Source organism: Acartia tonsa, chromosome 3 (genome assembly GCF_053477335.1).
Source record: "Acartia tonsa isolate MP-2025a chromosome 3, ASM5347733v1, whole genome shotgun sequence".
Classification (NCBI taxonomy): domain Eukaryota; kingdom Metazoa; phylum Arthropoda; class Copepoda; order Calanoida; family Acartiidae; genus Acartia; species Acartia tonsa.
The window spans coordinates 21,192,216-21,317,167 of NC_137262.1; the positions used below are offsets into that span (position 1 = coordinate 21,192,216).

The 124,952-nt window shown below is 30.3% G+C and overlaps 3 protein-coding genes across 16 annotated transcripts; 1 reads left to right on the top strand and 2 right to left on the bottom strand.

Moving 5' to 3' along the window:
- The first annotated feature begins 202 nt into the window (after positions 1-202).
- On the top strand, positions 203-62,191 carry LanB2 (laminin subunit gamma-1). Of its 8 annotated transcripts, none has more exons than XM_080153099.1 (26): positions 246-507; positions 6,380-6,503; positions 6,927-6,997; positions 7,175-7,218; positions 8,336-8,415; positions 9,079-9,126; positions 9,316-9,385; positions 12,105-12,186; positions 12,721-12,807; positions 12,947-12,995; positions 13,490-13,550; positions 13,804-13,900; positions 14,373-14,523; positions 15,482-15,605; positions 19,533-19,632; positions 20,319-20,422; positions 21,939-22,021; positions 22,535-22,617; positions 30,347-30,437; positions 34,027-34,114; positions 38,009-38,124; positions 44,533-47,581; positions 47,743-47,855; positions 49,527-49,583; positions 49,701-49,774; positions 61,770-62,191. In XM_080153099.1, the coding sequence occupies exons 2-25, from the start codon at positions 6,381-6,383 to the stop codon at positions 49,764-49,766; spliced, it is 5,037 nt and encodes a 1,678-aa protein (XP_080009225.1). In that variant the 5' UTR covers positions 246-507; position 6,380; the 3' UTR covers positions 49,767-49,774; positions 61,770-62,191. The 8 variants fall into 8 exon arrangements, with proteins under 8 accessions (XP_080009224.1, XP_080009223.1, XP_080009227.1 ...); XM_080153100.1 differs by lacking the exon at positions 61,770-62,191 and adding an exon at positions 51,418-51,659; XM_080153098.1 differs by lacking the exons at positions 49,527-49,583; positions 49,701-49,774 and adding an exon at positions 51,418-51,559 and having other exon boundaries at positions 203-507.
- Positions 62,192-86,165: 23,974 nt separating this feature from the next.
- LOC145313623 (uncharacterized) lies at positions 86,166-107,762 on the bottom strand. Of its 7 annotated transcripts, XM_080153108.1 has the most exons (15): positions 107,702-107,762; positions 107,375-107,518; positions 106,486-106,577; positions 106,337-106,392; positions 106,104-106,142; positions 105,051-105,124; positions 104,745-104,778; positions 104,396-104,482; positions 101,485-101,548; positions 91,451-91,525; positions 90,844-90,924; positions 90,174-90,327; positions 89,260-89,301; positions 88,437-88,528; positions 86,166-86,261 (listed from the first exon to the last, which is right to left on the bottom strand). In XM_080153108.1, exons 1-14 carry the CDS (start codon positions 107,735-107,737, stop codon positions 88,445-88,447), a joined length of 1,062 nt encoding a protein of 353 aa, XP_080009234.1. In that variant the 5' UTR covers positions 107,738-107,762; the 3' UTR covers positions 86,166-86,261; positions 88,437-88,444. The 7 variants fall into 7 exon arrangements, 6 of the variants coding, with proteins under 6 accessions (XP_080009234.1, XP_080009232.1, XP_080009233.1 ...); XR_013877425.1 differs by lacking the exons at positions 101,485-101,548; positions 104,396-104,482; positions 104,745-104,778; ... (4 more) ...; positions 107,375-107,518; positions 107,702-107,762 and adding exons at positions 87,460-87,666; positions 94,212-94,225; positions 95,293-95,361; ... (2 more) ...; positions 97,403-97,548; positions 100,653-101,198 and having other exon boundaries at positions 86,166-86,936; positions 91,451-91,524; XM_080153106.1 differs by lacking the exons at positions 101,485-101,548; positions 104,396-104,482; positions 104,745-104,778; ... (4 more) ...; positions 107,375-107,518; positions 107,702-107,762 and adding exons at positions 94,212-94,225; positions 95,293-95,361; positions 95,482-95,684; ... (1 more) ...; positions 97,403-97,548; positions 100,653-101,198 and having other exon boundaries at positions 86,166-87,666; positions 91,451-91,524.
- On the bottom strand, positions 107,708-119,872 carry LOC145313624 (uncharacterized). Its single transcript, XM_080153111.1, has 12 exons — positions 119,335-119,872; positions 115,824-115,903; positions 114,171-114,225; positions 112,982-113,077; positions 112,431-112,476; positions 112,102-112,170; positions 111,171-111,249; positions 108,888-108,917; positions 108,610-108,713; positions 108,429-108,492; positions 108,157-108,236; positions 107,708-107,960 (listed from the first exon to the last, which is right to left on the bottom strand). The coding sequence occupies exons 1-12, from the start codon at positions 119,382-119,384 to the stop codon at positions 107,781-107,783; spliced, it is 933 nt and encodes a 310-aa protein (XP_080009237.1). The 5' UTR covers positions 119,385-119,872; the 3' UTR covers positions 107,708-107,780.
- Between the last annotated feature and the right edge of the window lie 5,080 nt (positions 119,873-124,952).

Sequence of the window (124,952 nt, forward strand, 5' to 3'; positions counted from 1 at the left end):
ATTAGGCCAAGGAAGACAATAATATTTATTTGTTGATTTGTATAAACACCTTAGCTCACTTCACCCCCTTTCCCCCAAAACTGCCCAATGATGATATTAAATGCACTCTGTTAAATTCCCCAAGAAGGTCCCTCCCCACCCCAAATGTTAATGTTTAGCACATGTGTTCTGGAAGATGAATCTTTTCAAGAAGCAATTTGACACATTTTATTTTATATAGTAATTTAGTAAATACTAAATAGACAGAATAGTCAACTCAACATTAAACATTTGTAATAGTAAGTATCTTTCTGAGTGGAACAATTCAATTTTATTCGTGAAAATACTCAAAATCAATTGGAAATAATCAGTTATATTCGTGTTCAAAATCTAAATAGTTTGCTGAACTTGCAGAATAATATGTCGTGACATAAAAACTTTGTGAATAAAGTTTTTTTGAAATATTATATAATCCTAAAGTATTAGGTATTTATATTTCTAATTTGTTAGTGAATTATGTTAATATAGGTAAGATGCTTTTTAAAAGCAAAGCTTCTCTATAATTAGGGTCGGTCGCACGGTTAGCTCTTGTCGTTAATTAAAACATGTTAGAATTGCCCTATTGATTTTAAACTTTTTATAATGATTCCTATAACAATTAGGTATGATTTAGGAAGAGTAGCAACTATACAATCGTTAATGGAAGACCGTATACGTCCCTTAAAATATGCTGCTTTTTTACTTTTTTTACAACTAATTTTTTTATGATATAATTATACTATTCAACTTACTTTTGAAATACTGATTTCCATTACAGCAAGGTACATTGTTACAAGCATTCTTTTAATAAAGTAGAAAAATTTAAGTATATCCTTAGACAGTGACCTGTATTTCACCAGTTTTGCAACAAATTTACTTGTTTAGACTTATACATTTATATTCTGCTTATTCAGTTCTGACACTCTACAAGCTTCCTTGTTCGTTTGTCCTACCGTTTCAAACCTTTGCTTTTATAGCGTTGTCATCCTTGCTGCAGGAATAAATTTATGTTACAAGCTACCGTTTAAACATATTTGTCTGTCGGTCATGCTACAAAAAAGACATAATATGTTATGTATATATTCAAATATTTACGTATAAAGTTTTATTTAATTAATTATCGTGACATTTCTTCTTCTCTATTTTATAACTAATGAACATTTGCTCTATAACTTATTTTGTCCATTGACCATACATGATTTTTATAGGTAGATAATTCTGGATGTTGTCAAACTTTTTTATAACGTTTTGAAAAGTACAAAACTTACTACTTAGAATTGGATTAATTTATTTGTGTCATTTGTTCTTTCTCAAGATTATTAATTATAACCTTTTTGACATAACAAAAGAATAAGGAAAACAAAATTTGAAAAGGATACCTATATTAGATATGTTATTATTTGTCTGCAACTTTTAGCAAAACCTATTTTAGCGTCTTATTATGCCATGGAGTAAATCCCCTAGTGTTAAGGGGCAAAGTCACAAGTAATATCACAATCTTTATTTGGAAAATATTTCAATACATGTTATAATTATGTATATTCCCCCAAATAAAATAATTTAAAAGGCGCTGTTTTGAGTTATGGAATGGCTTCGCCGCGTCTAATTTAACTAATGTTCTACAAAGCATATAGATAATTATTATACATGATATTTCAATGAACATATGTGACACAAATATATTAATTCCTTTTTTTATAACTTGTTCTTATACATGAATATATCATAATAAACACTTTTTGTTCAAAGTCTACTTAAATTAATCTGAAAAGTTGTATAAACATGCATACATATTTTTATTTTGCACTTATTTTAATGCACAGTTCTAAAAAAGTAATGTGGCTGAAAATAAAGTCTTACACTATTTGTTGCTAAGATGCTAACTAAAATTTAAATCAAGAACAAGGATGAGTATAATAACATCCATAAAGGTTGAGAAGAGACCCTCAGACAAACAAACATATAGAGACATTATTAAAAGTATTATGTTTATAGGTGAGGTCTGCTTTTAGTATGCGAAATTGCGAATCTATATCTTGCTATGTCCTACTGCCACATACTAATAATATTGAATCTAATATGTAATTTATGATGATCGATACACAAGATATTAGATGTCATGCTCTATACACATATTTGCTAAAACCATTTTCTTAGGATATTAAGATATATTTTTCAAAAATGGCATGCAGAAAATATTTAATAGCTTTTATTTACTAAGTATATTTGCGATAACTTTTATTTAATGAAATCTTCCAATTTTTAACATGTACAAAACGGCCTGCTTACTTGCTTTAAGATCCATGTCAGATCTATATAGGAAATAAATGTCTATAAACGAGTTCAAGTTTTCCAAGGAATATATGACTAAAACTCATAGTGCTTCAATAATCCATAATAAACTCTCATTGCCCAGAACGATAAGACTCATTATTTTACTTTATTAAAAATAAATTCCTTTTTTTTATTTCATGTAGCTATTTACCTTATATTGATGTATTTAATTTCTAATCATAAAAGAGAAAATTTAAATTTATAGTATAATGAATTTAAGAAAACTCTATTTTAAAAGAATTCGATTGTGGCGACATTTTGTGTGGTCAAATATTAAACTAAAATTGTAATCAGCATCATTAACCCTTTAGTGATGGTAATGTAAAGAAAAAAATATAATTTAAAAAATCTTTTTAAAATCATTTGAATTATTAAATATTTACTTTCTTTTAGATAGTAATGCCGGGTGAGGAAAATAGATTTATTGATAAATAGATATGCATATAGAAAACTAGCCAATAGGGAGATAATTATATCGAGCCAACTCTAGTATAATATACTAGCGGCTTCGCCTCTAGCCTCTAGGGCCGAAGCCCCAAGAGGTTTAAAACCAATTTTTCGTATTTTAGATTTAAAAGAAATTTTTTTTTTTTAAATTAGGGGGAGATTTTTTTTTTATTGGGGGGGGGTAATCAACCCCACTTTTTTAATTTTAATTTTAAAAAGAAAAATTATTTTTTTTGGGGGGGGAGGGGGTATTTTTCATTTTTTTTTGGGGGGGGGGGGTTGGGGGTGTCTCACCCCATAAGAAAATATTTATAAACCTTCCCGGGACCTATGAGAAGCTACCCTGTAAAGAAGAACCCAATCGGTTCAGCGGTTAGCGAGATCCTTCGCTACAAACAGACAGACATCGTTCTACTTTGTATTATAGATAATTTACTAGAAACGGAAGGCTGTACCATCCACATTTTATTTTGATTAAGCTTTTGTGAATTTTTTTGCTTTCTTTCAGTTTTAATCGTTTAATTGAGCCTAATCAATCTAGGACATTATGACGTCCGCATTCTGTTATTCGTATGTCCATTCATCTGTCCGTCTGAGCATGTTAGCAAAAAAGTTTGGATACAGTAAAGTTAATTGAATGGTGATTTTCGTTTTAAAATCCTGTAACCGATCCTGATCAATCTAAGACACTACCGTCGTCCGTAGTCTATCATTTATATATCCGTGTGTCCGTTCATCCGTCTAAGTAAGATAGCAAAAAACTCTAACTGCTTAAATAGGGCAACAAAAATGGTTCCTTTTTGGTTAGTTATAATTAATATAATAATCATAGGTGAATTTAGAGGGCAATATAATTTCTATATTGTAAGGTTTGTACAAAAGGACATTAAGTAATCTTTTTTATTTTTAAAAGGCAGTTTTCATGAAAACTATTCTTGTTTTTATTTTTTGTTTATTAAAATCTATAACTCTTATCTAAAACCTATTTCAATTGTTTAACTTTTAAAATATTTTAACTTTAACTACTAAATCAATTATTTTCAATTAGGTTCTTAGGTAGTGTCAAGGCTTTTAACATTTTGCCTAACACATTGTTTTTAGTCATTTCTTTTGTAAGTTGAAGTTACTCTGCCTCTTGCGAAGGTGCAAGGAAATATCCAAGTATTTAAAGCAAGTTTCAGTCGCTAAAATATTTCTCGAATAAAAAACAATTGAAATAAGGGCAGGAAACTTTTTTTTAAAAATACATTAAAAGCACTGTTGTGTTAAAGAGATAGGTATTTTGTGAGAACATCTAAATATAAATAATGTAAGATGCCGTTATGACATTAAATAATAAAAATAACTGACTATACTTATTAGTGGCGGAGATATTATTATAATAATTATTTTGTCTGTCCGTAACACTTTGGGGGGAACCAGATTTACTAAGCTTCTTTAATTGTATGCTAGCACTCTGAATTCTGAATTTTCTTGTTTACATTCCCATTGTGGCTTGAAGAAAAGGTATTTTGGTCACTTACCTAGCAATATTAAGGGAGGTGCATACAATATACATCCCCTACAACCCTCTACACACCCCTTGACAAGGTTTAAAAAACAGTTGCGTGTATTTTCAATTAGGTTCTTGGGTAGTGTCAAGGCTTTTAACATTTTGCCTAACACATTGTTTTTAGTCATTTCTTAAAATAATATAAATCCAATAACATAACAACTCTCTTGTAAATAAAAGTGAGGAGGAGAAGTGATAAATTTGTTGTGTGTTAAGTATCAAAATTAAATTTGCGGGATTTAGATGAAAGGACAATTAGCTTTATTGTTGATTTTTCAGTTAAATATCTTAGGATAATCAATCATTTTTTGGTCAGATTTTAACAATTTTTGTTGGTAAGAGTAAAAATTAAGTTTAAATACCATCTCTTTTTTTCTTTCAAACAAGTAGATTTTTTTTTTTTTGGGTGGGGGGGGTTCATGGGGGCTTCGCCCCATGGTGCAGTGGGGTTCCCCCAACCCAATTACTGGTTTGAGTTTACAAAAATATAAAAAAAATAAAAAAATTAGAAATAGGTATTTTTTTATTTTTAGGGGGGTTGGGGTGTCCCACCCTCCTAGAAAATAGCCTAAAACCACCAGAGGACCAGTAGGTATATTCCCAGAAGAGTAGAGCCCAATTTGTTCAGCAGTTACTGAGATTTTACAAAAAATGTAAAAAAAAATTTTTTGGGGGGGGTGTTTTTTTTTAGTTTTTTGGGGGGGGTTGGTGGTGTCCCACCCCCCAGGAAAATAGCTTAAAACCATCACAGGACCAGTAGGTATAATCCCTGAAGAGTAGAGCCCAATCGGTTCAGCGGTTACTGAGATCTTAAGCTTCAGACGGACAGACGGTCAGACGGACAGACATCAAGCTACTTTGTATTATAGATAGATTACACTAATGCATATTTACAGCAGCGTACTAACATATAACTTGGATCATAATTGTAATTTTATTTTTAGAACTGAAAACAGTATACGATATTAGAGTGTCCTTACAGTATATTCTATCAGAGTATTGTGAATACACCGGCTTTAACCCGCCTTTTTAGTAGGGAAGCTACTCTATAATTCGAAATGTCCGTCCGTCTGTCAACCCTCCGCCTGTCAGAGACAAAGTGGGGGAAACATTTTATCGGCTCCTTTTCAAGATATACAGCTGACATTTTTAGGGAATATACAAGTTAACATTCCTAATATTTCAAGCAAGTTTCATCAAGATTTGCCCAATAATTGAGGTGCTAGATCGATTCCTAGCTTTTTAGGTTTTCATGATTTTCTCAATTCCTTTTTAAGATTGACGGCTGAAATTGAGGGATTGAATATGTTCACATTCTACATATTTCCACCAAGTTTCATTGAGATTTGCTTATTGGTTGGGGTTCTAGATCGTGTCCTAGAATTTTGAGTTTTCGTGATTTTCTCAATTCCTTTTCAAGATTGACAGCTGAAATTTTCAGGGATTGACTATGTTTACATTCTACATATTTCCAAGAAGTTTCTTTAAGGTTTGTTTTTTGGTTGGGGTGCTAGATTGAGTCCTAGAATTTTAGGTTTTCGTGATTTTCTCAATTCCCATTCAAGATTGACAGCTAAAATTTTTAGGGATTATATAAGTTTACATTCAATATTATTACATAAAGTTTCATTGAGATTTTTTATTGGTCAAGTCCTAGATCAAGTCCTAGATTTTTTTGGTTTTCATCATTTTCTCGATTCCAATTGAAGATTGTCGACTGAAATTTTCAGTGATTAAAAGAGTTCACATTCTACAAATTGTCACATAGTTTTATTTTGATATATCTATTACTTGCGGTGCTTTTTTGATTTCTAGATTTTAAAGGTTTTGTGATAATCAATTTAATGTTTTTTTATGACACTGCTCTATAGTTAATTTTTTCCAAATATCAATTAATAATTTTTGAGCTTCGCTACTTATGGATGTTGTCATCCTTGTTAAATTCTAAATCATTGCCTTTTCTGTACCTTTAAAGGACTTTGTACTTGTTTTAAATAGTTTCAAATAAATTTATTAATTTTGTTTAAGGATGAAAAGAATGATTACTATATCTTTCATCTTGGTGTGTTATTGTATAACACCTAGTCTTGGACAATCACAAATGTTTGAAAATGAAAGGAACGAAGGAAGTCCTTGCTACAGACCCCTTGAGGTAATAAAAAGCATTTTAATTTTATAGAACTAAAATTATAAAATTCTTTTTAATTATAAAGTACTAAAATTAGTATTTACTTGTTATTTTTGGAACTAATAAAGTTATGAAATTGACACAATACTACCCACGCCCCCACTCCTCTTGAAGACCTATCTTAAGGACGATTAAGACCCGCCAGGTATAAAAAAACACGGGTTTGAGATTTGATAACTTGTAAACATCATTGATGAGGTTAAACTTTGATTGCAGCGGCAAAAAAATATAAATACTATGTATCTTAACTGGTTTGTTATTATGTCTTCATTTTATGGCACTTATAATCTGAAAAAAAGTTTGTTTTCTATTCATAATACTTTTTTTGGTTTAGCATCAGTTTTCATTAAATCTAATCTTGTTTGACTGTTATCTGGGTTTGTTTAGGATGGAACAGATGACCTGACTAAACCAATAAAATGTACTCCCCCATTTAAAAATGTTGTAGCTGGATCACAGTAAGTATACATTTTAGAATACCTAATAATTTTAAAAGTTTAGGGGTTGGATATAATTCTCTGAAAACTAAGATAAATAAGAAATTTTCGAATTCTTGTTCTGGTCTTTTAATATTGTGTTTGTAATATGTTTAGATTTTATAAAAAAAAAATATTAATTTTGTCCAATTATTTCAGTGTTGAGGTAGATCCTCCAGAAATGACTTGTGGAATGATTCCAGGTATAAAATTAAAAAAAATTTAAAAAAAGGTTGTTGTATGATCAATGTATGTATACTTCTCTAATTGGAGGACATTTTTCAATAATTTACATAAAAATACCCTAAAGCTCACCTCCTGACGTAAATAACACCCCTCTTGTTGTCTGTAATCTGGTTTAAATACCTAATTAGTTCATTTTTAAATTGATTTAAGTAGATCCTAAAAACGTGGTTTATTCACAATTTTGATGTAAATTATAAATACAAAGTTCTTTTTTTAAACTTTTCAATTTAAACCTTTCTACTAAGCCTTGATGTTGTAACTAATTTTGGGGTAAACTAAGTTTAGCTTTAGGCTGATTAATTTCTTGCCTTTCACAAAAGTTTGTAGGAATGAAGGCTACTAAAGTTAAGTTCTTATATTTATGATGTTTTGTATAATGTGTATTGCATATGTGATTGTAAAAAAAGTAATTTCCGTCTGAACCATGATTTTCTAGGCTACTATTAAAGATAGACTGCTGAAATTTCATGTCCATATTTTCTTCATTAGGGACCATATTTAAGTATTATACTTAATATAAAAAGGTGGGACATCTTTTAATCCGCTTTTGATAAAAGGAGAAGTAGACTTATTCTTAGTATTTATATAAGTTTGGTGTTTTTGTCCAGTTAAAAAAATATTTTGTAATAGTATCAAAATTAAATTTTCGGATAAGTAAGTATGTTTCTTTATGTTTCTTTCAATAACTTTATGATTCGTTAATTATGGATGATGTCATCCTTGTTGTTCAAGAAAACGTGTAGTTAATTTCAGAATTCAATGATTTATACGTAGTTTTGATTATCTAGAACAAGTGAAAAAATAATAAACATTAGTGGGTTTAATATAGAAAAAAAAACCTGGAAAAGAATAACTTAAAAATTGGTTGATTTGATTTCTACGTCTGGGCAATTGGGAGATTTTTTATCTTTGTCATATCTATGACCTAAATCAGTATGGGAATGAGTTTCAAGATGTAGTTAGAGGCCGCCGTTTAAAGTTACACCGTATTTATATAATATAATATATAAATAAAATTGATTGATTTTAGTAATATTTAGTATACAGGTATTTCATTTTTTAATGGAATTTTAGGTCGTCCAACTGAATATTGTATGCAAACAGGAGGATTCTATAGGGAATGTGACAAATGTAATGCTTATAATCAAGAAAAGGTACAATGTCATATTTCTAAAGTTTGCACTTTTATACAATTATTGATACGGCTCAGTAATTTTTGTCATAAATACACTTGTTATAAATACATTTGTCATAAAGGTACATTTGTCATTAATTACATTTGTCGTAAAGGTACGTTTGTCATAAATTAATTTGTCATAAAACCATTTGTCATAAAGGTACATTTGTCAATAATTACGTTTGCCATGAAAACATTTGTCATGGCAAATGAACCTTTATGACAAATGTACCTTTTTGACCAACGTACCTTTATGACAAATGTTTTTATGACAAAAGTACCTTTATGACAATGTACCTATATGAAAAATTAACCTTTTTTGACACATGTACCTTTATGACAAACGTACCTTTATGACAAATGTTTTTATGACAAACGTACCTTTATGACTAACGTACCTTTATGACTAACGTACCTTTATGAAAAATGTTTTTATGACAAGTGTACTTTTATGACATATGTTTTATGACAAATGTATTTATGACAAGTGTATTTATGACAAAAAATTAGTGAGCCAAACAGTGTAAGTTTTTAAAAAAATTTAATATAAAAAATCTAATATCTGAAAGTCATAGTGATTTCTTATGTTGGAATATACTTAATATTAAAGTTACTATTTTTTAATATGCTTTTTATCTAGGCCCACAATGCATCTTATTTAACAGATATTCACTCGGATAACAATCAGGTAAAATAGTATTCTCTAAATAATTGTTAGAAGTAATGACATTCTTTTCTTTAAACATAAATTTAAAAAATTTTAATGCTTTAAATTTTCGTGGTATTTTTTTCTAGTTATTTAGTTTCTTGTTTATACATTAACCTGATTACAGAAAATACATGTTCCTGTCCCTAAGAAAGATATTTGTTTATTTAGACCTGGTGGCAATCTGTTACATTGATGGATGATGTTCACACCACTGAAGTAAATCTCACTGTCCATTTGAGTAAGCCTTTCACATATGTACATACATATTACATAAACCACATACAATGCAAAAACAAATCCTTATAATAAAGTAACAGGATGTTTGTTTGTATGTGTGTCTGTCTTGTGTCTGTACCAAAGGATCTCGCTAACCTCTGAACCGATCGGGTTCTTCTTAACAGGGTAGCTTCTCAGAGGTTCCGGGAAGGTTTATAACTATTTTTGGGGAGGTTACCACCACCCTCCCAAGATAAATCACAAAAATCGAGAGAAAAAAATTACGTATAGAGACTCCTACGCAACATAGCTATGTATCGTAGAAACTTGAACGCAAAATAGATAGGTATCGTATTATTTTTTTTTTTAAACATTTAAAGTGCTACTAGAGGCTTTTAGGGGCGTAGCCGCTAGTGCAAAATAAGGTAATAAAAGAAAGGTTGACAGCATACATAAGGTATTAAATCAGACGTTAGGATACAAACGAACAAATTAAGCAGAATAATCCTAAGATCAGATGGATAACTATATCTTATAAAGATTGTTTTTAATGGAGAGCACTTCTTAGTTTCTTATACAAAAATATCATGCATAAACAGAAAAAGCCTAAAACCTATCCTAAACTGTAAAAAATACATATAGAAATGATAGTGTGTTGAGAAAAAAAATATTTTTTCCAACAATAAAAAGAGATTATTTTATTTTTCTTATACACTTAGGTGAAGCCATGGCTACCAACACAAAAATGTTAAAATCGTATTTTTGTTTTCATTTGAACAATTTCCAGAGTTAACATGAGTTTTATACCTTAAACTTTTCCTTTAAACTTGCTTGACAATCTGAAACATTTATTCAACACATTTTATAATGTTTAGGAGTACAGCTTGTCAAAAGTCATTTTTACCTGGAGGTTGATTGTGGAAAAAGCATGGCCTTATATAAGATTTTTTTTCATAGATGGAATAGTCTATATTTGGGTAAAATATGGTACTAATTCTAGATGGGCTAGATTATTCTAACTAGTTCTAAAACTGATTAATCTTTTTCCAAAAAGCTAACTTTCTTTCTTTGCACTTCTTTGTACTTGTTTTTCTAATCAAAATGATAAATTGTTTTAAAAAATAGCCTTACATATATTAGGTAATATAAATAGAAAAGGATATCCATGGAGGTTGTCTAAATCTTCCCTTATTACCTCTTGGCAGATAGTAACGAAGCTTTTAGTGAATTTTAAAATGTTTTATTTTTGTACTTCCTAATAAGGCTTTTTACTATAAACTAGAAACCTCTAGTGGCACTTAAAATGTGTTGTTTTTTATTTCGTGTCAATGTTGCGTTTAGATCTCTTGAATATTAAAATTTTTTCTTGTCTATATTTCGTTCATGTCTCTAGAATATTTTTTAAAAATTTCGTTTTTTTGTGATTTCTTTTAGAAGGGTGGAAGTACCATTCCTCAAAATAGTTATAAACCTTCCCGGGACCTGTGACAAGCTACCCTGTAAAGGAGAACCTGATAAGTTCAGCGGTTAGCAAGATCCTTCGGTACAGACAAATAGACAGAAAAACAAACAAACATTATGTTACTTTATTATAAGGATACACAAATAAATACAACTTATTTGAAACGGGTTTTTGAATTTTTCTTTATGTTAAATATTTTAATTCTCAGTTTGATTTCCATGGTTTCTAAAGTTTGCAAATTTTCACTTCTCATTTTAAGTTTCTCTTCAGTTTGACTCAACTTCTGCTTACATTCAATATCAATTGAGAAGAGAGAGAAATTTAATTCATTAAAAATATGTATGTGTGAGTTATTAAGACTCACAAATACATATTTTCAAACGAGAGTGACATAGATCAATTTTAAAAATTCTAAAACATTTGTCTTTTGAAATTTTAACAAGATACTTCTTAGTTTTAGCAATTTTGTTGAAAGTAGTTGGTATGTTTTTGCATAAAAATAAATAAGTTGTGTATAGGTAACACGCCCTAAAAGTTAGAACTTTCTAAGAAAGCTATGTAGATATAATTTTTAGTAGCGAAGCTACTCTATAATTCACTTTGTCTGTCCGTCAGTCAGTCAGTCAGTCAGTAACGCTATGGGAGAAACGTGATTTTCTCGGCTCCTATTAGAGATAGACAGCTGAAATTTTTAGTGAAGATTACTATGACATGTGCGCATCTAATCTATACATTGTTTTGTCCATCTGTCTAATAATTGGGGTGCTAGATCGATTCCTAGATTTTTACTTTTTTGCAATTTTCTCAATTCCTGTTCAAGACGAATGGCTGGAATTTTCAGGGATTAAATAAATTTAAATTCTACATATTTCCATCAAATTTGATTAAAATGCCTTTATTGGTTGGGGTGCTAGATCGATTCCTAGATTTTTAGGTTTTCTTGATTTTTTCGATCCCTATACAATATAGACAGCTGAAAATTTCAGGGATTGAATAAGTTTAAACTCTACATATTTCCATCAAGTTTTATTACGGTACCCTTTTTAGTTTGGGTGCTAGATCGATTCCTAGTTTTTAAAGTTTTTGTTATTTTCTTAACTCCTGTTCAAGATAAACGGGTGGAATTTAAAAAGGTTTCGTGATTTTTATTATTTAAGTTTTTTATAACATACTCTATAGATCATTTTCCCCAGATGTCTATTCATAATTTTTGAGCTTCGCTACTTATGGATGTTGTCATCCTTGTTTATACATATTTTACCCTAAAATATATTTTTAGATAAGTCCTTTGATATTGTATTTGTGAGATTGAAATTCCATTCACCAAGGCCAGAATCTTTCGCCATCTACAAAAAGAATAGGTAATAAATAAACCAGTTCTTTTATTTCTTGGTTCTAATTACAATTAACAATAAGTATACTTCTATCTAAAATAGCTGCACGCAACTGTCTTCAATAATTTTGCTTGTAAATGTTTAGCATCTTCACTAGAAGAAATATTTTAAATTTATCTTAAATTTGTCCAGAAAGGAAGAATTTATAACAACAAATAAGGTCATTTGATGTGCTACACAGTACACATACATATCAAAGTTTATTTTATATTAGAGCTCAGACACTTAATTTAAAATCCCAAGATATGGGTGAGATGACTTAAATAATGGGATAAAATCCCGTGCATCTTGTAGTTTGTTAGGCACCTTTTCAAAGAATGCTGGTATATTCACTTTTCAATTTTTTGATGTTTTTTACATTGCATAAACATGATTTGGATGAAATTGAAATGTTTTTGGGTAAAAGAAGAATTAATTGTGAACATGTTAAGGAATTGTATCAAAAGAACGCACTTTGACTCAAAAAGCTTCGCTTCATAATCGTCCTTGTTTCTTTTTAAGACGAACCCCTCACTTGGAAGATGATTATCCAAATGAAGATTGGATTCCATGGCAGTATTACAGTGCTACATGTAGAGATACCTATGGGTAAGTTAAGCAAAATAATAAAGAAAGTTTAAATTTCGCTAAATAAAATTTAGCTTGGGGAGATTATATCGTTCCGTCGCTCTTAATATGTGATTTAGCCTGCAACACCATAAAGAGTTTTTACATATTTGTATTTCAGAGTCCCTGAATCCATGTATGTTATTCAACCAAGAGATGGAAAAACAAAGGTTCGTGTAAAGCATCTGTACTTCCGTCCATCTCCAAATATCCTCAACACAATTTTATATCGGATTTTTTACTAAATTTAAATTCTTATGAAAAGAATAAATCTTAGGACCTAGTAATATAGTTGAGGCTATGTTACTGTATTAAAATCAATTTAACCTTTCTCCTGATCTAAGGATTAAACTAAAGGAATTAATTTATTAAGTTATTCTGCCAAGTTAATGGTTGCGTGATTTTGTTCAAATCTGTAACATATTGTAGATTGTAGAGCAGCTAATTCTTAAGAGTTCATCCTTGTTCCGTATGTCGGTCAATTATAATTTAAATTCCTAATCGTTTCTAATTCCTTAGCTTCTCTACTTTAGGTTGTTTCATCCTTGTTTCATCTCTTTTTTTATTAACAAACTTGGGTTTAACTTATATTATATCAAACAGCTTTGCTAATATTGTCCAAAATCTACTTTTACTGAATCCTGCTTATATGAACATAACAAAGGTGATGGAAGATAGAGCACTTTGTACCAGCGAATACTCAGATATTTCTCCTTTAACCGGAGGTAAGTGGTAGTTTCTTTTATAGGTCATAATTCACTATAATTTATACCTTTACATTTACAATCAAGGTGCGAAGTAATGACAAGTGATGATTACAAGTAATGATTACATATCGTTGGACTCTTATGATCTTTGAATCTCCCTAATATCAAATTGTAATCATATTCTTACAATGTTTGATAGAAACTGTCACTATAGAGTTAGAGTTTAGATCTGAATTTTATAAATAGTTGTTTTTATCTTTTTATTGTCCAGGAAACGTTGCATATTCAACTCTAGAAGGTCGTCCCTCTGCAGAATATTTTGATATTACACCAGAACTTCAGCAATGGGTATCAGCTACAGATATCAGGTTGGACAAATGTTTTAGTTGTGATGTTAATATCTGCCATAAAAGTGACCTTTCTTTTGAACAGTGTTGTGGAGCCGCTTTATTTTGTTGTGGCTCCGGCTCCTGTATAGAATCAAGAAAACTCGATAATTTTTTTTACTTTTTAAGGTTTTAAAAGTTCAATTTTTGAGAGAAATAAACTTGAAGCTTTTAAAAGGGTTTCCAAGTTATAAAATTGCTTAATCAGGGTATAAAAATCTTTTTTTTTCAGATATTTTTTTAGCTACCCCCAGAGCCGCGCTTCCAGAAGCGGCTCCGGCTCTACAACACTGCTTTGAAAATAACAAACTACCTATTAATCTCTGAGGATGACATAACCTCCAATTTGTCAAAAAAAACATCCAATGAATCAAATATCAAAGAAGTTTTTTTTTAGGAATAAGACTCTCCCTTATTAGTAAATTTTATCCAATGAAATATTTATCAATCTTAGGATATCATTGAGACGGTTGAATACTTTTGGTGACGAGGTATTTGCTGATCCCAAAGTATTGAAATCATATTACTATGGAATTACTCATTTTGTTGTTGGAGGACGTTGTCAATGTAATGGGCACAGTAATGTTTGTATTCCTGACTCTGAAGTAAGTACTAAATAAAAATCAACATAAAAAATCTCTACTATAAAGTAGTAAGGTTATTTTGTTTGAAGCAAAGGGTCTCTTGTTTTACTGGATTGGTTAAATTGTGCTAAAAGTAATTTTTTCGAGGAGGGGGATGGAAATAGTTGGATTTTTTTTATACCAGATGTTGTCTGTCTTGATAAAATTTTGCATAACTTAGCTATTTTTCGTCGACCAGAAGCATTATTAAATAATTTTAATCATTTTATGCAGAAATAGGAAGATTACTTTATGTATGATTTTGCGTATCTTCCTTTTTTCTTTAGGTTTTAATCATAGGCGTCCAAGGGGGGGGGTAATGGGGAGATTACCTCCCCCCAAACGAATTTTTTTCATTTTACCCCCCCATTTAAAATTTACCCCTACCCTGGGGGTGCCGTAGGCACCCCCAACCATTTAGGAGGGGGTATTTACCCCCCCCAAACAATTTTGGGGGGGTAAATACCCCCCCAAAAATAGAAAATCTCTAACCAAAACCAATTTTAGGGGGGGTAATTACCCCCCCCCCAAGCAAATTTTACCCCCGGGGTAAAAATTTTGGGGGGTGGGGAAAAATTTTTACCCCCCCCAAAATAAAAAGCTTGGACGCCCCTGGTTTTAATGTATTATCTTGTGAGACGACGATATATGAAATATGTTTAACCAGTAAAATTTCCTAACTGTACTGTACTGGACCTATAGCTTCTGCCTTTTGGAGGGGGTTTTAGTTGAACAGTTCTGTGTTCGAAAGGTGGATAGGATTGATCAATAAAATCCCTGCTTCTCCTCGCTCCAACCCGCAAATTAAATTTCATTTTTTAATTAAATTCAACATTGGGTAAGAGAGGGGGAAAACTATTGCGCTCTTTTTAGGAAAAGCTCTTAGAGGCTGTGTTCTTATCCACTAATTAAATTAAACTAAATAGTTAAACTCTTTCAGGATGGTTCCCCTATGTGTCTGTGCCAGCACGGGACAGAAGGAAGAAATTGTGAGTCTTGTTTACCAGATCATTGGGACAGACCATGGAGGAGAGCTACTACTGAAAATGCTTGGGAGTGCAGAGGTAACATTTTAAAGAAAGGAAAGAGAATACTAATACATCTGTCTACTCAAAATTTTTAAATATTGTTTAATAGTTTTATTGTATAATACTGGCAACAACAAAAAACCTGTACAACTACGAAAGAACTCGAATCTTTTAATCCAATGCTGAAGATAAAGTCGTATTTTTAGAATATTCAACATAATATTCAAGCGATTTTTTTTATTTATGTTAAATTACCTATTATATAACATTTTTATTATATGGCATGTACAACAAAACTAATTTACACTAGGATTATTTGTTCTTTAATTATTTTGTAATGTATAAAACTGTATTAAACACTTATTTTATGTTACATGAATTAAATTGAACAAGAACGAAAACGGGCAAAGATGCGTAAATGTATTTTAGTTTACCACCATAAGAAAGAAAGAATTAGAAAAGGAGAAATAGAGAGAAAAGGAGAATAGGAGACAGAGGGAAAAAAGAAAGATATTGTGAGATAGAAAGATAGCTAGATAGTGAGTAAAAGGTTGATAGTGAAAATGACATTTGCAGAGAAGCTACACATCTAAGAAAAATGTATTTTATCTTTTAATTCATTTGACTCCATGCAGGGATATGTAATTGTATCAGATGCCAATCAACATGAATATATGAAAGTATAGTGTACGTTCATCTATGTTTAATGCCTGACATTAACTCTCTCTACTTCAACTAAACAAATATTCAATGCACAGTGGGGCAAATAAAAAAGAAATAAATTTTAGTGTTGTAAATAGCAAATTTAAGTTTTTTGGTTGATTTTGAACCTTTTAGTATCCTATAAACATTTAAAATTACTCAAATAACCACATTATCTAGATTTTAAAAAAAATGTGTAATTGGTCTCTACATTAACGCAGAGATTAAAACCAAACTTTGTCTTGTTTTCTTTATTTTATCTCACGTATTATTTTATAGAAAATGGTTGGCATGAAGAAGGGACAATTACCATTTTTTTGGAACGAGGGGGGCGGGGAATCAGTACTAACGATTATAATTTGTCTAAGGTATACCAAACATAGTTTCTACACGATGCGACCGGCGAAATCAGATTTTAGTCCTATTGTGAATTGTAGTGGTGCTTTCACCAACCCCTTTCCCTTCCCTTCTCTCTTATAAACAGGTAGATTTTGGGCATACATATTATCTACATAACTTTAAGTGAAACCATATGAGTGGTCAATTTCAGGGATTCTTATACTTCATAAAAATTTAATTAAAACTATACTTAGTAATTCTAATACTTGAAAGATCAAGATTTAAATTATTACTGGGAAAAAATATTCTATTAATGAAAGAGAAATTTTTAACCTTAATAAAATATAAGTTAGTAGTGTAGTAATACATACTGGACTAGGAGCTTGTGTGCCTTCGACATATATTTGTGATAATATAATGTATTTCTAAGTATTATGATAAACAAGTAGACACATACCTAAAAGCTAATAAAACAGTAAATACTCATAAATCTGCATATTTGTATTTATAATTCACATAATGGTTGGTTATATGTCGCACTGCGCTAAAGGGAATAACTTTACAAACTGAAATAATTATATAATTCCAAACAAGCAAATTCATTTTAATATAAAATTGGTTCAAATTAAAAGTCTAATTTATCAAAATACATTCAAACTTGTTATGCAAATGTGAAATATCTTTAAAATATTTTAATACAATGTTTTTAGAATATTGAGGAAAATGTGATGTGTTGAAAATTGAATTCCTGTCAAGAAACAAATTGACAAATTGTTGATAGATAGCTAGGGGTTATACTTGGAAAGGTTTTGTGTAGGAAAAGATACTTCATCAAATAACTATTATTTTTTTTTTAGAACTAATACAGTTGGGGAGTTGAATCCATTTTTATAGAAGCAGAAATATTATCTATGATTACGGTTTTTGACTCTCTAAAAAACGTAATCTATCATTCCACTTTCCCCTCTGTTGGTGATAATATCATCAACGCCGATATGATTTTTGTAATCTACCATTCCAATTTTGCCTCTCTTGGTGATGATATCATCAATGCCAATACGATTTTTGAAATATACCATTCCACTTTCAAGAGAGCGAAATTGGAATGGTGGTTTACACTTTTATAATTGAAATCATACATACTATTTTTAAATTATGTTAATCGTAGGAATGTATAAAAACTGGGTATTTATAATTAAAAATTTTTTATGTAAAATAAAAATAATAACTGGAATATACTATCACTATTAGGTCGACTTAGATAAGGAAATCAATGTTTATGAATACGCTGATATGTAAACATAAATGTACAATTCCAGTTTTGCCTCTATTGAAAGTGGAATGGTACATTTCAAAAATCGTATCGGCGTTGATGATATCATCACCAAGAGAGGGGAAAGTGTAATGGTAGATTACATTTTTTAGAGGGTCATAGATTATATTTCTGCTTCTATAAAAATGGATTCAACTAACCAACTGTAATAAAGAAAACATTTAAAATTTCTTATTGTTATTAAAATAAATTTTCCTCACTCAAACTAGATATGGTATGAATTACTATGGCTGAAAGTTGTCTAGTTAGGACAACCCCATCATATACAGTTTTCACATTATTTACCATCTTAAATACATGTCTTATCATCAACCCAGGAAAATTTACATCACTAGCCTTTAAAATTAAAGCGAATTTCTACTAATAATTAAAAATTTTATTTAGAACATAAGTCATTTATAATTCAACATTAAGATTGTACCTAAATAAATTACAATGTAAAATTATCGTTCATTTGTTTATACTCTCAATTGGCTTATAGACTAGTTTAATGTGTAAAAAATTTGTTGTGTTAGTTTGCTGTCAACTAGGGTCAGGAAATCGGTATTTAGAAATAACAGAAGGAGATTGGGATGGTAAAACTCCATGGTATACTGGATCATGTAAGTAAATATATTTATGTCAAATGAGATAACTCTCAAAACCATAGTAGAGGTAACGTCTTTCAATTATCAGAAGTGACTCATCACCATTAACATTAAGGACTGGATTCCGCAATAAATGTTTTGTCACAAAATATGATAGACTAAAACTATTATACTAAAATTCATATCAACCGCCAGTAAATAGTAATAGTATCATGCTTTAAGAATTTTAAATATCTACTTTTAATAATTTAAGTAACTAATTACTTAAACCGTAATTAAATTGATATTTCAATTGTGTATATGACATAAATTTGGTCAAATACATTTATACTTTAAATCAGAATTACCTTCTTATAAACTTCATAAAGTATGTATACACTTTATTCTTAGTAATATATGTATATATAAATTCACAAGTGAAATGTATGTCAAGTTTAGCTAGCGTGAAATTTGTTTTCAAAATACAATATTGTATATTACTGTATACTTTTTACTATATTATATCTATAATTTGTAAAAATTAAATAAATTTGAAATACCATATTCTGTGGTTACTATGTGCAAAACTTTTCTCTACAATTCCTGATTTAAATTAAATTGCCTCTTGTAAAGATGAAAGAGACTGAATATTTCCAGAAATTCGTGTCATTCTTGCTCACAAATCTTAAGTAAATTTCATCAATCTATATGTAAAAGATTATATGAGTAATTTATTTATATAATTACCAATGGATTATAGTTGATAGCATATGAAGGGTTCCTTTGAACTTGAACCCATGGACACATAAGAATTACTTTTCCCACTGACTGCACCATCAGCAGAGGACCTTTTTAAAAGTTAGGCAGCTGCCTAAAGATTATCTAACCCTACTTTCATGAACTTTTAGTTACACCTATTTTACTTACAGTCTTGTTTATTTTATAATTGTACATATTTGTTTTATTGCTTTTTTCAACTAAAATATTTAAAATCCTCAACTAATTAAATCAATGTTTATTAAGCTTGCGATTGTAATGGATTTTCAACTCGTTGCCGCTTTAATGAGCAACTGTACACACAAACAGGACGAGGTGGAGAATGTATGGACTGTCAGGGAAACAGGTAATAGTCATTTCTAGCATCGTATTATAAACGGCTTTCCGCGGATATAAAAATGTACAATTATTAAAGATTAAATCCAGTTTTTTTAGCCCCGAGGTGCCGAAGGCATCGGCTCAAAAAGCTGCCTTTAATCTTATGATCGTACATTTTTATATTCGTAGAAAACTGGATATAATACGATGCTAGACATAGTTTTTTTCATATGGATGAGAACCGGTTCTTATCCACCGGATTAGAATCAGTTTCGAATGAATACGAGAAAGAATTATTATTAACAAAAATATAATTCAATGGTATAGGTATGGGAAATAGGAAATTTTTAAAGCTTTCTTTATACAGTTTTTTTTTACAGGCGAGGAATGTAGAGCTTTTTTAGTACTCTATAGCAGTGCAAAGTGATAGAGGGGTGTAGGTGGGTATCCCCCCCCCCCCCCCCCACCAATTAAAATCAAAATAAGGAAGACCTTCTTTTGCCTAAGCCTTTCCTCACCCTTGATATTGAGATTTTCCTTCCCCCTTATTAAAATAAATAGATTGGAAGTTCTTGACACGGATAGAAAAGTTAATGAAGAATGGCTTTTTATCATATATTGTCAGGGTATAATATTTTAATTTTTCTATGGCTTATGCGTAATGTAATAAATTAATTTATTTATGATTAATTTTGACACTAAACTTTTTTTTAGAGATGGACCTCGTTGTGAGAGATGCCTGCCATACCATTTTATTTCTCCAGAGTTAGATGCTCAGGGAAGACAACCATGTCAATCATGTGACTGCGATCCTAATGGTAATAGTTATTTCTTTCATCGTATTATAAACCGCTTTCCGCGGATATAGAATGTACAATTATTAGATTAAAACCGGTTTTTTTAGCCCCGAGGTGACGAAGGCACGGGCTAAAAAATGGTTTTAATCTTATGATTGTACATTTCTATATTCGTAGAAAGCGGTTTATAATACGATGCTAGACATAGTTTTTTCGTATTGATGAGAACCGGTTCCTGTCCACCGGATTCGATTGAATACGAGAAATTTCATTTCGATGTCCCAGTAACTCTATCAAAGCGTTAAAATTGTTAAAATTTTGGCCCCCAGCCAAAATAAGGTTGATTTATGCAAAAAAAAATGACCCATACAAAATATTTTTTCTGCAATGCAAAAATTGCGATCACAAAAGCACTGCAAAGTTTTTAAAATCTACAAAAAGACCTGTTTTTATAGCTTTTGTGTGATCTCAATTTTAAAGATTTTTCAAAATTAAAATTTTAGTGTGTCGATATAAACCTGAAATTTAGTAGAAAAAATAGGATCCATCTCAATTATAACATATAAGGTGTAGCAATTAATCTTCCAAAGTCAAAATTGTCAAAATTGCATACATATATAAAAGGGTTGGGCCTGATACTTTTTTGGACGGATACCTGATATTTAGCATATGAAATCAGCTGGATATCTGGTATCCGTCCAAAAAAGTATCCGGCCAAACCAAGGACGACTAAGTAGGGGGGGGGGGGGGAAGGGGTGTCTTTCCCCACCATACAAAATTTGGCCCATTTGTTTAGGATGGGGTATTTATATACTAGATGCACATAACAATGGGAAAAAAAATATTTTGAAACTGTTAATGCAAAAAAAGTTTTAAAATTGGACCAAAAATACCATGGGAAAATATGTCAAACATATAAAAATAGCCAAAAACCTGTTAAAAGGCAGTCTGACCGCCATTGTTGTTTTGTTCAAATGACAGGAAATTTAATTTTGATATCTTAAACTGAAAAAATTTCGAAAATCGGACCATAAACACCAAAGATATGGAGAAAAATGTAAAAAATATAAAACAACCAAAAACCTGCAAAAAGACAGTCTGACCGTCATCGTTGTTTTCTTCAAACGACGGGAAATTTAATTTATTTATCTTTAACTGAAAAAAATTTTGAAAATCGGACCATAAACACCAATATATGGGGAAAATTTGGAAAATATAAAAATAGCCTAAAACCTGCTAAAAAGCAGTTAGACCGCCATTGATGTCTTATAGTTAATTGTGCTCCTTAATGATGAGAATGTTGTCAAAAAGTTTTAGCTTCCTATCTTTTATAGGAGCCGAGAAAATCATGTTTCCCCCAATTCATTAATTACGGACAGACGGACGGACGGACATTGTGAATTATAGAGTAGCTTCGCAACTAACAAGGGTCAGTAAATGGGTTTTAATAAACCAGTTTAGTTTTTCATAATTCAAAAACCTAAAAGTATCTTTATATACGTGTATATAACAAAAATTTAGATTTGAATTTATTCAGGTTCCATTGACCTTCAGTGTTCTGAGACTGGCAAATGTTTATGCAAACCTGGAGTCATTGGAGACAAGTGTGATATGTGTCAGGTGAACAATTCAAATAATTTTGTTTGTCAAAGTTTAGTTTTGTTATTATTTACCAAATTCAAGTAACAGATGGAGAGTATGAATGAACTTTAAGCTATATAGTAAGATATTGAAAGTCTTCTTCTATAAAATCTGTATTTAATTCTATCTAGCTTAAGTTTGACATAATAAATTTTAGTGCGGCCAAGAGCATAAGAAAATATTTTCTTTTTCTTTAGAGTTATTGAATATATCTGCCTAAGTAGTAGGATGTATGTTTGTTTATCTATATGAAATTTTCCATAACTTGGCCATATTTCATCGGATATAGGTAACAAAAATTCGCGCGCCATTTACCCAACCATTCAAATGATAATTTACTATTCAAAAATCAAAATTTTTTACCTTCCAACAAAGAACTTGAAAAACTTGAACCTCCTTGGCAGTAGGGTCTGTTCTCATGAATTTTTGCTTACGTTTGTCTTTTTCTAAGGATTTCTATGTTTCTCTATATTACGTTCTAATTATTCTTAGGCTAACCATTGGAGTTTCCCCACAGCTGCAGATCCTGGATGTAAACCTTGCAACTGTCTTGTTGAAGGAAGTTTAAATAATCAGTAAGTGTTTTTTAGTGTAACATCACAAAGCTTCAATATATCAGTTAAAATCATTTTAAGTACTCATACCAATTCCAAATGTCTTTATTTGTATACATTATATACAATATACATAATTATATTACATACCTCTTCCAGTCATGTCATTCCAGGTCTTTACATTTCTTTGTCGAGTGCGTACGTTTTACGAATGAAACATTTTGGTAGCGCAGTTGGTTGCAAATATCAGTATTAGTCTAATCGATAGATAATTGCTTGGATATACATATGTTTTGACAAGGAAAAAATTGTCGTCAATTTTGGTTGCTTATATAGACCTCATTTGATGGTCAGTTCGTTCTCCCAATAAGAGATGATGGAAAAGTTTATAAGTGCTTATACTTCCTGATTTTAAATTAAGGCCTCATATTCATAGTTCGAAGTTTAAATGTCGTCATAGAAATGATAATTGAGGAAACTAAAATATCTTTAATTGTTTATATCTTCACAACATTAGAAAATTGCTGATTGCAATTGTATAAAAAAAGTTTCTTTTTACAGATTCTTAAAAACTGTAATACTTGTAGAATATGTCTCACTTTCTTCTTTTCAATCCGTCAAAACCAAAATCTTCAGATATTATACAAAGCAGCTAAAAAGAATTTAATAAATCAGGAAAGTTGTTGTCACAATGATTTTTTGATAAAAGTCTAGGCTCTGTTTCACGTTTTCATAAAAAAAAATAATGTAGACTTCCTATAACCACATCACTCTGCTGTTTTTGTTTTCGGAGGTCGCTTTTTCTTTCATTTGCCTTGGTCGAGGCCCCAAATAACGAATAAAGGGTGTCCCATAGTGTAGCGGTTAGTGCACTACGCTATGGTTGGGAGAAACCGAGTTCAAGTCCCCACATAGTTTTTGCACTTGGTTGACATATGATGTCCCAATTTGTCAGATTATGACCACGCAACCTTCCCTGAGATTCCCTAAGGTTGTAAGGAGTGAGATTTGTAGGAAGTTAGGATTCTACCAATCAAGCAGCTTTAACTATGCGTTCCCTCGTCAATGCTCCTAATATGAGAGTGCCAATAATTAGGGTGGCTTAATATGGAACACCTGCCAAAACTCTAGGCCAGGGTGATGTAATAATTGAGTAGCTTCCACGAGAATAGCGGGTCAGCTTGTAATGTAACATAATACACTCTGCTGCTCGCGAAGCTTAACAATCTAAGATTGGTCAAAGGATTCTCACATCCAGCCTCCGTGTGCATCTGGATCCTAACTTCAGAGAATCAGGGCTACAACAACAACAACAACGAGCGCTGATGAATTTATATTTTTAGTCGGGAAGCTACTCTATAATTCACTTTGTCTGTCCGCCAGTAAGTCAGTTAGTCCGTAACGCTATGGATGATTTTCTCGGCTCCTGTAAAAGATAGAAGGCTGAAACTTCCTGTCAACATACTCATCAATATGGAGCATAATTAAGTATAAAAAATATCAATAGTGGTCGGACTGCTTTTAAGCATATTTTAAGCCGCTTTTACTTTTTACAACAGGTTTTCTCGGCTCCTACAAAAGATACAAGGCTGAAACTTCTTGCCAATATTCCTTTCTTTATGCTCCATAATTAGGTATGGAGTCTGACTGCTTTTAAGCAGCCTTTTAGCTTCTTTTCTTTTAAAACTTTCAGACATAAACCCTAAGTTTTTAATGTTTCGTAATTTTCAGTCTTGCATATTTATTTGCATTTATCTTTCTTTTCTTTGTTATGATATTAGTTAATCTGCTCCTTAAATCACTTTGTCTGTTTGTCTATTTCATAATAGATTTTGCTACTTATGAAGGTTGTCACCCTTGTTTAATATTATAATTTAGAAGCAATATAGTTGACAAACACATTGATTCTATTTGCTGAATGTCATAAACATCTCCACTACATTTAAATTAAATTAAATTAATTAATTTTTAGCAAAATTGTTATCAATTCATTGTAAAATATTTTATTATTTTTATGCTTTTTAGAAAAAATGTAGAAATTTTTAACCTTTTACCTATTCTTAATTGTTTAAAGTTTTCTCGTCATTTTAATAAGGACCTTCAAAAAATTATCACCACAAAGCTTGACAGTTTGCAAAGTCACACTTTCTATAATTATGGACGCTTGTCCCAATATACGTGACGGTAAGCCCTCTTCGTTAATTTAGGCATGTTAGAATTGTCCTATTGATTTTAAATTAATTTGATGATTCCTGTAACAGTTAGGTAAGCTTTAGAAAGCACAGCAACTCATTAATTGTTAATTGTTATTTCTCGCATCGTATTATAAACGGCTTACCGCGGATATAAAATGTACAATTATGAGATTAAAACTAGTTTTTTTTAGCCCCGAGGTGCCGAAGGCACTGGCTAAAAAACTGCTTTTAATCTTATGATTGTACATTTTTATATTTGTAGAAAGCTGGAAATAATACGATGCTAGACATAGTTTTTTCGTATGGATGAGAACCGGTTCCTATCCACCGGATTCGAATGAATACGAGAAAAGAAATTCCGTACTTCCTTTAAAACATCATCATGATATACTGTGTGTTTTTCTAATTTTTAGTAGCGAAGCTGCTCTATAATTCACGTTGTCTGTCCGTCAGTACGTCCGTAACGCAATGGAGGAAACGTGATTTTCTTAGCTCCTCTTTAAGATAGACATCTGAAATTCTTAAGGATAAAACAACTTTACATTTTACATATTTCAACCAAGTTTCATCAAGATTTGCCAAATAATTGGGGGTTGCCAGATCGATTCCCAGATTTTAAAATTTTCTCGACTTCTTTTCAACATAGAGGGCTGAAATTTTTAGGGATTGATTAAGTTCACATTCTAAATATTGTCACTAAGTTTCATATCTATTTCTTTATTAATTAACTGGGGTGCTAGATCGATTAATAGATTTTTTATTTTCGTGATTTTTTATTCTTACTCCAGATTTACGTCTAACATTTTTAGGGATTAATTAAGTTCATATTCTACATATTAGACATGTTACTCAAAATACACTTTTTCGAATAAAATTTTTCTGCTGACCTAAAAAGTTACATGCAGGGGCTTATAAAGAAATGTACAAAATTTCATCTTTCTATCTCTACTGGCTACCTAGCGCCAGGCCTCTAAAAAATCAATAGATAACGATGGCATGTCGGTTTTAACAATTTCTCAGCAATGTGCAGGTTTTTAGATCTTCTGCATATTTCAACTTATACAAATAAGGCCAAAGATATCAGCTTATACCAATAACGAAATTAATTCGAAAAAAAATCACGAAACCTATACGGGGTTTTCAGCTGTTGTTAGGGGGCAACACATCGTAAAATTGACGACCTCTCCATTTGCCCCCCAAATATTATTTCAGATTTATTTTACTTGTTAGAATCACTTATTCATACTTGTAATGGATTTTGTTGGAATATTTATACTTAAACTTCCGACACAAATGTAGAGAAAAATATTTTCATAGGAATTACTAAACATATTCAACTTACTTTTTAAAAGCAAAGATTTTCTATAATTAGGGTCGGTCTGCCGTCCGTCCAAGATAGATAGCTTTTATTCGTTAATTTAGGCATGTTAGAATTGTCCTATCGATTTCAAACTTTGCATGGTGATTCCAAAGTAGTTAGGTACGATTTAAAAAGCGTAGCAACTCTATAATCATTACTAGAATGTCCGTACGTCCATTTTAAAAATGTTGATTTTTCTACTTTTTTAAAAACAAATTTTTATGTGATCTAATTATCCGTTTTGTCTGATTTTTGGTATATTGATTCCTGGGACAACAAACAACAATATTAAAGCGAAGCAACTCTATAATCAAGTCTTAAAAATGTAAGTACGTCCATAAACATTATCCTGTATCAAGCAGTTTTTCAATAAATTTACTTACAATTTTGCTTCGACTCTTATACTTTTATATTCTGATTATTCAGTTCAGACACTATACAAGTGTCAATGTCCGTTTGTCCTACCGTTTCAGTGCTTCGCTTTTATGGATGTTGTCATCCTTGTTTTCAGTAGATTTTTCATAAAATATGGATTAACTTTGAGAATTTTCTTTTTAATGTTCCCAAAAGATTCTTCTTAGATACTATTCTTTAAATTGCATTTTACCTCTAAAGCTCATTTTTCATGGTATAAGGGTGTTACCAGTATGGTAGACCCCAACAAAATTTTATTTCCCCTCCCCCAATACAACTTTTATCTTGGAAGTGTCAAAGGCAAAATAAAATTTTTTATTAGGGAGAGTACAATCCACCGTTAAACCTCTGAAACCCCTTCTCCCCCCCCCCCCCAAAAAAAAAAAAAGGAATTGGGTACAGACACTAATCCATTAGCTTTACATCTTTATTGTTTTAAAGATTTTGTATGGTAATTATGAATATGTAACACAATAAAATCTTTTAATACTTAGACTATGGCTCAAATGTTTGTTTTTCATCTTATTATCGAGAATTTCATTAAATGTTAAATTTAAGTACAGAAAAAGAATATGAAATTCACACAGTACATAGTGAATGTAGGAAATACGTATCTGAAGATTTTTTCTTCCACATTAAATTTGAATTTTCGCCTGCTGTAACGGAAGTACCGTCATTATCAACCATTCCCAAGATCTTATAACTCAGGCCAGCCTGCTACCGTAGGTTAAATCAATAAAACTAGTCTCTGATGAAATTTATTGAATAAAATGTAAAACAATGGCTACAACGCAGATTGTTCAAGATAAGTTAAAGTTTAACAACATAAAGATAATAATTTGAGCGAAGCCACTCTATAATTTGCTTTGTCCACTCGTCATTCAAAATGAAAGATACCTAAAATGTTATAAGCTCAAAATATTATGTATTGTAAGTAATTTGATTTTATTTAATCAACAAAGAAAAAGAAAAATAAAGTAGAATCCTTTACGTGGACATTAAACATGATATACAGAGGCACACGAAACAAAACAAAGTGGACAGAATGCACACTGAAACACACACTCACAATGTGATGATTTTCCAATGTAAAAATCGTATTATGTAGCCCTGATTCTCTAAAGTTAGGCACCTTAATAAATGGCACTTTCATATGAACAACCAGCCTTAATCACCGCCTCCACCCGCCCCCTAAACCGCCCGCAGGCCCTGGTCCCTGTCCACACTGGTAAATATCTTTTTGATAGTAGCAATACTTAACGTATAATATTAGTGCTTTAATTTTCCTTAATTGATTTTTTCAAGTTTTGTTTTACTTTTCTTTATCAAACTTATTAAAAAAATTTAGATGGCAAAAAATACAAGGAAGAAAAGTCTTTGTATAATGCAATTCCAATTATATAACACCTGTATTCTTGCAATTTAATTTAATGCAAACAGTTTCTTTAAAGTGTTTAGATCAATATATCAGTTGGTTTTCTTAGAAGTTACCTGAATTGTTGGTGCATGTTGCAAAATTCTGTCAGCAAAAACACGCATTGCAGAGGTTACAAAATTTTAGTTGCAATTGGTATTTGACATACACTATAAATTTCTATTTCTTAATCGATAGGAACATACATACTTTTATGTATTTTACACATTTTGGTATTTTGAAGTTTAACATACAGAAGAAAAAAATTTGAATTTATGTTGTACTGAAAGTTGAAAATTATAATATTTTCTTTTATATAAAAATGAAAAAGTGTAAACTTGGAGTTGTGAAAGTTTCTTACAATATTCCACAATGATTGATATTTTCTTGTATATGAAATTTCTTTTGAAAAATATAATGAAAAATAAACAAACTGATTTGCTGTGTGAAATTGTAATTATTCTTTGAAGTGCATATTAAGAAAAATAAAAAGGTTTCATAAAAGAGGATGAAAGATAACAAAAGGTATTTCTTATTACAAAATACGTGTACTGCAAAATTAGCAATGTATGTTATGCAAAACAAACATTTTTTACACAATTATATGTTATTTTAATTTTATCAAATTATTAGTAATGTTAAGGGATTCAGGTATAGGACACAAGAATAATTAAACAATGAAGCCCTTTTTTAAAAGCGTAGCTTTTCTATAATTATTAAAAGCGAAGCTTTTCTATAATTAGGGTCGGTCCGTCCGTCCGTCCGTCACGGACAGTTATCTCTCAACAAATTTACTTACAATTTGTTTCGATTTTTATACATTTGTATTCTGATTATTCAGTTCTGTCACTCTACAAGTTAATGTTCGTTTGTCCTACCGTTTCAGAGCTTCGCTTTTATGGATGTTATCGTCTTTGTTTATTTTGATAATTATCCTTTAGTAGCGGATTAATATTGGAAGAAGATATTGGTGGTTCATAATCAAAGCAATATAGCATTATCCGTATATTTTTGCTTTATAATATGTTTTAACCTAACTCTTTCATGAAAACTTATATTTAGTTATTAAGTACTAGCGGCTACGCCCCTAGAGGCCTCTAGTGGCACTTTTAATGTTTTTTTTATTTAAAATATCTAATTAGAGAAATAATTGGTTTATGTTTCGCTCAAGTCTCTTTTTCGGGAGGGGTAATATTTTTCTAGGGGCGATTTCTCTTGGGAGGGTGGTGGTACCCTCCCCCAAAATAGTTATAAACCTTCCCGGGACATATGAGAAGCTACCCTGTTAAGGAGAACCCGATCGGTTCTGCGGTTAGCGAGATCCTTCGGTACAGACACACAGACACACAGACATCCTGTTACTTTAGTATAAGGATAAAAATTTTATTCGACTTTATTTTTTTATATCATTTATATTTTTCAGTTGGTTTATTTATATTATAAGAAAAGCTATCTAATCTATCTAATTAAGCACAAATGACTTTAAAAATTAGTTTCTCACCACTACCAGTAATAAATTAGATAAAATAAATTTTAAACCACATTCAATTGACATGATTCATTAAATATTTAGGTTATTCCAATAATGCATTTCAAATGATTTAGGTAAATGAATCATAAAATACAATTACCCTAAAAAAATGCATATTATACATAAATATTTTATAATTTTGAACAGTGAGAATCTTTTCAATTTTGCAAATAAACAGATAAGTGAAATTCTAAATCTGCATTAAAGGTATTGCAATAAACAAAATAAAAGTTTATTTTACTTCTTTTTTCTTGATGAAAATTATTCTGTGCAAGGTAAATATAAGAAGTTCTAGAGTGGAAATTTTGTTCAACAAAAATTGGATTGATAGATTCTAAATCAATTTTGCAAGATAAAAACTTTTCAGAGCTTAGTGCTTTGAAAGAAGATTTATTCCATTAATCCCCATTAGAATTGTGGAATGGTTAGAAAATGAGAATGGAGATTAAAGGTTCTATGTTTTTAGTTGAATATTAAATATTTTCATCCAAGAAAAAGTAATTTGTCAGAAATAGTTACTTTATAAAATGATATTACAGTTATTTTTATTATATTTTTTCTGTTTACTTTTTCCAAAATCTTTACTGAAGCAAATATTTTGTAGTAATGTCGGTTTACGAGATGGATAAATACAATTTTAAATTTATTGTATTGGTCTAAAAAGTCTATAATTATTTTCTTAGTTATATAAAAATCCCGTGACTTTAGAAATAATGCCTTTCAAAGATTGGCCCATAATTCGACAATCCATTGTTAATCAGACCGAATTTATTTTTATGATCTAGAAACTAGTAACTCAGCCAATTATAAAGATAATTATTTGCTTATTTGTTCAGGCCTGAATGTGATGTTGTGACTGGTAAATGTCTCTGCAAAGAAAACGTGGAAGGTCAAAGATGTGACAAGTGTAAACCTGGACACTTCCAGGTAACAGAAATTTTTACTAAATTGTATCACACAATGATTATTTAATGAAGAATATTCTTTCATAATATATCTGACTTTATTTCTGTCTTTATTATGCATTTTTAAAAGGCATTTACAGGTATTTACTACTATCAACAATAAAATAGCCCGAAATGCCTCCAAAAAGTTTATGTATGACACTTTTTTCTCTCTGTGCATGATCTGCACAAGGACGTCCAAGCCTTTTCTTTTGAGAAGGAGGTAAAATGAGGGTTTAAAAGGTTTCAGGGGGTTATCTAATGTATTTTTATTATTTTGAGGGGGATAATATTAAATCACACTCCACCCTTGGACGTCTATTGGTCTGCAGCTGCGGCAGCGCAACATTTGATTAAGTATATTACAACTATAAGCAAGAATTAAATATTTATGTTAAAGAGAAGAAATAAAAACCAATAATTAGTTCTTTTGTTAGAGGAATCTAATCTATGAAAATCAAACTTCTGTCTTTCATAGTCTAAGAATGTCCAATTTTTGTTACTTTACCAAGATGGAGGGACGAACTTACGGGCGGATCGATGCTAGTTGTAGAGTAGTTTGCGCTTCTAACAATAAAAATGTGCAGTAAATATTCTTCTCTGTAATATATTTTCCGGGGAATTGTTTTATCACAAAGATGAAAATTTATTGGAAAAATTCACATGATGCTCAAATATTTTTTCATGGACTTGTTTAAATGCAAGCATTTGATATTTTATATACTTTTTAAAATAAAAGAGATAATATTGCAAATATTCTATTGATTTGTTAATAGATATGACAACGTTTTCTACTGTCAAAATGATCAACATGTGCCCATTGTGTGGGTTAATATTAAAATACAATAAGAAGCATATTTCATTTCACGCCAATTTTACTTCTTTATCTTTTAAAGAAACAAAACTTTTTGCAAAGATTTAAGCCATAGAAACAAACATAGAAGAAGACTTCAATGCAGTTTTGTCTCACAATATATTTCTATATCTACGAATGTTATTTTTAATCTTGGATACCCTTGATGTTATTTATCATACAATCATGTGCTTTGTTCTAACATAATGGATTTTTATCAAGATTTATTTTATCCAAAAGTAAGGCTTTTGGGAAAAGTAAAATTATTAAATTTTATAGAATACAGATACTAGTATTTAAGTTTGCATAATATATTTGCTCGTCTTATGATACCTATTATGTTTAAAAAAAAAAATTTTGATCATATGAAGGAAATGAAGTCATTCCTAAAATGGACAGAAATTTTATTCCAAAATGGACAGAAATCATCTTCCTTTTTCTCAGATAAAGTGGGAATTTGTAAGAAAGTGGACAGAAATCACCTTCCTTGCCTTTCTATACCCAAGGAAGGCATTTTCTGTTCATGGATCATATGAAGGAAATGAAGTCATTCCTAAAAAGGACAGAAATTTCATTTCAAAAAGGACTGAAATCATCTTCCTTTTTCTCAGATAAGTGAAATATGGACAAAAATCACTCTCCTTTTTCTCACATATCTAAAAAAGAGAATAAAAATCACCTTCCTAAATCTCACTTAATCTTCTTAATTCTAAAAAAATTTATAATTTCCTTAATCTCAGAAAATTTACCTTACTCCCCCAAATTCTTCCTTAGTCCCCAAAATTCTTCCTTATTCTAAGAAAATCTTCCTTATTCCCCTAAATTCTTCCTTATTCTAGGAAATTCTACCTTATTCTAAGAAATTCTTCCTTATTTTAAGAAAATCTACCTTATTCTCCCAAATTCTTCCTTATTTCCCCAAATTCTTCCTTATTCTAAGAAATTCTCCCTTGTTCTAAGAAAATCTACCTTATTCTAAGAAATTCTTCCTTATTCTAAGAAATTCTTCCTTATTCTAAGAAAATCTACCTTATTCTAAGAAATTCTTCCTTATTCTTAAAAAATCTACCTAATTCTTCCAAATTCTTCCTTATTCTAAGAAAATCTACCTTATTCTAAGAAATTCTACCTTATTCTAAGAAAATCTACAAAATTATTCCTTGTTCTAAGAAAATATACCTTATTCTTAGAAATTCTTCCTTATTCTAAGAAATTCTTCCTTGTTATAAGAAAATCTACCTTAATCTAAGAAATTTTTCTTTATTCTAAGGAATTCTTCCTTGTTCTAAGAAATTCTACCTCATTCTAAGAAATTCTTTCTTATTCTAAGAAAATCTTCCTTATTTCCCCCAATTCTTCCTTATTCTAGGAAATTCTACCTTATTCTAGAAAATTCTTCCTTATTCTAAGAAAATCTACCTTATTCTCCCAAATTCTTTCTTATTCTCCCAAATTTTTCATTATTCTAAGAAATTCTTCCTTATTCTAAGAAATTCATCCTTATTCTAAAAAATCTACCTAATTCTCCCTAATTCTTCCATATTCTAAGAAAATCTACTTTATTCCCTGAAATTCTTCCTTATTCTAAGAAAATCTACCTTTTTTCAATAAATCCTTTCTTATTCTAAGAAAATCTACCTTATTCTCCCTAATTCTTTTCATTCCAAAAAGGACAGAAATCATCTTCCTTTTTCTCAGATAAAGGTCACCTTCCTTTAGTGAGAATTTGTAAGAAAGTGGACAGAAATCACCTTCCTTACTGAAAATTTGTAAGAAAAAGGAAAGGAAATAGCCTTCCTATACCCAAGGAAGGCATTTTCTGTCCTTTTTAGGAATGACTTCATTTCCTTCATATGATCCAAAATTTTTTATGACGCGCCTTATTTTTGGATTTGAGGCTGTTACAAATACTAAAATTTGACCTTAGTTCAATAAATAAGTTTTCATACTGGGACTTTCATACGATTTTTATCTTAAACATGTTTTTGTTTTCTTCTAAAGACTTATGGTTCTAGATTAAAAGGCGTAGAATTTCATATTTTCTAAATTTAATTTATTAATCTCTTGTGCTTCGTTAGCATTGATTTGAAACTTAAAAACTTAGGGTACAGAAAAACCCCAAACTGTCCCAGTTTGGGCAAGACAATTCCTGTGACGTCATATAAAAAGGGGGGAAGAAAATCTCTTCCCTTGTCTCCCATATCTTTTGAAGAGATTTTCTTCCCCCCTTCCCTTTTTCTTTCCCGAAACGTATGTGACGTCACAGGAATCGGTTTGCCCAAACTGGGACAGTTTGGGGTTTGTCTGTACCCTAAGTTATTAAGTGAAATTGCAACCATATTGAAAATGAATAGCTGAGCCGTAAATCTGAAATGTTTGATTGATTTGGTTCACTCTGTTTGTTCATCCGTTGGGTACTAAAAGCCTTTCTTTGGTGATCTTGGTAACGTCAGATTTTTGTAGCATTTCAACATGAACATTACAAGATCTGCGTGTTTTGTTAACCTTTAATTCTAAAACGAGAAGCTTCATTTTCACCTGTCCAGAGCCTACCTGGAAAATTCCAGGGTTTAGGTAAGACAATGCCCATACTAACCGTTTACCCTAATGTGTCAAAATGTCCTCATTGAATCAACGACAGGTATACATTCTTGAAGTATAAACTAAAAATTAACTTTTTATATGAGTGAAGATGTATCTTAAATATATATTTATTTAGATATCAGCAGAAAACGAGTTTGGTTGCACTCCATGTTTTTGTTACGGACATACAGCTCAATGTGATAAGGCTAATGGATTTACTCAAAGTAAGATTCTTAATTAAAAATTTTTTGTTTGTAGGTAATCAATTTCAAGTGTTTCTTTTCTGCCGCTTGAAGCAGAAATTTCATTAAATCTTATTATTATTTTCTACCTTTATATACAACACATGCTAACAAATACTAATAAACATTAAAAATATGTACTACTTTAGCTTACTGCTAACTAATAATAAAAACCCTAAAAGTACTAATAAACAAAATTAGTATGGGAAGTACAAGAAGAAAAAAAACAAGGGACTTAGGATTATGCTTGATATAGTTATATAAACTTACAAATTAGGTATCACCATAATTTTATATGACAAACTTTGAAATGATAATCATTTTTTGATGAAATATCATCAAATGTCTTTTAAACTGTTATTTCAACAAAAGTTAATTATTTCGATAAAAAATGTATTTTTAGAAAAAGAGATGGTAACTTGTATTCTTGTAAACAGTTTAATCAATATAATTTTGCCTTTTACACCTTTTTATGATTATTTGCCGTATTATTTTATTTTGTCTTTTGAACTCAACAAAACATTTGATGACATTGTGCCAAAAAATGCTTAACATATCAAAAAGTTTTTTTCATATAAACCATGATGAAAAATTTTTAAGTCGATATAACTATATTAAAAAAAAACCTAGTATATTCACTAAAAAAAGATACTCAAGCTTACTGCTAGAATGTTCTTAAAATCACTTGCTCTCATTCGTGAATAGTCCCCTTTCGTCAAACAAAGAAAATTGTCTGCCTTTACAATACACAACCTGGCACATGCTAGCATCTATTATTAAATATTATTAGTAAGAAAATATCACATGGTAAAATTTATTTCTGAACATGCAACCAAATATACACTTGCCTCCAAATAGCGGTTTTTGGTTAGATTCAAAGTGTTACATAATTAAACCCACTTTGCTCCGACAAAAATTATCGGTACTATCTCATTTTTAAAAGCGAAGCTTTTCTATAATTAGGGTCGGTCCGTCCGTCCGTCCGTACGTCCGTCCGAGATAGATAGCTTTTATTCGTTAATTTGGGCGCGTTAGAATTGTCCTATCGATTTCAAACTTTGCATGATGATTCCTGTAGTAGTTGGGTACGATTTAGAAAGCGTAGCAACTCTATAATCATTACCAGAATGTCCGTACGTCCATTTTAAACATGTTGATTTTTCTACTTTTTTAACAACAAATTTTCAAGTGTTTTAATTATCCGTTTGATCTGATTTTTGGTATATTGATTCCTGGGACAACAAAGAAAAATATTATAAGCGAAGCAACTCTATATTCAAGTCCAAAAATGTAAGTATGTCCATAAACATTATCCTGTTTTTAAGCAGTTTTTCAACAAATTTACCTACAATTTTGATTCAACATTTATGTTCCGATTTTTCAGTTCAGATACTATACAAGTGGTAATGTCCGTTTGTCCTACCGGTTCAGTGCTTCGCTTTTATGGATGTTGTCATCCTTGTTTTTTATTGGTTTGGAGAGTTTTAAATCAGAAAAAAATACTTCATGGTTAAAGTTTTAAGTCAGTTAGAACATTTTACCACGTAGCTCCTAAACTAAACGTAGCACAGGAATGGTTCTTATATGTTTTTGACGATTCTAGTATAGCGGTACACATACCATTTTTTAAAAAGCGAAGCTTTTCTATAATTAGGGTCGGTCCGTAAGTCCGTCCGTCCGAGATAGATAGCTTTTATTCGTTAATTTAGGCATGTTAGAATTGTCCTATCGATTTCAAACTTTGCATGATGATTCCTGTAGTAGTTAGGTACGATTTAGAAAGCGTAGCAACTCTATAATCATTACCAGAATGTCCGTATGTCCATTTTAAACATGTTGATTTTTCTAATTTCTTAACAGTAAATTTTTATGTGATCTAATTATCCGTTTGACCTGATTTTTGGTATATTGATTCCTGGGACAACAAAGAACAATATTTTAAGCGAAGCAACTCTATAATCAAATCCTAAAAATGTAAGTATGTCCATAAACTCAATAAACATTATCCTGTATCAAGAAGTTTTTCAACAAATTTACTTACAATTTTGCTTCGACTCTTATACTTTTATATTCTGATAATTCAGTTTAGACACTATACAAGTGTTAATGTCCGTTTGTCCTACCGTTTCAGTTCTTCGCTTTTATGGATGTTGTCATCCTTGTTTTATATTAACACAAGTCGCACAATTTTAATTTTAAAATGTACACATTTTTGCACACCCTTTACATTAGCCATGTTCCATTTATCTTCAAAAATAAGGCACTTTGGAAAAACGTTTTAAATGGATAGTTTGTTAAAAAACCATGAAATATTCTTTTTATACAAAATGTCCCAATTCAATGAAGAAAATAAGATATAGATTATTAAATTCTGTCAATGGTAGTTGGGTTAAATAGTGCAATAATTTTGTCCTTTTAAATAAAAACACACTACATATATATCATCTATCTAAAACACCGCAAATTGGTATATTTATTGTCATAAATGCTTGTATCATAACTAGGCTAAATAAAGTTGAAACATGTTGCCGCTCTACATATTGGTTGCCAAATTAGTTGATTAAACAATATGATTTCTCTCTCCCCTCTCTCTATCTATCTATCTTTATCTCTTTTTAAGAACACACAATGTCATACATACATTTTCGTCATTAAAATTAAGATTATTTCAATTAATATATTCGTTATTTTTAAAAGACATATAGTTTTTACGTTTTCAAACAAACAAATTTTTTAAATGCTTTAAAGTCAAGTGGCAACGCCCCTACATGCCTCTAGAGGAACTATTTTTCTAGGGGCGATTTCTCTTTAAAGGGTGTTGGTACCCTCCCTCCAAACAGTTACATACCTTCACAGGACCATAAAGGAGAACTATATAGATTCAGCGGTTAGCGAGATCCTTTAGTACAAATAGATAGACAAACATCCTGTTACTTTTGTATAAGGATTTTAGATTTACCAAGGATGACAACATCCATAAGTAGCAAAGCTCAAAAATCATGAATAGGCATCTGTAAAAATTATCAATAGAGTATGTCATAAAAAAAAACTAAATAAAATAAATCACGAAACCTTTTCAAATTGTATGATGCTAATAAGAAAAACGTTAGATAATAAGATCACCCCAACCAAATAGCAAGTCTTTATAAAATATTGTTGAAAGTATGTAGAATGTTGACTTAATTAATCCATAAAAATTCCAGCTGTTTATCTTGAACAGGAGTCGAAAAAATCATGAAAACTTGAAAAACTAGTAATCAATCTAGCACCCCAACCAATAAGCGTATCTTAATAAAACTTGATTTAAATATGTAGAGTGTAAAAATTCAATCCCAGAAAGTTTCAGTCGATCTAGCACCCCAATTAACAGACAGATGGACAAAAACAATGTATAGATTAAATGAGCATATGTCATGGGAATCTTCACAAAAAATTTCAGCTGTCTATCTTTAATAGAAGCCGAGAAAATTCATGTTTCCCCCATAGCGTTACGGACGGACTGACTAAGTGAATTATAAAGTAGATTCGCTACTAAAAAGGAAAGTAAAAAAGTAAAAAAAGTTCTGTCTTTATGTATCAACCTTTCAAAATTTAGCAAGTCGACTTTTCTATTTCTATTTTTAAGACTGACTTAACGAATTAGAAAATAACTTTAGGTCATTCTATACAGTAGTTATGTGTCAGCGGATATTAATCAGTTTCGAAGTTATACTGGAAAATAATTACTATGTACGTTTTATTGGGTTTGATTGTCTGAAAATGAAATGACTGTATTTTTTTCATTTCCAAAGGGCATAAGATACATAAAAAAACTAATCTCGTTTATTTATAAGTTTCCTTAGTGGGATTTAAAAATAATAGAGAGTTAAATTTTAGAAACCATCAGCAATGATTTTTCCCGAAGTGACGAAGACTGGAAAAGTGTAGAAAATTCTGTTGTGACTCCTGTCAGATTTGATGGATTTTCTAAGCTTATTGGAGTTCAAGCACAAGTAAGTAATTTTATGATATATTTATCAAATTTATTTCAACAAAAGCATACAGCAAATTTGCATATGGGATAAAAATTTATATTAAGCTAATTAAAAAATTAATACAATTGTTGGAATAAATTAATTCATTTGTGCACGTTAGGTTAGATCTCATTATAGTCACAATGCATAGCAATATCTTGAATCCAATGTTGTATGAACCAGAGTGCAAATTAATGGATTTATACATTTAATACAGGGATTTTCAGATGCAAATTTAATGTGTATATTTATGTACTTTTCATTACAAAGTATATATAGAAAGAAAGAGAAAAATTAGTAAAGACAATGGAATGGAGAACAATTCAGGGATGGTATAAAAGAAAATGTGCGATTGTGCGAGAGTTCTGTTGTTTGCTTTTAATTAATTTAATCGATAATCCATGCGGCTGATTGTAACATTTCATCTTTTTAAGGGGGAGGGGGTAATTTGTATTTGGGGGGTATAAAATTGTGGGGGGGGGGGGGTAAAAACCCCCCTTATAAATGGTTGGGGGTAAATTTAAAAAAGGGGGGGGGGAGGAAAAATAAAAAAAAATTGAGGGTGCCACCCTCCCCCCCCCCCAATTCCCAATTTCGTTTGGGGGGGCTGATCACCCCTTTACCCCCCCCCCCCCCCTTGGACGTCCTTACCACACATCCTTTCAATTTTACATTTATTTTTGTCAGGATAGTGTCAACTTTTCTATCATTTGATAGACAAAGCAGAACTAATATCAAACTTTGGTCCTTTATCTTAGTTTTCAGATATAAGTTAAACTGAACATTAGTTTAAAATACATATATGTGCATTGTGCAGGAATTGTGTCTCAAAAGATTTAAAATTATACAGTTTCAGTTTGAAAAGATTACATTTCATTTTAACCTGATTCTCTTCTAACTCTTTTTATTCATTTTGGTTTGAAGAGGTTGTAGGTTTCTAGAAATAATGGTTAAATATCATAAAAGTTCTGTTCAAAAGTTTTAAAATGAAATTATCGTTAATAAACATAAATTTCTCTAGCGTAGCTACTCTATATAATTTATTACATTTAATTTTTAGTAGCGAAGGTACTCTATAATTCGAAATGACCGTTTGTATGTCGGTCCATCTGTCCTTCGGTTCGCCTGTCAGTCTGTTAGACACCAAGTGGGGGAAATGTGATTTTCTCGGCTCCTACTTAGGATATAAGGCTGAAACTTCTTGTCAACATTCCTATCATTATGCTTTTCGTGATTTATTTTAGTTTAATGTATATATTTTGTGACACTGCTCAATAGTTCATTTTTTCCGGATGTCCATCCATTATTTTTGAGCTTCGCTACTTATGGATGTTGTCATCCTTGTTTACTTTTTTTTCTAAAAGTTGATGAAAAAACGTTAATATAGAAAACTATTATTTGTTGGTACAAGGAGAGAAAAAATATACTTCTACTATCTACTTCTAAATCTATTTCTACTTCTTTATATATGAATTTAAGCAATCTAACAGTATATAACAAGGATGACAACATCCATAAGTAGCGAAGCTCAAAATTATGAACAGATATTGGGGGAAAATTACTATAGAGCAGTGTCATACAATAAACATAAAACTTGATAAAATAGGGAAATCTAAAAAAACTTAAAAATCTAGGAATCAATCTAGCACCACAATTAATAGACAAATCTTAATCAAACTTGATGGAAATATGTAGAATATTAGCATATCAAATCCCTGAAAATTTCTGAAGTCAATCCTGAATTGAGAAAATCACGAAAACCTAACCATCTAAGAATCGATCTAGCACCCCACTAATAGAAAAATCTTAATAAAACTTGGTGAAAATATGTAGAATGTAAAATTTGTTAATCCCTAAAATTTTCAGCCCTCTATCTTGAAAGGAATTTGAGAAAATCACAAAAACTTGAAAATCTAGGAATCTATCTAGCACCCCAAATAATAGACAGATGGACAAAACAATGTATACATTAGATGGACATATGTGATAGGAGTCTTCACTAAAAATTTCAGCTGTCTATCTTGAATAGAAGCCGAGAAAATCACGTTTCCATAGCGTTACGGACAAACGGACGGACGGACAGAAAAATTGAATTATAGAGTAGATTCGCTACTAAAAAGAAAGGCTTCTTTTTTGTTTTATTTTAGTCCTTTTATATATTAGGGTGGGTCGATTTTGAACATTTTTTTCTGAGCCCAAAGCGGGTATCTGCAAATGATTATTATGTGTATAATACACCTCTGGATGATTTAAAATTTATCCTAAGTCTTAAAACCGCTGAAGACCAGGCATTCAATTGTATAGCTATTTTTAAATGGGTGTCAAACATTTATTGAATCAATAGAATCAGGAACTTTTGACTGTTTCAGAAAATCTCGTTCCTAGCCTGAGAAAACCTCATAAAACCTCTACAAATTGAACAATTCTCAATAAAAAAATTTAAAAATGGTGTTTTTTAGTAATTTCTAAGGCTAGGAACAAGATATTTTGAAACGGACAAAAGTTCCTGATTCTACTACTCAAGGCCTTTCCTGGGAGCACCATGAAGCCATAGTTCTGATTCAATAAATTTTTTACTCTCATTTTCAAATAGCTCTACAATTGTATTTCTGGTCGTTGGTAAAAGGTTGGTAAGGAAGCGAAATATGACTTTGACTGACTTATAGTCGGAAATTCTTTATTAAACTGGGGAAATGCACAAAAATATTTAGCCCTCTAGCACTAATAGCAACTGAGATAATAAGCGGAAAGGACTTAAATGTCGTCTTTGCATATTTTTTTACTAATGAAATATATTTTTAAGTGATCGCATTCTAAATCTTATTTTTTTTAAATTCTTTTTCGGTCAGACATTTTATTTAAGTTAGTTTTATCTGTTGCACATCCCCTCTTTGTCTAATTCCGATATGAACCCGCCCTATTATATATGTGCATTTTGTCTGTCTTTCAGTTCGTCTGTAACGCTACTGGGGAAATTTCTTTCTCGGCTGCTATCAAAGATACCAGCTGAAATTTTAAGGGAAGATTCCTTTATACAGGGTGTTGGTCGGTAACTGTTTTTTTTTTAAACGCTTATTACTCCCTTAATATTTAAGCTATCTTAGTAAAATAAAAGGGATTTGGCAGCCTACTACTGACCATTTTATGTATAATGGGAAAAAATCCGCAAAATAAACAGGAAAAAATCTACGAGGTATTACATTAGATCTTGATTTGATTGAATTTAGACTAACCCACAAGAAGATATTTGCTTTGTGAACTTTAGGATGAGCTAGGGGCCATTCGGCTGTTCGCACAGACTTTTAAAGCACACCAATAGAACCGGTTTTACATGGCGAACATAAAAAATCCCAATATTGAAGAATCTGAGATGTACTATAAGTGAGCAATATGTAAAAATAAGCATAATATTGGTCTTTTTTGTTCATTTTTTATGTGTAGCTCGCTTCAAATGCACAATAACCTGAACTATACAGATTTTTTGTTGGACCACAATGTCAATTCTAATAATGTCTTGAGTAATTCTTTGTGATCCACAGTTAACTAAGGCATATTTTTCTTGTGGATTAGTCTTATTTTCAATAAAATCCACCTGTTATGTATTACCTTGTAGATTTTTTTCTTTTAGCTTTGCAGATTTTTCATTGCTATACTATAAAACGGTCAGTAGTAGGCTACCAAATCCTTTTTATTTTACTAAGAAAGCTCAAATATTAAGGGAGTAATAAGCGTTTAAAAAGAAACAGTTTCCGACGGACACCCTGAATATTTGTCATGCCTAAGAAGACAAAAACCTTGATGTTTGGGATATGTGATTTTCTCAACTGCTATTTTAGAAAGACAGCCGCAAATTTTAGTCGAGATTCCTTTTGCTCTATACATTTTTTTATCAGTGTCTGTCTGTCGTTCATGTTGAAAAATTAAAACTCTTATTATTTTAGTTCAAAAAGGCATCAGTTTTCATGAAAACTCGTCGTTGAAACTCTAATACATCATTATTGATTTTCTAAATTTCTTTGATGGTTGGAAAAATTCAATTTGCCAATAATGAAAGTATGATGAGCAACCTATTTATAAATTTTGCTATTTACAATAATTTGGTATTATCTACTTTCATTAAATTCTGTATCTAAGCAAGATTTTTGACTTTTTATTGTAATTTACATTTTAAACTTTACATTCCTAGGGATCACTTACAGTCTCTTAGGTCTCCCATCTTGGTTAGCTAGATGGTATTGGTCTAGTTAAGATTGGAAATTTCAAAGTAACTTTTTGTATTAATGTGAAGGCTAACAAAACTGATGAAATATTGATGATTTTTTATTTTAACATCTGTGGAAAGCTGTCTATAATACGATTCGATATATATCTTTTCTACATTTAAGATTGAGATATAGATTTTGGCATCTCAAAATTTAAGGTAGCATAGAAAGTAATATTAGAAAAGAGGAAGAAAAAGTAGAGAGGCACCTAAAAGTGCACTGAATTACAAATTTGTTAAGCAAACAGAGAGAATTATGCCCTTTGAATCCAAATATCGAAATTTAGATTAAATGTAAAGTTGGTTCCATTTCCAAAATGTATTAAAATTTTATCTTTTCAACTTTTCTGAACTAGTTCATTAGATATTGGAGATTTTTTGAGTTGTTACTAGAAGCAAGACGAAGCCCCGAGCAAATTTTATTACATGAACAACGATGACAACATCCATAAGTAGCGAAGCTCTTCATCATAAAAACAACAGTTAAGCAAACAGACTTGCGGACATTTGAAATAAGAAGCTTCAAAACTAAACATGTAATGAATATTCTTGACAAGTTGTATGTAATTCCTTTAAATACCGCTTACCCTCTCATAAACTATGTCTTTTAAAGGATAACTTAATTTTTACTTTTCAGGTTGATTTCATTTACAGATATAGATTTAGTTTTCATATTTCTACCACAATAATATATCGAAAGTATATTTTATCAATATCTGCACAAAAAAATAATAATTTTTAGTATAACTGTATTTAAACTACGCGGTTTTTCATCTATGTTTTCTTTCCTAATATTCAGATTTTCTAACACATATAATATAGCTATTTTATAGTAAAACAACGTTTTTACTTCAATTTTATTTATCTTTAACTTCTATTATTTAATAGCTACTTATTTTAAGCTATTTTTTTGTAAACCAAATCAAATGAGGGAGTTAGGGTAAGAAAAAAATTAACAATGCACCGCAACAATTTTTTTTCATCTACAATGTTCCAGCGGTAATTCGGAAATAAATTTGTGCGTTTAATTTTGGTGAAGCTTTATCCTGGCCTGGGTAAAATTTTGCCAGAGTAATATCTAGTAGTAAATTTTTATGGTTTGAAAGGGAGAGATGTGATTTACTTGTTGGCTATTTGAAATAAAGGACCCAATCAATTATGAAAATTCTGCTGACTAATAAATGTCTATTCTATAAATCAGTTAATTCGTTAGTCCATTTGTAATGCAAATTACACATTTACATTTGTAGCTATTTGAACAGCTATATGGAGCCGAAAATTTTCACTCGGTCAATAGCGAAAAATTTTTTTTTGGAATGAGAAGCTGCTATTTCTTGGCGAATATTTTCAATAAAGGGCTAATTTTTGCCTTGATTCAGCTTGACTCTACATCCCACGTTGTCCGTTTGTCTATCAAGAATGCTAAATAAAAAGCAAATATCCGAAATGCGTTTTTCATTACTATTTAAGGCTAATATCTTTTGTAAGGATTTTGATGACATTTGCACGTCTACTCTGTCTGATAAAAGCGATTAATAGCTTACATATCTTATATAGCTTAACTGTTCCTCTGAAACCGAAAGAATACGGTATTTATTTTTCATACTTCTAAAATACAATCTATATTTTAAGTGTCATTACTCTACATATATGATTGTCACCTAATGTTTTTTCCTTTAATAAAAGTTAGCGCAAATATGATACAGTTACTAAATAAGCTACAAAAAATTATAAAGTTAACTATTGGAAATCAGGCCGCCATGTTTATACTTACATTACGGACGGACAGACAAAGTGAATTTTAGAGTAGCTTTGCTAAAAAAAACCAATTGGTTAAAGAATATAGAGAATTTGTGCGTTGATGTGCAAAAAATACATATACAATTAACTCACAGTATACACATTTTACAAAGTAAAATATATATGTATATCTAGCTTACTTTCCTGAAACACTTAGAGTAACTAAAAGCTTTACAAAACTTTGTGTAATTAAATTTCAACAACTTCAAATTGTATAACCTTATCTAGCCTTGTTAACACAAAATATAAAATGCAAATATTCCTCTAATACGCAAGTAATTATAAAAATGATTTAACTTTGAAATATTGATATTATTATTTTTTAGGGAGATGCTGCTTTCTTCGTGGCTCCGCAAAAGTACCTTGGTGACCAAAGAGCAGTTTACAACCATGAAATTAAATTCAAATTGAAAATTGGTGCTCAAGATGTTAATAATGCTAGAATAACAAGTGAGGATCTTGTAATTACTGGTGGTGCTCACAAATCTATCAGAATATCTGTTCCAATTACAGAACAAAATAATCCAATGCCAAGTTATGATCTTCAAGAGTATACTTTCAAAATACATGAAAATTCTGAATTTGGCTGGTTGCCTGCACTTAGTACAGCTGAATTTATGCTTGTTCTTTCAAATATAACATCTATTCAAATAAAGGGTAGCTATGCTCCAGCAGGAATGGGTTTTCTGGACGATTTTAAGATGGATTCTGCTGAATTGAGAGGATCAGGCCCACCTGCAATATATATTGAAAGATGCGAGTGTCCCAATGGTTATGAAGGGCAGTTCTGTGAACGCTGTCAGCCTGGTTACTACCATTACAAAGATGGTGGACCTTTTGCTCGTTGTGTTCCTTGTACCTGTAACTCTCATGCTGATTATTGTGACACCGAATCAGGGAAATGTGATTGTAATCACAATACTGCTGGGCATAATTGTGAAATATGCGCTGCTGGATTCTATGGTAATGCCCTACAAGGGACACCTGATGACTGTAAACAGTGTCCCTGTCCCATGATTACAGAAGAAACAGGTATCACCAGAATTGGATCATGCTTTGAAGTTACAGGAAACCAAGATAGTCCCATCTGTACTGAATGTCCTAAAGGAAGAGACGGTACAAGATGTGAATTGTGTGCTGATGGTTACTTTGGAGATCCTAATGGCAAAGATGGTCCTGTTAGACCTTGTCAGAGGTGCAACTGTAATGGAAATGTTGATCCAAATGCAATTGGGAACTGTGACAGAAAAACTGGTAAATGTTTAAGATGCGTTGATGACACTGCTGGATTTAATTGTGAGAGATGTAAATCCGGTTTCTTTGGTTCAGCAACTGCCGTAAGAAAGCGTGGAGATCCACAAAATTGCCAACCTTGCCAGTGCTATCCACCAGGCACACACCTTGATCAAGATCAAGGTTTACCTATATGTGACAGTTACACTGGAAAATGTAAATGTAAACCAAATGTTGTTGGTTATGACTGTGATGCTTGTAAAGATGGATATTATAAGATCAAGAGTAACCAAGGTTGTGACCCTTGCAATTGTGACCCTATTGGCTCTGTAAATGCAACTTGCAATGTTTTTTCTGGCCAGTGTTCATGTAGGCCAGGCGTCACAGGATTAAGATGTGACATGTGCAAACCTAATCATTATGGGTTCTCTGTAACTGGTTGTAAACCGTGTGAATGTGATCCATCTGGATCTAAAGATCTTCAGTGTGATGAGCTGACTGGGCAATGCCCGTGCCTAGACAAGGTTGAAGGAAGAAAATGCGATAGATGTATGGAAAATACAAAGAGTAAGGAAAATGGAGGAAATGGTGAGAAGATTTGTGAACCTTGTGAAGATTGCTATGATCTTGTTCAAGATGGAGCTAATCAGCACAGGAGAAACTTAGATTCACTAGATCGTCTGCTTCAACAAATTGCTGAAAATCCAGAACCTGTTGGTGACGACTTTGAAGTTAAACTAAAGAAACTACAAATAAGAGTAAAAACTATGGTGGCAGATGCAAAAATTTCTTCTCAGAATGATGAAGGAGAAACTTTGAAGGACAGGCTTGTGGTCCTTGGTGAAAAATTGGATCAAGTAATTGAACTTGTATCTGTTGCAGATAACCAACTAAATGTTGCTGAGAATAGTGGAGCTGAAGCCAGAGATAATGTTTATAGAGCAGAATCAGTTATCAATAGAGCGAGAGAGGCATTGAAATCAGCCAAAAATCAAATGGATGTCAAAGGTAGAGAAGCTCTAAGAAAGGCACAAGAAAGAGCAAAAAAATTTGGTGAAGGAAGCGAGAAAATGACTAAAATAGCTGCGGATGCTAGAAAACTTGTTGAACAACAAGAAGAAGATGCCAATGAAATAACAAGTATAGCCAAACAAGCATATGACATGTCTGACAGTGCTCATCAAATCGCACTCAATGCCATGAAAGAACAGCTGAGTAATGCAAACAACATTGACACCTTAAAATACAAACTTACAGACGTTGATGATAAATTATCAACGGTTGAAAAACTTGCATCAAATACACTTGCTAAAGCTGAAAATGCATACTATGAAGCCCTAACAATCCACAGACAGGTCCTAAATTTGGAAGTTCCATCAATTAACAGTGATAGTCTTGAAAAACAAGCTAACAAAATCAAAGAAGATGCACGAAGGATTAAAGAAGACGCTGAAAGATTTATGGATGAGTATCAATCAGTAATCAGAGATACAATGAACAAACGAGTCAATCTTCAAGATTTATTAGACAGAGCTAATATACAACAGCAAGAAGTTGACAATCAGCTAAATGAAATAGAGAATCATAAGACTAAAGCTCTTGAGGCTGTCCAAATAGGGAACAATGTGTTGAAAGATGCACAAGAAACTCTAGAGACTCTAAAGGATTTTGAAAATAGAGTAAATAGTAATAAAGATGCTGCTGAGGATGCTTTGATGAGAATACAGGATATTTCTCAAACTATTGATATAGCAAGAGAAAAGACTGAACAGGCAGGAAAACAACTTGATGATGCAGAAAATAACTCTGAGCTTGCACTTAATATTGCCAAAACATCAAAGGACATTGCTGAAAGAGCATCACAAAAAGCAAATGAAATTGTATCATCATCAACAGAGACTAGTTCAGCTGCATCAAAGCTTAAATCTGATGCCGAAAATCTTAAGGACAAATTAGATGAAACTTATGAAGTAATTAAACAAAAAAATAGCTCTGCAACTTTAGATTCCTCACTTGCTACTGAAGCACTAAAAGAAGCTAATCAAGCCCAAACACAAGCACAAGTTGCCTCTACTAAGGTTGCCCAAGCAAAGAAGGAGCTTGAGGAAATAAAGGCGATTTTACAAACTGTTGAAGAACCAGGTAGAATATTATTACAAGCTACACAAATTTCGCTGTTCATTGATCCAATAATAGGAAACTATGATTTAATAACAAATTTACAATTATTAAACAAAAATTGTTTTCAATGATACTTTTACTTGTCCCGACAAAAGTTATATTTAATTGTAATTCTCTTTTAGAACCTGGACTTCTTGCAGAGTTGGAAACACGTGTAAAGCTTGCAGAGGAAAAATTCTCTGAAGCAGATCTAGATACTAAACTAGAAGAACTGGAACAAGCTAAACAGCGCCAGGTAGAATTTATGTCAATTTTTATCTTCTAATTGTTTAATAGTGTTATTTAATCATATTTATAAAACTAAGAGCTAAAAGTTTTAACAATGTTATACATGAAATACCAATACATGCCTCCATCATCAACCAAGGAATAACAATTCTAATATTTATTTTTGCATTAATTTAGCTACTCTCCGCTTTCCATTGTTGTTTACTTCTCTTATAACTTAGGTAGAGTATTGTGTGCAAACTTTATTTAACAAATGCATTATAAAACAAGGATTAATGTATTTCATAGCACAAAAAAAGGTGGTTTATAAGTTTATTTGGTGATTCCTTCAATTTTGACATTTTTTTATTTCAAAATAAAACAGGTAGGTGCATATAAAAGTGGCAAAATTTTAAAAAATCTGCTGTAATTATAAAGAAGTTACGCTACCATATAGGTGAGTTTGTAGGAGGTATATACACACACCATAAGTTTACAAATACATATTTTGATGCACTAAATCTCTGCAATAACAAGATCTTGTGATATGGAAATATTTCTTTTCATCAGCTGTACTTTCCAGAATTTCATACTTCAAATTAAATTTTAGCAAAGACCAACACAAATAAATTCTGCTAATAGGATTCTTAATTTAGACTCAAAGTTAAATCCAAATTCACATACCAAACTTTGTAAACTGTCAATAATTTTGCGAATGTTTAGTTCTTGTAACATCAAATCTCTGTGTGTTGTAATTTTGCATATGCCTGAGCTAACAAAACAAGAATAATTTAAAAATTTACATTTAAGTTTTCATGGAAAATTGTCTATAACACAATACTTTATATGATTTTTTAGCATGGCTCAGAACCTGTTTTAATCCAGCGGAAATGATTCGGAAAGATTCGAAGCCATACTAGAAACTGAGATAGTTATATTTTTAAGTGGCTACTCCTTTACTTTTAATATACTTTAAATTTTAGTTTAAAGAAAAAGTGAAAAATTAATATTTTTAATATATGACTAGTGGCGATTTCTATAGGGAAGGTAAAGATACACTTCTCTGAATTAGTTCTTAATCTTTCACTTAAAGAAGAACCATATCGGTGTAGTTGTTAGCGAGACCATTTGCTAAACACAGACACTGACATACATTTTAACAGGATAATGTTTTCTGGATGATTATTATGCTTTTAAAAAATTATAGTATTTACCGTATGGGCATCTAAACCAATGGTCAACAAAAATGTTGCCCGTCAGTCTGTCCTTTCTTCCTTCCACTCATAACCAGATTTTTGTCACAACCATTTTTCAGAGATGTTTGTGTCTAAAACAAAAAGGGTAACATACGATTTCACTCAATTTGGAGATTTTTAATATAATTTTGGAAGATTTTATACAATTTTTTTTGGTGACTTGGATACCAGAGCCAATTTAGCCATACTAGTGTTTTTAAAGGCGAAGCTTTTCTACAACTACTACTAGGGTCGGCCCGTCTGTCTATTTGTAATGGATAGCTCTTATAAGTTTTTTAGTATAAATTGCATTAAAATTGTATACTTTAATTAAAATTTTAAATTTAAATTAAACTTTTTTCTCATTATTTTCGTAAAGAACATATTTTCTCTAGAGTTCCTGTAATTATTTTGAGAACACTTAGAAATTCGTTTAGAGATAATTAGGTTATAACTATTTCCAGAGAAGTAAAGTTAGTGAGTATATGGAGAAACTAAACTATCTTTCATCGGAGTACAGGAGGAGAGTAACTTTGTAACTAAGTTTTTTAATCATTTCTAGAGTATACATACGAATTTAAATAAAAGCAATATATTGTCTTTTTATATATAAAAAAGTTACTTTCTACTGATATGATAGTATTGAGGATATTAGAAAATCATTGCCAGACTCTTGTTGGAATAAAATTCGACTTGAACCATAATCAACAAGGTTGGTCATTTAGGTGTTGGAGCAATACAATATTCATGGATATAAATAAAACTGGTGATGGACTTGGTTTAGAAAATTAGAATTTATATTTATTTTACGCCATAAGAACTTAAGAAGAGCTCTAGAATATTTTTGTGAACCAACTACTGGTGATGGTTTTTTGTATAGATAATATATATTACATACATTTTTTTGTTTTATTAGGTTATGGATTTTTCGTTAAACTAATTTCTTCTTTGCTTGCTTAAAATACTAAAGGTGGCAGGATTGGTGATTAATTATGATATATCAATACAAATATAAAATAAAAAATTTGCAGGCATGCAAAAAACATCAGCTAAACTTTCAACTAAAAACAGAGAGAAATTTGCATTGTTACAATACTGTATAAAATTATTTATTAAAATAAAAAACTTATTATGAATTAATTTTCATATTTTTAAAGTATAGATTTAAACAGAAAGAAAAAAGTCTTGATCATTAAAGATAATTTATATTTATATCTAGTACGAGATTCTTAAGAAAAGAAATGTTTAAGTTGTAAGCATTTTCCTTTTCAAAATTCGACTTCCTAAAACCAAACCCTTTAAAGTTTTGCTAAACCACTCTCTAGGATTATTATGAGTTATTTATATGGAAAATCGTAAAATTTGATAATTATCCTAATTTTTATATTATAAAGGTAACGTGCACATTATAAGATTTTTTTTAAAGAGGCTCATTTTCTTAGGAATAGTCCCTTTTTTTAATGAACTTCTGCTCTCTGACTAACTTGGTACGTTTATTCAGGGAGAAAGGGAGGGGACAATGGATCGAATATTCAATCTTTAGGAGTCTCAGACTTTGGGGACTGGCTTAAAGGGAAAGTGCAAGAATTTAGCAGTTTCTGACTGAGTTTGGGGATTTGCGCAAGAAATGCCGTTACTCGCTATGTTAGTTTTGAATATATATAGTTTTGCAGACAAAGAGTAGTTCAAATATAAATACATGGACCCCCTCCCATACTATATTTCACTTCCTTCATCCCCACCTCCTTTTTAAAAGTAGAAAGGGAAATAGAGAAGGGAGGTGGGGGAAATAAACAGGATAAAAAGGGGCAGGAAGGCGTGCGGGTCATATACTTGCCCATCCAGCTACACGCCTGCCTGCCCCTTCTTTCCGTGTTCACATCACTTGCCCCCAAATCTCTTTTCTCTTTCCCTGTCATCTGAAGAGATCCAGGGAGATATTTCTAGTAATTAATTACAGAATGGTTATGTCAGTCTGTAATACTGGTAATCTTATTTTCAAATGATTGCTTTTTTTCTTGGAACTTTTTTCTTAGTTTATGGTTTTCTAGATTTAATCAACAATCACTTTACAATTATTCTGGTTTTCATGGCCTTTCTTCAAAAACTCTTAAATTGAATTAATTGCCCATTGTCCCCTCCCTTACTCCCGGACGTTTATTTGTTCCATATACACACAATTTTAATTTGTTTCTGTGTTTTCAATTTTAATCAAAGTTGATATAATTGATTTCCTATTATTCCTTTCTAAAAAAAATTATCAAGGATATTCCAAGAGAATGAAAATGTCCTCTCTTTGAATTCAGTGTTCTGGAAGTAAATACAATATATTGATTTATAAATAAAATTCTTTAGATTGATCAGTTGACTGAAGTCAAGAATGAAAGGTCAATTCTTACAGAGGAAGTGGAAACAATAGAGAGAATAATATCTTCAGAATTACTATCAAATTTCTGTCCGCAAGCATATAACTCTTGTTTGGAAGACAAGTGCTAGCGTAAGAAATAATTATAAATGGCTAAGTTGTATGGTATAAATGCATGACTGCTTTGCTTATATATTATAATTTTGCTTAAACTGTAGACGTTATACGTAAATTATTTTTAAAAGAATTTAGTGTATATAATGAAATATTACATAAATATTTTATAGGCTGATGTTGCAGAATCTTTCCAATAATTCATTTATTTGTAAGTAAAACGTTAAAGACTAACATTGGCTTGGTAACTAAACAAAACAATCTAATGATAAATTCACTGGCGTGAAACAAAGAACTTTTCTTCATAATTTATTTAGAAATATATTTCGGTGAACATGGCAGCCCTTTATTATATACCTAATACTTCTTGAATCATATTCTTTTTGTCAACCTAATATTTTCATTTAAGAAGGGCATAACAACAAATTTACATGACAGGTATTATTGTCGTCACCATTTAACTAATTTCTCGCTATAATCAATTAGATAATTAAATTTATTTATTGTATGTTAGTAAATGTACACATCTTACAACATGTTGTTATTTGCTATTCTTCCAGTAATGCAAAGTTAGGACATTTAATTTAAAGTGAAGGAATCAAATTTTGGTAAAAATATTACAATTTATTTTACATTTAAATGACCTTTTCCAATACAATACTAGTGAAAAATTTTTCAAAATCACATAAAAAAATTACATCATTAAAATAAAATCCTTTGTTAATAACCCTTCTATGATTTATTTAATTTTTTTAGATTTTTGATGTGATTTTGGAGGAGGACCTGGTTAAGGTGTCTATTTTGGGTCTTGATTTATGAATATATCGATTAATCTTAAAGCCTTAATGTTTCTTATAAACCTTTATTTACATTAAAAGCCTAAAGATAAGGAATAGCCAACGCTTCTTGCCCCTCCCTAAATTTTGAAAAATTCCCCTTTTTCCCCCAACCCCCCTGGTAAACAAAAATCCCCCATTATGTCCCCTCCCCTCTCTAAAAAGCCAAAATGTCCCAATCTTTTCAAAAGATCAAGAATAACTTAACTCTTTTTGGCGCTACGCTACAAACTTTTTATTCAATTAATCTTACCATATTTGGAAACTGCAAATTATGACCAATGATTTTTAAATTAGTGTAGAAAAAGTTATACGTGGATAGGGGAAAACGTGATTTTCTCGGCTCCTATAAAAGATAGAATGCAATTTTGACAACATTCATATTATCAAGCATCAAGCATAACCAACTATAAAACATCTATTGCAGTCGGACTGTCTTTTAGCAGGTTTTCATATTTTACATATTTCCTTTAATCTTTGGTGTTTTTGGTCTGATTTTTAATTTTTCAAATGTTCAGAGCATACAGGATGTAACTTACTTTGACTGTCGGTCTATCAGTCATCATAAAACCAAAAAGGGTTTTGTGCTTATTTCTCAAATAATTCTAAAATAATCATCCACGATTTTTTTGTGCTTTGGATGTCGTTGTCCCTGTTTAAAATATAAACTTTACTAAAAAAAATTACACATTTGCAGAGATCTATAGGGATTATACAACTGCAGATTAATTGATGTACATCCCCAATGATGATGCAAATCATTAATTCTTATATAGAGTAAAATTAGTTCATGGAACATACGGAAACTCAACTTAATGGAAACTTAAACAACCAATCAAAATTCAATTAATTTTCCCACATCGGCCAACAAATAAGAAATGTTATGAAACTTTGGGGACTAATGTAACTCCGCTCCTCCCTGCATATTTGAAAAAAAAATTTGCACTTTGCGCCCTTTCAAATGATTTATGAAAAGGTAACATGGTATGTTTTGTTGTTATTTCCAAAAAAAAAACATTTGTAAACATCAAATATTTAAACAAAAAGTTATTTCATGCGAAAAAAATTCGCGCGCTTCGCTCGCCAATTTACGAGTACATTTCAAACTGCTTTGACATTTATCTAAGTCTTTTTCTCAAAACTGTATGTCTGTCTATAAATAAGAATATAATATGATGTTTAGGATAATTTTATCATTTTTTTGTGTATATTCCCTTAATTAACTAAAAGACATGTTATCAAAATCACAAATACAATGCAAGTGTTCAATGCAGTTTACTTTTATCTTAGGGTTAAACAAACAATTCCATGATAACTTTGAAATTAGGATTTCAACTAACATTGTCTCAAACTTTGTAATTTTGATTGATGCATCTTCATTAATCCAATTTGTCTTTCCTTGTTATATTTTAAAAAGTAATGGTGGTGAGAGTTCGAGTTTAAGTCCCTATATAGCAACTCAAATTTCTCAGTCGTATTACATTCATGCAATTTCCCCTGGTTGTGTTAGAAGGGAAATTATTGAGTTCTTTGGATACTTATTAGTCACAGGGGCGTCCAAGCTTTTTTATTTGGGGGGGGATAAAATTTTTTTAAGGGTGGGGTAATTTTTTTTACCCCCCCCCCCCCAGTAAAAATTTTAATAAAGACAACAAGAGTTGTGTTATTTTATCAACTCAGGAATATAGAGTGTTGTGAGCTTTAATTAGGGTTTTTAATGTAAATTGCTAGAAAAAACATGTCTTTTAGTTAAGGGAATTTACACAAAAAAACTTATACTGAACATACATATACTTATATGTACATATATTGTTATTCATTTAAACAGACATGCAGTTTTGAGAAAAAGACTTAGATAAATGTCAAATCAGTTTGAAATTTAGTTGTAAATTGGCGCGCAATTTTTTTTCACATAAAGTAACTTTTTTGTTAAAATACTTGATGTTTACGTTATAGAAATAATAAAATTATAAAAAAGTAAAAATAATTTTAAAAGCTGCGAAGTGCAAATCATTTTTCAAATATGCAGAGATGGAGTGGACATTGCGTTATTTTTTTTACTAGTCCCCAAACATTTTCTTATTCGTTGGCTCAACAACTTTAGGGACTTGATTGAATTTTTGATTGGTAGGTTAATAAAGTTGAGTTTCTATTTGTTCCATCCACTAATTTTAATCTATATAAGGATTAATTTTGTGTATCATCATTGGGGATGTACGTCCATTGTTTTTTCTAAATGTGTATTTTTTTCGGTAAAATTTATATTTTAAACAAGGATGACAACATCCATAAGTAGCAGCACAAAAAAATTGTAGATGATTATTTTAGATTTATTTAAGAAAATAAGCACAAAACCCTATTTTATTTTGTATGCTGACTGTTAGAAACACAGCCATGTAAATTAAATACTGGATGCTAAGAACAATGGAAAAAATTATTTCAATACTGTCATCCAAAAAAAGGAAAAATATGTTAAATATAAAATAGCCAAAAACCTGCTAAAAGACAGTCCGACGGCCATCATTTTTTTTTGCTCCATAATAATAGGAATGTTGTTAAAAAGGTGCCTTTTACCTTTTGTAGGAGCCGAGAAAATCATGTATCCCCCTATCTATGTCTAACTTTTCTACACTAGTTAAAAAAATTATTGGTCATAATTGGGAATTTCCAAATATGGTAAGATTAATTAAATACTAAAAAATTTTGGGTTATTTTTGATCTTTTGGAAACATTGGGACAGTTTTGCTTTTTGGAGAGGGAAGGACAGCAAAATGGGGCATTTTTGTTCACCAGGGGGGAAGGGGGGGGGGCCAAAAAGGGGCATTTTTCAAAATATTAAATACTAAAAAACTTTGAGTTATTCTTGATCTTTTGGAAACATTGGGACAGTTTTGCTTTTTGGAGAGAGGAGGGGGCAAACTGGGGCATTTTTGTTGACCAGAGGCATTTTTCAATATTTAGGTGGGGGGCAAAGGGGGGGCGTTATTGGCGCTAGTGGCCATTTCGGTTCTGAAGCCACCCCATCATGAAAAAATGACCCATATTAATTTTTGAACCTCCATGTGTGATTTTTGCTCCCCTTATGTAATATTTTACCACAAAAAAATGCCCCCCTTAGCAATTTTTGTAAGCCTTTAACTCATAGTTTATTACCACCTAGCTTTGTTTTATTCATTGAAAATTACAGGGACCAAAATTTAAGATGGGGTATAAAACCACATGATGCTGGGGGGGGGGGGAGGTATTTTGACAGGTGGCGGTAGGGGGGGGGGGGTTATTTTATCACATGGGGTAAAATCTCACTCCTCAACTGGGATGGTGCCATTTCATATATATAAATCTACTGTGAAATATGTGTAATAAACAATAAAAACAGGGATCGGAAGCCGCGCGTAAGCCGCGTGTAAGCCTCAGTGAAATCGTCATTTTATCACTATAAAATTTAGCTGGATGTATAAAACTGTCTCTTTAGTAGACAATCCTTCTTTCAAAAAAAAATTTTCTGCACACAAGCAGGTTTAAAACTGAGGCTTATGCGCGGCTGAGGCGCGGCTTCCGAACCCTGAATAAAAACCCTTATATTTCAAATGCATGTTTTCTTGTGTTTTGATTGCAGTTTATAAATAAGCTTTGGGGTGAACAAGTTCCAAGGGCAATTTTTCTAGTGAATAATTACAGAATGCTTACTTCTTTGTAATTCATGGTCTTTTAGCAAAAACTCTTAAATTCAATTAATTGCTTATTGTCCCATCCCTGTATATCTGGGTCCAAACACGTAGAAACAAAGGCTAAACGTCTATCTGATAGAAACGGTTGAGCAAAATGTGATTTATTTGATCTTATCAAGATAGACGGCTGAAAATTCTTGTCAATATTCCAATCAATATGGAGCATATTTATTAAGTAACAAGGATGATAACATCCATAAAAGTGAAGCTATTAATATAAATGTTATGACAAACGAACTTAACACTTAAAGAGTGTCAGAACTAAGTCTTTTTAAGTATAAACAAAATTGTGTATTATGCTTTATTTGACCACTTTTCTGTACTCTTTTCCGATTTCAGTAATACTCAGTAATATTTTGATCTGTTGGGTGGCTCAAAGCTTTAGAAGGACAGAAAAAATGAAATTTACCAATTAATTTTTTTTTACATCTAACCTATTTTTGTAAAGATGAATTTCATATGTTCAAAACATGAAAATAAATTGAATATAACATAAGTATTAAAAAATATATAAATCGATCACGTTCAATTTAAATTCATCTTGACAAAAATCGGTTTTATGTAAAAAAAATTTACTTATCATGAAATTTAGTAAATTGAATTGCCTAAATATTAGTATTTTTTAGTGATCTTGATAAAACAACTTCCTACCATAATTGGTTATCAAAGCCTCGTGAACGGCAATAAACGTAAAAAATTCCACCTTTGACGGTGAATAACGGCAAAACGATTTGGCGGTTTATGCATATTCATAAGTAACAAATCATGCGTCTCCATAAGTTCTAAAATAATGAAGAAAAGGTCCATGGCCCAAAAACGAATCCTTCCCCCCCCCCCAAAAAAAAAACTAACTCAACATAATCAGGGTGTCCTAAAAGTGTAAAAATCTTTAAAATAGGAACATACTGTTGTTAGTAGTCAAAATATTCTGTATCTATATGACATTTTTTGGTAATTTGAGTATATCAAATTTTGACCAATATTTAGCTCTACAGATGCAAATATCAAATTTACAGCGTGTTGCAAAGTAAATATCACAACTTTATAGTCCCGGGTCATTCGGACAATTATTACTGCATATATGCCCACAGATGAAACACAGTATTTAAGCAAAAAAAAACAATTTTTTTTCAGACAGGTATTTTGGGTATTATGCTTGATATCCAAAAAATATACTTTTTGTTGGACACCCAGTAAAACTAAAGTTTTGGCAAAATAGCAATATGTGTGCTTTTTACATGTATAAAATATACAAAACTTAATTTTTTGAATCCTGAAAAATTGTTTTTTGTTACCTACCCTGAAACTTTTTTTCCTGCCCTCCTGAAGCCTCGAACCACCCAACAGAACAAAATATAGAGTATTATTGTTGTTTGTAGCCCTGATTCCCTAAAGTTAGGATTCAGACTGGATGTGAGAATCATTTGGCCAATCTTAGATTGGGAAGCTTCACGCAAAGCTGAATGAATTCTATGTTACATTACAAGCTAAACCGCAAATCTTGTGGAATCTCCAATTATTACATTACCCTGGCCTGAGTTTTAGCAGGTGTTTCACATTAAGCCACCATATTTTTATGGCAATGTCACATGAATAAGGAGCATGGACGAGAGAAATGATGATTTAATTGCTTGATAGGTAGAATCCTAACTTTCTACAAATCTCTCTTTACAACCTAAAGTAATCTCAGTGGAGGTTGCGTGATAATATTCTGACAAATTGCGACTGCATTTGTTAGCGATGTGCAAATTTGTTTATGATATATATTGTACCTTGTTGTTCTAGCAATCAATATAAAAAATCTAGTGAATTGGATAATGATAACAATATCATACAAAAAAAAGTTAAAAATCGGCATGTTTTAAATAAACTTATGGACTTTCTGTTAACAATTATAAATTGCTACGCTTCTTAAATCGTACGTATCTGTTATAGAAATCATCATGCAGAGTGTGTAAGTATTATCTTTCTCCTCTCCTGTCTGTCTGTAATGCTAGGGGTTTTTAATTTTAACTTTTAGAGTTACATTAACATTCCCTTTCTCACTGTTATGCTCGCTTTTTCCTACCACTTACTTACTTTTATATTCAAGTGCTTCGGTACTTTTTGATGTTGTCGTCCTTGTCTATATTGATATTCTTAATATTTTGGATTACACGAACAGTCAAACTATAAATATTATTTCTTATTCTATTATTATAATTCTGCTTTCTCTAATTCGCTTAATGATGTTTGCTTATATTATTTCAAACAGCTCCGCTACTATTGGAGGAAATCGTCCATGCATTTTTAATCCAAGAGCGATTTTTCGCCAAAAAATCACCCTGGTTCATTTACATACAGTTAACAAGATATAAAGCCGCAATATTTTTGAATTAATTTGCCTCAACACACATTTCTCAATTTTGGCACAGGGATAACTTTCCTTTGTGGATACCAAACTTTCTTAAATAAACACTTCATTTAAACACTATCCTACAATCTTATATAGAATTGTAGAAAGATATCAATTAAACCTCCTTCACTTTTTGTTTCAGTTATGAAACTACTATATAATTCTTTGAGTCAGTAAAGGAAGTTAAATTCTGGCTGCTTTTTAAGATAGATAATTGATTTTTTAAAAATAGTATAGTTTGAATTTTTTACACCCAATTATTTTTACTTTGTACTTTTTACCCTTACTATAAAAGTTTCCGGTCTGGTCGTTGGCCATCTTTTTCCATTCCTTAACAAATTCAAACTTAAATATTTATTGGGACAAAACAACATATTTATTAAATATCAACCTTTATTTATGATTACTACATTGCATCACTGTAAGCATGATTAAATAAAGTTCTTGTCTATCCTTATTTAGCATTTCAATGTTAATTCACACCTGTATAGTATATGTCTATAGTCTGTCTGTTAATCACAGAGAAAATGGGAAAAATAATAATAGTATTTAAAGCAATTGTACATCGAGAACATTCAAAAACAACTTTGAAAATATTTTAAAAGTTTTTTTGAAAGTATATTGTATTTACTGAAACTGTTTGTACAGCTGACATTTAACAAACTTGCTTCGATTATTACATGTATTTTGTCAATTTATATCTTTACTTTTATAAATTAGGTAAAGGTACGTAAATGAATATTTAATGAATCTTCTAAATTATAAGGCATATCTAGATGATGGTATAGCTTTAGGGTCCCATAATATGAGAAGGAGTCTCCTCCACACTCACTATTGTTTACTTTCTGCAGCTAAAAAGTGCAAAATGTGCATAAAGATGCATAGATTAAAGCAAAGCACGGCATTTCAGCAGTCTTAAATATTAAACTTCTTCCATTCTCTAACATATACATATATACTATACTAAACAAATACATAATACATATATTTTAATAAATAATTTGCAGGGTGAAAATCAAAACTTTTCATTATATTTTAGGTTCAAATACTGTACTAAAATAAAATATTTTTTAAAGAATAAATATATATGTTTTGATGAGTGCATTTATCCTTTTAACCTCAAATATGCACTCATTTGCACCATTTCTATTACAGAGTTGAATGATTGCATAAGAAACTACTCTCATTCCTCCCAATCAAATTGGTTCCAAATTTTCCTAACCAAAATAATTGAGTTGAGAGTTGTTTAAGAAAACTCTTTTTGCATTTACAAGTTTTTTCATATAGATTGCCACGGGCCTCAGTTGTCTAATCAAGAAAAAGACACTTTAAATTAATATAACACAACAAACAAACAACTTTATTTTGATTATGCACTGCTGAAAATACCCTGCAATTTTCTGTAAATTGTTCAAAACCAAAAATGTATTTTAATTTTGTACAAAGTTATTACGAAAATATTTATATTTTTTACTTTAAGTTTATAATCTATTCTTTAAGGTAATTTTTTAAAGAAGGTCTAATTTGGGCATTGATTATGAAGGTTAATTTTTGCATTATGTATTGGATTTTCAATCTATGCCAAGGCATAATATGTTCTGTTCTGCATTTTATCCCCCTCTAACTAGATGTAGGTGTATATTTTATGCACAAATTACAACCTTTTATCAATGGAAACCTGAGTTTAAGGTAGACGTGGGCCCATACTGATTTCTAGGTGAAATATTAGTAATAGAGGGCTTAATATTTAAGCAGAATAGTTATCCAATTATCAAGTTTAATTGTATTTTAATAACATTTACCCAGACAAATATTATTTTTATTCTGTTATTTAAACTAGTAAGATTTTCTGTCTGTAGCGAAGGATCTCACTAACCGCTGAACTATATAGTAAAGCTTACTATAGAAGTGGGAGTGGGGAGTTGATTCCCACAACCCATTTTTAAAATTAATATGAACAAAAAAATTGAGGGGAGGGAGAGATACGGGAGTGCTCCCCAACCCCAGTTTTATATTAAACATTTTTTTTAGGGCGGGGAGTAATTTTTTTATGGGCGATTTCTCTTGGGAGATTGGTGGTACCCTCCCCCGAAATAGTTATAAACCTTCCCGGGACCTATGAGAAGCTACCCTGCGGTTAGCAATAACCTTTGCTACAAACAAACAAACAGACAGACTCGTTCTACTTTGTATTATAGACTAGCGGATTCGCCCCTAATTATTTTCATTTTAGATTTAAAAATAAAATAAAAATTTTGGAGTGAATTTTTTTTTTTGTAGTGGGGTGGTTATAGTCGATCACTCCTTTTTTAATTTTAGTTTTAAAAGTTTGTACAGGGGGATATTCCTTTTTTTGGGAGATTTAGGGGGGTCCCGATTCCCAAAGAAAATAGCTTAAAACCATCAGAGGACCAGTAGGGATATCCCCTAAAGAGTAGATCCCAATCGGTTCAGCGGTTTCTAAGATCTTAAGCTTCAGACAGACAAACCTACGGACACACAGACATCATTCTACTTCGTATTATCTATAATTTATCTTTAAACTTAAATTTAAAAGGGGTGTCAACTCCCCCCCCCCCCCCCCCCCCTTCCTATTTAGGCAGCGTGACATTCAAATGGCATTTTATATTAAATTTGAAGTCATTATGAGCATAAAAGACAGGCTGACAGACCAAGTAAAATATTGAATAGATCAGGAAAATCATTACGCCGTCTACCCATGAAAGCAGCCAAGTAAACCAAGCTTTCCAATATATAAATATTAAAAGTCCGCCAGAGATTGACAGAACTATTGAATTAAATACTAGATTCTTATTTTTGCCAAATAATCTGAATAGCAGCCAAGAAAATCACGTTTCCTACTAAACTAGCTGACACATGGAATTTTTTTATTGTAAGTAGCTTCGTCACTTAAAATACGATCAATTTTTATTTGCTAGCTCTTAAAATTTGAACATTCTGGTTGCTTGTGCTTAATTTTTAGTCTTGGTTTGTGTATTTGTATATGATTGGTATTAATATTATGTTTATACTTGTGGTGGAGTTTTTAACAACTTTATTATCATTTAAGATAGATTTTATGACTTATTCTAAAATAAAGCATGTATTTTGGACACCTGTTCTTATTGTCATTTTTTAAGAGTATTTGTCATAATAATAAATATTCCTAGGTATATTAGTTTAAATTTAGAAAATATTAAAAAATAAATATATTTTATAGTTGGATACTTTATTTCTTATTTATTTGATTAAAAATTATTTTGTTTTAGTACACACAAAATCAGATGATCAGTAGAGAGATTGAAAGCATAGAGTCAGAGTTAATCAATATCCAGGCCATTCAACTCGAGCTGCCCAACTCTTGTCCTATTTCTGATAAGCAATGTCTTGAATGTTAACTTTTTATTATTTTGTATAAATTGTGTTGTAAAGTTTTAATAATAGTCACATTGTTATTTTAAGCTTTTTCAATATTTTATAATCTAAATGTAAATTCTAACTTTGATTTGTAAACGTAATAAATTATTTGTATTTCTTAAATTGTTTCATGTGTAGTTTTTAGTATATTTCAATTTACATGATAAGATTTAATTTTACCCAAAGAAAATACAATTTTAAATTTTTTGTCAAAATTATGTTTTACCAATCAGAGCTATTTTATGTTAATCAGTGTAATAAAAAATCGTTCAAATGTGTTGTTATATATCATATGTCCGGGTAAAAATTATTAGTATGAATATAAAAATTATGAAGTGTATTGTTAATTAAGAAATCAACAAATAAAATACGTCGAAGCGTCCACTCCCCCCCCCCCAAAAAAAAATCTTAAAATCTTTACGAATAAAAGTAAAAGCGGCTAAAAAGCAGCTCAAAAGCAGTTCTCCTGCTATAGATGCTTTATGCTTAATTATGCTCCATATTGATGGAAATGTTGACAAGAAGTTACAGGAGTTGAGAGAATCAGTTGTTAAAACTAAAAGCTGCTTTAAAGCAGTCCGACTGCTAAAGATGTTTTAAACTTAATTATGCTCCATATTGATGAACATGTTAACAAGAAGTTTCAGCCTTCTATCTTTTACAGGAGATGAGAAATCAGTTGTGAAAAAAGGTGGCTAAAAATTTGCTTAAAAGCAGTCCAACCGCTAAAGCTGTTTTATACTTAATTATGCTCCATATTGAAGGGAATGTTTGATAATTTTCAAATGATTTTTTTATTTGGGGTGTTTTTTGAGAGGGGGGAGGTTAGGAGTGTCTTACCCCCAAAGAAAATAACCTAAAACCACCATAGGACCAGTAAGTAAATTCCCTGAAGAGTAAAATCCGATCGGTTCAGTGGTTACCGAGATCTTAAGGAACAGACAGACGGACGGACAGCCATCAAACTACTTTAAAGTAACAGGATGTCTATTTGTCTGTGTGTATATTTGTACCAAATGATCTCGATAACTGCTGAATTGATCGGGTTTTCCTTTACAGGGCAGCTTCTCATAGGTCCTGGGAAAGGTTATAACTATATTGGGGGAGTTTACCACCACCTTCCTAAGAGAAATCGCCAAAAGATGAAAATCAATCCCCCCCTAAAAATTCTAATTTAATTTTTTAAACTAAAAAAAATGAGGGGTAGGACACTCCCCCCAAAAAAATTTACTTTTTTCTTTTTAAATCTAAATTAAAAATTTAGTTATTAAATTCAACTCCCCCTTCCTCAAGTGCCCCTACAGGCCTCTGAGAGCGTAGCTGCTAGTTATAGATAAACCAATAGGATGACAGGGATAGTTCAGTGGAATAGTAATTGCCTGGTATTACCACAAAAATTAAATAGGTCTACTTGCAACCTTGCTGTAAAACACTTTTGTGTAACACAGGGACAATCAAATCAACACAGGTCCAAGAAAAAATGTTAGTCTTAAACCCTTAAAAGTCTGGGCCCTTTTTTATTTTGCAGATAGAACAATTTTTTTTCAGAAATTATATAAATTTACATTAGAAATCACAAAAAAATAAATTTCAGCAGCGGCAGCTGCTAGCCTCAGCGGGATAACAGCGGCGGATTTTCATCAAATTTTGATGTGTCATGTAGGCATGTAAGAAAAGCTTAAGTTTAAAATTTAAAGTCTCTAAGTCAAACATTGCAGACTTGGACACCTTAAATTTTATATTAGGATATACTACTATAGAATATTTTAGTTTTTTTGGTAACCTGAAATGCTTTGTTTAAATCAAAAAATAATTTTGGTTTTTACCTGAATGACTCTGCCAGGTTGCTGGCATTCTGTGCCTGCCAGGTTGGAGAATTTTAAAAACTTCCAACTCTTCGTAATGTGTCACATCCATATTTATAAAGTCACTTGGTTATAGCCCATATCTTTCACACACAGAAAATAAGAACACAGAAAGAAACTGCAGATTTTGGATGAAAAATTTACCTAATGAGTAAAAACATAGGAAATCATGGTGTGAAATGCAAAAAATGTATTTAACAAGGTATTTTTAATTAACTCTAAAAATATAACTGTAATGATAGGTATATAGTATCAAAAAATGCTCTATGTGAATACAGAAGTAAACTGTTTTACATCTAAGCATAATAGAATAAAATTAAATTTTAAATGCAATATAAAAAATAAAATTTTAAATGCAATGATGTAGGGACACATTGACATATTTGCAAATTTATTTGTTTAAATGGGTTTTATTTTTAAAAGCAAAAATCTTTTCATTAATTTAGGCATGTGAAAACTGCCCTATCAATTTCAAACCTTGCATAATGATTTCTCTAACAGTTAGGTACAAATTAGATAGTATACATTGTATACTATACAAACTCTTTAACTTTAACCTTCGACCATGGCTCCACACAAAGTGCATCCACAAGCGTACGGGAGGTGATAGGTGCGAATCTCGTTCCGACATCCCGTTAAAAATATAGATATTAATAATGGTTCCTACTGCTGCTATGTCAAATGCACTGCCGTATGATTCTACTGGTGTCACAGAATATTTTTGATATACCTTTACATGCCCCATCAAAACCTCTAAACATTATGGGGTCTATTTACAAGATTTCAAGTACTTTAGACAGTTTATTCTTTATAAAAAAAGACAAACCTGTCTTATTTTGTAATAAAATATGCACTCTCTATGTAGAGAAAAATTTTCATCAAGGGTAAGGTCTTAAGCTCTAGTACGATGGAGAGATCAATAGTTTCATATTCAATATTATATTCTAATTTTCATTGCTTGAGCATAAATTTGGTCATTTTTTGACCAAAACTGTAGGATTTATATTTAAGAACAAGGGAATGCAATCGGTTTTTTTAAACACCCTTATACCAACTACCTAGGTAATAAAACCAAGTACATTAAATAATGTATATTTATTTTTATATGAAATTTTAAGATTGTCAATATAAAAGCCAGTTTTTGAGAAGTTCATTTGTAAATTGAGATTAGTTATCTCTATTGTTATTGCCACCATTGAAACATTGGACTAAAAATAATTTAATCTTATTGATGAAATAGGTTGTAAAAACACCAAAGAAAAATCATATTTTGTTGTGCTCATAATATTGATGACCTCTTGGCGGATTTGTGTCACATCAGGTTTCTTGACCTTGCACAACCTTTGTCTGGAAGTCCAAGCTGTGCATGCATGGTAATGCAATCTTCCCATGACAGCAAGCTATTTATGCTTATGCCGCTGGTTGCTCATAATATTACATATGTATAGGAGTAGAAATCAACCTTATTCGACATTCACTCAAAGCCCCAAAAATAATGGACTTAAAAGTGTATCAAACTGTATATAAGACATTTGCGAATATATTGGTACCATTAATTTGCCTCTGAGATAAAAAAAAGTATGTTTTTTTGATATTTTTCTCTTGCAACAAATCAAATTTCAAAATTGAGTCACCAAAAATGTTAAACTAATTTTTGCTCTAAAACAATAATTTTTTGGAGTTAGAAAGTGCTTAATACCTCATTTTAATCGCCTGGCATTGCTTTATAATGTACAGGTAATTACTTGGTTGTTTTTAGAACAGTTGACTAAAAAATCGAGGTTTTGTGATTAACCCACTTTTGTTGTTACTCCATAAATGATATTTTTTTTCTCCAAAATTTTTGGCTGTAAAGAAGCTTTATATATCCATATAACATCCACCAAAATTTGACTTTTGATATTTTATTTATAACATCACCAGAAGGAATTGAATTTTGGAAAAAAAATATCAATTTATATTTTGCACTGCTATGCATCGTTCTCGTTCTTGTTTCTAAAAAATATTTATATAATTAAAAAGAGAATTATTTAACGCTTCTATAGGTATGTTTATCATTTTTCTAGCTTAAATATAACTATAATTTCAGCATTTTTAAACATGATCATATTCAAGTTATTTTAACAACTATTAAAACAATTTTTACCATGCAAAACAAGGTGTTATAAAGTGTAGGATCCCTCACAATATCTATCTGTCTGTATATAATGCATTACACATGTAATGCTAATAAAGAGTATGCTATAAGAGTGATCTTTTATTCAAAGCTATAAAAGTGTTTAGAGTATATGCTATTATCCAATCATTGCTGGGAGCCATCAAAGAGGAAGTAGATAATAGAATAGGAAGAGTTATTTACTTTAGTGATGGCTGTGGAGGACAATACAAAAACAGGAACATATAAAAATATCATGATATTATTATAGTATTATGTTTTAAGTTCATTGATCCTAGAAATTGGGTCAACTTTGGTGTGCAACAAAATTTTTTCATAAATATCCAGGTAAAGAGCAAAAATATTTTTTGACTTAAACAAAGCATATTATCTTACCAAAATACTAAAATATACTGTAGTAGTACATCCTCATATTAAATACAGGTATTCAAGTAAATTTCAGGTTACAGGACCTGATCCTCCAGGTCTCCAGAAATATTTAAAAGGTTTCTGTGGCTGCAATTTTTGACTTAGAGACTTCAAATTTTAAACATAATCTTTCTTACATGTCTACATAACATATTAAAATTTCATTAAATCCATCCCTCCTATTATCTCAGCCCTCATTAGAGCTAAAGGGCTTAAAAATTTTGTGCATGTCCCTGGTTTGATAATGAATTTCGGACTTTAAGTGAGTAATAGTAATCTTTTCACTTCCCTTACTCTTTTATTTAACAACCTTTTTAGAGCCTTGTTTACTTAAAGATTTTAAAAACATCTGTATTTTTCTTATTTTTGAAGCTAGAAGAACATAAAATAATGATTAGCTTTATCTAAATTTTATTATATGGTTAATAAGATACATAATATTTTCTAAAAATGATATTTTATTAAACATTTAACAGATACAATTTTCTGAATCTGGCTCTCCACGAAAAGGATAATGGATTTCCTGCAGAGTGGCATTTTTTTGCCACTTTGCATGGAAAATCCGAGTGTAATGGGCTAGGGGGTGTTTTGAAAAGACAAGTTGCCAACTATTCACTCCGCCAATCAGCTGACAATCAAATTTTAACTCCCAAACAACTCTATGACTATGGGGTAACAGCAATTAAAAACATTAAATTTTTGTATATAAATAGTGAACAAGTTGCCAATACTAAACTGTTTTTATTCCCAAGGCGTCAGGCAGCTAAGGCCATAGAGAATACACAGAAATACCATTGTTTTATGCCTGATAAAAATGATCTAAATGTTATGCATATTTTTAGAAAATATTATGTATCTTATTAACCATATAATAAAATTTAGATAAAGCTAGATTTTTTAGTCAACTGTTCTAAAAACAACCAAGTAATTACCTGTACATTATAAAGCAATGCCAGGCGATTAAAATGAGGTATTAAGCACTTTCTAACTCCAAAAAATGATTGTTTTAGAGCAAAAATTAGTTTAACATTTTTGGTGACTCAATTTTGAAATTTGATTTGTTGCAAGAGAAAAATATCAAAAAAACATACTTTTTTTTATCTCAGAGGCAAATTAATGGTACCAATATATTCGCAAATGTCTTATATACAGTTTAATACACTTTTAAGTCCATTATTTTTGGGGCTTTGAGTGAATGTCGAATAAGGTTGATTTCTACTCATAGAACATATTTATAGTATATTTTTGATAAACCTTTAAAAATAGGTTGAAAACAGTTAAAGCCAACAAATAAGGAAACCTTATTATGAGACTTTGGGTACTAGTCTCCTCACTCCCCGGATCAAATTTTGGGACTTTGCAGACACTGTTGTAACTTTGTAGCCAAAAAATAACTGTATCCATTTTCTTTCGGACACCCACCTCCTCTTTTTTTTTAAAAAAAAAGGTCTGTTAATTTCTATTAAATAAATTAATGGGTCTTTTGTTTGTATATTATTTATAAGTTAAAAGTATCTAAATGTCAATAAAAATAATGTTATGTTTATTAATTATGGAAACACTTTTATACCTCATAAGTTGCGATAATAGTTATTTATCATATTTTTGTAATATTGTGAATGCTAGAAAGGATATTAAAATTATTTCAACAATTTTGGTCATGTGATCAAAATTTTAATTTTCCTTCTACTATTGCCCCCTCTGGGGGCGAAGTAGGTGGAAATTTAAATTATTGTCACTTGACCTTAATATTGGTGAAATAATTTTGAATGACCTTTCTTGTATAAGCAATATTAATAAAATATGATACTTGGTTTTGTCTCATTCTCTATCTTTTTCTTAAATTCAAAAAAGTCTATCAAAAATTTACATCATCTAAGGGTGAACAATAAATATCTCTGTCTATTTTTCTCTATATTTCTTCCCCCTCCCTCACTTTTCTGTCTATTTCCTTCTCTCTCTCCTTCTCTTTTGTACGGTCATTTATACAATAGAGATAACCTAGAGACAGCTCAAGGGAATTTTGTTTACATTATGTATCAGCTATAAATTGTTGAATATCCTAGGTTAAAGCTTTTCTTGGGTGAAATATTTGAAGAAAATATTTCTTCCATCATATAATGTGAAGCATATGACACAACATATAATAAGTTAGTTATAAATTATTTAATTTCTTATAATAAAGTTAGCTTTCTAAAAATTATATCATTGCATAATTTAGTTGCAAATAATGTTGCCTATAGGGCTGTATTTCATATACAACAAAAAGTGAACAAAGGTTTCTTTTTAAGAAAAAAATGGGGTCAGATTGACCATCTATGTCTAATGTTTATTCCCACATCAAATATTTAATTATTATAACAATGTACAGTAGAGTGGATCAATTTTACACATTGAATTTGTAATCAACATTTACAGTTTAAACGTCATATAAGAAACCTAAATATAAAAAATTGATTTTGTCCTTGAGGGGAAATGGGGGGAAGGTGTTTCATTGCATTAAAAATTTTAGAGGTTTATTCTAAGGTGCAACTTTTTTTCTTTCAAAGTATTGCTTTATGCATCTTTTTGAATTTGTCTTGTTGATTAATATAAGAATATCAAATTGGTTTTAAAAAATATTCATCCAAGCATGAAAAATCTTAAATTAAATGTAAAATCTCTTGGTTTTTAAATTTATTTATGGATTTTTCTTGCTAGGATCAATAGTTTTAAAAACAGATTTTTTATTCTTATTCTACTCTTCAAGACAAAATTGGGAAGGTGCATAAAGCTATACTTTGAAAGAAAAATAATTGCCCCCCCCCCCAAAAAAAAAAAAAAAAAATCTCCTCACAAGTGTCTTTCTAAAAGTTTACATGCATCAGCGAGCCTCCCCATTATCCAAAATATTTTCTTTTTATTTTTTGGTATCTTATATGATGTTCAGACAGAAAGTGTATGTAGCACATTTAAAATTAGAAAATCATTGAAAATCAAGCCACTCTAATGTACAGCATTTATTTCTTCAATTCCACAGTACAAAATTATTCCTGTATTTAAATTTAACATATCATATAGGAAAAAATATTCTTGTATTTAAAATTAAAAATCATGTTGGAATTTTTTTACAATTTTTTAATTTTTTAATAATGTACAGCAAATTATTTCCTTTTTATCTCATGTTTTGAAATTTATACGATAGTTAGTATAAATTACAGAAATAATGAAAGTTTTAAAGAAGAGAGCGTCAGGGGGGGCGGACGAGGGAGGTTTCCCCCCTCAGAAGAGGGGGGGTTGAGGGAAGTCTCCCCCCTCAGAAAAAGCTTGGGCTTAAATCTTCAACAAATAAAGAAAACAAAATTATTTTAAAAATTTCTTTTTTATGTTAAATATTATTATTTTTGTGACACTTGATTTTGAATGACAAAAAATGTTGAAATAAATATTACCCACTGTATGAAATGTTAAATTAGAAATCAATAATGATGTTGGAAAATTTATTCTCATTTTATACTCTAAAAAAAAGAAATTGACAAAAAATAATAATTTTTATTCCAAACTTTTAAAACAGCATGCCTATTTCTTATTGGTTGACACTCGAATTAAAATAAAATTATGAATATTATTTCAAGACCAGAAATAAATTTGAAATAAATAATTTTCTTTCCCCTATATTTTTTATTCCAAAATGCCAAGAATTAATTTTGAAATAAAATAATTTTCTTTCCAATATTTTTATTCCTTTTTCTTATTGGACGTCATTTTGTGTCCAATAAGAGACTAGTGTTTAAATATTTTAAAGCTTATTACAGCATTTATTTTGAATATGATAATAGCAACATTCTTACATTAAATGTGATAAAAAGAGAAATTATTTGACCTAAACAATAAACATAGCCCTTATATCCAAATTGACAATTATACAGTTAGGGATTTGAATCCATTTTTATAGAAGCAGAAATGTAATCTATGATTACGGTTTTGACCCTCTAAAAAAACATAATCTAACATTCCACTTTCCCCTCTCTTGGTTTTGATATCATCAACGCCAATATGATTTTTGAAATTTACCATTCCAATTTTGCCTCTCTTGGTGATGATATCATCAATGCCGATACAATTCTTGAAATGTACTATTCCACTTTCAAGAGAGGAGAAGAATTCAATCTTATTAGACGTTCACTCAAAGCCAAAAATAATGGACTTAAAAGTGTATTAAAATGTATATAAGACATCTGCAAATATATTGATTAGGGTTGGGCCGGATATCCGGTGTGGCCGGATATCCGGCCATTTTCAATATCCGGCCGGATATCCGGCAATATAATCTTTTATATTTTACAGCAAAAATCTCAGTTTTTTTATATCTTAAATGGCTGTAATTTTCTTAATATTGAAGCTAGAAGAACAATTTTTTCTGAGTATGTTTATCTTTATGTAAATTTTATATTAGAAATCTCAAAACATAAATATTGGCGGTGGCAGCAGTACTTGGCAGCTGCCAGCCGCAAACCGACGGTTGGCAGGTAAACGGCAACGGATTTTATAAAATTGTAATATGTCATGAAGATATATAAAAAAAAAGTTTAAAATATTAAATCTTCAAGTAAAAATTTGTGGTCACAGGAACTGTTTAAAGATTTCTGGAGACCTGGAGGTTCATGGCTTGCAGGATTATACCTGGAACCTGAAATCGACTTGAACACTTATATTGCGTATGAGGATGTACGACTATAGGATATTTTAGTATTAGATAACATGAAATGCTTTGTTAAAGTAAAAAAAATATTTTTACTTTTTAACTGAATGACCTTACCAGGTTTGTGGCATCCTGTGCCCGCCAGGAAAGGGGTATACAAAATTTTTAAATCTGTTATGTGTCATACCCATATTTCGAAAGTCACTCAGTTATAGCCCTCTACCTCTATACACAGAAAATGGGATAGAAAAAAAACAGAGGGGGGGGGGCGGACATTTAATGCCACCTCCCCACCCATCCTCCAACCGTTAGGGGTTGATATTACAGATTGAGGGTAGTAATAGTTCATTAGATTAATTGCTAAGAAGAAAGATCATTTAATAGTTACTTAAGTTTTAAGTTTTAACCTTAATTTTATATATTAAAACACCAGTTTATTAAGAAATTTTTTGCAGGTATAGTCCCTTTCGTGGCAATGCCCCTTAAGGAGCGATTATTCGTTTTTTTCACAGTAGCTTTTCTCCTATTTCTAGCCCCTGCGGGGGGCTCTAACCTTGCGGGGCCAATTGCCTAACCCTGCGGGTCAATCGCCTAAGCAGATATAACCTAACCTAATTAAAATAACCTTTTAAAAGCAATTTTAAAAATACGACGAATCGCCCCTTAAGGTGCGTTGGAACGAAAGGAACTATATCCTTTTTTGATACTTTAATATGCAGTAATTTGGCCGGTTATCCGGTAATTTGGCCGGATAACCGGATATTTCCCGGATATCCGGTGTTGGCCGGATATCCGGCATTTGAAAGCAGGCGGATATCTGGTATCCGGCTAAAAAAATATCTGGCCCAACCCTAATATTGATACCATTAATTTGCCTCTTAGATAAAAAATATGTTCTTTTAATATTTTTCTCTAGCTACAAATCAAATTTCAAATTTGAGTCACAAAAAATGCTAAACTAATTTTTGCTCTAGAAGAATCGTTTTTTGGAGAAAGTGATTAATACCTCATTTTAATCGCCTGGCATTGCTTTATAATGTACAAGTAATGACTTTGTTGTTTATAGAACAGTTGACTAAAAAATTGAGGTTTTGTGATAAACCCACTTTTGTTATTGCTCCATAACTGATATTTTTTTCCCCAATTTTTTGGCTGTAAAGAAGCTTTATTTACTAAGTATATTTGCGATAACTTTTATTTAATAGATTCTTCCAATTTTTAACATTTACAAAACAGCCTGCTTTATTGCTTCAAGATCCATGTCAGATCTGTATAGGAAATAAATGTCTATAAATGAGCTCAAGTTTTCCAAGGAATAAATGTTCAAAACTCATAGTGCTCCAATAATCCTCATTAAACTCTCATTGACCAAAGCAATAAAACCTTTATTCTTTTTGTTTATGGAATGAATAAAGTTTTTCAGTCCATGTTGATATTTGAATTACATTGAAGTATTTAATCTTGATTTAATAAACAACAAGGATGACAACATCCATAAGTAGCGAAGCATTGAAGTGTATTCATTAAAATCAAGAATAAATTTATTTGAGAAAATAAAAACGAAACCTTTTTTTATTTTGTATGATGATGACGGTCAAAGTAAATTACATAAAAGATGCTCATAACAATGGGGAAAAATTATTTTGATACTAGTATCCAAAAAAGTTTGAAAATTGGACAAAAAACACCAAAAAAATGGGGAAATATGTAAAACATATAAAAATAGCCAAAAACCTGCTAAAAGGCAATTTGACCGACATGGCTGTTTTCAAAAAACGACAGGAAATTTAATTTTTATATCCATAACTTAAAAAATTTTGAAAAGCGGACCATATACACCTGATATGGAGAAATACATGAAAAATTTAAAAATAGCTAAAAACCTGAAAAAAGGCAGTCTGACCGTCATGGTTATTTCTTAAAACGACGACCAATTTAATTTTGATATCTATAACTGAAAAAATTTTGAAAATCGGACCATAAACGCCATAGATATGGAGAAAAATGTGAAAAATATAAAAATAGCCTAAAACCTGCTAAAAACCGGTCCGACCGCTATTGATGTTTTATAGTTAATTGTGCTCCTTAATGATGGGAAGGTTGTCAAAAAGTTTCAGCATTCTATCTTTTATAGGAGCTGAGTAAATCCCAGTTCCCCCATAGCGTTACGGACTGACAGATGGACTGACGGACGGACGGAATGACGGACGGACTGACGGACGGACATAGTGAATTATAGAGTAGCTTCGCTATTAAAAAATATATATTCATAATATAGAAAATCAAAGAAAACTCTGTTTTAAAAAAATTCGATTGTGGCGACACTTCCGTAGTGTTCAAATATTAAAACTAAAATTTTAATCATATTAACCCTTTGGTGATGGAAATGTAAATAAACAAGGATGACAACATCCATAAGTAGCGAAGCACAAAAAATCGTAGATGGGAATACGTACAGGTAGATTTAAAAGGTTTTTACTAAAATCAAGAATAGATTTATTGGATAAAATAAATATGAAACCTTGTTTTATTTTGTATGATGACGATGGTCAAAGTAAATTATATTAAAGATGTTCATAACAATGGGAAAAATTATTTTGATACTGATATCCCATTAAAGTTTGAAAATTGGATCAAAATAAACAAAGATCTTGGGAAATATGTAAAACATATAAAAATAGCCAAAAACCTGATAAAAGGCAGTCTGGCCGCCATGGTTGTTTTCTTAAAACGACAAAAAATTTAATTTTTAAATCCTTGAAAACTTTAAAAATTTGGAAAATCAGACCATATACAATGAAGATATGGAAAAATGTGTTAAATATATTTATAAATAGCCTAAAACCTGCCAAAAAGGCAGTCTGGCCGTCATTTTTATTTCCTTTAAAGACGGGAAATTTAATTTTGATATCTACAACTGAAAAAATTTTGAAAATCGGACTATAAACACTAAAGATATGGAGAAAAATGTTAAAAATATAAAAAAAACAGCCTAAAACCTGCTGAAAGTGCAGTCTGGCCGTCATGGTTATCTTCTTTAAAAGACGGGAAATTTAATTTTGATATCTATAACTGAAAAAATTTTGAAAATCGGACCATATACTGAAGATATGGAGAAAAATGTGAAAAATATAAAAATAGCCTAAAACCTGCTAAAAAGGCAGTATGGCCTTCATGATTGTTTCTTTAAACGACAGGAAATTTAATTTTGATATCTGTAACTGAAAAAATTTTGAAAATCGGACCATAAACACTGAAGATATGGAGAAAAATGTGAAAAATATAAAAATAGCCTAAAACCTGCTAAAAATCAGTCCGACCGCAAATAATGTTTTATAGTCAATTGTGCTCCTTAATAATGGGAATGTTGTCAAAAAATTTCAGCATTCTATCTTTTATAGGAGCTGAGTAAATCCCATTTCCCCCATAGCGTTACGGACTGACGGACTGACTGACTGACTGACTGACTGACTGACGGACGGACAAAGTGAATTATAGAGTAGCTTCGCTACTAAAAATATAATTGAAGAAATCTTTTAAAAATCGGTATTAAATGATGAGCTAACGCTCGATCATTTAATACCTTGGGATTTAAATATCCATTTATGCTAAATTTTGTTTGCTTAAATAACTCATTTAAAATATTAAATATTTAGTTCTTTCTTTTAGATATTAATGGCGAGGGAGGAAAATTGAAATAGATAAATAGATATGTACTTATAGAAAACTAGCCAATAGTGAGATAGTTATATCGAGCCAACTCTCGTATATTCATATAACATCCACCTAAATTTGACTTTTGATATATTATTTATAACATCACCAGAAGAAATTGAATTTTGGAAAAAAAATATCAATTTATATTTTACAATGCTATGCATTGTTCTCGTTTTTGTTTCTAAAAAATATTTATATTATTAAAAAGAGAATTATTTAATGCTTCTATAGGTATGTTTATCATTTTTCTAGGCTAAATATAACTTTAATTACGCCATTTTAAAGTTAAACATATTAAACAAAGCAATTATTGAATCGGTCTGTATTATTAAGTTGGTAACCCTTAAAACAGCTGTATTTCATTATCCTATGATATTATTATTATTATATAGTATTAACTTTTTATTGTTGGAATACAATTGTTTCACTATTAAAAAGATCATCAGTTCCAATTAAGATGTATTGTAGGAAGCTTTTTTGTCTGTAGCTTAAAGGGACTGTGAACGTAAATTTTTCTCATCTTAATATCAAATCTTAACATTATCTCATTCATAATATCTCACAGATAGAGCAAAACGTGCTTTTGTTTGCTTAAAAAACGGCTTTTTCTGACGATTTTTATAAGGTACAGGGAAAGGAAGAAATTTTCTGTATTATATAAAATGTGCATTAAATTGCTATTTTCTCCCATTATAGCTAAAATTAAACTTTTTCGCATAGTTCTTGATTTTTCCTAACGGTTAAGCTGACTTTTAACATAATCCTTGCTTTAAACCAATGTATAGTTACTTAGAAATTGATAAAATAAGCAATATTTTTTATTGAAAACCAAATACAATAACAAATTTAGAAACAGGTTTTTTATTAGTATCCAGTTAACTTTAGATGGCCCATCTCTCGCCCACCTTTAATTACAAAGGACCTAGGAAATCTTCAGCAAATCCCGTATCCCTTATCCCTGTAATATGCTTGTACAATATATTTGTGAATTTTTTTATGTAGATTTCAAAAATGGTGTTAATTTTTTAAAATTTTGATTATTTGTATGTTTTTTTTTAAACAAAAAATTTAATCAAAGAAAATTAACTATTTTCCGCTCTCTGGACAGTTATAGATATTTTACGATAGATAGGATGTCTAAATCCCCAATCACTTAATATGACCAATAGGAATAATACATAGACACAATCACACTACAAAAAAATTTAATTGAGAGTTAACAATTTGACAGGTATTTTCAGACATATGTCTATTTGAAATCAATCCAATATATCTTTGACGATGGAAATTTGAAACTCACGGGTCAATATTTCTCAAATATTCCCCCTATTTAAGAACTGTCCAAAGTCGTTTATAATAATTAGGGAAAGGGTTGAATTTGGACATGAAACATAAATATTAAAATCTTTTCTAAATTTTTACGATCCTGAAAGTTAATATTTACTGATATTTTCCAATAAATTTTTTCGTTCCGTCAAAATTTGGAAAAATAGCCAATATAGCTGTCTAGAAAGAACACGAAACCTCTACACCTAATATTTTCTCAGTGTTTTTTTTTACTTTTTATACAATTTTTTTTTAAAAATTAAATATTGATGAGTTTTTTATTTTTATAGAATGAATTATAAAAAAAATAATATTGGTTGATTGGTTTTTGCGATATCAGAACTCAGAACCATATCAGTTTTACTTTTAAACAATTCAATAAATATGAAAACTTTAAAAATTAAATATTGATGATTTTTTTTTATTTTTTTAGAATGAATTATAAAAAAATAATATTGGTTGATTGGTTTTTGCGATATCAGAACCATATCAGTTTTACTTGTAAACAATTCAATAAATATGAAAACTTAGATATAAAATTTGTATAATAGATAAGACTTTTAAATAATTTATTCTCCCCTTTCTTTATTCCAAAAATCTCGATTTTTCTTTCATTGTTATATCCTAGTATTTATTATGTGTATTTGTATTGTCGTGTGAGTATGTGAGAGGGTTGTAAAGGATAGATAAATTACCACCCCCCCCCCTCTCCCTCACATAGCTGTTAAGACTTAAGATTTTTTGTTTCAGGCTTTCAGCGTATCTACTCTATAATAATCCACCTTCCAAAGTTCCAACACCCTACATTCTCCAACCCTCCACCCTGCTTACTGTCTTCTACATTTCAACTCAACCATATATCAAACTTGCTAATATCATAAAGTGAAAGAAAAGTTAAAAAATAAACCACCAATAACCATTAAATAATGTATTAATCATTCTAACTCAAGTAATATGTACTAATTTATTATTTAACCTAACATACTAACAAAACAATAATCATAACTTTTTTTACTTTAATGAAATAAATAATCTAAATAAATAAATAAACTATGTTGACTTAAATAAAATGAAAATAAATATTTTTATTTTATTTGGATTGGAGTTAGTTTTGTAAATTGTAACGTTTTGTCCTTGTTCTCTAAGGTCTCATATTTCCTGTATCATGAGTTGACCCTTAGCTTTATGCGGTCATAAATGTTCCCCCCCCCCCCAAAAAAAAACGCTGAATCGATAATAATTTATTATACTAGTGTAGTCTCACCCCTCCCCTATTTAAGAAATGTTGTCTACCCCTACCTCGCCCCCCCTAGTTTGAAGGTTGACCGTTACGATACAAATATTGACCCCTCCCCTCCCCCCCCCCCAAGAAATAACAATTCAAAACATATGGAAAATAGGAATTAGCGAAGCTTTTCTATAATTTGTGTTGGTTATAGACGTCAGTTAGTATTACTATTTTATATAATTTATAGACAGAATACTTACTTATAATTTTGATTATACTTATGCATTTATGTTAATGTTCCCCCCCCCCCAAGAAATAACAAAACAAAACATATGGAAAATTCAAAATACTAGGAATTAGCGAAGCTTTTCTATAATTTGTGTTGGTTATAGACGTCAGTATGTTAGTATTTATATAATTTATAGACAGAATACTTACTTATAATTTTGATTATACTTATGCATTTATGTTAATGTTTTGCTTTAATGGATATTGTCATCCTTGTTAAAAATATTTCACACATCCCATTCCCAACACTTCATATTTGAAGATATCTAGAATATTATTAATCTTAATAATTTCTTGGAAACCAACAACAAAGAAAAATAGTAAAAATGGTGGTAAAAATCTAAATTGGTAGGGGGTAATGATTTCCTTGAAATTTCAATTGCTTACGGACCTTTGAAGTGACAACATATACTACAGTACTACAAATTCATATCATCTACATTCTACATTCTCTAGTATTTATTTTGTTGCATTGTTTTACTTTTGCTATCGTTATGGCGGAACAAGGACAGAGAGTCAGAGTTGACCGCAGGCGCAACGTGATGATGGATGACTTGGTTCCTTACTTCCCCCGTACTCTTACCTGCACAGATCCAGAACCGGCTTTATACCCCGACCTGATGCCTGGCTGGTTCGCCCATTATCAGGTCCTACACAGATATTTTAAAGATATCTGTAACCTGCTTTTCAGGTCGGGGTTTCAGTCGGTTCGTAATATGGAGGGGCTCAGGCTATTTAGTGAAGGAATTGGTATATACCAATTCCTTCACCAAGCCCTTCCATCTTCTCAGCGGACACGCGAAGAAAATGAACTTGTTCTGCAGCAACTTGAAGCCAAATGCAATGGTTACCGTGACGACGTTATCCAGTCGTTAGATGTCTATGACCGTGCCATTAATTTGGATGGCACAGTAGATCTATCATCAGATGAAGACGAATATCCCAATATCTCCGGCGATGTCAATCCATCTTCCGATGATGACGATATTGACGCCATCCTGGAAGTTCTGGAACACGAAGGTGGCGCGAGCGCGAACTCTACCCGTGATGACTCTGTGATCATTATCGATTGATAATTTGATTGATGTTGCGTTGAGTTGAGATCGTATTCCTGTGAATATTTAGATTCCACATAAATAACTTGACATATATATGCTATAATAATAAAACTATGAAAAATAATTTTCTTATTTTTATTTAATTTAATTTGTAATTGCGATGCTGCTCTATAATTTGAATTTCTTAATGTCTGTTACTAAGACTTGCGAATGCGATGAGACTTGGTTAATAATTGTATGAATCTATCCTATAATATAAAGAAGTAAGCTCTGCTTGTCTGTAGCTAAGGATCTCGCTAACCACTGAACCTATATGGTTCTCCTTTACAGTACAGCTTCGTATAGGTCCTTAGATGGTTTTAGGCTAGAGAGACGTTTGATATAGTTATTTGATATAGTTAAAGTTTAGTTAGGTAGTTAATTAATATATGTTTACGAAATACTTATGTTTCTGCCGTGATTATTTGTGTACTTATTTTAACTTTGAAGACATAAATTTAAAATTATCAATAGCTATAGTATTTCTTGCATCGTTAAACGGCACGTCAGGGCTAAAAAAACTGGTTTTAATCTTATGAAATTAAATTAAAGACTTGCGATGAGACTTGGTTAATAATTGTATGAATCTATCCTATAATATAAACTTATAAAGAAGTAAGCTCTGTTTGTCTGTAGCTAAGGATCTCGCTAACCACTGAACCTATATGGTTCTCCTTTACAGTACAGCTTCGTATAGGTCCTTAGATGGTTTTAGGCTATTTTTCTGCCCTTTCATATCCCTTCGAATATAGAGCCTCTAAATGCTAGGGGCGCAGCCGTTTGTATCCAAGGAAGAGAGACGTTTGATATAGTTATTTGATATAGTTAAAGTTTAGTTAGGTCGTTAATATATGTTTACGAAAAATACTTATGTTTCTGCCGTGATTATTTGTGTACTTACTACTTAGGTAGGTTAGGTAAGCGTTCCACGTATTTAAAATTATCAATAGCTATTTCTTGCATCGTTAACGAATAAAAGCTAACTATCTCGGACGAAAAATCAACATGTTTAAAATGGACGTACGGACATTCTGGTAATGATTATAGAGTTGCTACGCTTTCTAAATCGGACGGACCGACCATAAGAATGAATAAAAAAGTGTATTATTTCGAGTTTCTTATCACATTTATTTTTACAATATCACGAATATGAATATGAAATGAATGAAATACAAAATGAAAATGAAACAATGAAATTGAAAAAAAAATTAAATGAAAATGAAAAAATTAAAACTAAAGAAAAGGGGTAGTTTCACGAAATGCATTTGAACTTAATTTAGTGAACCGCATATTTTATCCTGGTTAAATGGGTAAACTACATTTATATGGCATATATTTGAAATGAATTCAATTTTCTACCACGTAGTTTTTAAAATATCAAGACCTGAAAATTGTCTTTTTTGTGATATATGCAATTTAAAAAGACGATTTTCAAGTCTTGACATTTTAAAAACTATGTGGTAGAAAATTGAAATTTTTTCAAATATATGCCATATAAATGTAGTTTAACCATTTAACCAGGATAAAATATGCGGTTCACTAAATTAAGTTTAAATGCATTTCGTGAAACTACCCCTTTAAAAAATCTGCAAATTTACGAAAATTAACAATAATCAATAATAATATATATTACAAAATTAACAATAATCAATTTGAATTCTATTATGAAATAATATTACAAAATTATAAATATTAATTTAAATAGAATTCAAATTGATTATTGTTAATATTGACTGTGGCGTGCGCACCTATTGTCAAATTGAAAATAGGTACGACACGGTCACGACGAGGTTCTTGCTGTGGGGGGGGCTGGGGTGGGGGGTTTGGAATGGGGTCTGGCTGTGGCTGTTGGGGGGGGGGCTGTTGAGGGGGGTCCGGCTGTTGAGGGGGGGGCTGTTGTTGAGGGGGGGGCGGGGGCTGTGGTGCTTGATGGGGAGCCGGAGCAACACCAACATTGTTGTTGTTGCCCATCTGGACAACCTGTTGAGCATGACCTTAATAAATTAAATCAAAATTAAAATTAAAATCTCTCAGGAGGGTGGTCGATAGATCGATGTACATCCCCAGTGATTTTCCCTTCTGTAGATTACAATTAGTTCCATAAAAGCCAAAAAAAATACATTTTAATTAAAGAGCCAAAAAAAATACATTTTAATTAAAGATCCAGCTTAGATTTTTTGACGCATTTTTTTGGAGCTTCTCTTTTATGCATGTTTTCATCCTTGTTTTATAATAATCATGTAAGCAATTCTGTATGATATTTACTATTAATTTAAATGGTTAATTTTTCAAAATCATAAAATATCTCAACGCAATCAGATTAAATTAATTCCAAAAGGTGAATTTATTATTTCAAAGTAAGGTTACTGGACAAACGCAGGAGTCCCAATTATATATAATACCTTGTCCTCTTGGAACATTACGGCGTCCATGGCCTCGACGATGCCCATCAGGCTGGGGTGCAACAGCAACAGCGGCAGCCACACCTTAATGAATTAAATCTTATTTATTATTTCAAAGTAAGGGGACTGGACAAACGCAGGAGTCCCAAACGTCGGAGTGGACAAACGCAGGAGTGTTAAATTAAAATATTAATTTTAAGTATTTCTGTACAGGTTAGGTTAGGTTAATATGTACAAGATATATAAGACTTGGAATAGGTAATAATAAAAATATGATTATATATAATACCTTGTCCTCTTGGTTGAACAACCGGATCATCTCGTCCATGGCCATCATCAACAGCAACAGGAGGAACAGCCACACCTTAATAAATTAAATCTTATTTATTATTTCAAAGTCCCAAACGTCGGAGTGGACAAACGCAGGAGTCCCAAACGTCGGAGTGGACAAACGCAGGAGTCCCAAACGTCGGAGTGGACAAACGCAGGAGTGTTAAAGTATTACAACAGCCACACCTTAATGAATTAAATCTTATACACTAAATAAATTTATTAACTTAGTCCTATAGTTTATACAAACGGACAGTTTAACTTTAAAGTTTAAACTTTACAGTAAACTTTCTAAATCGTACGTAACTACATCATGCAAAGTTTGAAATCGATAGGACAATTCTAACATGCCTAAATTAACGAATAAAAGCTAACTATCTCGGACGAAAAATCAACATGTTTAAAATGGACGTACGGACATTCTGGTAATGATTATAGAGTTGCTACGCTTTCTAAATCGGACGGACCGACCATAATTATAGAAAAGCTTCGCTTTTAAAAAGGTAAATTAAAAGGTAAAAAGGAGAACCCGATCGGTTCATCGGTTAGCGAGATCCTTTAGTATAAGGATTATTTATTCATTATATTACACTTGGAATAACTAAAAATAAATAGAATTCAATATATATTATACCTGGGTCAAGTCGTTGACGTCGTTCTTGTATTCGCAGGCTCCTTCGTTTCGTGCTGGGTCTAGATTTCATATTCGGATATTTATACTGAAATAAATTATTAAGGTAATAAATAATAATAATTAGTATTTTTCATAATGCAAATGCAGATATAATTCAATTTCAAAACGTTCACAATATAAGTATAAAAACACTGCAAAATCAAATATTAAAAAATAATTAACTTTATAAGTTTATGCGTATATAAAAAATAAAAAATAAATAATAATTACGCATTTAAAAGAAAGAGAAAGGCGTTGAAAAGGTAGAGAAAGCCATTAAAATAAAGGGGTTGTATGCAAAAATGTAATTTCATCATTACCTTCAGATAAGCCGCTGAAATTTATTTTGCCTTTTCTCGGCAGTTTTCGGCGGTTGCGCCGCCGTTTCTTCAACTCTTTTTTTAGTTGAGTTCCTCTGTTGACATCCACCTCTCCCCTTAGTATCCAAGTAACTTGAAGTTGGCTGGCCCATCTCTCGTTCGTCGCCAACCTACAATTTAATTTTAAATTACAAATTTGTAAAATGTAAAATGTAAATTATCTTTATAAACCAACCTAATGCCGTAAAATCAATCTTCGATATTTATTATTTAGAAAATGTTAAGATTTTTAATTTGTTAATACTAAGAGCATGAAAAAATTTTATCTTTACATACCCTTTAAAATAAGTGGCATCCGCATTTAGAGCCTAGAGGTCAATATCAAACATATATGGGTGGGGGAAGGGTTTTACATGTAAGTAACACCTTTATAGTCCCCCCCCCCAAAAAAAAAGGGAAGGGCAATGGGCTGTTTATTTTACACTAGTCTCCCCCCCCTCCCCTATTTAAGAAGGGTTGCTATATGAAAAGAAAGGGTTGAAGATTTTGAATATATATATGACACCTTTATCAGTTAGGGAGTTGAATCCATTTTTATAAAAGCAGAAACATAATCTATGATTATGGTTTGGACCCTATAAAACTGTAATCTACCCTTCCACTTTCCCCTCTCTTGGTGAAGATATCTTCAACGCCGATACGATTTTTGAAATGTAAGATTCTACTTTTAATAAGGGCGAAACTGAAATCATACATTCATGTTTACATATCAGCGTATTCATAAACATTGATTTCCTTATTTATATCGACATAATAGTAATGTATCATTCTACTTTCAATAGAGACAAAACTGAAATGATACATTCAAGATAACATATCAGCGTGTTTATTTATTTTCTTATTTAAATCGATATAGTATAAATGGTACATATTAGTTAGTTCAGCAAGTTCATAATATTTTTTGTGATTTGGGAAAATTTAACACGTTTAAAAATTGATATTTAGTCTACATTTTAAAAGCGAAGCTTTTCTATAATTGGGGTCGGTCCGTCGGTCCGGCCGTCCGTAACGGATAGTTTTTTTCGTCAATTTAGGCATGTTAGAATTGTCCTATCAATTTCAAACTTTGCATGGTGATTCCTGTAGCAGTTTTTAACAAATTTACTTACAATTTTGCTTCGACTCTTATACATTTATATTCTGATTATTCAGTTCTGACACTATACAAGTGTTAATGTCCGTTTGTCCTACTGTTTCAGTGCTTCGCTTTTATGGATGTTGACATCCTTGTTTAATAATGATTTTTAACTAAACTGTTGTTTTGCTTTTTATTCATTCATAACCTTTTCACACACAAAAAAACAGAAACAAACTTAAAGTTTTAAGTAAAAATGGACCTAAAAATAAAGGTTGCTAACCCTTAACAATCAGGCCCCTTTCCAGACCTTAATCGTTCAACACTCCCACCCCCATCCCCTTCCACCCTATCATCTCGGCTTCCATTATATTTAGATTGGTAAAAAATATTGTGCATGGTTCATAATTTTCCGACATTAAGTGAGTCAAAGTCATTTTTCGATTACTTCACACTTAATTTTGTAGGTCCTTTATTAATTAAACATTTTTAATGGTTGTAATTTACTTATTTATGAAGCTAAAACAATTTTTTCTCAGAAAATGTTTATCTTTAAGTAATTTCAAATTGAAATTTCAAAACAAAACAAATGGACATTAACACTTGTATAGTGTCAGAACTAAATAATCAGTATATAAATGTATTATAGTCGAAGCAAAATTGTAAGTAAATTTGTTGAAAAACTGCTTGATGCAGGATAATGTTTATGGACATACTTACATTTTTTGGACTTGATAGAGTTGCTTCTAACATGCTTTTATTAACAAATAAAGCTACCTGTTCTAGACGGACGGATAGACTGACTCTAATTATAGAAAAGGTTCGCTTTTAAGAATATAACAATGACTACAATATGGAATCACACAAAATTTTTAGCTATCTGAAATGAAAAACGGAGGTATGAAGGGCTAAGATTGTCGGTTTAATGTTTTATTTAAATCTAAAGAAAATTACTAGAATTACTAGAAGTAATATTTACATTTTCCATTTTAATATTTTATATTCAATCTGAAAAAAGAGTAACTAACAAGTAATATTAAGTTTATATATTTATTAACTTTAGGTTTAATTATTTTTAACAATAACATTTCACAAAGAATTATTTTTATGAATATTTTACATAAGTGCCTGAAAAGAAAATAACAATCTAATAACAAGAAAAATATAAACATAATAATAACAGATTAGATATGATAAATTACATAATTACAATATAACATAATGTAAACTAAAATAAGTCAGAGGGGAAAGGGGGGGGGATTGCAAAAGGAAGTTAGCACAAAAAATAAGTATTTAAGGGTGAAAAAGACTGAGTAAAGAGGGGAGGGGGGGGGGGGGGAAGGAAAGAAAATTTGCAGAAAAATAAAAGTGAGGTTAAAAAATGTGTGTTTGGAGGGGGCTTTCATGGTGTAGATGAACAGTGGTCATAGTAACTAAAGAGGGGGGGGGGGAAGTTCTGACACATTTGCGTAAACCTGGTGTATAGGCTTTATCTTAGGACTGAGAGATAGGTTATTAGGGATAAAATCATTCTTATATGATGAAATTCCCCCAGATTTAAGATTTTTTGGACAGGCCTCCATGTTCCGGAGCTCCAGACCTCCAGGTGGTCTATGTACAGGTAAAAATGAAAAAAATATTTTTTTAAAAAGAGTTAGATGTCAGCTTATGAGACAAAATATGTATGTTTTTTCTTCAAATATGTGAATAACAATCAAAAAGAAACATATTTTGTTTTATAACTTAACCTCTAACTATTCCAAAAAAAATCTTATTTTTAAATTTTACCTGTACAGAGACCACCTGGAGGCCTGGAGCTCCGGAACCTAGAGGCCTTTCCAAAAAAACTTAAATCTGGGAGAAATTCATCATATAAGAATGATTCTATCCCTAATAACCTATCTTATCAGTCCAAAGATAAAGCCCATACACCAGGTTTACGCAAATGTGTCAGAACTTCCCCCCCCCCCTTTATGGTACTTATACAGTGTGTTTTTTTTTAAGAGCACTTTTTTGAAAGCAATTTTACCCCACTTATAGTTATCAGAATTTAATGATAAATGGCTTATTTTCTTTGTTTTTTAAGGGAAATTATGAAACAACAAAAAAAATTACAGTTTTTGTTGAAAAAGTACAGTAAAGTTGAAAATTAAAAACTTAGGTGTCAACATATAAAAATGGTTTTAGCGCATTTTTCTTAAAAAAATGGATTTTCTGTAGTCGACTTTGAGGGGCCAGTACTCCCTCCCTGGTTGAGATATGACCTTCAAACTTTGATATGTTCTAGTACATGTCTCTAATAGTATCTGTATACATTTTTAGCTCTATATCTCAACTTTGAAGTGTTTAGCAGCCATTCTTGCAAAAGGTTGATTATTTGAGCATAAGAAAAATGCGCTAAAACCATTTTTAGATGTTGCACCTAAGTTTTTAATTATCAACTTTACTGTACTTTTTCAACAAAAACTGTAATTTTTTTTTGTTGTTTCATAATTTCCCTTAAAAAACGAAGAAAATAAGCCATTAATCATTAAATTCTGATAACTATAAGTGGGGTAAAATTGATTTCAAAAAAGTGCTCATAAAAAAAAACACACTGTACAAATGAATAGTGTGTTTTTATTTAATAAAGTTGTATTTGTAGTATCTCAATTCAACTAGAAGTAGTTTATCCGCAATACTGGGACTTACTGTTAACCTAGAAAAATTATAATTATAGTATCTCCACAGGAACATTCGATAAACAAAGCTCAATTAGTAGTATCTCAATTCAGCTAGAAGTAGTTTATCCGCCATACTGGGACTTACTGTTAACCTAGAAAAGTTTATATTTATAGTATCTCCACAGGAACATAACCTAGAAAAGTAACAACTTGTAGAAGTATCTCCGCCAAACTAGGACTTACTGTTAACCTAGAAAAATTATAATTATAGTATCTCCACAGGAACATTCGATAGACAAATCTCAATTAGTAGTAGCATTTCCCCCATAATGAGACATATAAAATTATATTTATAGTATCTCAATTCAACTAGAAGTAGTGTATCCACCATACTGAGACTTAATGTTAACCTAGAAAAATTATAATTATAGTATCTCCACAGGAACATTCGATAAACAAAGCTCAATTCGTAGTAGCATTTCCCCAATACTGGGACCTAGAAAAATTATATTTATAGTATCTCAATTCAACTAGAAGTAGAGTATCCGCCATACTGGACCTACTGTTAACCTAGAAAAAGTTTATATTTATAGTATCTCCACAGGGACATAACCTAGAAAAGTAACAACTTGTAGAAGTATCTCTGCCAAACTAGGACTTACTGTTAACCTAGAAAAATTATAATTATAGTATCTCCACAGGGACAAAACCTAGATAAAATTTTAACTTATTATATAATTATAGTATCTCCACAGTAGTATCTCCGCCAAACTGGGACTTACTGTTAACCTAGAAAAATTATAATTATAGTATCTCCATAGGAACATTTGATAGACAAAGCTCAATTAGTAGTAGCATTTCCACCATAATGAGACCTTGAAAAATTATATTTATAGTATCTCAATTCAACTAAAAGTAGTGTATTCTAGATCCTAGATAAATTTTCAACTTATAGAAGTATTTCCGCCATACTTGGACCTACTGTTAACCTAGAAAAATTAAAATTATATTATCTACACAGGGACATAACCTAGATAAAGTATTAAATAGTAAAAGTATCTCCACCATACTGGGACAAATTTCAATTATTAGTAGCATTTCCGCTATACTGGGACCTAGAAAAATTATATTTATAGTATCTCAATTCAACTAGAAGTAGTATATCCACCATACTGGGACCTACTGTTAACCTAGAAAAAGTTTATATTGATAGTATCTCCACAGGGACATAACCTAGAAAAGTAACAACTTGTAGAAGTATCTCTGCCAAACTAGGACTTACTGTTAACCTAGAAAAATTATAATTATAGTATCTCCACAGGGACAAAACCTAGATAAAATTTTAACTTATTATATAATTATAGTATCTTCACAGGGACATAACCTAGAAAAGTAACAATTTGTAGTAGTATCTCCGCCAAACTGGGACTTACTGTTAACCTAGAAAAATTATAATTATAGTATCTCTACAAGAACATTACAAAGCTCAATTAGTAGTAGCATTTCCCCCATAATGAGACCTAGAAAATTATATTTATAGTATCTCAATTCAACTAGAAGTAGTGTATCCGCCATACTGGGACTTACTGTTAAACTAGAAAAATTAGAATTATAGTATCTCCACAGGAACATTCGATAGACAAAGCTCAATTAGTAGTAGCATTTCCACCATAATGAGACCTAGAAAAATTATATTTGTAGTATCTCAATTCAACTACAAGTAGTGTATCCTAGATCCTAGATAAAATTTCAACTTATAGAAATACTGGGACCTGCTGTTAACCTAGAAAAATTATAATTATAGTATCTACACAGGGACATAACCTAGATAAAGTATTAAATTGTAAAAGTATCTCCACCATACTGGGACTTAATGTTAACCTAGAAAAATTATGATTATAGTATCTCCACAGGGATAAAACCTAGATAAAATTTCAACTTATCATAGTATCTCCACTATACTAGAACCTAGCTCTTAACCTAGAAAAATTATTTTGTTGAATAGTTTAAACTACCATGCTACTGGTATTTCATTATTTTCTTATTAGCCTGATATGCTTCAGCCAGTACAGATAAAGATATAAAATTTTTAGTGTAATTTCCCCTAAAGTAACTTTTTAGGTGAGCAGAAGTATGTATATAGAAAAACAGCATTTTGAGTAGAATGTCTTATGATAATACTAAATTTTTGTTACAAAATTATGTTGTACCTTTCAAATTACAAAAAGAATTCTCCTAAATCCTCATCACTAGTATTATCTTCAAATTCTGAATCGACGCTGTCGGGAACTATCAAAAATTCCTAAAGTATATTATTTTGATCAAGAAAAAGGAAAGAATTCTGCATTACTAATCAGTAGTACAGGTACATTTGTCATAAATTACTGGTACCCAAAGTTTTATACTGGTAACCAAAGTTTTATACTGGTACCCAAAGTTTTATACTGTTGCCCAAAGTTTTATACTGGTGCCCAAAGTTTTATACTGGTAACCAAAGCTTTATACTGGTACCCAAATTTTTTCTGGTACCCAAAGTTTTATACTGGTACTCATGACAAATGTTTTCATGACAAATGTAATACATGTCAAATGTACCTTCTGACAAATGTACCTTTATGACAAATGTTTTATTGACAAATATATTTATGACAAGTATATCTTTTATGACAAGTGTACCTGTATGACAAATGTATTTATGACAAATATATTTATGACATGTGTATTTATGACAAAAGAATTTATGACAAAAATTACTGAGCCGTAATTTCTTATTTCACTTTGTTTAAAATGCAAAAAAAAATTTATGGTACATTCTAACTAAAACAAACACAAAGCAAAATTTTGTCTGTCTGCCTGACTATATCTGGATGAAGCTTAATATCTTACTAACTACTGAACTGATATAATTCTATTCTTCAAACAAAATCCCTACTAGTCTATTTATCAGTCTGAATTTTTTTTTTCAACTGTATATTTTGGGTAACAGGTCTAGAGGCTAGTGCCTAAGCAACTAATTAAAAATATATTCAACACCTTAAAACTGGTAGAGGCTGAAATATTTGAAAGTTCCCTCAACTTAAAACACACAAAATTATGAATTTATATTGAAGTAATTGAAATAAATAGATAATCGCAAAACACTAATTCACATATACCTTTTTCATCCAAAAGACCATTGGACCAAAAAATTATACTCTCGCTGTTCAATTGTCAATTACTGAAAGAAAATTATTTTTTCTATCTCAAAAAGGAGCTGTGACAATAATACTTGTTCTTTAAAAATTACAGACAGACATTTTCAATTACAGTGTAACAAATATGACAGCATTGGTAAGTAAACCATCAATGAACATAATGACTTAAAGTTTCATAGTAATAATTCCTACAGAGGGTTTTGGATGTATGGGCAGACAAAGTTTATTATAGAGTAGATTCAATAATATAAAGGGAGGAGGCGGATGTGCCACTTTTTGAAACCAAAAGTAAAACGTCCATGATCTCAGCCAATATAAGAGTTACAGCTCTAAAATTCAGCTCAACAGTTGCTTTAGTGGAGAATAATATGGAACTGTGAAGAAACAGCGGCAGAAATAGTCCCTTTTGTAACTTCGCCCCTTATGGGAAAATATAAGCAAAATTTTTATGAAAAAAAAAGTTTATTTTAGATGATTGAGAACTAATTTGGCGAAAAAAGGCAAAAAAAAATTCAGCATGAAATGCCATTTTTTGGCGGGAGCGGCGGTTCCACTGCTGTTTCTTCACAGTTCCATATTATTCTCCACCTAAGCAACTGTTGTGCCGAATTTTAGAGCTGTAACTCTTATGGGCTGAGATCATGCACGTTTTAATTTTGGTTTCAAAAAGTGGCACATCCGCCCCCCCCCCTTTACAAGATATGAGATAAGATCATTGAATTGTTCTATGTATTAAAATTTTAGTGTGTTTTCCTTTGTTTTCATATTGTTTTCAATTATGGAACTGAAGTTCAAAAACTTGTTGCTTAACGCTTGATCGTCAAAGTTTGTCAGGCTTCTGTTGACAGAATAAGTGCTTTTGGATGATAACAGACCATCAATCATCAGTACCCACATAAAATTTTTCCTTGAATATAAAATACAGTATTAAAGGAATCATGCAGTAAATATACTGCTTTAACTGATGAAACATTGGTACATAATATCAGTACTACCCTTATCCCAAGCTCCTCTGTGGAGAAGGTCATTCATTACAAAGACTTAATTTGGGACACCTGCCATACCTGGTGAGGGTGAGGTAATATAAGTAGCTCTCATGAGATAGCAGGTCAAGTCAAAATGTGCTTGAACATGGAGCTTGATAGCCCTATTAACTAAACTAAACTGTTTCAACCTACTTAGGTCCAAACCTTAAGAGACTATTGCCCAGTTCACAAACAACTTTTAGAGGTTGACTGATTTATTCTGTAGGTCAACCTAAATAACTAAAACTAACAATTGTCTTAATAAAATTTCTAGAAGTCGACCTATGTCTTTTGTGAACTAGGCTTATGACTTATCAATCAATCAATCAAAGGTAGAAAGACTATTATTTCAACACAGTCTCATCCACCTACCCCCTTGATTAATTATCTGATGTTACCTCACATAGGATTGCTTGCCATTAGATTTTCCCTTGTCTGCCATAATGTTTTTAGTGACATTTAAATGGTGTGGGATATTTCTAAAGGATCAGTAATATTTGACTTATAATCAATTTACATGACATTTAACAAATAGTATCGTATCCGGTGGATAGGAACTGGTTCTCATCGATACGAAAAAACTATGTCTAGCATTGTTATATATTTAGTTTTCTATGAATATAGAAATGTACAATCATAAGATTAAAAGCAGTTTTTTTAGCCCATGCCTTTGGCATCTTGGGGCTAAAAAAAATGGTTTTAATCTTATAATTGTACATTCTATATCTGCGGAAAGCCATTTATAATACGATGAAAGAAATAACTATTTTTGAAAAAAGAACGCCAAGAGGAGAATGCCAAAAAGTTATAAAAAAAATTTGCCCTCCCCCCCAATTATTTTTTTACTTTTTTCTTTTAAAATCTAAAATAAAAATATGGGTTATTAAATTTGAATCTCTCCTCCTCAAGTGCCCATAGAGGCCTCTGGGGGCGTAGCCGCTAGTTTTAAATAAAGGTACACCAAACAAAAAAGTAAACTCCTAGTCTAGTATTACTGATCTATTCCTAAATGCACTGGTCCATTTAGTTTCTGAATCGTTTAACCCCATCCTTTTGGAAGCCTTATTCAGTTCCTCTAACCTTATGAAACAAGATTTATCAATTGTTAAACTTAACTTTTTTTAATGATTTTGACTATAAAAATGGGTATTTTTATTGTAAAAATATAATTAGAAAATGAAGTTTGATAATCAGATAAGAAATTGGATCATGGAAAGAAAACAAAGTCATTCCTAAATTAGGACAGAAGTCACCTTCCTAGGAAGGACATAAGTAGCCTTCCTTAAGTGAGAATTTGTTGATGAAGGGCATAACATCCCTCCCTTAACAAAGATTTTGCAAGATTGAGAACATAAGTAGCCTCCCCTCATCTCACAAAACCTACCTTTTTGATCCTTCACATAGCAAAATCTTGCATAAAATTGGTTTTTGGTCAATCACCTAGCAAAATATTGGAAAACTTAGCTTTTCTGTCCTTCACATAGCTAATTCTTGCAAAACATAGCAAATTCTTGCAAAACATATCAAATTCTTGCAAAACATAGCAAATTCTTGCAAAACATAGCAAATTCTTGCAAAACATAGCAAATTCTTGCAAAACATAGCAAATTCTTGCAAAACATAGCAAATTCTTGCAAAACATAGCAAATTCTTGCAAAACATAGCAAATTCTTGCAAAACATAGCAAATTCTTGCAAAACATAGCAAATTCTTGCAAAACATAGCAAATTCTTGCAAAACATAGCAAATTCTTGCAAAACATAGCAAATTCTTATAAAACATAGCAAATTCTTGAAAAACTTAGCTTTTCTGTCCTTCACATAGCTAATTCTTGCAAAACATAGCAAATTCTTACAAAACATAGTAAATTCTTGCAAAACATAGCAAATTCTTGCAAAACATAGCAAATTCTTACAAAACATAGTAAATTCTTGCAAAACATAGCAAATTCTTGCAAAACATAGCAAATTCTTGCAAAACATAGCAAATTCTTGCAAAACATAGCAAATTCTTGCAAAACATAGCAAATTCTTGCAAAACATAGCAAATTCTTGCAAAACATAGCAAATTCTTGCAAAACATAGCAAATTCTTGCAAAACATAGCAAATTCTTGCAAAACATAGCAAATTCTTGCAAAACATAGCAAATTCTTGCAAAACATAGCAAATTCTTGCAAAACATAGCAAATTCTTGCAAAACATAGCAAATTCTTGCAAAACATAGCAAATTCTTGGAAAACTTAGCTTTTTTGTCCTTCACATAGCAAATTCTTGCAAATCATAGCAAATTCTTGGAAAACTTAGCTTTTCTGTCCTTCACATAGCTAATTCTTGCAAAACATAGCAAATTCTTACAAAACATATCAAATTCTTGCAAAACATAGCAAATTCTTACAAAACATAGCAAATTCTTACAAAACATAGCAAATTCTTACAAAACATAGCAAATTCTTGCAAAACATAGCAAATTCTTGCAAAACATGGCAAATTCTTAGAAAACTTAGCTTTTCTGTCCTTCACTTTGCTAATTCTTGCAAATCATAGCAAATTCTTACAAAACATAGCAAATTCTTGCAAAACATAGCAAATTCTTACAAAACATAGCAAATTCTTGGAAAACTTAGCTTATTTTTGGACTTAGCCAAATTTACTAAGGATTCTTACTATTTCCCAAATCTTACAGTGGGTACCAAGAACACCAGGTCACCGTATCTAAAGAACCAGTGGTCGGATTGCGCTGAAAATTCGTTTTTGAGTTTGGGACCCTTTTTGCTATGTTTTGCAAGAATTTGCTACATTTGTAAGAATTTGCTATATTTTGTAAGAATTTGCTATGTTTTGCAAGAATTTGCTATGTTTTGTAATAATTTGCTATGTTTTGCAAGAATTTGCTAAGTTTTGTAAGAATTTGCTATGTTTTGTAAGAATTTGCTATGTTTTGCAAGAATTTGCTATGTTTTGCAAGAATTAGGTATAAGAAGGACAGAAAAGCTAAGTTTTCCAAGAATTTGCTATGTTTCGCAAGAATTAGGTATAAGAAGGACAGAAAAGCTAAGTTTTCCAAGAATTTGCTATGTTTCGCAAGAATTTGCTATGTTTTGCAAGAATTTGCTATGTTTTGCAAGAATTTGCTATGTTTTGCAAGAATTTGCTATGTTTTGTAAGAATTTACTATGTTTTGCAAGAATTAGCTATGTGAAGGACAGAAAAGCTAAGTTTTCCAAGAATTTGCTATGTTTTGCAAGAATTTGCTATGTTTTGCAAGAATTTGCTATGTTTTGCAAGATGAAGGACATAAGCAGCCTTCCTAATGTAAGAATTTGTCAGACAAAGGACATAAGTCACCTCCCTTAAGTTAGATTTTGTTAGATGAAGGACATAAGTAGCCTTCCTTAGATCAATTTCCAGTGACTTCTGTCCTAATTAGGAATGACTGTTTTCTTTCCATGATCCGAAATTTTTTATCCACAAACCTAGGTATAAAGTTAGATTGATGTGGATTTTAATTTAGCATTTACTTTAAAATTAGGAGAACAGGAATGTCAAACTTAGATTTCAATCATAAGACACTAAAAGTTTCTCTGTTAATTGTCCTCTTTTTAATCATACAATGCTGTTGAAGCCATATCAAAATATAATAATTAATATTTTATTTTAAAAAAAGTTCCAATGTGCAATATCAATAGGAAATATTTTTCAAATTCAGACAAAAAAAATATTAATGAATTTATAGATATTTTATTATCTTTCTAAATCATGTTAATTTCCTAGCATCAGGCCCCTGTAAAAAATTATAAAACATTTTAAACTTTTGTATAGATTATTTAGAGAAAATTTTTATAAAAAATAGTTTTAAAAAATTGCATATGGCATGAATTGATAGGTAAAACTAATTTTGTACAAAATCTGTTCAGCAGCAAATTGTTAATCAAAGGTAAACTAATGAACCACTTGATTCAGATATGATACCTTACAAATTAACCCTTACAAATTGGGCCCCAATTCCCACCTTAATAGATTTGGGGGGGGGGGGGGGAACTAATGTTACAGATAGAGACATAAATTTTTCTGGTGGTTCATGTGCATTTTTATAGAAAATTACTTTTTCCAGTTATAGTGGTCAGACCGCTCCTTAGCTGCATTTTAGTGCCCAGCTGCTAAATATTAAAACAGCTGTAGAGCAGCCAATTTTAAAGCTAGGATTAAAACAGCAAATATTGGAATCCGCCATTTTTTTGCGGTTAAAGCAGTAAAACAGTGGTTGGTGGCACTAATTAATATTTTTATCGGTTTCTTATCACAATAAAAGACTAGATTAAAATTTGCCTGGTCAAAAGCTGTTTTGAATTTTGGCAGCTGGCAGCCTACAAAGGGCAAAATTACAGGTAGGGAGTTTAAAAGCGATCAAAAATTTGACAATATGTGGTCAAACGGTCATGACCTTTCTATTCAAGTATATAATTACTTAAGGTTTTATCACAAATTTTTTTAGGTCTCTAGCTGTAATAGAAGCCACAATATTCATGATATATGTCTTTAGTAAAAGCTGTACTAAAAATCAGTCATGGAGCTGTCAAATGGTCATAACACCACTTCTCTCAGATGTTCATTGATATCTTAGTATTCCCCCCTAAAAATTAGGTCTCCACTTATACACAATAGTCAAACTTAAAAAGTCATGAAGTCACAGCTCTCTATCTTACCCACAAAAAAATGACATTGAAAAAACAAGAGGGGGGGGGGGGGCTGATTTACCCCCCCCCCCTGAATCTGTAAGGGTTAATTAAGTCTTAAGACAATGTAACCTTTTATCAAGGCATTCTTAAAAATATAGTTTTATTTTATTTCCTGGCAATGGCCTAATCTTGTTACATCTTCAGGTGTACACACTAGGGGTTCCAAAGAAGAAAAATTGCCTAAAAAAAAATTGTAACAATATAAATGTAAACATGTTATTTGTGTTTTGAATTAAGAATTTACGAAATAGAATAAATAATGCTCCTGCATTGCTCCCCCCCCCCCTCACTTTTTAATACCTAGTATTTCATGTCCACATTCATGAGCCAATGAAGATGATATTGATGAAAATTTTTCAAATTCATTCATTCGATCTGTTGGCAACACACTTTCCAACGTTATCAAATAGTGGTACACTTTGTGATAATTTGAAGTTTTCTTCAAAAAGAATAACTTTGATGCTTGCAGTCTGGACCTGGTCAGGTTTTCCAAATCATGGTATCTAAGTAATAAATTTTCATAATTTTTATATTTTTAATAATAGTAGAATTTAAATTTTTTATTAATATTTCATGATTTCAAAAACATTTACTTTTTATTATTTTTTATGAATTTCAGTCAGGAGGGTGAAGCCATTTTTATAAAAGCAAATAAAATAATCTATTATTACCCTTTTGTCCCCCTAAAAAAAGGTAATCATATCAATGTAATGAAACATTGTAATAAATTAAAAATATTTATGTGTAATAATAAAATATTTGATACTATTAAAATTATGTCAATTTAATTAAGAAAATCAATCTTTAATAACATGCAGCTATGAAAATATGAATGTACCATACTAGTTATGTCTTTATTGAAATTGGAATGGTGCATTACATAAAGGTTTTTTTTTAATGCAACCATCTCGTAATCAGTGAGCAAATGGCACTTAGAATTCGAATTTTGATCTGAACTTTTGCATGAGTAATCCTTGGTAGGTCTATTTTCCCTAAATTGAACAAAAAAGTTGGAAAAGTAATGGCTGGCGTCTCAGCCGTTTTTTTGCCTATTTTCAGGGTAAATCCATCATCAATTCGTAGGAATCAACTTTTTAAAACATATTTTTGGTTTAATTCATGTTAAATGATAGCAATAACCATTTTTAAATCTTCTAGTACCAACAGCTACCATCAAGAACCGTTTGATAGCGTTTTTAATTGGTCAAGAGTATTATGTGGAGATAGGTTTTGTGACTAATTTGCATAATAGTTAGCCGAAAAATTGCAAAACTGCTGAGCCGCCAGCCGTTAGCCATTACTTTTCCAACTTTTTGTTTGATTTAGGAAAAATAGACCTACCAAGGATTACTCATGCAAAATTTCAGATGGAAATTCGAATTATAAGTGCCATTTGCTAACTGATTACGAGATGGTTGCATTAAAAACCCCCCCCTTATATCAACCAAGATGATATCATTATGAAGAGAGGGGAAAGTGGAATCATGCATTGCTTTTTTAAAGGTACAAAACTTTAGTCCTAGATTATATTTCTGTTTTTGCGTTTCACCCTCAAAACTGATTTTAGCTTGCATGGTTGTCAAAACAAACAAATTACCTTATTGAAAATCTGTAAATTAGGAAGTCATTGATGACATTAAAAATAATCTTAAATAATAAAGTAATATTTTTATTGTCATTGTTGACAGCCCATTCTTTTAGACATTTGTTTGTAATGTCAATATTCTGCAGCTGTTGCTGACACAAGCGAATGAGGTACATTCCTCCAGCCAAATACAAGGAGCTTATTAGTTGATAAGCCTGTAATATAAATTTATAAATCACATACAAAACAATTAATAATATTCATTGAATCAATTAAGATCATTGTAAAAACACTCTTCAAATAGAAAAGCAGTCTGATATATGAGTCTGATATAAATAGTCATATTACTAAGGATAAAGGTTTGCTTGGCTAAATTATATTGTGTAAAATATCTCTGCTCTTTTAATGTAAAGCATATTACAAAAATTGTATTATGTGTCATATAAGAATATTCAAACTTCTTAGGAAAAATCTAGAAAGAATCATGTATAAAAATTATAATTAAGGTGTGTGTCTCCTAAAATTTCCTTTTTAAGTTTGACAAATTTAGGGGTCAGATTTAGCATCTAGATATATTATGTGTATATTTAAAATTTAAACTAATAGATTCAAATAAGAGTTTAAATTAAGGAATACCTGATGACTATCATTGCCTGAATAAAAATGTTTAATAGCCTCAGGAGACTTTCTTGAAAATAGATTTCCAAGTGTTGTGCCTCCTAATGGCTCGATAAAAAATTTGAGAATATATTTCTGAAGGTTGTAGATGATGTGGAAATCACCTAAACAAATACAGTAAGACCTACAAAAAAGTATTAGGGTTTACAGCCCTTATTTATTTATGTATCATCAAAAGTAGCATATATCTATGTTCTCTGTACATTTCCACACAAGCATATATAAAAATTTAAATTTTCCTCCATTATCACTGTAGATTTTTAGAGCTAAAGTTTTGAAATAGTGACTGAGAAAAAGAATTTTTTTGGTTTCTCATAATTTTTAAAGAGTTATATTATGTTTTTTTTGGTAACTGAATAATGATATACAGAGAAAAAGAAGTTAACTAAAGGGGGGGGGGGGTTAATGCAACCATCTCATAATCAGTGCCTATATTCAGGGCAAATTCATCATTAATTACATAGGTATCAACTTTTAAAAACATTAAACATTTTTTGTTTAACCCATTAGTGCCGAGCGCCACTTTAATGGGCTGATCGAGCTGAAAATTTCAGTGAAGCTTTATAATGGTCAAAACGGAATTCCAATTTTTTTGTTTTGCTCTAGTGGCGTGCACAGGAAAGTTGAAAAAAAACCCAGTTTGGCATGGCCATAAATTCACAACGGGTATTTAAACCCGTTTTGGGTGGTTTTCTGCCGGCATTAAAAGCCGATTTTTCCTAAATACCCGGTTATTTCGACAAAAAAATGAAAAATGTAAATTTTGAACGCCCAAAGTGAGATGAACACTTTTTAAAACTTTGATACAATCTGTAATTGAAAACTACACAACCTCATGTAATCTGTAGGGCTACAAGTAATATACGAAGCGATTTATTAGTGTTTCGGCCGGTTTTGGCCGCCGTAACCGGGTAAAAAAGCCCGTTTGTCGAAGTTTTAAAACCTGACATACACAAAAAAAGAACATATAAAAATTGGATGATACATATCAGAAAAAGACCATAAAACTATTGGAGGACACATATAGAGATTACTAGGGTATACTGATTATGGTGGCTCAAGAATAATAAATCATAAAAAAATATTTAATGGTTGAAAAGTTAAAACCGGGTAATAAAAGCAAAACCGAGCCACGTTTGAATAATTTGAATAAAACGAATTCATAAATAGATGTACTTGTCAATAAACATTAGATTTTAAAAAAATATCAGCAACTTAACTATAAAAACAAAAAAGTTATTAATGTTTTTCTAAAGCACCTTTTTTTTCGCGGTTGATTATCCATATCATAGATCCATATCTGAGACTTCTCTCCAGGGACAATAGATAAAGAACGGAGTAAAGGGGAGGCTCACAAAAGGATGATGAAATTTGAAGACTGGAAACCGGGTTTTTTTCCATTTTTTGGAACCGGGTTTTAATACCCGGTTCATCACTAATGAGTTAATTTATAGTAAATGATAGCAATAACCATTTCTTAAATTTCTAGTGCCAGCTGCTAAATGGCTAGAACCGGCTGGGAGCGGCCAAGAGTATTTATTTCTTTACAACTTTTTTGAAATTAAAGTTAGGAGTATGAAACAAAAACAACTTTCCTGCTATATTCATAAAGATTTATTTGGTTTTTTAATCTTAAAAAAATTGCCTAAGAAGTAAGTTCATCAAAATATCATTAAACTAAAAAGACTCAAAAAATATATGTAGAAAATTATAAATGCTTTTAACCTAAAACCTAATCTATCTTAATTTTGCTAAAAAATCGTTTCACGTAAAAAGTTATTTTTTGCTCAGTTACTTTTTCAAAACTTTAGCTCTAAAAATCTACAGTGTTAATGGAGGTAAAATAATTTTTTTATATATTCTTGTGTGGAAAAGTATAGAGAACAAGAATTTGCGATATTTTTGATGGTACATTAAGAAATAAGGGCTGTAAGTTAAGACTCAAGGGGGCTAGGTGTCACTTTGGGTACTAGACCTAACTCCACACACCTTGGAACATACAATACTTATGATTGTGGTGTAAATCGTCCATGCACCCATCAGAAAACAAACTCTCTGAGATGCACGACCTTTGTCTGAGAAGTCCCAACTGTGCATGGTAGCAAGTTTCACCTGTTTTAGGCCAAGGCATTCCCCCCACTCTAACTATTTACGTTGCGCATCTGACATAGTAGCAGTGGGAACAATTTTTAACATCTGTAGTTATGACGCGGTGTCAGACCAAGATTCGAACCTATCACCTTCCAAACAACGAGCAGATGCGCTACGTGTTGAGCCACGGTCGCGGGTAGAATAAGGGCTGTAAACCCTAAAAGATACTTTTTTGTGGGTCTTTTTTGATGTGATTAATGATTAATAAAGAATTATTTTAAAAAACATAATGTTCAAGATACAAAAAATCTATTTATCTACAGGAAGCCTGCAAGAAATACCACGCTTTAACTGCTGAAATACTGCCACAAGTAGACCCGATACCCCAAATTTGAAGCTTTCAGTTTCTGTAACAAAAAAGTTATAGGCATTTTAAAATGACATTTTATGTACAATAAAAATTTTGAAAGAATCTCAATGCTAATGTCAGAAATTTTGAAATTAAACTATGTGGCCTAGAAACAAAATTATAAGCTTATTTTTGTCATAAATTTAGGTTGCCAGTAACTAATTATATTTTTACAATAAAAATACCCATTTTTATAGTCAAAATCATTAAAGAAATTAAGTTAAACTTGCGTTGTACCAAGTGTACTGTAGCCAATCAAAAGGCTGAATCAGCTAAGCAACCAATCACAGCTGAGCTTGTATTAGTTTTCCCCTTTGTTTCCGCTATGATATTCGTTCACAAATGCAATTTAATTCAAATTGTTTTCATAGATTTTGACTATGAAATGTGGTGTTTTTATTGTAAAATGTAATCAGTTACCAGCAATCTAAATTTCTGCCAAAGATAAGGTTATAATTTTATGTCTAGGCGACGTAATTTAAAATTGTTTTTTCTTTTATGAGCATTGTAAATCTTTCAAAATTTTCATTGTACATGAAATGCTATTTTGAAATGCCTAGAACTTTTTTGTTATTGAAGCTGAAGGCTTTAAATTTGTTGTATTGGGTCTACTTGTGGTAGTCTTTCAGCAGTTAAAGTGTGGTATTTCTTGCAGGCATCCTTTAAAGACTACATTATGTTTAATTTTGAAAAAGAAACTATAATAACCTGCTTTCAATAAAACACTTCTATAACTGCGGATAAACATAGGGTAATTTACCATATAACTATATTTTATAGATTAACATAAAAATTTTTAAGAATTAAATTTAATCCACTAATGTTAAACAAGTTCATCCATTCCTATGCAGCCACTGGATCCATTTAAAAACCAGATGAAGCATTCAGTCTTTTCAATTTGTACATATAGACTTTTAGGTGTAATATTATACATAAATTGTGTACAATATCTTATCATACACAATAATCAAACAAGAATGGCAACATCAATAAAAGCTAAGCTCTAAAATGGAAGGATAAACAAATATTGACACCTGTGGAGTGTCAGAACCAAACAAGCAGAATGTTATTGCATAAGTATAACAAAATTAACAAAAATAGCTAAATGAAACCTTCATGCAAACAGAACTACCCTTATTACAGAAAACTTTACTTTTGAAAATATTTACAACTGAACAATATAATTTGTTTAATAATATAAAAATGCAAAAAAAAGTGTGTATTTATTGTGTCAATCATATGATACCCTCCAAAAAAGGTATATGATCAGTCAAAAAGTGTTAAATTGTGAATCATGAAAATTAGGAATGTTAATCTTATAACTCCTACAAATATCCTGAGTTGATACTTGCACATGATGCTCAACTATAGAATTGTTAGTAGTGCTTGGACAGTCCATTACATGTTTTTTAACCTGATCCTCATCCTCACAAAAAATTCGTTTTCTAAAGAAATGAAAAAGTAAATAATACAGAGGGGAACAGGTTTATAATTAAACCATTTCAGAAAAAAAATTGGGAAAATATAAAATGAAACTTACCGACAGTTTAAACAGGTAAAGGTATATCTTATAATCTTGAGCATTGCAGGAACAGGAACACAATCTATAAAGTATATATCTATCAGACAAACTGCTTCTGTGACATAAATTCTTTCACATATAACAACTTTGTGTATTAACTTTATTTCTATCAAAGTGTACAATTTTTTTCAAGATCAGGAAATATTTTATAAATCTCTTATTTAAAAGCAAATCAAATTTAGGTACTTCAAATTGATTTTATATGGGTACTTTAAGTAATTATGTTTATAAAAATTGTAAATTACCTCCACCAACAGTAATATAAGTCCTTTCACCCATTGGTACAAAATCACGTACCTAGTTACCAAGGAAGTATTCAGAACTTACACTATGAAAAATTGTTTATTTTAGGGAACAAAAGAATTGCTTAATTTAATCCACTTACTATTGACAGAATTTTATAATTCATATTAACAAGAGACAATAAAAACAAAATTTGTTTCTCCTTGCTTATTTTCAAATCTTTATTACTCCCTTTTCCTTATTTCGTAAACATAACTCATCCAGTATTTTGACAAAATTGTTTGTCTTTGTGGGGGGTGTAAAAATTGGGGCTCCAGGATTAAGTTGAAAATTATTTGTGGCCGGTTTACTTTTAATTTTGAAAAGTTTTTCTGGAAGGAAGGTTGTTTCTTGCTTTTTAGTTTCAATTTTTGCTTCTAACTCTTGTTTTATATGTTGAAAAGAGATGTTCTTGGTTTTTTTGAAACACTTGAAACATCTAATAAATTACTGATTTTAAATTGATTATAAAAAGATTTTGGTAACATAAAAGCTTTGTTTAAGTCAAAATAAATATTTTAGCTCATTACATGGTTGTCCTTTGCTGGCATCCTTTGGCCCCCCAGGAATAGATTTAAACATTTTTAACAATCAGTTATGTTTCATACACATATTTGAAAAATAACTCAATCAAACACTATCTTTCACATGCAGAAAATGAGAAGGATAAACCAGAGAACTGTTGAACCCAACCCAACCCCTACAACCATTGAAGGTTATAGGAAACTTCTATATATAAAATGTGATTCAAATGTTATTTATAATAGGAATAATTGGCATAAATACAAAAAAAAGTAATTTCTGAAGATCTTAATAATTAACCAGTAAATACCTAGTCACTGTAGAATTCATGATTTGCTCACAGTCTTTGTTTGGGCAAAAGCGTTTGTTAATTTTTTTGAGAAGTGAGGTTGTCAGTAACAATTCATCTTTATAATCCTTATTACTGTTAACATGCTTGACAAGGTTTGTGATGGCAAATTGACTCAACTTTCTTAATTTGATTTGACTGTTTTGTATATTTTCAAAAATTTGTTTTAATTTGTTTGCTGAGATGTTGGTGTGGATTATGTCTCCTAAAAAGACTGTTACCTTATTATATGTTGCATCATTATTTGGCCAAAACTCAGACAAAAAGGCTTACAAAATAGGCCTTTTCAAACTAAGATACTCAAATTATTTGTTTATAAGCTCAATCAATCAGTTTTGAGATATCTTCATATTTCAACAAAAAGTATAAATAAATATTGTTTTATTGATTTTATGGTACTTGAGCATAAAAAAGGTAACACCCAAATTTACCTTGGTCAATTTTCCTTGAAATAAAGAGTTATCTCAAAATTGATTGATGGTGCTTGTAAAGGAACTATTTGAGTATATTAGGTCAATTAAACTGTTTTTAAAGTATTTTTGAATAGGGGGTCAAAAATATACTTTTCCACATTTAGAATAAGACTGCAGGGCCTAAATTTAAATTAGGCCCCCAAGTTAGTTTTTTTGGGGATTTTAGAAATCATTTTTTATATTGGATTGGGTAATTTTTACCCCAGCTGATCAATTATTTATTTTGTGGTTAAATTTTAGCTTATGGAAGAATTTTAATAATTCACTTTATATGCATAGCATACAAAAACGATGTACTCTGTTAAATGCAAATAATATTTTTTCTGAAAAAATGAATTTAATAGAGAAAATTAACATAATGAAAAAAAGTTTAATGGCCAATTATAGTTATAATAATATGACTAATCATACCAATTTTTCCTCTATATTTTTACATTAAGGAAATTAGAATAAATTGGGGGAAAAAATATAAAAAGTTATTTATCCAGAAACCTTATAAAATGGTGCAGATACGCGTAACAAAAATTTTCGTATCTTTTAACCCCCAAAATTTTTTACAGGGAAAAGACGATAAAATTATTCAATAAAGAAATTGTCCAAAATTCCTTTTATTTAACCGTCCAGGTTGTTTTGTTAACAAAAATGCAGATTATATAGCTGAACGATATTCTTAAACCATTGTATTTTACTTTCATAAATATTTTTTATTAGTTATACCCAATCAAGGGCATAGTAGAGTGTACAAATTAAAAGAAAGGAAGAAAAAAGCAATTAAAATTAAAAATGCTTCCGCTGTTGTAAAAATTACCCAATCTACTATAGAAAATAATCTTTAAAATCCAAAAAAAAACTAACTTGGGGGCCTAATTTAAATTTGGGCCCTGCAGTCTTGTTCTAAATGTGGCAAAGTATATTTTTGACCCCTTATTCAAAAATACTTTAAAAACAGTTTAAGGAAACCTTTTAAAGTATTTCATTCAAGTGAAGAGGGGTGGGTAAGAAGGGGAGGAAAAAGGGAAGAGGGTTGTGCAGAAATTTTTCATTAGAATAGTTTGTCAGAATATTATTCCCTTGTCCCTGAACAAAAAGAGAGAAATGAGATACCATGTTTTGTTTTTATAAAAAAATAGTCATGTGAATAATTAAGTGTTATGACTAATATACAGAATGAATCATAAAAGCCTGATTTTAAGGGTTTGTAGAGAGAAAGGGTTATTTTACTTTGTTTTAAAAAAGTAAAGACCTGGATAAAAATTCGTTAGATCCACTGATTCTTGTTGGGTTGAGGAAATATTTAGAACTGATGTGATGATGTTCTGTTGATGATTTCCTTTATTAAAAGATTGATGTATATGCAGACAGTATATTTTTATGATAATCATGAAAAAGATGAATTACGAGCAGAATATTTAAAAAAAGTCATTCCCCTGGCTTAAAGGAACCCTGCAAGAAATATACTGCTTGAACTACTGAAAGACTGCCATGCCCAATACCCAAAATTTAAAGCCTTCAGTTTCAATAACAAAAAAGTTATAGAGATTTCATAATGATATTTTAAGTACAATGAAAATTTTGAAAGTTTTTTATAATACCTTGTTTAGATAAGTTGTAATTCTTTATCATTCTCTAAAATATTTAAAATTAATAAATTTGATATGTTATCTTTATCAAAGATACATATAACACAATATTTATTCATTGTAAAAAAATATACATATTTTTGTTTAAATCTTCTTCTGTAACACACAAAATAACACATACTGGAAAACTTTTTGGGTACCCCATGGCCATTTAAATGAAGAGAGCCTTGGTAAGTTTTGAATTGGTTGAACGTGGAAGAACTGAGCAATATAACTTTTTTTTCAAAAGTCATAAAAATATCTACTTTAATTTAATACCTGATCATTATCTATCATTACAATCCCTGATGATGATGACACATGACTGATTGCAGATTTGCTATCTATCAATTCTAAAAAGGGTGTCACTACAAAAACTGTAATCAAAATTTTAAGTATAAAAATAATAATTATATGTTTGAATTTTATGTAAAGTTATGCATCAAATTTATAACATTTCAAAACTGGAAAAATAGAGTTACTTAAGAGATATATTGTCTAATTCTGCCAATAGTAGAATTTTAAAGGAACATAGTAGAGATCTCATAAAGGGGGGGGGGGTTTTAATGCAACCATCTAGTAATTAGTGAGCAAATGGCAAATTGTATGAGTAATCCTTGGTAGGTCTATTTTCCCTAAATTGAAAAAAGCAAAAAAGTAACAGCTGGCAGCATGGCTGTTTAGCCGTTTTTTGCCTATTTTTAGTGTAAATCCATCATTAATTACGTAGGAATCAACTGTTTAAAACATATTTTTGGTTTAATTCATGTTAAAGGATAGCAAAAACCATTTTAAAACTTCTAGTACCAACAGCTACCATCTAGAACCGTTTGATAGCGTTTTGAAGTAGCAAAGAGTATTATGTGGAGATAGGTTATGTGACTAATTTGAACAATAGGTAGCCGAAAAATGGCAAAACTGCTGAGCCGCCAGCCGTTAGCCGCTACTTTTCTAACTTTTTGTTCAATTTAGGGAAAATCGACCTACCAAGGATTACTCATGCAAAATTTCAGGTCGAAATCAGAATTCTTAGTGTCATTTGCTCACTGATTACGAGATAGTTGCATTAAAACCCCCCCCTTTTTCATTTTGTTTGTATTATGAGTCAGCTATAAATTGTCACATATTTTAGGATTTACCTTTTCATGGGTAAATTAATTTGTGTATAAGAAAATTTCCCTCCTATAATGTGAAGCATATGACTTTATTAAGTTAGTTATTAAATTCTTTTAATAAAGTTAGCTTTCTAAATATTATATTGACAAATAAGTCACTAGTTGGACCATCTAGATGTACTGTGTCTATTAACAGAAAACAGTATTTGAGTGATACCTTTTATGTAATGATAGCCTCCACCAGCAGTATTTGTTCCTATTAATAAATCAAAGTATTAAAATGCCTATTAATAATCAATCTTTTCATCTGACCCATTTTGGCAACTTTTCATTAATCATAGTGTTTGTAGCATTTTTGTATCAGAAGTTACTTCAGAATTTGTCAGAAAAACTAAAAAGTAATGCCTTTTAGATGTACAGCAAATTTAAAATTATTCAAATTGATAATACCTAATAACTGAAGCAAATTTTTTGATCTTGTTTCCAAATAGACAAGTATGTTTTCCCTACAAAAATATATGAATTAGTCATGCATAGCATAGTTTATAAGCATACCAAGATAATATAGAAGCAATTCTTATTGTTTAAAAAAGGTTTACCTTGTGGACAGAGGAAATTTTCTTCTTTTACAAATAGAGTTATAATACATCTCAATTATTTTATTGAGATTGTATAGATCATCATTTGATATCTAGAAAAAAATATAGATTTTAGAAATCTATAAAGATATTACAAAATTTGAAGGTGGTGCTTCATTATTCATATGTCTCTAAATATATAAAAAGTTTCCTGCTTTTAAAAGAGGTAATAGTTCTTAAATTACTAGCAGCTTTGCCCCTAGTCTTTATGGGCTTCACTCTATGAGGTAAAGGGAAGTCAACCCTCAAACATAAAATTTGTATGTGTAATCCAAGCTGCAATGTTCTTGTGGCGGTCATAAATAGAAAGAAAAACTTTGGTAGGTACCTATGTTGCTGCAATCCCTATATTGACTTTAAAAAGGTATTCTATTATGAGCTTAATTATGAAGAGAGTTATCAATTTACAATGGAAAATGCTACACTAGCCCATATATCTATCCTTGAATACTGCCTATAATATACAATAGATATCTCTAATATTTTCTAAAGAAGCAAAACATACCGTGATTTAGTGGTAAATCTAATACTAAGTTAAAAGAGTTTCTGAAACTAAATTTAAAAAGCAATCCATGCCTTTATATACCAAGCCAGGAAGTGCTAAATGCTAAAGTACTAGGCTATGCTGCCAATTAGTTTATCTCACACATGTACATCTGTACAGTGAATGTTAAGAAGTACTTCCAAATACAGTAGGTATATTCCCTGTAGAATAGAATCCAATTGGTTCAGTGGTTACCAAGATCTTAAGGGACAGACAGTTGGACAGACAGACAGACATAAAGCTACTACTTTGTATTATAGATAATATTTAATATTTTTATGATACAAATAATAAAACAAGGCTCACCCCTTGTAAATCCTTAAGATCCATTAGTTTTAAAAAAAAGTTTAGGATAATGGGTGGTCTTTCAAACAACCATTTTCTTGTTTCATAATTTAGAATATCATCAAAGTCTAAATTCTTCATGTTTTTCATATCATCTAAAGCAGCCTATAATTATATATGATATAAAATGTAATTTATTTATCAGATGTAATTCTGAAAGTTTTAAAATGTAATATATATGAATCTTAATCTTATAGCCAAATGTTAAAAATTAACATATGCTAATTTATATAAAGTATCATATTAAGCAAACAACCAGTTTTTCCTAATTTTAAAAAGTAAATAAACCTTTTTTAATGTTTTAAAAATGTCAACATTTTCCATTTTTGTGTCTGAAAAAAAAATTTATTCAAATGTCATTCAAAATTTATGTTTTGTGCCTCTGGCAAAATATGTTAATTTTTTTTTGAGAATTTTCCTGAGTGATAGTTAAAATTTCTTGTTTCGACATTCTTTTTATTCCTGGCAATTTACTTAAACATTCATTGTGGGACCACCAGGGGCAATTTAATTGTGAACATGAAATCCGCCATTTCTTCCACCAATCCTAATAAACAAAATGTTTATGTTATTATTTTTATTTATTGTTTTTGGCCCAATATGAATGTAACACTTTGAAAATACTAAATTATATTATTTATTAAGCTTCAAAATTGCACCAGTCAGCTGCCAAACCGCCAAATTTAGTTTAATTTATTGTTGTCTGGATTAACTATTAATATTGATGATGAATACTTAATTACCTTGCTTTTTTTTCCATCAAATTTTTCTTGGCAAACATTACAATTTGCATCTGAAATTGGATTGCTCAAATCAGGTACACCTATTGAACAATAAAAAAAAATTTTAATGAGTAAATTTTATCCTTATATTTTATATTATGGATTTGTGTGTCTGACTAAATCAAAGGTAGTCAAGAAAAATAATATTATTCCACATTGAAGTTTTAATTGCACAGTGCACTCATATTTACATGTGCAACAAAAATTGTAAATGAATTTCAAATTGTAATTACTTGAGATGTTAGATAGCTGTTCTCCTAAATTTTCCACTGGACCCAAGTCAGTATTTAGAGGCATCTTAATAAAGAAAAAAATATCCATTGAAAAAATAAAAATCTACTAGATACAAAATACAATGAAAATAAAAGATTGATGAGTGTAAAGAATATAATTGTTTAATGTAAAAAGTCATACATTGTAAGGTTCTTCAGTTTCTTGGTCATTGAATTCATCAAGATCACTTTCAAAGGAACTGTTGAACATTTGATTGTTGCTAAGTTCTGTTATTGTAGAACTTCCTTAAAGCAATTTATTTGAGATTAATAAGTATTTATTTGTTTTTCACATAAAATATAAAATATATAGTGCATTTTTAATTCCAGAAGTTCTGATAAAAACTTCTTAACTATTTCATATAATTTATATAATAATAGATAATGTAAATGCCAAGATAAACTGTTAATATTTCTTACCATCAACACTGATATCTGCATCATTTCTATCTATAACAGATATTAATCATTCTTGATATCAAGTTCTGTGAAATGCACTTAGAAAGTAAGGGTATATGGATTAGTTTTCTTTTAACTGCTTTAGTATGATTAGTTAGATTAAAGAAGAAATTGAAAACCTTAGTAATAAATGCTTTAAACTGTTTTTAACCTATTTTTGAATGGGGGGTCAAAAATATACTAGGACACCTATAGAATCAGACTGCAGAGCCCAAATTTGAATTAAGTCCCCAATAACTTTTTTTGGGGGATTTAAAAATTAATTTTTAGTGTTGCTGTAATCATTTTGACCGAAGCAAAAGCTCTTTTTTTACTTTGGGTAATATTGTGGCTTACAGAACATTTTTATATAATTCACTTTATATTGATACAATAAAAAAACATTACTCTGTTCATTGGAAATAATTTTTTTTTCCAAAACAATTAATTTTATTGAAAAATCTAACATTTACAATAAAACAAATAATTCTGAAATCTAACCAATAAGAAGTCTTGTTTTTTATAATTCTTTACAATTCAAAAAAAGAGTGTTTTCACAAAGTGACTTATTTCCAATGTAGTTAAATATTTTTTATTTAATTAAAATGAAAAGAATGAAAACCATACACATAAAAGATACATACTTTTTAAAATTATTTTAAAAGATAAGTTTGATTAATCTTATTTTATAACATATTTGTATATGTGACAAAAATAAATTTGTTGTATTGCATAAACATTTGTTGTCATTTAACCCTTTACAGCCATTTTTTATGTTTTTAAAATAAGTAAGAGAACACAAACATGTTAATGTTAATTCATTGATATATTATAAAGAATTAACTTTTTAGTGAATTTTTATAGTAAAATCATAAGGCCTAATTTTACTCTATACCAGAATACAATATTTATGAAGCAAAACACTCTAAAAGCTACGAATTTTACCCAAATAAAAAAAAAGACCTTTTGCTTTGGTCAAAATGATCACGGCAACAGTAAAATTTAATATTTAAATCCCCCCAAAAAAGTTTATTGGGGACTTAATTCGAATTTAGGCTCTGCAGTCTCATTCTACTGGTGTCATAGTATCTTTTTTATATACGTTTTAAAAATAGGTTAAAAACAATTTAAGTATGGATAGACAGGAAATAATACAGAATGACCCTCGAAAAAGTATTTTTTAGCATCTGCAGCCCTTATTTATGTCCTTGTTCTCTATAGATTTCCACATAAGTAGATATAAAAATTTTAGTTTTACCTCCATTAACTCCAGAGATTTTTAGAGCTAAAGTTTTAAAAAAGTGACTGAGAAAAATTTTTTTTGTTTCTCATAATTTTTGGATGGTTATATTGTGTTTTTCTGGAAACTGAATAATAATACACAAAGAAAAACAAGTTAACTAATTATTTCTTTTTTATTCCACCAAAACATATCAATTTTATATGGCAAAAAATACTACTGAATGAATTGATTATTTGCAACTTTTAGGTTATTTATTTACCCTTATTTATGAAAAAGATTAATTATGACAGTTGCTCCGCCCCCTTTTCTGACATCTCAATCATTTAATAGGGGGTTAACTAAGTTTTTTAGACTAAAAAATCATTATGTTCTAACTTTATTTTCTTTATAACTTTTCTGTTATTAAAGTTATGATTATGAAAGAAAAACAATTTTCCTGCTGTATTCATAAAGATTTATTTGGTTTTTTAATCTAAAACAAATTTGTCTAATAAGTAAGTTTTTCAAAATATCATTAAACTAAAAAGACTAAGAAAATATGTGTAAAAAAATGCTTTTTGGTAAAAAAGTCGTTTCATGTTAAAAGTTACTTTTTCCTCAGTCACTTTTTCAAAACTTTAGCTCTAAAAATCTCCAGTGTTAATGGAGGTAAAAAAAATATTTTTATATCTACTTATGTGGAAATCTATAGAGAACAAGGACATATACATTTTTTAATAATTTATTGAGAAATAAGGGCTGCAGATACTAAAAAAATACTTTTTCGAGGGTCATACTGTATAAAAATCTCTTAATCTTATTTCAAATCAATTTCTGAAACTACCCTTTTTTTCTTTACACCAGATAATTTTTCTTTGAGGACATGGAGGTTGATAATGAAATAAACAGATTGTACAAGAAATACAAATTAAAAAACAGTGATTTAACTGCTGAAATATTGCCACAAGTAGACCCAATACTCCAAATTTGAAGCTTTCCATCTTCAATAACAAAAAAGTTATAGGCATTTAAAAAAAATGTACCATCAATATTATCATTGTCATAACAATCCATTTCGCCATCATTAATCATCTCTTCCAGAGCAGCCGTACGGTTATTTATCTTACAAAATTAAAATATGAGCTGTAATTCAGAAAATTAAAGAAATTAATAGAATAGAAATTTGAAAAAAATAAGAAGGGTTATTGTGATTAATGAAATATTGAAAAACCTGAGTATTTTTTAGTAAATATACTATCTTATGTTTAATATAATAATATCTACTACAGAAGTTAAGTTTCTACAGGAGGTTTTTAAAAAAAAATCTTGAAATAATAAGCATGATTAAAAACTATATAAATCTAACCATTTTATAAAAGGTGTCCAAAAGTAAACTGCATTTTCTGGTTTTGAGAAACAATTAGTACGAGTATGAAAAAAAAATCATATACTCATTCTCTATAAAAATATGTATCAATTTTACAAGAAGGATTTCCAAAAACTCCTAAAATAGCAGCACTTTTTTTAGCTTGAAAAATTTGAAAAGTATGTGTGTTGCTTTATTCTGTAGAATTTAGTGCTATAATGTTTTGTTTAAAATCTTCTTTTTACTTAAAAACCACATTTTAACATGCTTAACAAAATATTCTAATTATTACATTTATAATTTAATTAAAATTTTTTTTTTTGGATTTGATCCCAATATGACAGTATAAATATGACATGAACTCATAACATAATTATGAAAGAAAAAGCAGTTTTAGCAACAATTTTAGATCAAGATAACTTGTTTAATTTTAAAGATATTGAGATGAAATAAAAAGTAACTTGTTTTATTTTTAATTGCACTTAGTATTGTAAGAGATTTCTTACTAAAAATGACTTTGCCATAGAAAATAAACTAAAAATAAATCATTAAGAACTGGAAAATGCAGTTTATTTTGGGACACCTTATAAATATAAGAGACTACTTACAGAATTCTCTAAAAATGTATTTTCAACTGTTGGAACTACATTCCAATTCTTGGAAACTTGATCATAACCCTATAGAAAGATTTTTTCTTTGTAAGTGAAGAAATTACAATTTTTAATATTATAGAAAAATTATATTTACTATAAACTATTTATAAAAGAATGACAAAAATTATTGCCATTAGTAATTATTCATAATTTTGTAAATAACTGGTTTATGGAATTTATTTTTATTTTCAATTATGCAGTATGATTCTATAGGTGTATGATTCAGAAATAGGTTAAAAAGAGTTCGATGAATTCTCTTTAAATTTTAATAGTAATTTTTTTACCTCCCATACTTCTATACAGTCAAAGTTTTCCATGTAAAAGTGGTTCCTGATTAAAGGGGAAATTGTCTTCAAATATAATTAGAGCTTAATACATAATAGCAAGTAATAAACTAGTTATATTTATTACACCTTATTAAGCTGCAATTGTATTGATGAAAAATTACCACTTTAAAAAGATTTTGAGAAATAAACATTAAAATGTTCTTTATTATTTATTTGTATATTAAATCAGCATATGCATCCCTAGCATTCAATACACTAGCGCCATAGAGAAGATAAAAAATGGCTTAAAGTAAAACAGTCAAAACCATCCCAGGACTTATCTAGGGGCTTTTTTAAAAAAAATTAAAATAGACTTGAAATTAAAAGCTGAAATCAGCTCTAAGACTTATGTAAAGCCTAAACAAGAGAACTTAATTGGTTCATTATTCATGTAAACTTAAGGTTTAAATAATAACCTAAGAAGATTTTATCCTACCCCCAATTACACTCCCAGAAGCCTCCCCAAATAGACAGTCTATTCCTCCTTATTATATTACATTACTTTTTACCTATATCTGCTTGTTAATAAAGCGAAGCCATGCCCTCCAATCTTGTTTAATTTCTCTAATGCGTATACCATAATGGGATACCAAAAGCTCCAATTCCTTAATATTGTTATTTTTATGCAAACTTAAAAAAATCATGATAAACAAAATAGTTTTTCCAATTTTTTACTCAAGAAATGTCAAAAAAAAGGATATGAATCATTAATATTTTTGTTAACATTTTGGTTGATCAGTAAAGCTAAATGTGCGTTTAAAAAATTAATGATTGATAATCAGATTAGAACTTTTTTCATGCACAATCCATTTAAAGGGTGAATATAGGTTGATATGGGCTCAAAATATAGGTGCAATTATATACTTTTAGGATATCTATGCCAAATTTAAAAATCAAAAAAAATCCTTAAGTAAATATTGCAACTTTAGTGTCTACCTTGACATATGATTAGTCAGTTGACCAACAAAATCGTTTTTTTTTTCACTTTTTTTCTTAAGTCTAATTGATTGTTATATTGTCATGCATTTTTAGTGTTTCGGGGGGTCTTTTGCCCCACTAGCCCCTAGAGGGAAAGTCCCAAAATTCAATTTTCAAAGTTTTACAGGTAGATCCAATCATATAAAAGAGCTTACAAAAAGAATTAGGTTGATAACTATAAAAACAAGCCCAAACGGCCAGGCCAAAATTTGATACTGAATTTTCATTTCCTATAACTGTACAAACTTCCCCCCCCCCCCTTATAACAATTACCATTTTCATACTAACATGAAATAAAATTTCTCCTGCAAAGGTGTTTTTCAAAATAAAATTCATATACTCTATATTTTGTTGGGGAATATTGTTCAGGAAGAAAAAATCCAAGTTACAATAAAATACATTGATAATCGGTTTCCATTTTATTAATTTAATGAAAGCTTTTTAATTTAACCTTCCGACTAAGCCTTGTGTGATGTAGGGTGTTTGGAGTTCTTAGGGAACCACACTAACTACATAAAATTATCTTCAGATATCAAGGTTTTAAGCCATAAACATACTTATACAATTTAATATGTCAATATCTTTAAGTTATTTATAATCTATGGAATGGCATGGATTTTTTGAGCCCATATTATATTCAACCTATATTAGCCTTTTAAGCAACTATAATATTATTCTAATTTGATACATCATAAATCTTCCTCTTACAAAATCTCTTACCTAGCCCTATATCGAGGATGTTCTGCCAATTGTTCTCCATGTTTCCAGTCAAAAACTATATATTTTAACTGTTTTTAACCTATTTTTGAAAGGTATATCAAAAATATACTCTGAATCATACTGCAAAGCCAAAAATGAGAACAATTGTCCATATTGATTTTTATTAGGATTTCAAAGTTAATTTTTACTATAGGCTCATTATTTACGAAAAAACATGAGGTCTCAGATTTTGATAAAAACTTCTAGTCCCCTTCATTTGATCATAAAACTAAGGGCTGAGTGATTTATAACCTTTTTAATCTATTTAAAGTCCGTTTTTTGCACATTTTCTCACTGCGGTGTTTTCACAATGAAAAAAAGGCAATTTTACGTAATTTTCAAGTTTAAATTAATAATGAATTACAGTATGTCCCAACAAAAATGTCACAACATGTTTTTTGAACTTTTGACACTGTGAGGAAAAAAATTTTGCCCATTTATTGCCTTGAGAATGAATATCATCCATCTTAGAATACATTTGAAGTAAATTTGGCGTAGGCACTCCATATTTGGACAAATGAGAAATTTTTGAAACACCCTGTAAAAGATTTGTAGCTTTGTCATTGGTTAATGCTGAATCATCATAGTTTTTATGTTAATTCAAAGATATGACCTACATCTTTCACATTTAATGAATAATTATGAATATAAAATCAAAAGAGCTATTTTTTTACTATCATTATCTTTTTATCATATTATGAAGAAAATGCTTTGAAGCAAGAATTTGACCCAAAAAGAAAAGACAGTTCAGTAAAATTTCCTTAATCTGTAGTAAAAAATAAACTTGAAAATCCTATTAAAAATCAATGTGGGCTATTATTCTCATTTATAGCTTTGCAGTTCGATTCTACAGGTGTCAGAGTATATTTTTGATATACCTTTCAAAAATAGGTTAAATAAATAAGTTTAATTTTGATTACAATATATTGTTGTTTATTTTCAGCAATAATTTTGGACTTCCTATATTTCTACTTGGGAAAACTTAACCTATCCTTGTGAAACATGCAACTTAATTAGCTGTCTTATTTTCACAGAAACAGCATGCCTACTATGTCAGTGGTGTCAAATTATTTTAGATTTATTGTAATAAGAAATTATATGTGTTTGATGGTATTTTTGTTTCTTATGCGCTTACAATCTTTTTTCTGAAAATGTAAATTTTCTAATCACAAATTATGCATTTTTTTAATGTAAAACAAATCCAACTGGTAAAATTAATTTTTCTATCAATAATCTTCATGACTATATAACGGATATATAAAGAATATTAACTCTTAGTTTTGTATAATCAACACACTTAGTTGTGTGGTAATGATGACGTGTTTCTACGTTACCTTGTCCTGCTGTGATTTGACACAGAGACTACCATTTGCTGATCATTGTAATTTATATAAATTTGTGGACTATTTAACTATATTAAATCATATTTTTATTGTCATTATAAATAAACTTAAAGTAATTTGTACTTTAACTTGTAATTTGTTTGTTATTTGATGCGACAGTTGTAACCCTCTATCTTTAACACAAAGAAAATAGGATACACAAAACTGGAGAGTTTGTAGATCTAAATCCCCCCCTCTCCCAAACCATTAAGAGTTAAATCATTAGTATTACCTCCTTTAGGACTATTTCGGTTACGTTTTGATAGGAATGATTTTCTACCGGTTTCTATTTCAGTATGAACCTTAGCTTCACTACAATAAAGAATTAATAAAATAGGTAATTCATTGATTGATTAATTTGATTTTGATTCATCAGCCTTATGTTTTAGTGGACTTTGTCCTATCAGAAAAGTATAACTCTATGGTGTAATGTGGGGTCAAACTTTTTTTTATTACTTATTGCATAGTGCATAAAAGGCATTAATTTATCAATAATCAATCATTAATCAATATATCCTGCCACATATTAGAATATTATTGTTCAATTATGGTAATTTTCTAGTATGGTCAGGTTAGAACCAAACAAGGATACCAACAACCATAACTGTGCATGGGAATAAATACAAATAGATATTAGGAGTATTTGTTAAACTGTTTTTAACCTATTTTTAAATCATATATCAAAAATATTCTATGACACCAGTAGAATCAGACTGCAGAGCCCAAATTTGAATTAAGTCCCCAATAACCTTTTTTTGGGGGAGTTAAAAATTAATATTTACTGATGCTCTGGTCATTTTGACCAGAGCAAAAGGTCTTTTTTACTCGGGGTTATATTGTGGCTTTTAAACCAATTTTTATAATTCACTTTATATTGATACAGTAAAAAAAACCTTACTATGTTCATTGAAAATATTTTTTTTTCTAAAACAATTAATTTTATAGAAAAATCTAACATTAAAATAAAACATATAATTCTGAAGTCTGAACCAATTAGAAGTCTTGTTTAATTTCAGTTCTTTACAATTCAAAAAAGAGTGTTTTCACAAAGTGACTTATTTCCAATGTAGTTAAATAATTTTTATTTAATTAAAATGAAAAGAATGAAAACAATACACATAAAAGATACATACTTTTTAAAAATATTTTAAAAAATATGTTTGAATAATCTTATATTTTATCATATTTGTATATGTGACAAAAATAAATTTGTTGTATTGCATAAACGTTTGTTGTCATCTTACACTATTTAACCCTTTACAGCCAATTTTTTTGTGTTTTAAATAAGTGATAGAAAACAATCACAATAATGTTAATTCATTGATATATTGTAAAGAATTAAGTTTTTAATGAATTAATTTAGATGAAATCAAAAGGCCTAATTTTACTCTATACCAGAATACTATACAGTATGACCCTCGAAAAAGTTTTTTTTAGGTTGTACAGCCCTTATTTCTTAATATATCATTAAAAGTAGCATATGTCCGTGTTCTCTGTACTTTTTCACACAAGCATATATAAAAATTTTAATTTTACCTCCATTTACACCAGAGATTTTTAGAGCTAAAGTTTTAAAAAAGTGACTGAGAAAAATTTTTTTTTGGTTTCTTAGAATTTTAGGATGGTTATGTCTTTCTGGTAAGTAAAGAATGATATACAAAGAAAAACAAGTTAACTAATTATTTCTTTTTTATTCCACAAAAAAATATCAATTTTTACAGACAAAAAATACTACTAAATGAATTTTCAAGCTATTTACTTACCCTTATTTATGAAAAGGATTAATTATGACTAATAATGACAGTTGCTCCGCCCCCTTTTCTGACATGTCAATCTCTAAATAGGGGTTTAATTAAGCTTTTTAGACTAAAAAATCATTATATTGTAATTTTATTTTCTTTATAACTTTTTTGTTAATAAAGTTAGGATTATGAAACAAAATTAATTTTCCTGTTAAATTCATAAAGATTTATTTGGTTTTTCAATCTAAAACAATTTTGCCTAATAAGTATGTTTTTCAAAATACCATTAAGCTTAAAAGACTCAAAAAATATGTATAAAAAAATGCTTTTTACTTAAAATCTAAATTTTTTATTTCATTTTTGTATAAAGTTTCTGCTAGTAACAAAAATAAAAGGATTTCTACCTTAATTTTGGTAAAAAAGTCGTTTCATGTTAAAAGTTACTTTTTGCTCAGTCACTTTTTCAAAACTTTAGCTCTAAAATCTCCGGTGTTAATGGAGGTAAAATTAAAATTTTTATATATGCTTGTGTGGAAATGTACAGAGAACACGGACATATGCTACTTTTAAAGATACATAAAGAAATAAGGGCTGTACACCCTAAAAAATACTTTTTCGAGGGTCATACTGTATTTATGAAGCAAAACACTCTAAAAGCTACGAATTTTACCCAAATAAAAAAAGACCTTTTGCTCTGATCAAAAAGGATCACAGCAACAGTTAAAATTAATTTTTAAATCCCCCCCAAAAAGTTTATTGGGGACTTAATTCAAATTTAGGCTCTGCAGTTTGATTCTACTGATGTCATAGTATATTTTTGATATATGTTTTAAAAATAGGTTAAAAACAGTTTAAAATCAAGAATAGATTTTTTTTGAGAAATTAAACATGAAACGTTATTTGTCTCTATCTTACCTACAAAAAAATAACATTGAAAAAACTAGAGGCAGTCCAACTAGGATAGATATTTCTTGAAACAATGGGGAAAGGGGTAGTTGCACAAAATGCATTTAAACTTGAATTTAGTGAATGGCATATTTTTCTACTATGTAGTTTTAAAAATATCACGACTTGAAAAACATATATTATAAAATATTCTATGAAAATAGATATCTTTTTTTACAGAAACAGCATGATGAATAATTTATTGACGTATATATACTTCTGCTTGAAATCATTTTCCTGAAATGTACTTCATGCAACTATCCCTCTTATATTAACATAATTAACAACAAAATCAGACCAATAACACCAAAGATATGGAAAAATATAATAATAGCTAAAAACCATCTAAAAGGCAGACACTGTAGTTTTCTTTCAATGACAAAAAATTTTATTTCACATCTTAAATAAAAAAAATATTTCCATTGAGAACAGCGGTCTGGTCGCTGCTTTTTCTAAAAGAAATAATTTACCACATTATTGCAACTGCCATGCCAAAGGGGACTATCCACAAACAAGAGCAAGTGATTCTAAGCACCTTCCAGCATTGATCTATAGTATTTTTTTAGTGAATATACTTGGTTTATGTTTTATATGAAAAAAACTTTGAAATGTAAAGCATTTTTTAAGGAAATATCATCAAATGCTTTGTTAGGTTCAAAGGACAAAGTAAATAACACAACATAAAAGCATCAAATGTTGTAAATTGCAAAAGTACATTAATAAAACTGTTTAAAATATGACAAGTTACCAACCCTTTTTCTAAATGTACATTTTTAATCACAATAATTTAAACAACAGTTTGAACTCAACAAAACATTTGATGATGTTGCACCTAACAATGCTTAACATTTCAAATTTTTTTTTCATATAAAACCATGATGCAACCTAACTATTTAGTTGATAAACAAAATATTAAACATAAACCTAATTTATTCACTAAAAAAATACTATGGATCAATGCTGGAAGGTGCTTGAAATCACTTACTCTTGTTCAAGGATAGTCCCCTTACACCACTCCTGTTTTCAAGTTAGAACACATATATACACCTTTTTTACCTGAAGGTTTTTTTTCTTTTCTCTTCAAACCTTTTTTTTGGGCCTGGCATTGTTCTGTAATAACAAATTTTTTCACTTATAAAAGAGGGTCATTTTGCTATTTCTTTTTCTAAAGTAACTCTTTAGGTCCACAAAAGTTTAAACTGTACTTTAAAAAAAACTTGTAAATATATGAGAAAGATTAAAGAAATTTAGGCCAGTTGGAACATTTTAGCTCCTATACTACAGGGTGTTACAAGAGAAATGTCTTTTATAAAAACTTAATTTAAGATTTTTTGGTTTAAAGGTTTATGAAAAAATATGCACATTTTTAAAATTCAAATTGCATGGCTTGTATTAAAAATAGAAAAATGTTATGCATGTCGTTAGAATCATCATAAGCTCAAGTTTTTGGAAATATAGGAACCATTCTTGTGCTATGTATAGTATAGGAGCTAAATAGTAAAATGTTCCAACTCAAATTAAACTTTTCATCCTTTTTCTCACATATTTCAACGTAGCTCCTAAACTACAAATAGCACAAAAATATATTTCCAAAAACTAGAGTTTATGACCATTCTAACGGTATGCAAAACATTTTTCTACTATTAATACAAGCCATGCAATTTGAATTTTAAAAATGTGCATATTTTTCCTCAACCTTTAAACCAAAATATCTTCAAAATTAAGGCCTTTGGAAAAACCGGTTTTTAAGACATAATTTGTTGAAATAATAATTTTTAAATATTTGAAACATAAATGGACCAGAACAAATTTTCTAAATATATAAAGCATTTTATAAAATTCTTTTATTTTCTATGCATAATTAAGTTTTTAAAAAAGACATTTCTCTTGAAATAACCTATAAATATAGCAAGTATATAAGTTCTTATAAAGTGTGTTAACTTTTTATGTCTTTCATTATTATTTAGCCACAACTTGGTCAAGATTGCTCATAAATCAGACCTTTTTTGATCAAAGATACTCAAATGGTTCCTTTACAGGCCCAATCAATCAGTTTTAAGATATCTTTATATTTCAAGGAAAAATGAGGAAAATACCAAAAAAGGCAAATTTGAGTGTTACCTTTTATATGCACAGATACCATAAAATCAACACAAAAAATACTTTTTTTACTTTTCTCTCATTTTTATAGTTTTTAAAGTAAAAAAATTGATAATCTAAAACTTAACTTTGGGGATGATGATCTTAAAGGTGCTCTTATTGTTGGTGATGATGACCCAGATGGCTCATTATTTTTGAAAAAAACATTTTTCTGCATGAGGTCTCAGATTTTGATTAAAACTTCTAGTCCCCTTCATTTGGTCATAAAACTAAGGGCTGGGTAATTATTAACCTTTTGAATCCAAGTCCGATTTTTTGCGCATTTTCTCACTGTGGTATTTTCACAATGAAAAAAAGGCATTTTTTCGTGATTTTCAAGTTTAAAATTTTTCATTAATTTTCAACTTACATACATGTTTTATATATCAAATTAATCACCCAGATGGGTACAGCATAGAAATAGTCTTTAAAATCACAAAAACCATGAATTACAGGGTGTCACAACAAAAATATCAAAACACGTTTTTTGAACTTTTGACACTGGCAGAAAACGAATTTTGCACATTTTTCGCCTTGAGAGTGAATATCATCTATTTTAAAACACATATGAAGTAAATTTGGCGTGGGCACTCCATATTTGGACACCTGAGAAATTTTTGAAACACCCTGTAAAAGTGATTTTTGCATCTGAAGAGCTAAAAATTGTTCCAAATTGATCATTTTTTTCAAATTAGTCTACAAAGTATTTAAGTATGTTAGGCCATAGTGTTTTCTGACCAGATTACGATTTTTTTACTTTTTGGACACCCTGTATTTTTTTTAAAATATGAAAAAAAAAATTTTTAGTTTTTTTTAACTTTTTTTCTATTTTTAAGTTACCTAAAACTGTCATATAGATACAGATTTTAACTAATAAAAATAATATTTTCCTATTTTACAAATTTACACACTTTTGGGACACCCTGTGCATGTTTTTAAAAGATCGTGGTTTTTGCCCCTTTTTGGGAGGAAGGAGTCATTTTAGGGCCATAGACTATTTCTTCAGTTTAGTATAACTTATCAAGGCACATCATTTGTTATTTATACATTAACCGCCTCCAGCAAACCATTTTGCCGTTATTCACCGCCAAAGGCAGAATTTTTGACGTTTTTAGCCGTTCCAGAGGTTTTAATGGGCATTATTGGTAAGAAGGCGTTGATTTATAAAAATCACTCTAAATTACTTTTATTTAGGTAATTCAATTTACTAAATTTCATGTGAAGTAAATTTTTTTGTGCATCTAACCGTTTTTTATCAAGATGGATTTCACGAAAATGAAGTGAATATAATATTAATCCTATTATATAAAGTAATAAGATTTTTTTGTCTGTAGCGAAGATTCTCCCTAACCGCTGAACCAATGTGGTCATCCTTTACAGTGAAGCCTCAAATAGGCCCAGAGATGGTATTAGGCTGTTTTATTTTTAGATGATCACTTTGGATTGTTTTAAGCTATTTTTCAGTCACCTCCTTACCCCTTTGATGATAGTCCCCTAGATGCTAGGGGTACAGCCGCTAGTAATTGATAAAACATTAGTAATAAAAGAAATATAAATCACGTCCATTGAAATTCATTTTGACAAAAATCGGTTAGATGCACAAAAAATTTTTCTTTCCACGAAATTAAGTAAATTAAATTACCTAAAAAAGAACTTCAGAGTGATTTTGATAAATCAACGCCTTCTTACCAATAATGCCCATTAAAACCTCTAGAACGACATAAAACGTCAAAAATTCCGCCTTTGGCGGTGAATAACGGCAAAACGGTTCGCTGGAAGCGGTTAACGTATAAATAACAAATGATGTGCCTTGATAAGTTATACAAAACTGAAGAAATATTCTATGGCCCTAACACGACTCCTTCCCCCCGAAAAGGGGCAAAAACCACGATCTTTTAAAAACATGCACAGGGTGTCCCAAAAGTGTGTAAATTTGTAAAATAGGCAAATATTATTGTTATCAGTCAAAATCTGTATCTATATGACGGTTTTAGGTAACTTAAAAATAGAAAAAAAGTGAAAAAAAAACTAAAAATTTTTTTTTCATTTTTTTGAAAATACAGGGTGTCCAAAAAGTAAAAAAATTGTAATCTGGTCAGAAAACACTATGGCCTAACATACTTAGATACTTTGTAGACTAATTTGAAAAAAAAATAATCAATTTCGACCAATTTTAAGCTCTACAGATGGAAAATCACTTTTACAGGGTGTTTCAAAAATTTCTCAGGTGTCCTAATATGGAGTGCCCACGCCAATTTTACTTCATAAATGTTCTAAAATAGATGATATTTATAAAAGTATGATTTTATTGTATCTGTGCATATAATAGGTAACACCCAAATTTGCCTTTTTTTGTTATTTTCATTAATTTTCCTTGAAATATAAAGATATCTTAAAACTAATTGATTGGGCTTGTAAAGAAACCATTTGAGTATCTTTGGTTGAAAAAGGTCAGATTTGTGGGCATTTTTGACTAAGTTGTGGTTAAATAATAATGAAACATATTAAAAGGTAACACACTTTATATCGAAAAAATAGAGTTATTGATGATTCTAATAGTGTCATAAAATTTTTATTAGTTGCGAAGCTACTCTATAATTCACTTTGTCTGTCAGTCCGTCTGTAACGCTATGAGGGAAACGGAATTTACTTAGCTCCTTTAAAAGATAGAATGCTGAAATTTATTGACAACATTATAATCATTAAGGAGCATATCTAACTATAAAACATCAATGGCAGTCGGACAGCTTTTTGCAGGTTTTAGGCTATTTATTAACTTTCCACATTTTTCCCCATATCTTTGGTGTTTATGATCTGATTTCCAAAATTTTTTCAGTTAAAGATATCAAAATTGAATTTTCTGTTGTTTGGAGAAAAATTTGAATTTTAAAATTGTCAGAAAAAGTAATTTTTTTGTTATAAAAAAAAAGTTCCACATAAAATTTGATGACCATAGCTTTAAAATTGGCCGCTCTACAGCTGTTTCAACATTTAGCAGCTTGCCGCTAAAAAGCAGCTAAGGAGCGGTATGACTGCTATGACTTGAAAAGTAATTTTTTCTAAATATGCACATGAACCACCAGAAAAAAAATTTTATGTCTCTAACTGCAACAGGAGCCAAGCTAGAGGGGGTCAAATTAGCCTCCCCCCCCCCTTAAATCTATTTAGTTGGGAATTGGGGCCCGATCTGTAAGGGTTAAAAAAATTTGAAAATTGGACTAATTAGAGAAATGGAAAAATAAGGGGAAAATTTTAAAATAGCCATATACCTGAAAAAAGGCAGTCTGACTGTCATGATTGTTTTCTTTAAATGACAGGGAATTTAATTTTAATATCTATAACTGAAAAAATTTTGGAAATCAGACCATAAACACCAAAGATATGGAGAAAAATGTGAAAAATACAAAAAATAGCCTAAAACCTACTTAAAGGCAGTCTGTCTGTCATAGTTGTTTTCTTTAAACGACAGGAAATTTAGGTTTGATAATTATAACTGAAAAAATTTTAAAAATCGGACCAAAAAAAAAACACCAAAGATATGGAGAAAAATAGCCTTAAACCTGCTAACGGTCCGACTGCCATTGATGTTTTATAGTTAAATGTGCTTCTTAATAATAGGAATGTTGTCTAAAAATTTCAGCATTCTATCTTTTATAGGAGCTGAGTAAATCCCATTTCCCCCATAGCGTTACGGACTGACGGACAAAGTAAATTATAGAGTAGCTTTGGTACTAAAAAAAGTTAAGAAAAAATTGTTATAAAAAAAACTTTGAAATCTAAAGGTTTTAAATGAATTTATGGACTTTTTTATAACAATTATAGAGATGCTGTGCTACCTAAATCATACCAAACGGTTATATGAATCAAAATATAAAGTACAAATGAATAGGAAAATTTTAACATGTCTAAAATAACAAAAAGTACTAACCATTATTATGGAAGTTAGTAAAGACGAACTTTGCCTTAAAGATATTAACAAAACAAGGATGAAAACATCCATAAGTAGCGAAGCTAAAAAAATATGTATAAATATCCGGAAAAAAATTAACATTATTGCAGACGGACGGACGGACATTTCGAATTATAGAGTAGCTTCGCAACTAACAAGGATTACAACATCCATAAACAAAGTTCTAAAATAAGAAAGGAGGACAACCAACAATAACTCTTGTAGAGAAACAGAACTTAATAACATATATTTGTAAAGTCTAAAAGAAATTATACGTGAATTTATTGCAAATTTGCGTAAAAGGACATAATTTTATTTATAGGGGTTGATTATACATGCCTTGCTTATTATGTTCAATAGGACAATTTGAACATGTCAAAATTAATGAAAACAGCTAACATTTATTAACGGACGGACAGACTAACCCTAATTATAGAAAAGCTTAGCTTCAAAAAGTTTAAAATCTGCATGTTTTGCTTGGAGGAATGGAATTTCCGGTTACGATTATAGAACTGCTACACTTCCTAAATATTACAAAGGGAGGGGGCGGAAGTGACACTTTTTGAAACCAAAACTAAAAGTCAAA

Bases quoted from the DNA above. Each gene is read 5' to 3' on its own strand.
- LanB2 (XM_080153098.1), top strand. From the start codon at position 6,381: ATGAAAAGAATGATTACTATATCTTTCATCTTGGTGTGTTATTGTATA. The intron at 6,998-7,174 runs GTAAGTATACAT...CAATTATTTCAG, and splicing joins AATGTTGTAGCTGGATCACA to TGTTGAGGTAGATCCTCCAG. The intron at 34,115-38,008 runs GTAAGATTCTTA...GTTAAATTTTAG, and splicing joins GGCTAATGGATTTACTCAAA to AAACCATCAGCAATGATTTT.
- LOC145313623 (XM_080153106.1), bottom strand. From the start codon at position 100,707: ATGGTAAATTACCCTATGTTTATCCGCAGTTATAGAAGTGTTTTATTG. The intron at 95,362-95,481 runs GTATTAAAAAGT...ATTTTTTTTTAG, and splicing joins ATGTGGACATGAAATACTAG to GCAATTTTTCTTCTTTGGAA. The intron at 90,925-91,450 runs GAATAGATCAGT...CTGATCCTTTAG, and splicing joins AAATGGACCAGTGCATTTAG to AAATATCCCACACCATTTAA.
- LOC145313624 (XM_080153111.1), bottom strand. From the start codon at position 119,384: ATGCCAGGCCCAAAAAAAAGGTTTGAAGAGAAAAGAAAAAAAACCTTC. The intron at 112,477-112,981 runs GTAAAAAGTAAT...CCCTTTAATCAG, and splicing joins TTATTAACAAGCAGATATAG to GAACCACTTTTACATGGAAA. The intron at 108,714-108,887 runs GTAAGAAATATT...AATTGCTTTAAG, and splicing joins TGCAGATATCAGTGTTGATG to GAAGTTCTACAATAACAGAA.